The sequence below is a fragment of the Struthio camelus genome, chromosome 2 (assembly GCF_040807025.1).
Source record: "Struthio camelus isolate bStrCam1 chromosome 2, bStrCam1.hap1, whole genome shotgun sequence".
Lineage (NCBI taxonomy): Eukaryota > Metazoa > Chordata > Aves > Struthioniformes > Struthionidae > Struthio > Struthio camelus.
In genome coordinates, this window is record NC_090943.1 from 126,622,595 (window position 1) to 126,766,773 (window position 144,179).

A 144,179-nucleotide genomic window follows, 5' to 3' on the forward strand; every position below is an offset into this window, starting at 1 on the left:
GGCAGAGGATTTAGAGCTTGCTACCTCTGCTTTTCCCTCCCCCAAGATTTTAATGCCAGCCATGTTCACTGAGTCATTCAATTATCCTAGTTAGAAAATGAAAAGTGTTAAGAGAAAAGGCTCGGAATATATTTTGCTTAACAGTGTATGTGCACATGTGATCTGCTTTTAAAAACCTTTAAACCAGTGTTTTCTCCTCCAAATGAACCTTTGGACTGATCCACTTGATGCAGAGCTTGTTAATGGTGCTGTGTTTCTTGCTTGCTTGTGAGACAGTTGGATTTCCGCAACGTTATTTCAAAGGTCACAAAGCACTTTGCCCTTTTGATCAGTTTGGAATTTATATTGCTAGTCCTTTTCTATAATTCATTTCGATCTTGAAGAAAACAATGCCAATGCATTAATGCAGCACCTATCTCTATGTTTCCCTTGATCCGGGAAACAAGTCAGTTATGTACTTGCTCTAAAAATGCTCTCTTTCACTGGCCAAAAGGAATCATCAAAGTATTCACGGTTGAAAGCAAACAGGAAATGTCCTGTGAATTTTGATCTTTCAGGCAGTACTGCAATTAAATGCAAATGAAACAGTAGCATTGATCTAAAGCATATAAACAACCTCTGTCAAACGATGCAGTTCTTTCTGTACTGCAGTAAAATATTTATTTTTTCAACAGTAAAATGTAAAAGATTAAGAGTGCACTGAAGCTAAATCTGTATAAAAAAGCTAACAGAGATGCCAAGATAAAGATATAGTTCCTATTCTGTCTGCTCCTTTTGAATGTGTTTCCACATTAGACTGTGGATTAAATTATTTTTTATATCACCTTTATTTTTTTTGTATTTAGAGTTCAGTTTTTAGAAAAGTAAGGAGGGGATGTATAAACACACGCTATTTTTTACTGTGTAACATTTATCCCTAATACTGTGATTAGAAAGCTAGGAATCTTTGCATCCTATTTTGGTAGCACCATTGTAACAGAACAATACCTATCGTGGGACTCCTGTGAGGCTGATGAATTTATCTGGGTTTCACAACAGCGTAACTGAAATCGTGAAGGCTGTGTCTACACCGGGAAGCCTGGACTCTGACTTCTCTGTGTGTGTATGTGTTTACGCCTATACTGCTGAATCTGTTTCTACCTTTATGCATCCCGCCTAAAACTCCCCAAAACAAAAGGAATGTGTCCAACTACCAAGCAACTACCAGACAAAAGTTTATACATTATTATTTTAAAATTATTGGTAGCACAGGGCAGCTCACCTGAGAATGGAGTCATGGCCATGCAAAATTGCTAATCCCAGATGTTACAAAATTAGGAATTGTGCTGAATCTTAGAGACAATAGTTGCTGTGCGGTTCTTTTTATTTGTCTTCTCTTTTTTAGGCCATTATGATAACGTGGTTCACTGTTTCAAGCTTTCTTTCATGACCCTGAGGGATAGAAATTTACTTTTTAATGAAAGCTAAGATTCTCACGTAATCATTTCCACAGGGGAGCTGAGGCTTTAGGAAAAACACCCATTATCACAAGATTTCAAGAAAATCTCCGGAGAATTGGCAATGTTAAGTTTAGGTTAGGTTGAAATGGCTTTGTGGGAGGTTTATACAAAATAGGACTCTGTGGTTTACATCAAGTTTTACTCCATCTTTCTGAAATTTCTTTCCAATTGTGCGTGCTAACATGTGAAAGAGCTTGATTGGTATGTCAGCTTACAGAGCCTGGAGGGGGATTTCTCTAGGCCGTGCCTGGGAATTGAGTGAAAGAACAGAAAAATACAGCAGAGATTTGGGCTCAGCCACGGCCTCTTTCTGCTTCCCACTTCCTAACATCGCTGATTCTGCTCTCGCTTTTACTGCCTTTCTCTTTTCCCTTCTCCATATATAAAAACGACCCATAGTGCTGCCCCTCGACCATGATGGGGGGGACCAGCACTCCCAGAGGCTTTGCTGGCTGCGTTACAATTTCTTGACGCCCTCCCTGACTTCAATCCCTGCATTTGCACCAGCCCTGCTGTTCCCACCAGAGCAGAGCACCCCAGATCCCATGACGCGCAGGCTTAGGCAACCCTATGCCACCGCCACCACCACTGCCAATACTGTCACCGCCTCCACCACCACCACTGCCATCACGTTTGCCACCACTGCTGCCACCACTGTGATGGACTGCCACTGCCACTACCACTGTCACCACCACCACCAACACCACCACCACCAACACCACCACCACCGCAACAGGCTGCGCTAGTCCACCAGGAGCTGAGGTGCAACCATAGATTTTTCCATGAGCCCTCAGCACTGTGGGGATTTGCTTTATCACAGGATTGTTTTCTGGCCTTTGGGCTATGATCAGAAATGCCAGATGTGGTGGACATGGGGAACATGCTGTGATCTGCTAGGACAGGTTTATTACCTTTCTGCTTTGAATTAAGCATTGCGCTTAGCACTGCTCTTTAAGACAGCCCATGATACTTTCCCAGTGCTCTGAAATTCTAATCTACAGCCTCCTTTTCCCAGCTCTGAATGTGACTCCAGCTTCAGCTGATGGTCTCTTCCCTAATTCAAAGGGGTGTTAAGTGTGGAGAGTGAGGTATTGCTGCCTGACCCAATCTGAGCCGTATTTGTGGCACGGAGAGACAAGTGGTGGGGGATAGTCTGAGAATAAGCAAGTCCGTTTAATAGGGGACCAAGATGCAAGGAGGGTGCAGCCTGCACAGATATTTGCCATGCACCTTCATGAAAGAGGCATTTGAACGGGAACATAGGGAGCTTAGCTGACTCCACAAGGGAGTCAAGCAGGAAACTACTAGCACCGCTGGTGATTTGTGACATGCCCACAGCATGCTGGGCTCTTCCTAAAAGATGACCATTGACTGGCCTCAGTACTATGAAAACCTATTTCCTTTTTCTCTTCTAATATTTCTGGCAGATCTAGTCTCTGAATTATATTAGTTTTAGACATTTTTTGCTTTCTGCAATAATTTAGAGACTTGTCTAACCCTGCTGACAGGTCTGAAGGCTGAACAGTTTGTACACCAAGAGAGGCAGATTTAGCATCGCTCCTCATAGACTGCAGCCACAGAAAGCCCCAGTTCGAACTGCAATTTGCTTCCTCTAGTTGCACTTTTTCCGGTGGGGTGCCCTGGGGGATGAGGAATCCCAGTGCTTGTTTTTCAGTTACACTGACAGGAGGGAGATGTTACTGTAGCTGTAGTACAGGCACAGGCACCTACTACAGAGGATGCTGGCAATTAAATACCAGCATGACTGGACCATGCAACATCCTAGTACACTCAAGGACTGTCTTCTTAGGGCATGCAGGTCAAAGAGACTGCAGTGTGTCACACACATAGTGGCCTGGCAGCAAATCTGTTTGATCGAATGGAGCTAATGCCCCCTCGCAGAGTGCCCTTTTGGCTGCACTGAGCCCTTCCGGTTAACTTCAGCTTCTCGCTGGGGCCTAATTGCTGTGTGAGAAGTAAGGAAATGATGGACTTAAATTAGGTGATGTCATAGCTGCAGAGCAGTGCGGCAAGATAAAGAGGCAAATTTAGATCTGATCTGTGATTTTTCATTATAATTATCGAAGTATCGCTTCTGCAGGCTGCACCTTGTGGCCATTGCTTGTTAAGAAATCTATGGCTTTCTCCTGCTTCTGCTTTCTGGCAGTCTCCTGACTGTTTCCTGACTCCTCTCAGAATAGATTCATCTTCCTCATGTGACAAGTAACATTCAGAATAATACAGAAGCTCATTAATGCATGTGAATATGTGGAACAAGATGTCAGGAATAAATCAAGCCATAGACTTGTGGCTACAATAAGAGAAAGGTATCTGAATGACAGAACGGCCTCTCCTGATAATTTCTATGGTAGAGATCTGTCATTATATATATTCAAAGTGCATTAGAAGGTGAATAGATGGGAGAAAGTTGATTTTGGTATAAAGCAGACAATGTGGGGCAGTAGTGTACCGACTGTATCATTTCTTTTTATGTCTAGTTCAATAATATTCTCAGGGATAGCCTTGCTTCAACATTAGACCTGGTTTTCAGCAAAGTGTCAGAAGTTTTAATGTTTCTTATTCAGCTTTGGAACAAGCCAAGCAGACCAAAGGGGAGATGCAAAGCTTTTGCAGTGGGTAAGGAAATTATTTTCATCAACCAAAGCGCTGTCTCCAACACCTCTGCCTGAAAATCCCCTCTTTTCCCCAGAATAACACAGAGCAAATCTGATAGCTTCCAGAAAGCCAGTTAGAGCAGGCTTTCTTTGAGGGCTTCTCCATTTCTCGGGCAACACTCCTAGTGATAAAAGAGAAACACATGAAGTGATCCAGAAACTCTGTAACAAGAGCTGTGGTGGATATTAGCACTGCTGAAGGCTTTCCCCACATCTCTTCCCCCACCACTTGCAGGGAGATAGATGACAAAATGTCTTCAGGTGATGGAAAGTTAACCAAGAACACTAGAAAGCCTCCGATTGCTGCTTTCTCTAAATATCCTCATATTTAAATCAGCTATCTACCCACATAACAGCTCTGCCAGCCTTGGCTCTGGAAAGGCTGGATGTCCTAGCAAGCAGAGTCAGTCAAGGGGGAGAGGGCAACAATACTGTGGCCCAAAATATATCTCCACCCGAAGATAGGATTTGATTCCAATCTTGAAATGTTGAGGAAACAATTGAAAATTTTCAGGCTTAGGTAAAGGACTGAAAAAGACTCTGAAAATGTGAAACGCTACGAATTAAGTGTGAGCATCCTGAACAGATCCTGTTTAAATGCTGGCACAAAAGACTTCCTTAAAAGGAGCCACCCTCTCCATCCCTAGGGAGGTTTTCTAGACAAAAACAAAACAAACCCCAGACCCCCCAAAACTGTTGCTAGAACCAGCTAATCTCCATCTGTGCAGATGGGCTCCTGTGTCACTGCTCGCATTTCCAAAAGCATATCATTTTGATCTGATCCAAGCAGGCTTGCAAGCAAATATTAAAACTCTGCATGGTGACTATGGTCTGTAGGGTCCTCAGCCCTGCTACAGCCAATGAACTGGAATATTGTCTGTGGCATGGGAAACGGGTACGAGTTTCCCTAGCTTATATAAATCCTCAGAGTGACTTTAAGAAACTTGATTTCTGACAGAGGCTTTCTGTGCCCAGAGCCAAAATATGAGGTATTTAGAAAGACTTACTCAAACCAGCTATGAGTCATAAGAAAATAAAGCATTTCTGGATATGAAAAGACCAATTATCCCATTCTTTTTCTCTCCTTACACACAAAAACAGTTCCCCTCCCCCCCCCCCCCCATTATAAACTCTTTGGGAAAGGGGGGGAATTGTTATTGCTCTCAATTCAGGTCTTTATGATCACACGCTATCTGATCTTCTCCTCAAAGGAAATAAATAAAAAGCACCTTTCTCTCTCTTTTTCTCTGCAGCAGTTCCGACTAGGAGAAGATTAAAATTTTTGCAGGGTTTCCTACTTCATGTTTTCTTATATAAATACATAAAGCATCATACCTGGGAGGGCTGAAAAGTTCACTATGAAACAATGGTAGCATATACATTAATGTGTCCTACCCCAGCTTGCCTTCTATACATCTGTTCATGTATAAATACTATCTGGAAAAATGAGTAAAAGATACAGTAAATCTGGCTTCTCTCTTTTTTATTTCATTGTTTCTCTTTCATTCGGATGAATTCAAAACCCAAATGCCCTGGAAATGCCTCGGCCCTGTGATATCCTTCTTTAGCCAAATATTCGCTCTATTTATTCCTTGAAAGCTCACACAACCTCCAGCATCTGCAGAAATGAGATCCAGAGGTGACAGTGTGCGTGTTGGGGCTGTGTGCCTTTCTCTGAATGTCTGTTGAGACATTATGGTGGTGCAGAAAAGCATTATCTGGAGGACTGTACTCAAGATTTATTTTTGGTCCTCCGAATATCTTTTAAAATCACTTCTGCTTATTTGTACAGCTTTCCCATAGTCTTGTTTATAGATGGAAGGCCCTCTGCTTATTGCTCGTCCTAATCTCTCACGTCTTTACTTGGCAACACTGAACCTATTGCTCTCTTCCCTTTCTCCCCTTTACTAGAATTAATTTCAGCAGCACTTTCCTTATTGGATCCTCTCTGTCTTGGTGTATTTAGATTTTCTGACTAGTTGCAATGTGTTTTTCCAATGTTCGCTGTTACATTTCAGAAGGATCCCGTTTTCCTCAGACTAGCTCCAAAGCTAGAGTTGTCTCTAGCTACGCCTCCGGGGCTGCCTAATCGATCCTATGCTTGAGGCTGACATCCTCCACTTCGTTCATGATTAAAGGCAGCGTTCCCTTTTTTTCTGGCCTGTTTTATGGTCATTTCTTGACCATAATGAAATTTGTCTCTGGGAATCAAGTCTTCATTCTTAGTCCTCCCTTGACCTGAGGGCTTAATAAGCTGCGGCATTGCTTTTCATGGTGAAGCCTTCCCTCCTTCCCTGCAGCGGTAGTTAGGCACGTGGGGGAGGATTCAGCCGAGCCCCACCATGCAGTGCCTCATGGGGTGCATGGCTGGAGTAGGACTGTGAAGTGGGTATTTGAGGTGGGACTCCAAGGACAATCGTATTAGGATAGATAAAAAGTCCATAGATCCCACTCACATATTTGAAAGTGACTACTAGTTGATGCAGCTCAGGAACACACCCAACCCTCTACTGAAGGCTTCAGGAGCTGCCTGAAACCTTTTTTGATTCTGTTTTTGTTTCTCTTTGTAAAAGCCTTTTTGAACCATTGATACATGTTTCTGCTATTTCCTTCCATAGACACAGAGGCTAGCAGTCTTACATTCTTGGCATATGTAAAAACCATCTCCTAATCTTCTCTCCTCAGCTTCTTTGGAGGCTGCATCCATCCCTACATTTCTTGACCACAGTGCTTTCCTAATCTCTGCTTTTACTTGAATTAGTCAAAATGTTTGCGTCTTATTTCAACTTTAACAAAAAGCTGTTGCTCCTACATTTGTTTAGTTTTTTTTTTTAATACAAGAGAGGCAAACATAAGCTCGCTAGCTCCTTATATTTAAAATTCCTCAGTAATTTTCCCTTCTTATTCATTTCTCTGTCATCTACATAGTATAGGTATTGTAATGCAGATAATAATGCTAGTTCAGCATTTATTTTGTGCATTCCCGTAAGGTGCAGCAAAGCATGTTGCTAGTTTTCATTCTCCATTAGGACATACTGTCTTTCTCTCCCATCTGCTAATTGGAGAGCACTTGCCCTGTTATTACTTTTTTCATCCCTTACAAATATCTAAGGTGCTAACCAGGCTGCTTTTCTATAATAGCAGGTAATTTATTTGTCTCCATGGAGATAAACTGTTGGCACTTTTATTCATGCTGTTTCATCATTAAAACGTTACTAATTTTCTCAGAAATCCTGAGATCTTTGCCTTACTCCTCATCCTTCTCATGCTCATCTTATGAAATCATTTGAGCATAAAAAGCATAAAATTGTTTTTACATTTTTAAAAAATGTATTTATACTAAATATATTTATACTAAAGCATTTATACTAAAAATACATCTGTGGTGAGGGTTGCTTACTAAAAATATCTTGCGGAATAAAATTGCGTAGTATGTATTTAGGTTGTGTCTTTCCTCATAAAGTGCTTTAGAGCCTTATAAATGGCCGCAATAAGTAGGGGGAAGATGCCAGACACCACTGAAATATATAGTTACAGATATGAAAACACTGCACTTTTGAATATCTCATCTTCCTCTGCTTCCTCTTTAATCAATAGGGACGGAGAACAAGTAGATATCATTAACCTCCTGTCTGATGAGACGCCCCGCTTCATCCAAGATTAGTTTTTTGTGAATAGCCATCACTGTGCCACAGAGAAGCTGCGAATACTGTATCCTTTTGCAGTGACCAAAATTTCAGCGAAAAGGTAACCACCTGGGATCTAGTCCAAGTACCAGGGATGAAAAAGCTGCTTCTGCAAAGGTGGTTCTACGGTCATTGATAACTTGACAATCTAATGTCCCAAGATTAATGCAGAAACTAAAAAGAGGGCGACAGCATGCTGCCAGTGCACCAGTTCAGCTACACACAGGGCGTACTGCCATTCATCTGATAAGGCTTAGTGAATGGAAAAAATCCTGCTGCATTAATGAGGTAGCTACAGAATCCAGCTCAGCTTTGACCAATTCTCTCTTCAATTTAGACAAATTTGCAAATAGGTTAGTCCCTCTAGAAATGACCGAGACTGCACAAGAACATAGGAGCTGTAGTCTTTGATCTTCACTGAACACAGGAAAACTTTGGCAATATTGTTCACTGGATGATAGTCAGTTTTTCCTTTGGAAATCCGTATCTCACTAGTCTCAAAGGAGACAATTAGAGCTCCAGATCTACCTTTCTCTTTAATTCCAAGATCTCCTTTGTGGGTATATTCATGTGCGGCTATATTCCCTGGTATAAATAAGGCTCTGCAGTGGGTTGCATGACTAAAATTCCTCCCTGAAGGTAGGAGAGTTTCACCAGGTAAGCGTCCTCACCTTGGGCTTTCATAGGAGCTCTCCTATAATGGAAGAACCTGATGATTTGGGCTGAGTGAAGGCATCCCAAGCAGGGATGGGGCACTGCAAGACATTTTTACAGTTGACTGGCTCACTAAATCATACCACTCCTCCAAGCTAAAAAGCAAGGAGTTACTGTGATGTCTCGAGCTCAGTAATGTTGCACTTCTCTCCACCCCAGCTTTGCTTTTTCCACTGGTGAGATGAGTGGCCTTGGTCCTTCTCAGCACTGCAAATCCTATGCTCTCCTTACAGTAAAGAAGGCTTCGTGATACCATCTTTGCCTGTCCAGACACCATGGACAGCCTGAATTCTACAGCTCATATGGTGTCTGTGCAGAGAGGAAAAAAAAAGTCTATAAAAAGAAAGAAAGAAGAAAAGAGGTTTCCTTAAATCCTGCAGTATTATTCAAGAGGTAAGTCAAGTCCTGTCTACGCTCTGAAATGGAATTGTACTCAGTCTTATCAAGGAATAGCTTTTATACTCTGGTTTGCAGCCTTGGTTGTTTTCCATTCAGTGAGCTCCTGACTCATATCTCTCTTGCCAACAAAGTTTTCTAACTTCCACTTCCTGTTAGCCTTGATTCAAACCTCAGGCCTGGCTGGGCACTCTGTGAAATCAGTGAGAGCCTCCAGTGACTTCCGTGGATGTTGGTTCAGTCCTGGATGCCTCACCCTCACCACAGATGCTTTCAGAAAAGTGCCACAGAGCATCACAACTCTACTTTAAAAAAATATTTTCCTAAAATTAACCAAGCTTTTTGTTTTTCCCATGGCTGAAGGAAGCCCCTGCTCAAAGTGGTTTAGAGACAACGTTAAAAGGAGCCCAGTGTATTTTCTTCTTTCCTATTAGGGGCTTTTGGATGGCCTTCCTTTTCAGTGCCATTCCTGAACGAGGTTGTGGGCACAGGCAGCTCAGTTCTGTTGTGCTCTGCTCCGCAGTCCTGTGGATAACCAATGAAGGGATGTATGCTGCAGCCTCTACTTATGTGCACAGACCCTTTGATGTCACTTCAAAGGGGATGTTTGCAAAGGGGCTGCAGGTACAACGCAGTCAAATATGGCCAATACGGTCTCTACTGTTTAATGATTCAAACATTATTCCTTATGAGCAAACAGAAGCATTTTTTTATATTGTTGACACTGATCCTCTAGCTTAGCAAAGGGCACTCATGCAACGTTTTCTGACTCAATTTATCATCTGCCCTAGGCATTCGTTGCACTTTTCTCATCATTAGGGAAGAAATAAAAGCCATTCGCTAATCCTCAAACCACTTTGTTCCTCTATGGCCCTTCAAAGAGCAGGGCCCCTAAATGGTGATTAAGGACTCTGGAGACCTTTCTCAAGAGAGATTCCTTTCCTTCCCCATATCAGGCAGAAGGAATCAAATTTTCAAGTTGGGTAATGTTTTTTTAATTAATACCACGGGACTTAAAATAAAATAAAATAAGATAATTATATGGGCCTTTTAACCTTTTTTATAGGCCTTTTATGTTGCCTTTAAATAAAAACGACTCTCTCTGCTTAGTTTGTGGATTTAGGATGATGGTGTTAATTTGCAGGCTGCGGCAGAGACGTCGGGAGTAAGGAGTTAGGCTATCTCTCTATCTAGGCTCCCGCTGAAGAAGCAAGAAGTTCTCCTCGAGCCCTCCTGCTTGTAGCCCTTAGGACATTGTCTGCACACTACCAGAGGGACTGCAACCTCCCGAGGCCCACAGGGACAGGACGCAGCTGGGATGCCGCTCCAGCTCTGCACTGCCTGCCAGACGTGGGACCTCCCAGCGAGGTCCATGCCCCGTTGGGGAGCAGCTGCCTGACTGTGAAGCCTCCTCTGCCCCTGGCCAGGATGTTTGCTGATGGACACAGACCAGCAGCACCAGCAGCTGTGACAAACACGTGGTTTTCTGCCCCCTTGGTGCAGGCTGAAACCTCTTCTGTATGTGAAAAATTTGGGGAAAAATACTGGCATCTGCAGTCATTGACAAGGGTGTGAGTAAGGTGCTGGGCGGAAGAGCTCAGCTGCGAATACCTATCCCAGGAGCAGGAGGAACTGGAAACTTCCATCTCTAGTTTATGATACTTCTTGTCTGTGTGGTTTTCCTTTCTTCTCCAGAAGAAGTAGACCTTGCCCTGTTAATACTGATTTGAGACAGAACCTCTAACTATATGCCTTTTTTTCTCTCTCTCTCCCTTCCAGCCTGGATGATCACATCTCCTATTTTCCTCTGAGCAGCCCTGACGCTGCTGTTAGTGTCTTTAGGGCACAGGGGTGTGTATGGGAGTGTGGAGACGCAGCCACAAGTCAAACACTCTTTGTTCCACTGTTAGGGGACTTCCCTCTTTTACCGCTGTATCCAGCAGCTTGCAACCAGAGAAAACTAGGGGATTTGGGACAAGCCTGTGTGACAGAAATAAAATACAATGTTTCCCCTTTTACTTCTGGCTTCAAAAGCTCGGCACACCAAAAAACTGTACTGAGTCAGTAATGTCCATGGAAGGAAAATAATTGACATGGTTCTTCTCATGAAAATGTTTTTAGATCTGCTTCATTTTCAGCCTTCATTTTAGGAGACCAGTGAGAAAAGCACTTTTACAAAATTGTTTTTAAAAAGCCCTCTTCCTGATGTCAATGAAACTCTGAACATCATTGTTTAAAAAAATCATTTAGTCATTTCACAGGCATGTGCAGCCTACTGCAGCTGTAAGGAGGCTACAGGTCCATGGAGTCACTTCTGCTGGGTAGTGCAAGCATTCGAGGGCTCCCGCAGAAAGCTCAGCCCAAGGATGCTGGCTAGTGACTGCCAAAAGGCAGTCCAGAGAGCACCACTCCCCTGCCGAAGCTTCGCTTGGGCCCCAGCTGCGAGGATGTGACATTCAGCAACTGACGGGCTTTGCTGTTGGTGTAGCCCTCAAGAAAGAAACCCCGGGATGCTCTAGAAATTGGTGCTATTGGTGCCTGCTGGAGGATGCGAGCAGTAGCGCTGTGCTACTAAAAGCTGTGTTTTGCTAAACCTTCTACAAGGAAGACCAGTTTGTGCCTTTTGTACAAACCACTGGCCAGACTACTAAGTCCTCTTAATTCAAGCTTTCTGATGTAAATCTGGAGTAACTTGCGTCCACGTCAACGGAGGTTCAACGCTGTTGACTGAGTAGAAATTGTCCCCTTGGTTTTTCTCACCCCGAAGCACTCGTCTGTCATTGGGGAGAAGCAGAAACTTATAATTAACAGTGAAGCAGGAAGTGAAAAGCAGAGTTCAAAGCGGTCTGCCAAAAGAAAACGATCCCAACCTAGTCTCCCATGATTGTGTCTCGTATGACAATTAGGGCCGAGCAATTCCAAGGACGGCTTATTGTTGTGCCGCGCTCCCTGTCCTCAGTCGCGGCTATTGTCTGGCTGCTTTGCCTTACTTGTGGAGCTTTAAGTTGCCAATCCAAAATTAGGACTCTTCAGAGGCTAAAGGTCAACCGGCAGCTTTGCGATATTTTGGAGGATGTGAGTTATAATGAGATCACAGCAAAGTGTTCAAACGACAGGCAATACAGCGGCTGAATGGCTTGGCTTAGTGATAAGGAACGGAGCAAAATTCAGGGGCCGATCTATTCTTCTGGGTAAATTTCTATACAAGTGCCAGTCTCATTTTGTCCGTATAAAACAAACCCAGTTTAACCTATTTCAAATGGGGTTAAAAGGGGTCATAAATCTTTACAGGAGTTGAAGATCCACAGAAAACTAGGTCTGATCTCTTTTACATCTGTTTCAGGTTCTCAGCCTTATCTGGTTCAGCTGCCTTTACTCTTTGTGGCTGCACACAAATACCACTACACAAAAGTCCTTTTGCCGCGGCTGAGTGGCAGGTATAGGGTAACTATACTGCCGGGGCCGAGGAGGCGGCGGGGGGAGGGAGGAGCGGGGTGCGGAGCGGCGAGAGTTATTGCTGCAGCCAGCCCCCAAAGCCGGCCTGATTGACATCGTAAATCTTATACAGAGGGGTTGTTTGAGGGGAGTCTGTCAGATTGACAGTGGAAATGTGTAACACACACACAGCCTGTGAGAGAGGAGTCTGCCGGCGGGTGGGAGAGCGCGGGCTGAGCGTTGGTCACACGGAGATTGAATTACAGCTGAATTAGATCAGAGCTGTGGGAAACGGCACCTCCTAAACACACACACACACACACACACACAGTCGCGCACACACACACACACACACACACACACACACACGCCACGGGCAGGCGGGCAGCCGCCGGGGCCGGTCCCCGGGGCCGGGCGCGCAGAAGCTCGCGGCTCGCTCGGTTCCCGGCGCCCTGGCCAGCGTTGGTAGGGTCTGCGGCTGGAGCCCGCGAGGGGCAGGCGGCTTGGCGAGCCGGCTCTTGTCTGCGAGCCCACAGACCGAGCGGTTTAAGAGGAGAGCCAAAAAAAAAAAAAAAAGAAAGAAAGAAAGAAAGGAAGACAGACTGGACGGGGCTGGGAAAGGCCTGGATGCCAGGATTTTAGCCCCACAGCTGTAGGGGTCAGACTCCAAAGGGGATTTTGCTGGCTTTAACCGATACCTTTTAAGATTTGCGGTTTTATAGCATTTCACTAACACTGTGGGGAAGAATCTTAATACCCTGACGGCCTCCTCAGATACCATTCGCCCTCCTAATCCTTTTGATTTGCCATATACTCTGATGGCATTTCACAAACCTGCAATATTAATGCCTCCGAGTTGAGGGTCAGGGTGAGCAGGGGGAGACTTTGAAACAGAAACATTTTAAGCTCTATTAGAAAGGGCAAAAAGTCAGCTGGCTTTGAAATGAACTCGCGCAGCGGGAGCGGTGGAAGCATTTCCAGGAGACAGCGGGAAAGCATTTGTGTCCCTGGCTGGCGCTGAGCGGCGGGGCTACGCTGCCGCGCACAATGCACGGCCCTTCTGCGGGGCCCGTCGCACCTCGGCGCCGCCAAGCCATCCCTCCTCGCCCTCGGCCCCTCCGCCGGAGCCGGAGCGAATCTGCTGCTGCGGCGGCTTTCGCTCCGCTGGGGAAGAAACGGTCTCCTTTCCTCCCCTTTAATCGCCTGTGTTTGCACATCTCCCTGAGGGCTGGGTGAGCAGGGGTCAGAAAACGACCATAAAGGCTTGTATCTGGAGGCCAAACTTTTTTTTTTTATTGTTTGTTATTATTAGTATTATGCAACCTACTTTTCAGCACAGTTCTTTTATTTGATTTTCCAGTGTCTCCTGCTTTGCATAATCCCCTCTCTGCCCAACTCTGCTCCAAACATTGGCCGGTCCGTGTGTGATTTCTCAACTTTCAGGCTAACTCTCCCGAATAAAGCGCAAGCCAAACAGAGAGACAATGCTTGACAGTGGAGCCGGGGCTCCGCAGACGCTGCAGACCCAGAGGGCAGCTCGCCCCCAGCTACCGGGCAGGATTGGAGCTCTGTAGCTCTTGAAGTCTCTGAGGTTGACTGTTCGGCTGATCTGTGCAACCCTGGCTGAAAACCAGAGCGGCTGGCAGCAAGGAAAGGCTGTTGCCAAGCTCACGCCGCCGTTGTTGTGCGTACTGCACTGAGAAAAGGTATAGACAATTTTGCTACAATTTGTAGCAAAAGGCCCTGCAATGTGAAAAACAGAAGGGTTTCTCTCTGCCCCTACCCTCTCCCTCTTCCCCCGGGGTTTCCAGACTGAACTGCAGCCCTACCCTCTCTCCTGGCAGGATGTTCCCAGTATATGCAGACCTTACTTTTTGTCACACGGCGTTGCAGACCGAGGCCGGTAGCAAATGAGTTGTGCCCGGTGCAGAGGGCGCACCGGCTGCAGCCGCCCACAGCCTGCCCGCATGCCGGTGGGGGGAGTGCTTCCCCGGCAGCCTCGCGCTTCCCCTCTTGCAGCCCGCTCTGTCATCATCGCTGACCGTAACAGTAACGCTTAATTTCCGTCTCTCTGAATGACCCCGGTCCTAGAAGAACCTCCTGCCAAAACTGTTCACACCGACCTGGGTTACTTTGGCTCATTTGAGCCAGGGGTTAGTAACGCGTGCAGTTACGTTGGCATTGCCGCTGAGGCGCGGGGGGATGGAGGGGTGTTGAACACTTTGAACGACGATGGCTGCCAGACCGACTGCAGGATCCCTGCTGGTGGCCCTCAGCACCAGGATTTCCAGGCCTTGTCTCTATGAGTGAGCTACACAGGGCCTGGGACTGCGCTTGGTCACACTTCCCTCATCTTCTGTGCTGCTTGATTGCTCACCAGTGTGGTTTTAGTCCAATTTCCAATATGCAGAATGGATGGAGCCACTCCCTTCCGAGGGGGAAGAAAGTTTATAAGGATATAAGCTGTGTTGTGCCACATCACCTCATGAGCCCTGGCCTTTTTATTTACTAGTATAGACATAGTCCAAGTACAAGTAAGCCCAGAGCTAGGTGCTTTACAGCAGTGGCTTGCTCCTTCCGGTCCACAGGCAACCTGCCACATGACAGACACTCTGACCGTGCTTTTGGTCATAGGAATTTAATTCTCAAGCTAGAGGCCAGCAGACTCTGCAAAGGACTGGGTCCTCTGCAGTGCATTTTTTCCTCAGTCTCCTTGTTCACGGGCCAGCCAAAAGAGGGGAAAGACAAACAAAGGGGGACAGACCTTTCTGTCTCCTTCCACAAGAGAAGACTTTTTCTCACTGTAAGAGGAGCTTTGAGATCTAGCTGCTGCAAGCCCCACCTACATGCAATCTTTCTGCTTATACACACCTCTTTATAGTGTTTTCTGCTACGTTATTTGGGGAGAGGGATACTTTTAATTTTGTGGTTGTAAATATGGTTGTTCATTTTCGGAAAGAGGGTGTGGAAGAGAAGTTGGTGGTAGACAGGTAGACAGTAAACCACAAATTTGTGGTATGATTTTGATATTCATGCAGCATTATGCTTATAAAATGAGAATGCCAAAGATGTGAGAGCAGAGTCCCTCGGCTCTCTGCTTTCTAGCTCTGGTACATACCATAGGCATGACTTTGCTCCCACTGATCAGATCACTACCCGATCTTGTTATTTATCGGGGCCTAATCTTGCCTAGGGAGATCAGCTCAAATTTCCAGTGAAGCTGTCACAGACCTGTGGGAGAATGATAGGGTTTAGGTGCCCCACTCCGGCCATATGCCAGACCTTCTCCAGCTAGTGCTAACCACAGGGAGATGTTTCTCCTTGCATGCGCAGAGTCAGTCTGTGAAGTCTCCCAGATCATCCTCGGAGCCCCAGGGAGGAAGCTAGTACTCCTCCATGAGGTTCACCCCATATGCAGAACTAGAAGGCCTTGTTCCCCGCTACATTACTGAAAGTCAGGTTCAGCACCACAGATCTCAAGGTTAAGGAATATATTTACTTAGAAATATGGATTTGCCATAGCAGAGCAACATAATACGAAGATAAAACAACCAAACTCCTTAGCAAGATTAAAATGAAGAGAAAGACTCTTCCTTAGCCGTTGCAGTGGCTCAGCCAGCTTGTGATGCTGATGAGCCTTCTCAAGGGGACGGCCAGTTCGTGACTCCTGAGCAGTTCAAGGACAGCTCTGGAGCCAAGTACCTGGCAAGGCTGGAGAAGGCGCGTGTGGGCACCCCAAAAGGCTTCCTGCTAGCAGAGGCAAAATGTCCCTGGCAAGGAGGGGAGCAGAGGCTGTACAGGAGCACTGCATCCAGCTTGCCCTCGTGTCTGCTCCTCCGAGGTGCACCTGCACCTCTGGTTCTGGGCGATCTAAAAATATTTTTATAAGGTTTATGGGGACAGGAAAGGGCTAAAGACTTCTATGCTTTACTTCTGTAAGCATTTCTTGAATGCAGGAAAGAAAGGAGGTGCCATCTTCAGCTTGTCAACTGTTTTAGGGTCTGTCACAATTCACCGGCTGAATAACTCACTGATTCAGATCTTTGCTGCTGTCACTCAGGGGTAACCCGAGACGAGGGAGCGATCACACCACTCTCAAAGTGCTGCAGGGCTAAGCAGAGCTACTTCCATCTCAGTACAGCCGTAGCTAAACATACGGTCATTTGCTATTATTCTGAAAAGAGGGGAAAAAATTATTTTGAAGAATCTGATAGCTGAAAGTAGAACATTCTAGAAGAGATTTTCTTGTACAAAATGACAAAGACAATGAAAACAAATGGAGACTTTTATGTTGTGTTATATATTCAGAAAAACTTCAACGGCTTTATTTAAATAAAATGTCTGTATGTTATGGTCTGCAGAAATCTCAGACTTGACCAGTGAATTTTGGTGCCACCAGTAAGAATGGCTGGACTGCCTCCAGCAGTATGAAAATGAGTATTGTTGGATACTGGGAGAAAAAACGGATCTGCCTGGATTTTTCTCAGATAATATTCACCAAGGTCTAAGTCTCTTTTATGAGAAGTAACCATCAACTGAGGCAGAAAGTTGGAGCTAAGGGGCGCTTAAGTCTCAAACACTTTGACAGGTTTGGGGAGAGAGGGAGCCAATGCAGTGGGGCAGGAGCAGGAGTCAGCGCGGGGTCCATTTGCACTTCTAGGGAGAATGGTCTGGACAAATTGCAAATAATTCACCGCCTCTGTTTGTATTCCCAGTGTTACCAGGGCTGAATGAGTGTAAATCTACACGTACTGGCAGTCAAGAGCTTTCTCTGGAACGTTTTCCACCAGAAAATGTAAATTCCTCAAAGTAGCACTCTTTGCAGAAAAGGATTTGGGAGAGAGAAGTGTTTCAATGTATTCAAAGTTTGAAATAAAGATGCTGTGATTCAATTCAGTGAAACATAAGTTCATTTTGATGTTTTAATTAATTTACTCTAAAACATAATTTAAATCAATTTGCTGTAAATAAACTGCTGTGAATCTTTCCTATACTATCAGTTTGCAAACATTTTGAGAATTCAGTTTGCAATCTCTGAATGCTTAGTACTGGGGTCCTCCCAGAAGGTACCCCATAATTGCAAAGATGACCCACCAAACAGGTATAACAAAGAACAGGATGATGTTGTCCTTCAGACAGTGTGAATTTGTCATGGCTTGACGGGATTCTGGCTATTCACTTACCTGGAGCAGGTAACTTTTCTCCTTGTTTGCTGGGTGGTTACAATATAATTTGTCTTTTCATTCTCATGATATGTTAAGGATCAGCAATTACGTTTTGTGCTGGGGCGACTCTGGTTTTCATGAAAGATCCAGCAGTTCGGCTAGAGAACAACCCAATCCTGCGACTTTGCTGTAAGACCCTGCTATCTCACATAACCATTGATCCCTTTCTCAGCTGAAAGCAAACCCCCGTGTGAAACACATTGATTCAGTCACTTCAGCACACCCCTTTCTTTTATGTTTTTTTTTTTACCTGAATTCCTGCAGACTCTCAATGCAAATTGTTTAGGCTGTTGCTCACAATGGAGGGGGAAGGCCTTCCACTGGAAAAGCATTTGGCTTTGAAAGTGCTCGTAACATTGGAGAACCTCACAGATTGCAGCCAAGCAGGGCAAGATCACACTTACGGGAAAGTATGACTAACCTAATTTCCACATTTACTTAACACACAGAATGCCCCAGTATATATAGCACTTCAGAGGTCATTGGGATGGGGTTCTGGGGGTAGAGTTCAGTTAATTTATGGCTGAGCAGCGTAAATCAGATGCAGGATTCAGCCCTTTGATGTCAACCATATTATCAGCACTGGCTTTCTGGGCGTGAGATTATCTAGCGCGTATTATAACACTGCAGAGTAAGACGCCTGTTTCCTTTGCAAGCAGAAAAAGATACTCCTGAAATGGAGCCGTATGTGTTGAGCGTAGTCTGGCGCCAGGCAGAAGTGGGTGTGCTCTGTCCATCAGAGCTGGCAGGCTGCTGATGGGAGGAGGCTACGGGTGTCCTGCAGCTACTCTGTCCGCGCCAGGTCATATGTCTCCTTTAGGAAACCACGTCTCAAAGTGGCAGTGGAGAGGGGAGTGAGGTGGAGGAGGTTGCAAATGAAACAGCTTATCAAAACTGACATCTTCAGCAAATACAAGCTACATGAGCTGTTTGACCTGCCTCAGCCTTTGCAGTCCTTCTACGGAGGAGCTGCAAAAGTCAGCTAGCTTCTCTGCTGCTAAAAACGGCAGCTCTGGTCTATGCTCCTCAACCCCAGTTCCTCTAGCAGATGTTCAGGGTTTCATCTGGCCACAAGAGATAAATGGCCCTCTTCTCCTGTTGGCACATGTCACCTGTGCAAGAAGACAACCACAGCTGTAATGTGATGGGGTGTGGTACAGGACCTGGAGGGACCTGAGAGGCCTGTGGGTACTGCTGCTTGAAGAAGCACCTTTGGTGCTCTCACCTACATAAAGCTCCTCTAAGCAGCCATTAACAGCTTTTTTTCCCCTTCTCCCTTAATAGGCTGGCTAAGAAAGTCTGATTCCTTCCTTCAAAGACAGTCTTCCTTGTAAGGTCAAACCGACTGATAGCCTGGGACAGGCAATATGCAGCCCTCATCTGGTGTGAAGTTTAGCCCAGGCATGGTGCTCTGTCATGGACTTTCAGTGGTTGTGCCTACAACCTCAAAGCATCAGATACGGTGGTCTTCAGACTTGTGCCACTGTCATATAGATACAGCAATATTTTAGATTGTCTCTAGGGGCTTCTTGAATGGATGTGGCCATAGCTCTTGTCCCTGTCTGCAGATGCATTTGGTCTCTGAGAAAGTTAGGCTCGACTGAAAGTCAAGGGGAGTCTTTCTGTTGGCAGCAGTTGGGCTGTGAGCTGGGCCCAGGATCCTGCCAGTGTGGATGAATATTGCTTTTACAGAAGTAAACGGTGTGACTAGAATCAGTGTGTCTAAACTTTAAGGAATGAGTGCATGGTTGAACAGGTAGAGAGAGCTGAGAGCTAATAATAGTGAAACAGCTCAGTATTTTCAGATAAATCAAAATTAGTTTTCTTCGAAGTATATGGTATGTGCAGGATGCAGAGGCAGATGATGTCAGGCTTTGAACTGTCCTTCTCTTTTGCACCTACCCAATGTTTTCATAGCATCTCCATTTGTGATCAATGCAGGCACCTCAGCCACATACTAGATATTTTCTGATGCACCACCATGTACCTGTGTGATCTCTCCTTCTTCAGTGACCAGAGAGTGTAATGTGTCAGCTACTATATTACCATCAGGTAAACTTCTCTGTAGATTTAATTTCAAAAATAAAGATTTACAGGAGCATTCAAAAGCATTGAGATTCAATCTGAACATGTGATAGGAAAAATTTTCCAAACTTCTCAGTTTTGATTCAGTTCAAAGTAAAGACTACAGGAATTTGTGCCTGAAAGTGTTCACGCGCACTTAAAAGAAACAAGCAGCACTCTTGTTATTTGCAGTGTCTGAAACGCACCAGAAATGAGGGAAATCCCACTCAAGATACTAAAAAAGAATGAGTGCAATGAGTGAAGTCAAGGAAGTATGATCTAATGATTAGTGCAGGAATTAGATTGCCAGGAGGTCTTTCTGGCAGCAGTTTTATTCCTGGCTTTACCACCGACTTCCCGTGTGACTGTGGGCGCAGACTGAAGGGCCTGAGAGTGTACGCATGTATCAGGGCACACTGGACATAGCTTGGGCACTCGGGCCCAGCCATGGCCGCGGGATTACGGTTAGCATCCTCATACTTCTCGGATTGGGACTTCTCCCTTGGAGCGGGAGCTCCAAGGCTGCTCTCAAAATCCAAGCCAAGGAGCGGAAGGTCATTGCATGGCCTCTGCTGCTGGCAGGGAAGAGTTGTCCTGTGCTGCCCACGCCGGGGGAGACGGGCACCCACCTGGCCCTTCGGCTCCCCGCCTCAGCGCGCTGACGGGCCTGGCTGTGGCTGAGCCACGTCCTGGGCTTGGCAGCTGGAACAGAGCAGAGTTTGGACTATGACCTTCTTAGCCAAAATCCAGTCCCTGGCATGCTCAGGGGCAGTGCTTGGGCTCACAGTCCCTCCTGTGCAGCCACAGTGGGGACTACTGGCTTTAGGAGGCTTTGTAAAGCTGCCTTCTTAGGGGGAGAAAAGGGCATTGAAATGCTGAGGATCATTCCCGATCTAATCAAAGGGGCTTTGCCTTCCGCTCTCATCACTCTTTCACTGTGTTTCTCCTCCACCCTCCACGGACAGGGTGAGCCAGGCGAGCAAGGGAGGGAGAGACGGATCCAGACACTGGCCTGCCTATTTGTAGGCGCCGCACATGAAAGGTGACCTCGCTGGGGTGTCCGTGCCCCCCCACCGGCCGGCTCGCAGGGCTTGCATAACAAACACAGCTCTGGCCGCACAGCAGATCTGCCGTGGGGATTATCTGCCTGTTTGAAGTGAAATTTAGCTGGTCTTAATCAGAAATCTAACCGCATCAGGTTCACATTAGCTTGTGCAGAGGTAGTAGTTTCACACAATGACATGGTAGCAATTAAGCTAGCTGCTACTGGTTCTTACCCTAGGGTACAACTTTGTTTTGTTCCTTGCAGATTAGTGGGACTGCGCGAGTTTCCACATAGTTTTCTTTCCTGTAGACCCTGGTTATTTCATGTTCAACCCTCTGGGACCGATTATTAGACCACACAAACTGTAATTATTTCCCAAACAGGCGGACAGCGTTCCAGATCCCTAGCGTGGCCAGTTGTAAAGAATGTTATGCATCTGAAAGAAGGAAGGGATTTCACTGAAGCCAAAGGAGCCTTAAAACTGCACAAACACAGGGAATGAAATATTTTTGAATGGCAGGAACAGAAGACAAGTACTCATTTCAGAATGCGCAATTATGCCTTTCTTGGCATTGGAGGTGAGAGTGAGGGAAAGCTCCTTCTGGGTCTCCCTTCATTTCCTCCTTCTGCTCCTTGGCACGGACAAAGCCACAAACCTCATCTCCACTTCATGTATAACCCTCCCAGGGGGCCCAATTATAGCCTGGTTATGCCTCACATGAGCCCATTTTTCTCCACTGGGAGAACCTATGTTTATTTTAAGACTCAGGCTGAAGCCCTGACGTGGGAAAGGGTTGGATGTGTCCCACTGTTGGAAATAGCAGGAAAAAGGAAAAAGTCCACACAGAAAAAAAACGGTGAGATCCGTAACTTACAGTTGATCGAAGCAAACACACACCCAATCAATTATCTGAGTTGAAACTGAGCCCGTTACTGCTACAAGAACAAATTCTTTTCACAAGACAAACTGCCCTCAGATGAATTTGCGGCATGTGACAGTTTTCCATCTTGAGGCCCACACGCTTTTGTGTGCCAGCTATCTTTTCTTAAACAAACCTATGTATTGTAGACACTGTAATGAAAAGACTGCTGTCCATTACTTTCTAGAGTTCCCTCCTACAATATTCTGAGGCAGTCATGCAGTAGAGTATCTTATTCCAAACCCATTGTGTTTCTTTTGGCATTTGCATCAGTCAGGAGTGAATTATTCTCATGTGAACTGAGGGGCAAAACTCACATCTCTTGAAAAATGTGATGGGAGATATTCTATAGCAAAATTCCATAGCCAAAATTTCTCCTACCTTCTAGACAGAAGCACAACAATATAGAAAACAGAAACATTAAAAAAATAGCAATTATTTGCTGCGTGGTCAAAGGAATTGATGATCGTGTTATCCTGATGTTATCTTGTTAATATCACGATGCAATTTCCTGGCATAGTGTCATTTATTGATTCGCAATATATAGAGTCATTTTTATTCCAAGACAGCATGGACCTAAACTAACAATTCTGCGTGGTAATTTGGGCAGACCTTCTACTGTGTTGACGTCCCTGGAAAGCTATCTTAAGACCCTTTATTACTCCGAAAGAGAACTGGGCCCAACTCAGTTTTAGTCTGAACCCATATATGTTCCATATTTAGTGCTCCCGCAAGGTTAGAAAAGCCAAGAGCATGGACAGATGCGGGAAGGCCTGTATTAGTTTTCTCAGCTCTGAATGCCTACACTTAGAAGGGGGTACAATATACAAATACAAATAACACATGAAGTAAGGAGGCCTGTATTTCTAAGAAGCTCGGCCTGGCTCTTCACAGCAATTGCCACAACAGGTGTTAAGCACGTAGTGCTTTTAAAAGGCAAACATTAACACTGGCAAAAAAAAGGTGATGGTAAACCCAGCTGTGACCTACCAGCCGAGGATTTTTGTTGAGTCGGAGAAAGGCCTACTGCAGAGAAGGACCTCCCTGCCATTGTGTCCATGGCTCCATGAGATCTGTCCCGGTGCCGTTCTTGCCTTTGGGTGCAGCGAGGAGCCGGCGAGGAGCTGGCAAGCTCTCCATCAGTGGGGCGGCATCTCTGCGGGATCTCTCTGGCAGCCCTTGGACTTGCTGTGCCAGGGTCAAGGCTGGCTTTCCAAATCAGAGACTTGGTTCTGGCTCCAGTAACCACCTGCGTCATCTAAAGGGGGCCAAGCTCTGGTTTGAGATGGCGTCAGCTCAAGTAGTTGCAAGCTACATCTAACTAGGAATCAGTCGATGGGATATGGGATGGCTATTTGGGAAGGCATACTTTAGCTAGTCTGAATCGCGCTTGTACTGCTACCAGGTGTGGCATGGTGGCATGCATGACTGAAGCATCCGGGGAACTAGCCACAGAGCTTGCTAGACTTGTCCCCACTGTAACTGTTTTTTCAAGCTGTGGTTACTCAAACAGTCTAGATCAATTGTGGTTAGCACCACCTGTGCTCCGCTCAGACTTAGTGGGAGTGCTGGGGAGCACTCCCTCTCCTTTTTCAGCTCCAGAGGATCCTGCAGTCTATTTGTCTATCTCTGTAATTAATGGGACTATCTCTGATATGGGCAAGGTAATGGTTATTTTTATTGTCTTACGGTATTTTAGCTAGGAAAGTATTCTACGCTGCCCCAAGGAAGACGGTGCATGTATGTATGTCCAGAAATTTCACAGATAACATGAGAGCTATGGGTTATAATTCCCTTCTCCATAATTTCACCAAGAGGATGAAAAGCAACATAGAGCATTTTCTGCATTAGTGCCCCCAGATCCAAACAGACTCTTTCCCTTCCTCTCAGGTTAAGTTTAGATCCTGGGTTGCTTTAGAGAGACACAAGTGACAGTGACTGCAGTAAGCACAATTTCAGTGGTTTCTGAAACTTATCCCACAACGGATCAGGCATGTTGTGTTGTTTTGTAGGGTTTACAGAGTGTTAAGACAAAACCAAATATCAATTCAAAGGAAGTTGGGAATAGAGATTCTTGTTCCACACTTTACACCACTCCCGATGGCAGCTACCCCTTACATTTCTTGCTGTTTGCTTTCCAAGAGGTCAACAACTGATGTCTGCAGGCAGAGTTTGCCTGGGAGTTACAATATTCCAGCTGTGTTATTCCTTTCAGCGGCTCCTGTCTTTTATTGGTGCAAGGTGATAACCTTTCTTCCATTTGAATTGCTTTTTTTCACTCCATCAGAACTATTTTCTTAAATTAGTTATATATACATTTCCCACTAGACAAAGCACCCCCTCCCCAGTATTTATGAAATGATACAACAATGAAGATATTGACTTCCAGTTTTGAGCCACAAGACTGATATTCCTCCAAAGTAAATACTGGCTTTGGCTGTGCCACAGTCAATATTTGCCTCAGGTAAAATAAATCTTGATGATAACCAAAACCTGAAGTCAATATTGGCTCGCTGTAATCCAGCTGGTATAAAGTAATCGGTTTTCTTTATGTTACCTGAATGCTTTATGCAAATATTTTCAAGTTAAAGGTAGAATATACATTCTTGCACTTGTAAATGCAGTGTTATAACCATCCCCCCCCCCCGCCCCCAATTTTCAGTCATCACAAAACTGAGAACTCTTCGAAGCTACAACTGCCACCATGCCCCATATGAAAGCTCTCCTATCTCGGAAACAATCTGTGAGTGACTGATTAACTATCTAATCTGTGTACCTACCCTGAGGCCCACTACTCTAATGTCTAAGAGCCTTCCAAACCCTTAAGAGAGGCAAAGTTTGCCAGAAGAGTTAATATCTTTTATTAGACCAGGTGATATAGCTGGGAAAGTGGGTAACCTGGGCACAGAAACCTTAGTTCTAAAGATATTGATTCTCCTTACAAATCCCGCCCCTCTCTTTTACTTGGACCATCAGGTCTACAACAGTATTGTTGCTGCTACTGCCTTTAAGGAGAGAAATAATTTCTCCTTCCCACTCTGTGGGGAAAAATCCTGATACTTGAAAGAGGCTCTTTTTACGTGGATTTACTTAGGCAACCATCTCACTCACCTGTCTGGCTGTTTATGTGTCTGTCGATCAGTCTCTCCCATGCACAATAATTTCCAAATCTGCTAGCCAACACCCACCACGTTTGACCCATGGCAGACTCAAACAAATGAAATTCCTACAGGTTTTCTGAAAACCTGGTGAACAAATAGAAAAGGAAGAGGGACTTAGGTTAGTCTTCCCCACACCGACTGGCCATGCCAGATCAGTGAGTCTGGCTAGACAGAACAGCTAGACCTTCATGGCCGACACAGTGTGCTCCGTGACCACAGATGCTGGGTCAGTATAAGGATGTGGAATATAACTCCATGGGAAACAAGATTTAATTAATTCTGCCAGCTGTAGAGAAGCATCAGTTCATAAGTTTTGGTGTGTAACTGTGTATGCTGTACCAGTACACACACACACAGAAAGCTGAAATGAGGTCATTCAATTAATTTGTAGTTCCAAAAGTGGTGGAGGTCGTCAGTGGAGCAGTTCGCAGCTACCATGAGCAAAGCACCCAGAAGCCTCTCTTTTAGCTGGAATTGCACTGTTGCATTGCGATGGCTGTTGTACGCAGCCCTGGCCACAAAGTCTAAGTTAAGCTCCCTCAGGCAGCCAAACCAGTCTCGAATAGGCTTTGCATATCATGACAGAAATCATGAACTGCTCTCCATATTCAGTGAGAAAACAGGAAAAAGAACAGAGAGCTTTCAAATGACTCACTAATGGGCTGGGTTTTTTTATTTTTTGTCCTTGCTGGAGCTTTTTCATTTCTAAATATAAATAATGAGTTGCGAGAACGAAAAAATCATTAACTATATTAAGTCCTGATGAAGCTTTGTAATTGTTACAGAGCCGGTAATGCACAGAGTTGGTTTGCTAGATTATTTTTCCTTTGGTTCAGGTTACTTGTGCAAAGATGTTGGTGGTCCTAACAGATCCTTAAAAGATGTCTGAACACAGCACTCACCACTCCCTGCAGTGCAATTTTGCCTGATTAGAAATCTCTCTGGGAGGTCAGTGGCTGGAACAGTTTGTGAGTTGTACTATAAGAGATATAAATAATAATAAATTACAATGTTTAATGCCAGTGGAAGACCACAGGTGCAAAAACCTGCAGACTGTGTAGACTGTTAGTGCTACATTTCTACATCAGAGCCTAGTTTTCCCTTCAGTAATGCTGTAACTAGTCCTGAGGAGAGGAATGCTCTCCACCAGGAAGAAGAAAGCCTGACAGGACATTGCTCAGGACTATTTACTTGTCCTGGTTGCCAAAGATATAAACATGGGGCCAAGTCAAAGGTTATTGAATGGAAATACTGAATGTGAAGATGCACAAGATAATGCCCCTGATATTTCTGTAGGATGACTTCCTCATTGGCCAACTGTTTCCTGAGTAAGAGAGTTGGGCACGCAGGAGGGCTCTTTGGGTCTTTCCTGCACTACCGCTTTTCAACATTTCGAGACGGTTACCCTAATTCCAAGGCAGGCTGTGCTTTGTGACCCACCGGGGCACCAGAAGAGCTTTTTGGCCGATGGAGGACTGCACAGCCAGCTGCTTGACCAAATCTCTTCCTTAATTTTAGCTCCTTATCTCACTGAAAGTTAGATTTCAAATATTTTCCCAATATTACTTCCCTACCAAAACAATTAGAGCTACCATATGAATGTGAAGTGCTTGTACATGGCAAAAGTGGTCATGAACAGCAAACAGGGTGTGCATGACGATATGAAAAGTGTGGGACCCCGTCTCTGAAGCCTTGGAAAGTGCTTCTGTAAAACAGTTCTTTTCTGCAGCAGCAAAATTACCTAGCCAAATTCTGGGCTCGTTAGCCAGCCTGTATGTTCTATAATTCAATATATTTTCCTGTAGCCTGAGCTGAGGAGGACATCATGGGATAGAAAACCCAGAAAGGGGGCTCAGCCTTTAAGAAAGAACAGAGTTGAGGGGTGACAACATCCAAGTATTAACGTGGCACTTAAAGAGATGCCCTTTCAAGCTGAACTGACTCACGGGGAAATGTTTCACTGTTTCCAAAACCTAGGACAGTTTTTTCCACAGAAATGACAGGAAAGCCCCAAACCAAACAGAGTTAAACTATTTCAACTCTCCCCCCACCCCAAGTGAAAAAAAAACCCAACAAAATAAAGCCAAGTGTAGAAATACAGGAATTTCCCGTAGTATGGAAATTTTGATTTTTACCTAGCTGCAATCCCACAATGATGGGGCGGATTGACAAGCATTACTTTGGCCTTTTCCTTCGGCATTGGCAGAGCCGTTAGGGAAGCACAGAATATATTTACTTGCCTTGAGCCTGAATACAGTTATTGTCAGCAAATCTCTACTTTCATGAGCTGGTGACTGTTGAAAGGGAAGTAAATGCAGTCTTGTACCTTCTCCCGCTTCTGGGTGAGCACCTGGCACTCCCTTGTTAATACGGTAGGTTAGGACCTGCATCCCTCTGAGCCTGCCTCTGTCTTTGCAGAGCCTGACAGCTATGATAACACAGACCCTCGAGCGAGATGGCCCTTAGCTGAAGAATGGGGTGATTGATGGCGGGATCCTTCCCTCTGCTGGGGCGCAGCCACAACGCTTGCCCTTGTGCCGCACGCAGTAAGCCCTGTACTTCTTTCCTCAGTGTGTGAAATAAGGGAATACGGAGGGTCACTCCAAACTGGTGGGACAAGGACTATTAAAGGCAAGAGGAGCACGGCCTGGGGTTGCTCGGCACCTGAGCGAGAGGGCTGGGTGTCAGAGTGAGGGCTGCTCCCGGGGGGGACTCACGGGGCAGCGGGACCCCGGCAGTTCCCGCAGGAGGGATCCAGCCCGGTGCCTCTACGGGCTGCAGGCAGCGGGTATGATTTCAGGATGGTCCTGCGTGTTCAGCATTTGAAAAGCACTCAGAGCTATGGATAAGGTGATTAAATTGGAGATCTAAGTTAAAAAGGTCTGAGTCTAAAACCGGATGCATCCTCAGGTACTTGGTCTTGTCATGCGACTTGGCCTTGCTGCCTGACGCTTGCTCTAAAAAGCAAACGCCATGACTCAGGTAATTCTCTCTGTCTCTGTTTGTTTTGCAAGCCGTGGCATGAGCTAGCTTTAGCCTTGCCATAAAAAACTGACTCACTTCCTAAGGGCAGGCTAAAATAACCTGAAGATTTTTTAAAATTCTGCTTTTTACCTGCTTAGACATAACAGAAAGACATTGAGGATTCTGGGAAAAAAAAAAAAACATTTCTGGACATTTTTCTGGAAAAAAAAAAAAGTTTGTAAAACACAGATGAGAGAACTATTTCCAGCCCTGTTTTCTGTAACTCCATGAGCTGTTTCCTTTCAGAAGAGAAAATCTGTGCCTCTCCCGTGGCTCGCGTTTGACAATCTTCTCTCTTCCTTGAGTGGGTAAACCAGGGAGGGAGGGAGAGGGACAAAAGTGAAGCGAAGAAGTGTTCAGATTGCCCAGATCCCTGCAGGAAGTGATCTTTCTGCTTTTACTCCAGACACACGCCTCCCAGCTAGCCAGCAGCTCTAACTAATTAGCACACGTGATGGGAATAGGAAACAAAGTCACAAACAATAGTAGCGTGGGAACCCAATGTAAACTGCAATTACATAGACCTCCTCCCGCCCCCCTCCCCCTGCCCGGGCCTGCTGCAAATAAATAAATAAATAAATGCATAACTAAGAAAGAGCTGCCGACAATGCAGCAGATAAGCGTGGGAGGCAGCGCAAACCATGCTGGGCAAGAGGTGAAGATCAGCGTTTGCTGGCCGAGTAACAGCCAGCTATTATTTTCATTCCATACTTCAAGTATATTGAGGCTGCGTCTTTTCTCTTTGTTCAGCACTGGGGCACAACAGAAAAATGTGTTTGGGGAATTTCAGCACTTGCCAGGTCATGGGGGAGGTCACTGCACTTTTGTTGGGAGAGAGGCAGAAGAAGAAAGAGGGCAATCAAATATCCTCCTTGAGACAGCTTACAAGCACATGTCTCATGCTGTCAGGGGCTAGGCTCCAGGGTGACACTTCCAGCTTCTTGTCTTTGTGCCAGGCTGAATGTATTTGGTATACGTTATATATGTGAGAAGTGGTCACCACTTCCCCTGCAGACCACAGCTTTAAGACATATTATAAGGGAGCTGTTGTGTGGGATTAAACACATTTGTTGTGGTTCAAGCATTAAAGAGTGTGTGGCTGTTTGCACTTGCTTTGCTCTTGCTTTAGAGCGCTATTATTAATACTGACTACGGAGGTGTGCATACAGAGGTCATCATCACGGCATCTCCGTGGTTAGGTGGTTATGTATTGAGAGGCATGTGCTACTGATTTGGTGGTGTTACAAGTGAACACAAGGGACTTCTATCACAGCTACAGCAATATGAATCAAAAGGAAAGCCTGAATATGCATGGGAGATTACTATTGTTCTGGAATGCTGCGGTGATAGCTTCTGTTCCTATTTAACAGATTTTCTGGAATAAATCTTTCAGAGGGGTGCTATTTTGGAAAAAAAAAAAAAAATCTAGGAATAATTTTGCTCCTTTAAAGGCAGATGAAATGAAGGTCACTTTGAAAATAGCGGGCCCGCACAGGGGACTGGTTTGGCAACGCTATGCTGGCCAGCTCTCTAGCGTGTGCAAGTCTTGACTTTTCTGAAATCTGTAGGAATACTCAGGTTTTAAAGTACCGTGAGCAAGACTGAAATAAAGCATCTCACATGAAAATACCCTCAAGTCATTGCTATTTTGTAACTGTGTTTTGATGGCATCTTTAAAATCAGCTTCAGCCTCAGAATCAACTCGTTTATGATCCCTCATGTTTGATTAAAAATCCTCAGAACAGATGCTGATAAACATTTAGATCATTTGAGAAATAAAAGTTTCCTTAACAAAAAAACAGGTTCTGTATCTAACTTTGTTCTGGCAAAATCAGGCTGGCACTTCTGTTCTGTTGTTTATTTTTATCCTGGCATTTCATAATGTAATGGAAGGGACAACTGATGATGGGATTTGATTTTGATATCCTCCCTAGAGGAGAGGTTTTAGTGCTCTAGACAGCAATGTTCAAGTACTCTGCCTGTATGGAATAACCTTTCACATCTAAACCAGTCAGGCTTAGTCTTTAATTTTTCTAAGGCAAGGTTACTTTGTCAGGATCTCCAAGACGAAACATCTGCCAAAGTCCTGACTGCTGCGGCCATTAAAAATCCCTGGCACTTTTTCACTCTGGTCACACATGCTAACATTCCCCTCACAGCTCATTACTCTGTGTGTGGGGGCGATTCTTATACCTTCATCACTTCCCCAAGTCTAAGTTTTGCCTCAGCGGTGACTGAGCTCCGTAGGACAGCAGGTGTCTAGCAAATGCTGCAGCAAAAATGAGCAGTACAAACTATCGTTTGAGAGAACTAAAGAGATGTTTTGCCAGGAGTCAGTACTCACTATGCCAGATAGGTTGTCTGTGCAAAGATCATCAAAGCTTACAGTAAAAGTTTCATTTGCTTTATTCCAAACGGCATCTCTCAACAGCAACAGGATACGTTCAATTCACATTTTTATTTCTGCTTAATGAAACTGAGTTCTAGGAAGCTTGCTGACAAAAATGGTTAGGTGTCTATTTGCAAGATTGACTATAGGTTGCCAGAAAGGCAAGTTTTCCCCTTTAAAGAGCAGGCATTTGAATAACAGTTTGCACGAAGGAACAGAAAGTCTGGGAGTTGCTTTCCATCCTGTTCTTCCTAGCAAGAATGAACAGCACACACGTTTTTCTCAAAGCTGTTATCTTACTGACAAAGGGAACTCAAAGAGATTGTAAACTCTTTGGGGCAGGGACTTCCTCTCCATATGTCACTATATAAAATGAAGTATGTTTAGAACACTACTCTTAGAATATTAATGTTGCAAGATTGCACAGAAAAAATGGCCAGTCAGATTGTTCCTTGATGGGCTGCTGCCTGCTCCTTGACAACAGGAGACAAGAGCAAATTTCTGGTAATACTATTGCTCTGTCCAGTTACGGGAAAAGTGCTGTAAGAACAGAAGAAAGTTGTTCTCACAAACTACAGAAGGCTTGGCTGAAAAAGTCATCAAGAAGAAAAAGATGATTTTATTCTGAGATATCGGAAGGAAACCGTGCTGTGTGACTTGCGGAATGAAGACAGGGATAAACGAACCGCCCAGCTACGGTGAAATCTTCACCCTGTTGGCTGGTGTCTGTAGCTGACACATATCTGAGGCCATTACCCCCTTCATAATTTGGCAACCTGGTAGAGGCTGCCCAGCCAATAACACATTATTGAGCTGAATTTGTTGTGCGATTTTACATGCACACGAAGATGTTATGCCATTTTCTTAAAATTAAGAGCACAGGCGGATGCAAATCAAACCAGTACTTTCTTCACGCCACCCCAGTTTGACCCACTTTTGTATCTACTGTGACAGAATCGTTAATTAATACGACCTTGTGTGATTCCTCCAATGTGATGCTGGATTCACCCAGTGCACAGGATAGATTGCACTTTGGGAATGGAAGAAGGGGTGTCTAGGCAAAGAAGTTGCAGTCTGTAGCAGCTTTAAGTGAGAGGAAGGCTCGCATAGAAAGAGGAAAAGGAGTTGGATTGACTGGGAGGGAAACCAGCCCTGGGAAAACGGGATAAAGTAGCCAGTCTGCCTGTTTGTACCTCGATCAGGGGGCTGGTTGAACAAAAGACAGCCTTGCCCATCAGCAACTTGAATGCTGTGTTCACGGAGAAGCCTTTGCACAGTCACGTTCTAGGTCTGGATTTGGAGATGAGCTGGAGCCTGGTAGGGTACATGCATCAAAGGCTACATGCATTATTCAGGACCATCCAGAAGAGAAAACTCTCTGCACTGCTGCTCCTATAATAAGCTGACAGTGCTAACCTTGCTTATTTATAGCTAATAAACAAATTTCCAAAGAATGAAACCTGAAACCCATCCTGCAGCAGAAGCATTTGAGGATTTCTGCTTACAGTAAGGACTTTCACGCAGAACTTCTCCCTGTCCTTGGTCAGCTTGAAGACAGAAATGCCTTAACGAGCTGGATATCACTACTGATGCACTTCAGTGTGAATGCCTAATGCAGCTGCATGACAGAGCTTGGTACCAGCACGGTCACAGAGCATCCACATCCAACTCTGCATTGGGTGTCTGGACCTCTGAGATGTACAGGTGTGAATTTCAGTGTCCAGCTCCCGGACCTCTGAGATGTACAGGTGTGAATTTCAGTGTCCAGCTCCTGAGAAAACACCTTTACATTCATGGTGACAGATCACACAACAATCCTAAAGGCTCTTCTGTTGTTTCCCCTAACTTCTCAAGCACTTCCATGTGATCTGTGATAAACGGTTTTGAACTGTCAGTGGTACTAATGGTCAACATACTCAGCATGAAGTCAGCAAAGAAAAAGACAAGATCAGCAGCAGCAACTTCTTGCAGAGCTGATGCTGGAGCTTGATACATGCCGTGTGTGTGTGGCGGGGTGGGTATTAAGGTTTTTGACTGGCTGCAGTATGAGTGCCAGCGCCACTAGCTGAATTGGGCAAAGTAACCATAGTAACTGTGAGTTTCCGGGACTCAGGATGACAGGTTGATGGGATTACTCTTCAAAGCACTTGCTCCTTTGGGAGAGAAGACCTAAAGGGAGGAGGTGGCAGTTAATGTAGCGCCCACACGAGAACAAGGGTCAGCCGCGGCAGGTCTCCGCTGGAGGGAAGCCCACGGCAGCAATAAGCAGCTCCCTCGCAGCGTTATTTTGACTAGGATCGAAATCACGTAAGGAGGCATAAAACAAAGAAGAACAGGAAGGTGCACACAAAAGTGACGCAACCCCCTTCCGAGGGACGGTCGTGAGCAACGATTCTTGCACGTCTCTGGAGTCTCTCCTTCGCCGCGACAGCTTTGCCCCAGTCTGCCGTTACTGCGTTGAGCGCAGGGGTGGCCAAACGGTGACTGCTGAGCCTGCCTGTGGCTCCTGCGCGGTGAAAAGACAAATCCTTGAAATCTGAACTGTGCCAGACGATGGGAGGGGGGAGGGCGAGCGCGTCTGTACGTCCTGGCAGGAAGGGGTGAGGGGTGCAACTACGGCGTTAAGCGTTTGGATAGATGGTGGGGGAGTGTGAGGCACCGGCGGTAATAAGGGGTGGGCGCACAGCTGGCAGGAGGGTGGTCGCACTGTAGTGTGAAGTAGGGGGATGTGACTTAGCGTAGGGGGTAGGAGGGAAGGCTGTCATCTTCTAGGGTTCGTTGCCTTATTGCTATTAAGGTATCAGGCGGACATGAAATTAAGCTCTTTTTCCGAGTGCCTTGTTCTTGTACGCTGTCACTTTACTTTCCTTGGACCTTGGTGCACCAGAAGCTGCTCTCCTGCCTGCCTGCCTTTCTGGCAGCTCTAGAGCAACGGCCGAGAGACACGCGTGACAGGGCAGTCTCTACCTGTCGGTAACTTCTGGCTGATAAACACGCCCCTTTGGGCCATGATTAACAATGAGAGCAACTCGGAGGAATTGGGCTCTGCTCAGCCTCACGGAAGCAGAATTATAATTTAAGGCTGTTTTTGCTCTCTCTTCTTCCTCGTGCTGGATGGGAAGATCGAGATAACACGTTGGCAAACATTCCTTATCTTATTACAGCAGCTGATAACCAACTGCAATTGCTTACACGCAGGCCCACCTACACTTTGCCTGTCTGTTTCTGTAAATCATTTTGGAAAGTCAGTGTCCAGAAAAGATGTAAAAGCATTTTTGGAGGCTGTCTGACCCCCGTGGTCCAGGGAGCTACGCATGAGGAGCAGGATCCGACTCCTCCGGGGACCCAGAGTGGTCAGACCTAATCACAAGCAATGACAGCTTAATGCCAAGCAATGTCTTCCACAAGAGTTTTTTTTTTTCCCTATAGTATGAAAAACCAGTCTTTCTTATGCCATACGCACCTGGATGGGAGAAGTCAGATGTGCAGCCTGCAAGCCACAAAGGCATAAACGGCACTGCCCCTTCCACTGACCCGCTCTGAGTCCTTTAAATGCAAACTGCGCAGACACAGATGTTTTACTACAAAAAAATAAAGGCTGAAAAATTGGATTTAATAGAACTGCTGACACAAGCTTAACTCTAGTATGGCAGAAAGGATTTATGAGAAGTGCACTGTGGGACTAGACTATTTCTGTCGCCTTCTGCTAGCTGCTTACAGGTAGCTGCAGGACTGTTCCTATCTGCAGCGCTTGGCTGTGCGACCTTTGGTCTTTGTTCCCATTTCCCTTCTCACTAGCGACGCTTGGCAAAAGTAAGGTAACTCCATGAAGCCTGGAGTGACACTGTGTGAGCAGCTCTTATCAAAACACGCGGGAGGCGGAAAGCAGCTATTCTAGGGGCTTGAAAGGGGGAAACCCGGGTTCATCAGTTCTTGGCTGTGACGTTGTGCACATCTTAGCTCCCCTCCTCCAACGGCGAAACTCAACAGCATCAACTTGGAAAAGGAGCCTTAAGGAAAGGCTTCGCGTGAATGAAAATTTAATTGTTAAGAAACCACCTCAAAGAGTACGTCCTCATTTCACCTGTCCTTTTTTGCCGTAGCCCAGCTTGAGAAAACTAGCAGGCTGCAGAGGGCTTGTGCTGGGGAACAGGGCAATGCCTGCGTACGTCTCGGCTCAGGGCCCTGCTCCCGGCAAAAGCGGCATGTGTGTGAGCCGCAGGTCTGCGCGTACCACACGCAACGCTGACCTTTCCTGCCATCCCTTTATTCCTTGCCAGGAATTCTGCACAGCAAAGTGCCTTTGCTTTTAGCTTTGTAGAAATTGTTCCTACCTTCCCCCACACCTCAGAATAAACACAATAATAGTAAAAAAAAAAGAAGTCCTAAGAACTTGGCTGATACATCTGCAATCCAGAAAGGCACAGTCAAGAGGGACGCCTTGATTTCCTTTGCGCGGCCAGCAAAGAGAGCGCCTAAGCGGAAGTCTCCCCAGCCGCAGGGCTTCAGCCACCCATTTAACTATATATATATATATATATATTATTTATTTATTTATTTATTTATTGAGAACAGGGCAAGCCCGAGCTCTGGCTCCCCTCCCGCACCCCTCAGCGCAGCACCGCCGGAGCGAGACGGCAGCAGCCGCAGGGGCCGCACGGGAAACGCCAGGGCTCCGCCGGCGCCCGCCCGCCCGGCACCGCGCCCGCCAGCAGCGGCGGCGCCGACACCCGCCGGAGCGCCGCGCTCCCGCCCCCGCCCCCGCCCCCGCCTCCGGGCGCGCGCGCACGCGCACGCGCGCGAGCGAGCTGCAGCCGCCGCCGCCGCCGCCTCCCCGGCACCGCGCCGCTTTCCCACGGCCGGCGGCGCACGCGCGCGACGCCGCCTCGCCTTCCCCCCCCCCCTCCTCCCTCCCCTCCCCACCCCGGCGCGCCTCGCTGCCGCCGCGGGGGGCGGGGCCGGCCGGGCGGTGGCCAATGCGGGGCGCCGCGCGTGGCCGCGCTGGGCGGGCGTGGTCTGCCCTGCCGGCCCCGCCCCGCCCCTGCCGGCCCCGCCCCGCCCCTGCCGGCCCCGCCCCGCCCCTGCCGGCCCCGCCCCGCCCCTGCCGGCCCTGCCTGTCCTGTCCCGGCCCGGCCCGGCCCTGCCCGCCCCGCGGCGGGTAAGACTGGCGGCGTGGGAACGGCATGGGGGAGACGGGCGCCGGGCGAGGCGCGGGGCGTGCGGCGGCGGCAGCGGCGGCGGCAGCAGCGGCAGCAGCAGCAGCGGCAGCAGCGGGGCGCGCGCTGGGCGCCCTCCTCCCGCGCGCAGCCCGCCGCCTCCCCAACGGCCGCCCGCGGCCCGCCGCCGCCATGAAGCGGGCGCACGCCGAGTACAGCTCGTCGGACAGCGAGGAGCTGGACGAGGCCGTCGAGGTGGAGAAGGAGAGCGCGGACGAGAACGGGTGAGAGGCGGCGGGCTGGCCGGCGGGAGGGGGCGGGCGCCGGCGTCTCCCCCTTCCCCTCCCCTCCCCTCCGCTCCGCTCCGCTCCCCTGGCCGGTGAGGTGACCGGTGTCCCGCTGCTCCCCGCAGGAACCTCAGCTCGGCCCCGGGCTCCATGTCGCCCTCCACCACTTCGCAGATCCTGGCCAGGAAGAGGCGCCGAGGGGTGAGTGAGTGAGCGAGCGAGCGAGCGAGCGAGCGCCTGCCCGCCCGCGGGCCCCCCCTTCCCCCCCCCCCGGCCCCCGCCTGCTCGCCCCCCTCACCCTGCCCTTTCTGCCCTAGATCATCGAGAAGCGCCGCCGGGATCGCATCAACAACAGCCTGTCCGAGCTGAGGAGGCTGGTGCCCAGCGCCTTTGAGAAGCAGGTAGTTGCCGCTGGCTGCCCCCCTCCCCTCGCCCCGGCCGTGCCCTGAGAGACAGGGTCGCCCCTTCCGCTCGCCCTCTGACTTCAGGCGCTGCTGCCTAAAGCGTTCCCCGCTCCCCCTTCTCTCCTCCTTAGGGGTCAGCCAAGCTGGAAAAAGCTGAGATTCTGCAGATGACTGTTGACCATCTGAAAATGCTCCATACAGCAGGAGGGAAAGGTAAAGTTTCACGTCCGACAGTGGGGTCAGGAGCTCCTCGGAGCGGCTGTTGTACGAGTGCGTTGCCTGCCTACCGTTCGGTGTGCTGTATGCCGTGGGAATTTTTAGAGAAAGTCAGTGGAAGTTGTGCTATCTTTTGTGAGGAATTTAGGACTTCCTCTTGCTAGAGAAGTTTTGCAGCCTGAAGCATTTCATAGCGTCGACTCTAGGTTATTCTAGGGGAGAATGATTGCAAGTTTCTCTGCTTCGTGATCAACACGGTGAAGCAACTTGTTTTTGGCAACTAGGAAGACTCAGAAGTTTTTTGTCGTTATTAACACTTTTTTTATAACTCTTTGAAAATTCAGAACAGAAAAAATAAAAATAATAGAGGATGAAGTGAGTAGTGAAGAGAATTGGTGAAATGTGCTTTTAGGAGGAAAAAAAAAGGTTGCCTATGAAGGGGCCCTCTGACAGGTTACACTTGTGTTTCTAATGAATTTCACTGTGCTGTAGTTTTGTGTGTACAGGGGAAAGAGGGAGAGAATAAAAGTACTTTCTTCCAGTGGCAGTGTGCAATTTCAGTTTAAAAATGGCACTCTGTGACCAGTCTTGGGACTTGCAGCATCACAGCACAGATATAAAAGAAAAGCTTGTTAGACAAAGAAGCAAAAAAAGGAGGTTGGCAGCTAATCTATGGTTAGGAAAACTAACCACATCCAAGTGAAATATGCTTATAGGGGAGGGTGGAGCAGAGAGGCTACACGTAGACAATGACTGGGAGCAGTATCTTAAGACTCCATCTTTGTTCTTTTTTTCTTAGGTTATTTTGATGCTCATGCTTTGGCAATGGACTATCGGAGTCTAGGGTTTCGAGAGTGCCTGGCAGAAGTAGCTCGATACCTTAGCATTATTGAGGGTCTGGACGCTTCTGACCCTCTGCGAGTTCGACTTGTGTCTCATCTCAATAATTATGCCTCTCAACGGGAAGCAGCAAGTAGTGCGCACACTGGCATTGGACATATTCCCTGGGGCAGTGCCTTTGGACATCACCCTCATATATCTCACCCACTGCTGCTGCCTCAAAATGGGCACTGTAATACCAGTACCACAGCATCTTCCACAGAACCACATCACCAGAGCAGAATTGCTGCACCACACGCTGAAACTTCCTCACTCAGAGTGCCCCCAAATGGCAGCGTTGGACCAGTACTCCCTGTGGTCACGTCTACTTCCAAACTGTCTCCTCCTCTTCTCTCCTCCATGGCATCCCTGTCTGCGTTCCCTTTTTCATTCAGCTCATTCCATCTGCTGACCCCTAATGTGCTGAGCCCATCTGCACCAACGCAGTCAGCAAACTTTGGCAAACCGTACAGACCATGGGGGACTGAGATTGGAGCCTTCTAAGGACAGACTGCTTAGTAAGGGTGGGGAAGCCTACAAACCTAGCTGAGCTGGGTTATGCCACACGTAAAATTGAAACTCTTAATAAACTGGGACAAAGGTACAGTTTCACCTTAACGTTTGTCCAAAAACTGTCTCTTTGGGTTTTTTGTTTTCTACATTTTTGTATTAGCAGTTTTTTAAAGAAATAGTTGCTGAAGTTGTCCAAAAATAAAATTACAATAGTGGATGTTAACCCTTGTGTTAGATCTATGCTGAGCATCTAAATTACTTTTCTTAACAGTTTATTTCAAATGTTCCATTTTGCCTCAGTGCGTCAGACCACCTTTTTATGCAGAAATGAGTACATTGCCTACTACTGTTAGCAACAGCTTAGCTTAGTTATTAATTTTTCCAAGACCGCTCTTCTCAGCATTAGTAAGCTGTGTTTTTTGTTAATATTTTGACATTGAGAAGTTCTATGAGGAATTACTCTTTTTGTGAACTGTATTTGAATATTACGTTTCTGAACAAAGTGTTGACAAATCAGAGTGACCAGCTTTATCTAAGAGCCCAATTTCTATGTCTTTTGCAGGGGTTTGGTATATTTGGTGGTCTTATTCTAGTCCCTAGTGGGTGTCTATTCACGTCACAGAACTGCTACACTATTTCTTCCAACAAAAGGAGTAGTATGAACAAACTCTAGAAGGGCAAGGGTGCAAAAGCCAAATTACGAGTTACGTTGGTAGTGGGTTTACTTGTTGGGGATGTGATAGGAAACAAATTGTCACCTGCCATGGTTCTCTGGCCAAAGCCAGAATATGGGTATTCATTTCATAGGGCCAGATTCTGCCCTGAGTTATAGTGGAGTAATTATTACCCCGTGCACTTGGGTAACTGCAATCAGAGTCTTCCCCTGCAAGCTTCAAATTTGCCCCAGAAACAAATCGTGTTTGTTAAATACAAATTATGTTTATATTTAAATAGCCCATGAAATGGTACGGTTGGGAACCTGTTCGCTGCATAAGCACGTTGCTTAACCAATATATCTAACCGGTTGATTTTTCTGTTGTATTTGACTCTTAAGTGCAGTTCAGTGCCGCTCCTCATTTTGTAAGGGCTTTGCTGCCTTTTCTCTCTCTCTCTCCTTCTCTCTCTCTCTCTCTCCTTCTCTCTCTCTCTGTGCGTGCGTGCGTGTGTGTGTGTGTGTGTATTTTGGTTGATTTCATGAGACTCTTACCTGAACAGGTTTATTTAGTGAGTTTCACTGGACTGGGTTTGACTGCTCTTGTATTTTTGTTGTGGCTAAATAAAGAAGAAAGAACAAAATATTTTAAATAATATGTTTGTCTCATATATGTCAGTGGAGAACTCTGTACCACTAGGTACCATGGGAGATGCTGAAGAATTGTACTTAGTCTTTCTGTAGATATATATTTAACTTCATTTTTTAAATTAGAGTATACTTACCTACAGTAGCTGGGTACATAAAGAGGCACTGTGCCTCAGAATAGCAAGCAATGGAATGAAAATTTGCAATACGTTTTGTATGTTACTTCTATTTGCCTGGAAGTGTGTGGGCAGAGAGTGAAGAGATCAACGTTACTGCTAAAGAAGAGGTTGAAGCTGCACTGTCTCTGAATACTCTTACTGCTTTGTCTTAGTATTAAAAAAAGATCTTCTCTGCACATGTGGAGTCCTTTTCTGTCTAACTCATGAAGTTTTTTTCTTACCTATAGCTCTGTGGCAAAGTGTTGTACATAACAGTCCAGTTCCTGTCATATGCGTTAGCGCAGTGTCTGCACAAGGTGATGAATCTCTGATTCATCTTGTATGTGTTACAGAGTAGCCTTACTGGCATCTTGCATGCTTTTTCTCAAAACAACAACCTAACAGGCAGTACGCAGACAGAAGGTTTTCTCCCTGAAGCAGCCTGAACAGATGTGTCCTACCTCTACCTACACAACTTCAGCGATTTTTCCTGGAAGCACCTCACTTCTTTCCTGTGCATTTCAATTTATAGGGCACTTATGTGATGGTAAATGGCACATCTGTGTCTGGATTTAGCTCTGCCAGAATAGCAGAAAAAGTGCTGGGCCCTGTGGGAGAAGAGGGCTTTGTTTAAAGAGGGGCCCTCAGGCCAATTAGGAGTGGCATTGAGGAGAGGCTAAGAGAGGGCTAGACTTTCTCAGAAGAAGGATTGCCTGGAGGCTGGAAAGAGTGGGAGGGCGCTCAAGTGCGTAGCCTTGTTTTACCTTCCGAGGCTGTAGGGGGCCCGTGCTAGATATGAAATGCAAAAGGTTGTGGCAGCTCGAAATACATATGTGTTATTGAGAAGAGATTATAGAGCATAGTATTTCATGTATACACATGAAATAAGAGTCTAAAATTCCAGATCCAGTTTCCTTTTCACAGTGCATATTGTCTCCTGTTTAATTATGCTCTGCCCTGTCCCTAATAGGTTTTTGTACCAAATTAACAACTCCCTACCTAGTAGATTGCTGTAGTGCATGCAACTATTCTTCAGATCTTTTAATAAATGGCAATGCTTCTCAGCCTTTTAATAGTTATTTCATTGACATTCAAATGACTTTGTCTGCCTCTAAATAGCTGGCTCTTCTGTGTAGAGAGACCCCTATAATTATTTCTGTCCCACTGTCCTAATCTTGAATGAACTTCAGAAACAGAGTGCAATAAAAGTTTAGCTGCTAGTGATTGTCTCTATATCCACTGTGGTCTCTTCCCATTACCAATAGTAAAGGTATTAACGGAAAGTACTAATTTTATTAAATGTTGCAGTACATCTATATCAGTTTCTAGAGACTCAGAATCTAGAGACTGCTATGTTGGAGACAGATGAATGCATTGTAGGAATTCACAAAAGGTAAAAATTCAAAAGGAGAAAGCATGTCCCAGAAACTGAGAAACCAGGGTCAAAGACCAGGGCTATGTTGCTATTTGTGCTGCTAACTTAGTAAATCATGCTTAAAAGTCACTTACTCCATATCAGTTTTGCTAACTGTGAAAAGAGATGGCAGTACTTGTTCTCTTTCCATCGGGAGATAGTGGTAGTTGAAAAATCTCTATATAAATGACAAATGCTGTTGTTTCTCAAAACTAAGGTACAGAAAAATTCTGTCATTTTTGTAAGATGCTAGGCTTCTGAAGACAGACTGAGAAAGTAGGCTTTCTCAGCAAGCCTCAAGCAGACTTGCTGCTCTAGACAGCAGATAGCTGCTGAGCCCAAAATATTTACCTGTTTACCCTGTGGCAAAAAAGCAATTACAGGAGCACAAGCTTAGCTGGAGAGATGCTGGAGAAGGAAGGAAATGCATATTTGACTTGATCCCATGACCCCCAGCTAGCTTCAATCACTTTGGATGAATGAAACACTTTGGATGTCTGTCCAGAAATCCTCGAGCTGAAGCTGTGTGTGGGATGTAAGATGATGTAGCATTTCACTTAAGCAAATATTATTTTCCTTTATGGAGGAAACTAGGTTTGAGTGCAGAATAAGTTTAAGAAGTTGGTAAATATTGCATAAAACTGGATGCAAACCTTTGGAAATCCATTCAGTGCATTGGCCTAAAGTAATAGCTCATGGAAATGACATTTTTTAGCTTTTGGAAAAAAGCTGTCAGTAGTTCTCAGGACAGTTTCTATTCAGTGCTCCCCTCTTACACTAGTAGCATGACATAGTTTATTAGGATCACATAGAAAAATAAAAAGAATCCTGGCTACTGCTGTCTTCACTCACACATCAGCAAGTGAGTCTCCAGGTGACAGAAGCCTTCCCAGACTATTGCTTGGTAGGGGAGGCCAACCAGGTTTTTCAGAGCAACGAACAAGCCTGTATGAGCATAGATAAACTGAAACCCTTCCTCCTGTTTTATGTTGTGTGCCTATTCACAAGCACTTCTTGCCAGAAGTTCCCAGTTTGGATCATTACATGGTCTCTGTACTGAACTGCAAGGACTTTGTGCTAGAAGGCCAAAAAAAAAAAAAAAATTTACAAAGCCCTTTTCTAAGGCCTTAAATGAAAGACTGCAGAGATGGATTGTGGTACGTGCCAGGTGACTCAGTATGTCGATGCGCTAATATGTCCATGCACTAACCAGTCCACCTGGCCTTGTAGAGCGCTGTGTGCTTTGCCTTTAACTAACTGCTTCCCTCTCTCTACTCTTGGCCAGCTTATAAATAAAAATTAGAGCTGTCCCTTTTTTCTGGAGCCAGAATATGCAGGCATTGACTCATACTTGCAATATAGTAGCTGGAATGGAGTAATAGATGTTAAAATGCCAGTACGGAGTAAGCTACAGAAATGTGAAGGTGTCTGTATGGGAGTCTGAAGAGATCATTTGGTGTTTCTTTTTTTTTAAGGAAGTTCTTGAGTATTATATCTTGCTCTCTCTTATTATGTCTAGTCCTATCCTTTCATTTTTTTCTGTAGCAAATTCCATTCATTAATCTAGTAGCTTATACAGCATGGATGAAACTGCCTTGCCTAGAGCCATGCACAGGCCTTCCCAGCATAGCAGAGCTCATAGACAGAGGGTCTCTTTCTGCTGTGTCTTGATCTTCAATATATCACGTAGCACAACCCCTAATGCATGAAGGGCTTCTCTAAGCGCTCAAAACTGGCTCTGCCTACAGAGCCCTGCTGCTTACAGGGCTGCTCTGCTTGCAAAGCACTGAACTGCATTACATCGTTTGGCCCTTTTTCAGTCTTTTACCAAGCTGGAGAAGCCCCCTGTGGAGGAAGTGATGAAGAGCGGGAGCCAGGTTCCTGGCACATCTTCTGTGCTCATTGGGGCAGCCTCAATGCCTGCTGTTCTCTGCTCATCACTCTGCTCTCTCTGCATTGGAAAGGCGATCTCACAAATGTGTACAAGTATCTGAAGGGGGAGTGTCAAGAGGATGAGGCCAGCCTCTTCTCTGTGGTGCCCAGCAACAGGACAAGAGGCAACGGGCACAAACTGAACCACAGGCAGTTCCATCTGAACCTGAGAAAAAACTTCTTCACTGTGAGGGTGACAGAGCGCTGGAGCAGGTTGCCCAGAGAGGTAGTGGAGTCTCCTTCGCTGGAGATATTCAAAAGCCGTCTGGATGTGATCCTGGGCAATATGCTCTAGGTGACCCTGCTTGAGCAGGGAGGTTGGACTAGATGATCTCCAGAGGTCCCTTCCAACCTAAACGATTCTGTGATTCTGTGATTCTGTGATTCTGTCTTCCACTTTCCAGGTAGCTTGTACTTCTCCAAGATAAGCTATAAAATCTAGGCACAGGCAATAGCAATGGGTTAAATGCTGACTGTATGTGCATGTCTCTGTTTTGTGCTATTTTCACAGAAAAAAAGGATATTGGAGTAGAAAAGTTGGGGGAACATCTCTGGGGAGAGAATGAGAGAGCAGGAAGGAAGGCTGATGCGCAGGATCACAGGAAAGCTGTAGCTCAGAGCAGACAAATGAAGAGTTGCATTGTTTGCATTGCCTCTTGCAAAGACAGGGAAATAACTGACGTAAGATGTCAAAATAAACTGCACACAAGTAGGTAAAGGATTCAGAATGGTGAAGATAGTATTCTTAATAATCATAGCTTTGCTCAATAAGCTAGAATCCGATGAGCAACATCCAAAGACTGAGACTTACCACTTAAAATCAGCAAGGTGCTGAAATAAATGCATGTGAATGTCTTCATCTAATTTGATGGGTCATCTCACTGAGTAGGGAGGAAACACAGCTCGAAAGGGCTATTGCTGGCTGCAAGAATGCCTCACAGCATGATTTGCTGATTGAATTTGTACAATCCAGTCAAGTGAGTGTGAGGAGGTCAAGGAATTCAAGTGTGGCCCGTGCAAGAGAGAGGGCTTGTGGCCCAGCGTGACTGAGAATTTCATACGTCATGACAACTGATACGAGTTTCTAATGACTGGCAGCCGTTTTGGTGAATTGCTCAGCTTTTATCAGCAGCTACCACCTAACTGCTGGTGCAGCTGCTTAGCTCCTGCATTTTGATGGGCTGCTTTTGGGTACATGTTAGTCGTCTCCATAGGTATGAAGTGAATAAGGTGGGCACGTGGTCAAAGTAGCTGGTGAAAGTTAGCTGTTCCAGTGCATACAGAGCCAACTTCTGAGAGGAGGAACATCTAGTAGAAAGAACTCAGAATTAGTAACTAACTCTGATATTATACACTTACTATTGATAATGCTGATAATAACTTGGGAATACTGCTGCCCATTTTCACCAAGTCTGTCTTCTTTAACGGAGAAGTCATTTCAGAGACTAAATTTCAATATCTAAAGATGAAATGAAAATAAATGTCATTTATGGTAGTTCAGTGATGGTTATGTAAAAGTTTGTGAGACTGGATGATGACTCAAAAATCTACTAAAGGGAACCAAAATGTGTGCTGTAGGAACTCTCTTGCATGTTACACAGCAGTCAGGGCTATTTTTTACTTCATAAGGAAAACATCAATTTGATTGAACAATGTCCCTTGTATAATGTAGATGCCTAGCTGTCTGTAGATTGCCCCTTTGAATTTCTCTGGGATTCATTGCGTCTTCTGTTAAGAGGAAATTATCAACAACAAGAGGAAATCCTGTACTAGTACTGAATAGTCCTTATTCTAAAGGTACTTCCCTTCTTGTGGGAATTGTATATAATCAGAACAACACTCCATAAAACAGATGAATTATTTTAGAAGGAGACGGGTCAGCCTTTTATTTAAAAGGTCTGACGTTATTGTACATAAGAAAATCAATTGTTAGAGAGGATGACATTCTTCCACAAGCTGACCGTACTTCACAAAGGTGGGGCAAAGTTTAAGGCATTGGCAACAGGAAGCCTGAGTTCCTTAGAGACTTCCATGTTGTCTGGAGCACACAATGACAAAATTACTTTTTTTTCTTCCCAAAAGTAACTCCATGCCTAAGAATGATTAAACTTTACCCTGCTAAGTACTTGAGCTGGTGAAGATGAGAATGATGCATGTAACTGTGGGCCAGCAGCAAACGTCAATTCAGGGCAGGGGGTTGTGTTAGTTAGCAGCGTGTTGTACAGAAACAGGCAACCAGAGAGAGTTGATCTTTTGAAGACGAATCCTTCCCCTACACTAGCTCTCCAAGATCCACTCTCTTGTATACAGTTCCAATGACACAGATCTTTTCCACCACAAAACCCACTATGTTAAACAAGAGCAACCCCGATCTGAAGCCAGGGACTGGACAGCGATGTGGCTGCAACTGTGTCCTGAGATTTGGGAAAACAAGCACACGGCAGGTGCAACTGTAGATCTAAAGCTAAACTGTTGTCCTCCCTAGCCTGTTAAATCCATTCCTCTCACAAAGGAAAGGTTTGAAAATCCCCCTACTCCCCCGACCCCAAATAGCCCCAAACAGCCCAGAGCTGGGAGACCCTAGAATGAGTCAGACATTCATTGAAAAAAGTTCAAGTGAGATTTGTTATGCAGCTTTAAAAAATCTTTGGGTTGTTGTTATTGTTATTGTTTTAGGTAATGTTTATCCAATTTTTATCTCCTCACTGAGGAGGTAAGAAGGCTGGCTCCGTGCTTCTTCATGGTGCTGACAAGGTTTGTATGACTCTTTTCACAGCCCCCTCAGGCCCAGCCTGGGTGATCGTGCCTATTAGCAAACTGAAGCTAACAGCTAACAAAATTTTGCCTCCCTGCAGCACAGCAACATCCCAGGCTCAAGGCATAGCTTCAATGACAGGGCTGGCTGAGAGCCACAGGGGCCAATACTGGGAATTCCCATGGTCTGCCCCCAGGGATAAATTTGATAGAGTGACGCATCAGGTTTCCGGTTAGAAAAATCCCTGCTTTTTTTTTTCTTTATACAGCATTAGTATCCTCAGAATGTACCAGCCAGACAGCCTGACTTTGTGCATTCTTTAAGCAAAAAGGGAGCAGTAATACAATTCTTCTTTAGCTTTCATTTTAGCTGTATACTTTCTAATGCAAAAAGGAAAAAAAAAAAGAAGTTAAAAATCCCCTCTTATTCCCAGTCCCTACGCTAGGAAGTGCAACCTTCCCTCCTTATTATTTTCACTGCCTTACATGAGATGGACACCTAGTCTGCCTCAAATAGTTGCTGAGAAAGCTGTGGTTCAAGCTTTACATAATGAAATACTTTTTATACTGGAGTTCGTTGTGAAGCAGCCTGTTAAGCTCCGCTATCTGCATTGCATTAACTTTATATCCCAAAACTCCTATCGGAAAGGAGATTTTTATGTTACTGTATTTGACACACCCCAGCCAAGGCTCCATCGCCTTCAATAACTCTGTCTGAAGCCTCTGACTGGAAAAGGCTAGAGAAGAGTTTGCCAGGGGCTAGCGCCACCTCGGATTTAATTTTCTGGTGACAGTATCTGCTCCTCACTCATCTATGTTGGATGAGCTGTTGCAACGATGCTGTTAACCCTATGGGATAGTGAAGTGAGTGATAATGGAGTTATACTGGTATACGCAACTTGTCCGCAGCATCCACTCCTACTTTGTTAGAAAATCACAAGGGCTGCAAAATGAAGTGCGTGCTAGGGGAGTGGGAAGGGCACAGGGGAGAAGATGAAACCCTTTTATCATTCAAACTTCACTCTAAAGAGGAGAATTTTTATTAATAAGCCTCCTTTTCCCCATCCCCTAGGGCTTTTCGCAATCTCATCACTACTACATTTGCCCCTTCAAAGTTAAGTGATATTTGCAGGAGGTATTGCATCATGTTTTAGGTAGGGAGCCAAGACTCAGGAAGCTGAAAATCAAAATAGCTGGTCGAGGTGTTTGGATCATTTTTTATTTTTTCCTTTCCTCCTCAGGACAGTCTTCTGTAACATTTCCTTGATTTAAAGCATGGCTGCTCTTGACTTCTTGGAATCCACGGATGACTTGTGCTTCTTGAAATTGGACTGAGGTGGTTCTCGTGTCAGAGTGCCGGGCAATAAGGAATACAGAGCGGCTGCTTTTCCTAGTCTCCCATAGCACTTATGTAAATGGAAGCAATAAAAGAATCCAGTTCCCACAGCAGCTTTCAGACCCTTAACTGCTAGACTATTTCACACTCCAGAGTCTCCTAACACCTTCACAGTTTCAGCAACAAAGAGACCCCTCCACTACTCTCTGATGAAAGAAAGCGCATGGCTGGAACAAAACAGAGTTCTTAGGCAAAATTAATACTCCCGTGAGATGCATTTTTGTATGTTTGACTTCACAACTTACCAATGTATTTTTAATACAATCTTTTGTGTATAATTTACTAGGTCTTAAATAAGTTATTTGATAGCACAGCCTTCCTTATGATGCCTTAGATCATCATGCATATAGTCCCTCAGCGAGGCTGCAGGTTTTGGATTTGCCCCTTAGACTTTTTCAGCTGAGAGGGATTAACTGATGATGCATGTAGGTTGTCGTAAGTGGATCAGAGAAGAGTGGGTCTAGTTCTGCCCAGCGTGTTTAGCAGGTACTTGCTGTCACTAGAGCGATGAGGAGGGGGGAATCTTGCACGTTGTCATAGACTCTAGAGAGAATTGTGCTATAATGGTCACAGATGTTTCTGCCTTTTCCTCCAACTCTTATTGTTTCCCCTCCAGTCTTCTTTCTCCTGGTTGCTCACCTAAGACTACTCTGCTGCTTGCTGGTCCACTCTCAGCTTCTTCATGTAATGACTCCTGATCTTGTGGCAGCGCTTTCCCGATTGGCCAGCCAGTTCTCATTCCCACCTAGATCCAGTGTCAGGCTTCAGCTTTTGTCCCATAGGTCCTTGGGAGACCTCCGTGTGCCCTCTCAAGCTCCTATTCCAGTCTCCTTGTCACAGTATTCTTATTTTTTTCTTTCCTTTATCTTGGATTGCCAGTTTTCTTACTTGAAACTTGTCTTGTTACAACATCTTACTGGCTTCTTGTCACAATCTCACTGCTTTCCCTCCTCCCTGCTCTGGGTTTTATCCTATCCGTATCTGAAGGAGACGCTTTCCTCTATAGCTGCTTCATCCCTTGCATCACAGCAAGCACAAAAAGGAGGACTCTTTATTCCTCTTTCCATGCCTAGCCCCACCGTGCCAATAGTAGTCATTGCAGGAGAAGTCCTTGTGGTTATAGGAGCTAAGACACTAATGAGGATCAGAGCTCCATGAGGTGGGTACTTGGATAGCTTAGTCACACAGTAGGACTGAAACCTGTTTGCTAAGCGTGCAACCATTAGGGCTTTTCATTGACCAGGTCTGGCAAAACTTTTCTGAGCAAGTGCAAGCGTCTGTTTTCCCAAAAGTTTAGATCTTGCATACATTTTTGTTGGTTTGTCATGTGGGCGGCCAAAAGATGCCTTCTTACGAAAGGTCATTCTTTCTCAGATTTCATGTCCTGCTGCAAAGTATTTGATACTAGACAATTTAAAAGGACAATTCACAAGCTTCTCTATCTTATTTATTGGGTTATTTATTTATATGGACAAGACAATGAATATTCCCTAACCTCATTCTTTAACGTATTATTTGGATGAAATTTTCTATGAAATAAGAAAAAAAGTTGGTCTTGTTGCAGACTTTATCATGAAATTTTTTAGCTGGAACAATTAAAGTTTTACTCTCATAAGCAACTGAAAGTAGGTGTGCAGAATACGAACTGTGGAGCAACCTTGATATCTGAAGATGTTACCAGCTTGCCATGTGATATACTGCATTTTGAGATTGAAGTACTGCACAAACAACATATACAGGACAATTTCCTTTGCAACTGCTGTGCACTGCAAAAATCTGTAAGCTTTCACCCCACATATAGGGGATGAGCAAGGGTACGGGTAGGAGAAGAAGGGAAAATATTATTTGTGGTATGGTAGTGCTTAGGAGTCCATGCATGAGCTAGGAAGCCATCTTTAGCAGCTGATGAGATCAAAATAGCTGAAATAGCACCAAGTGTAGGTTTACTAGGAGTTATGGAGAACCATGGGAAGAGAACCACTAGCTCCCCTCCCCTTCCTTAGCACTACTTAGTGATAAATGTATTAGGTGTACAGAGAGGGTTTCTCTGGGTCATCCAAGCTTTACTAGTGCTATCCAGACAGAGGAAGATGTTTGCTACATATGGGAAGAGAGTCTTTTGGAAGCTATTGTTTTCCCAGAAGGTTGTGACTTTTTTGTCAGAGAGCTTGTGGAATATTCATCCTTGAAGATATTCAAAACTCAGCTGGATGAGGAGGCCCTAAGCAACTTCCTTTAGCTTTGAAGTTACATTCAACTTTGAAACTGGCCCTGCTTTGAGATGAGGTGACCTCCAGAAGTTCCTTCCAAACTAAATTATTCTGTGACTCTTGTCTTAGCCCTGTGGAAGATAGTGGCTCATCTGTTAAAGGGCCTCAGGATCTCATGAACCCAGTGGGATCTGGTGTCTGCACCATCTGTTGAGGGAGCAGGGTCTGGAGCAGGGTCTGGAGCACAGGAAATGTGAATTGGGAAGGAGGGACCTGAGGTCAGACTGGGCATAACGGGGTGAGGAAGACGTCTGTTTGAGGAGCTCTGTGTGCGGGTGACAGCAGGGGAGACACAGCTGAAGTCTCTGTCAGGATGGCATAGATGTTTGCAGCTCTGCCATGGGGCACATAAGGAGGTGTAAGCTGGGATCCTAAGGGGGAATCTTGAAGTGATAAAAATGTGTAGGAGGTGATACTCTACAGTTAGAGCATGACTTTTGGGAGGAGTTAGAGGCATGGAAGGAAAATGGTTGGGATTGTGGAAAGAGCTCAGGGTTGAGGAAAGGCTAGGGTGTGAAGGGAGAGGACACTCGCCTCTGTCATCCTCATTTCTCATGGTGGTTAGCAACCCTATGGGATTGATCTGTAGCTTGGACACAAGAGGTAAGATCACTATGGGCTGGGCTGGGCCCTTATTCACATTGGGGTTGCCTCTCTCCATGAAGTGAATGTAATTACCTGGGTGAAGAAGCTAGCAATAAAACCTCTTATGCAGGTCAGCGAGAATCTGAATTGTCACAGCCACAGCAATGCTTATTGTCTTCCTTGGGCATGAGCAGTACTGTAGCAGATATATATATATATTTTTTTCCTGACTAATTGCTTGTTTCTTTTGTTGCCTCTTTAGTTCTACTGCCTGATACCAGGAACAATCACGAACCTGTAGCACTAAATAAACAATAACCAATAAACAACAACATTCAGCAAAGAGTCTGTGCCTACATATAACTCAGTTCCGTCAAATGACTAGTCATTGCAGCGATGGCAAGAACCTATGCAAGAAAAAAAGCAAGAAGCCTTTATAACCTTGGGAAAAAATGTCTTCTCAGGATGATGTCAGAAAAAACATATCTGGGTGAGAGACCTGTCCGAAGAACTTCAGCAGGGAGAGAGGGACTAAATCTCTGTAGAGCAGGAAGGAAAACTCTTCTCTGGAGGACCTATGAAAACATCAATTATACCTCCTTTCAGGGAGTGTATGGAGAATATATTCCAGATTAGTGTCTCTGGAACAATTTTGTTTTATGCACAGGCTTTCTCAAGACTGGAAGAGGAAGCCTGTGAGGCAGCAGAGCAGTTTTATTCTGTTGAGTGGCCCATAGGAGCAAAGTACTGCCATTTGGGGGAGGCAGTCTTGGCTTTACAATAGCAATGGAGCTGTCTGGGAAACACTTTTATACAGTTTTATGAAGGATGGAGACAATAGGTTTCTATAGAAATAACTTTTACAACTCTATTGATTTAACACAGAGTGAGAGTGCTTCTGTTCCAATAAAAGAGCCTATAGCATGTATTGTCTCCCCAGTTCTCTGTGGCTTTCTGCAGTTTGGAGCACAGCATGCATGGAGCTGACTCTGCTTTTCCTCCCTGTCCCTCTGGAGACAGCTAAGGCCAACAAATGTGACTAGGCTATGTTCTAACACGTGGGGCACCAGAGAAGGAGGATTTCCTTAAAGAAAGTGCAGTGCAGAGGTTTGGCACAGCCCTTAATGATTAAGAAGTTCACCCTACTGTCTTTATGGAGACAAGATTCCTGTTGCAGATTCCTGTGCCTTTTCTTCCTGACACCTGTGGGATCAAGCATTATATGGTCAAAATTGCAAAATAATAATCTCAATGCCAATGAACAGGGAGAGATTCCTTACAGAAAAAGATCTAGTGTCGGAAAGTATCCTATTCTTGAGCCTTTAATTGCCTGTAACTGGCATCCCTATGGACCAAGAACATGCTTCCTAATTCAAGAGTTATGTTTCTGCTCTATTGAAACAGTTGCTATTTAAGCGTTATTAGAAATGGGAAAATAGTGTCTGGCAGCCCAGTCTGTAAAGTAAAATGCAGTGGACACACTGAATTGGCAAAGTCCTGCAGGCTTACAAACAAGCACAGATAAAAAGTTACAGTTGCAGGCATCACTGCAAATCCTCCCCCCTGGCCCTGAACTTTCCGTTATAATCTCGGAGGTAAGGCAGCCTGGGCATCACGTGCAAGGGATGATGTAACACTACCTTAAAGTTTAAAGACACACATGCCTCTAAGGTGTCCGGATGAGCAGGCAAGGATCAGTGTTAAAATTTTTTCCTGCCAGATGCTTCATTCTAGACACATTTTTGAAGGAGTGAAATAAGACTCAAACCAGGTCCACTACTAGTATCTAAAATGAATCAGGTCATTTTTCCTTTTAGGATTCAGTGATGCTACTAGAGAGGAAGTCGGATGGCGAAGCTGGAGGATTTGGATCGGTGATGGCTCTCATACGACTAAACTGTCAGAAAGTAAGTCGATTTTTCTGGGAGGGAAAGTTTGCCAGCTACTTCCCTCTGTTGACCGAGTTACTGAAGTACACTAACCTTGGGTAAACCAAAAGCAAATCTCTCAGACAATACACGGGGATTGAAAGGCAGATAATAGGCCAGATTCTTGGTATTCATGAGCTGGTGGAGCTTTGCTCAAAATACTGTAATGGCTGAGGACTGGGCCACAGTGATCTTCGTTTGAGCAGCTTACTTTATGTAAGGCCATGCTCTCGAAAAGAAAAGACATGGATATTATGTGTGTACATCTTTGCAGGCGCTTCTCCTTTGTCTTTTTTATTTCTAAATAGTAACACCCAATCTAAATTTTTCTTTGCAGCAAACTGTCAGTAATCTCTTGCACTTAGTATAAAATAAGGGAGGAAAATGAAGCTAAACTAAAGTTTTCTTGTTCCAATGCTGTTTTTAAAACAACGGCTTGGTATTAGTCACCACAGCTACCGAATGTGGGCAGCATTTCAGGAGAGCTTTACAAGAGTATTGCTTTCTGTCAGCAAAATGTTGATAAACTCATACTGGCTAGAAGGCTCTGTTTCTAGTCCTCACAGAGTGTTAGAGAATGCAATGGGTATTGTGGAGTGATATCCTTATTAAACCCCCAGCAGCACTGGAATCAAATTTCACGATATCTATCATCCTACCGTGCTTTGGTTTGACCGCAAAGTATACATTTCTCTCCTTTGGGCAGGAAGAAATGGTGGCAGTGACTCATGTTTGACACTTAGGTCATCTAACATGAAAACCATTTCCATCGAAGACTTGCAAGGCCCTGGCTTGCCTTTTCTTTTGTTTTCTCACTACTTCCCTGGCATCCTCGTACGTGACAATATGTTTCAAAATGCTAAAAGAGATGCTCAGTTGGCACAGTATCTCCACAATTGATTTGCTGCTGACAGAAGGGTGTTACTCAAAGGGGCTTCAGCTCTCTGTAAAGCACCCCTCAAATCTGAACAAAGTTATGTTTCTGTTGGTTGCCTGAGACACTGCAAAGCAGCACGTCTGTGCTCAGAGGCAGATTTCATCCGTGACAGAGGCACCTTTACTGCCCTGACACAATCCTTCCTCTCAGTGTATGGATTTTTAAGGTGTCCCCTAAATTGGCTAAAAGAGTGCCATAAGCTCTGCACCGCTTTTTTGAGAAGTGGGCTGAAGTGATCCATCACCGGCTGGACACTTTTTCACAGCTGACCTGGTCCTGAGATGCTGCTGCCTTGGAGAGAGCCTAGAAATATTGTGGTTCTCTTTAAGAGGTTAGTAAATTTCTAAAGCTTTTTGGCAACAAGATGTGTTCGTCTGCCTATCTGCAGAATATGCTGGCCAGCCACCACATGATAGCTGTCAAAAATAGCCATGGGATTTCCTGAATGTGTCAAGGAATGCTGCAATTCTTTCTTGATGACTCCAGGAATAAGGTCATTGGCCTTTGATCAGATTCACAAGCTCATGATTTGCCTAGCTCTACTCAGCAGATGTATACTTTAGGACTCTGGTTTTAGCTGTCGTCATCAGGCATCATTTACTATTGTCTTTTTTTCAGGCCTACTCTGCTTCATACAGCTATCAGTGGATTTACTCTTCAAAGTTCTGTCATTTTTAACACTAGGACGGAAAAGGGTCTTCACTCATTTAGCTCATATGTGACACTATGCTCATTTGGAGTGTTCTGTGTCAGGATCCTAAATAGTCCTAAACTCCGTGGGATCACGTCCAAGCTCTTCTACTCCTGGCAGCTTCTTCTGGTGCCATCAAATGTTCAGAGTGACAGGCCACTGGGAGCTCTCCAGAAAACATATATCATTAAATCAAATGTGCATAAAGATTCTTCAGGAAAATCATTTCCAGATCTCTCCAAAAGAGCTGATAAAGAAGCTCCACTAAACATGGAGTTTTTATGGATGGATTAAAATATAGACAAGCGATCTTTACCTTTGTTTTTATAAATTCCTAACTACCACATCTACAGCACGTCCTTGACTTTAGATTTAGCACCTAACATGATGGGAGGAATCAAACAGGATCCACAGGGCTGTGGCCTGACTTTTTAGCTTGAGGACAGATTAGCTTGTGACTGGGAGTTATCGTAAAGCAGGCAAGCCCGTCAGTGCATTTCTTTTTTTCAACATGAGATCAGTGTTGCCTGCACTGAGCATAAAACAAGGAGTTGCTTCTAATATGTGCTGCTACTTAGGAGTGTTGCTGTGATGTAGAGTTTGTTATTGTTTGCAAATCTTGTACCACATCTACTGTTTCAATGGCTTTATTAATAATACAGCAAGGATTAGTGGGCTTCATCCATGTCAGAGAATGGAGACACGCAACTCCTGGACTGAGTCCCATGAGTACCTGGTCACAGGTACATTTCCAAATATCTTTTCTTTCTTTGTAGGAAGCCAAAGCCAGTCTGTCTTTTGCTGATATTGTTTCACTGTGGTTTGTGGTCAAATGCAGATACTGTTTGAATGCACATGATGAATGAATGATTGCTGTAGTTCTAGAGCAACAGCACTGTACTTTCCATTTTAGGGAAGATTATGACATGCTATCTAGATAAAAAGAGGATTTTATCTGAAGGTCCCTAGCGTCATTAGCAATGATGTGCATTATTTTATTTATTCAGTTGGCTCTAACCGTTTTCCCTTTTACAGTGACTCAGCTTTTCAACTGTGAATACTCATGTCAGATCCCTTATTAGCCACCCAAAGATCAAATGAATGACCACATCTCTTATATATTTTGCGTAAGTAAGTGCTTCATATTGTCCTTTTCTGTAAAGGTTATAGCTGATTTCAAGTTGCGTTTTCCTAAAGTATGGTCAAAACATGAAGATTTAAACCTATAACTGAAAATATTTTACTTTGATTTATTTGTGAATGCTATAACATTACCAGTTTTCCTTTAGAAAAATAAAAACTGACATAATATTTCAACATCATATACTAATTCAGTATTCTTTTAGGGATGAAAACATGAATGATCAAAATCAATTAAGTGCTAATATGGTTCAAAACATTTGCATCAATTACCATCAATGTTGGATTGGAGAATACCATTTGTGTTCAGAATGCCACAGCCATTTCATTGTAATTCATATATTCCTCATTTAACAATCCATGAAAAGGTCCAGGTTTAAGAAAAATAATTGCTATGTAATCAGATTGTGATTAACAGGAAAGAGAAGGAAATAAACTTATCCTTAAGTAATTCTGCAGATCCACGTCTGGTTTCTGAGAGGCAAAGTGAATTCTTCAAAAACTGAAACGCTTGCTCAGTTTGACAACACGTACTGGATTCTGTACAAATCCTTGTGTGTGACTTAAACAGGTTTTCATAGGGTAAGCATTGCACTGTTTCAAGAAGCGCACGTGAACTGATGAGGTCCAAACACTCAAAATGATGTGTTATGTTGTTATTTATGGTGCTTTATCCCCTGGTGCAAATCCCAAAGAAAGAGCTGCGTTTGTCATGAAACTCTTTCACCAGGACTTGCGAGTATTATCTTATTTTATGGCACTACGGACAAAATGCATAAGATGGGACAAAACAGACATATTTTGGAAACTGCTTGCCTTTTCCGTTCTATATCTTCCCTAACTCAACCATCTTTTCCCAGAAAATATCAAGCAGTTTGTAGTAAGGTGTTCTGTCTAAGATCTTCAACAGCACTACAGAAGTCTATAGGGTAATATTCTCTTATGACTGCAGTACGAAATGAAGCCCAGTACGACATACAGAGGACAAGGAGCTTATATGGGTAACCAGAGCAATCGTCTGAAGGATTTGTGTCACGAGGCAACCCCATTAAACTAAGTTAGGTAGCGTGTGAGTCATCCAAAGTGGGGATGAGAAGATGAAGCTGGAGAAGTCTCAATTTCTGCTTTCAGTTGCCTTGAATTTAATATTGCTTATAGGAACGGTGTCTGTACTTGCATTGACTTTGCAAAGCAGCTTAAAATATTTAAGTGGTGGCCTGTGTGACTACACCTTCCTAAATGCAGGACATTTTCACCAGAATTGGAAACCTATTTGGCCTGCTTCTTGGAGGAGTGGCCGTTCCGTCCCTTGTGTACCTCCAGCAGCTTCTTTGGGTACTCATGTTAAAATAATTTTTTGATTCCATATGCAGTTGCTAATGCTTCATAGATTGTTTTACCCTAGGGACATCTCAAACCCAAAGCCTACAGAGACATGTAGGTAATAGTTTCTGCAGTATCAGGCCGATTGCTGAACTTGCTATTAAAACTGCCACATTCATAATTTCATAGAGTTGTTCCTCAGATTTAGGTGTAATAAAATACCTGAAGTTACTAACATGGTTACTTTTGTTGATATGTAGAAGCTACTTCATTCAGTGCCATGAATACCATGCATATTCATAGTGTGGCCCACATAGCCATTTTGCCTTTTTCTTGGTAAAGTCTGTTGCTTCAGCTACTGCGATTTGCCTTCCTCTTCAGGCATTTGCTCAGCAACAGCCCTCAGGATGGTAAGACTCATGAGTCTTACCTAATTCTGAGCAAACATGTGAAGTTGTTCTCACTCTACCTCAGGCATTTTGATATCTCAGATTCAGTTTTTCTCTAAGATCAGCAGCTCAATAAAACTCCAACTGCTCTAGCCACTTGCAGCTGCATTTGCAACCAGTGCTTATCTGGAGAACTGCAATGCAGATTATTTCATATTTCACTTCTGTTTGCTTTCTTCTAATCCCACTGTAAATGTAGCAAGGAATCTTCTGGTGGGCTTTTGAAGAATACTACTATCTTCATGATGATATAAAGATGTGAAAGCATCTTTTAAGACTTTTCCTAGGGAGATAACCCACACAGTGGAAAAGCTTTTTTGTTCTTTCCGGCAGCTGTTGATTACTACTAAAGGCTAGTAGAAATAAAATAAGCCATTGCTAGGACCAGAATAATGAATAGATATCACTGATCAGAACAAGGAGAAAGAACATGTTTTGCTATGTTGCACAAACCAAGAAAGATATACTTTATGGGGATAAGTGTTCCAGGATTCAGTATTAGAATATTTGCATTTGATTTCCACTGCAGGGAGGGAAAGCTCGATACAATATCCAGCAGAAATCAATATACTGTCTGCAAACAAGATGCATTTCCTTTTTAATTAGTCAATTTTCATTTACACTCCAGATTTGTACATCATTCAGTTACTGGTCATTAGGTATGACAGGCAAAGGACTTAAGAGCTACAAAACGTGTATGGAGCTCTTTGGCAAACTGAAATACTTAGCTGACTTCTTGGTTCTGTACAGGCTTTAAGTCCATTGGAAAATAGTCTGAAATATGGTGGAAAGAAGGAGAGATACAGGCTGCACCAGTTCTCTTTATTCTACTGCAAAGCAGTTACCTTTGCTTTAGAAACCTCTTGCCTTTCTCTCTTTACTTGGACAGTAAGTAAAAGGTAAAATAGCACCTGATTTCATGGTGATTCCCCTATGTTATAGGTCAGGGGAAAGCAGGTGGACTTCCAGTGTGGAAGTCCCCCCCAAACGGAGAAAAATCTAGTTTCTTCGGGAAAAAGAGTTTCCCAGTTTCTTTGGGAAAGGAGTAGGAAAATGGGAAAATAAGTATTCTGTAAGATTCTTTCCATACGTTTGATTGGTCTAAGTAAAAAGGGAAGAACTTTTCCAGAATTAAAACCTAGGAAAATATTCCAGCTTGCCATATAATTGGGGTCAATGCTCCATGCTTGCAGAACAGAAGTAGCATCCCTTGGTGGTCTGTGCTAGCTAGCAGGGTTTCCATGTAGCAGCTTCTGGCCTTAGGCCAAAAGCTTTGAAAATATCAGGTGCCCATGCTTATCCATTTTTAGTGAATAAGGAGAAGAGCAGCTCCACGTTTCTGAGACTCCAGATGGAGAGAGGCCTCTTCCTTAGGGGAAGGATTGCTCTTTGGCTGGTGATTGCCAAGAACTGCAGTTGACTTGCATAGGCCAGTAGGGCACATCTGCACACCTGCTCTCCTGTTTTGTAATACTGTAAAACATTTCTGTTAAACCAACCCCCAAGAGTTGAGGTGTTTAAACTGGGAATAAATTGAAAAATTTGATAACAGATAGACAACCGAATCACGCTTTTGAGGGATGACTGTGCCCTGGTGTCTGAGTGGTGAGTATTATCGGAATACAGAGGGGGCAAGTACGGTTCAGAGAGCTGGGACTGTTAGTTTGGAGGAAAAGAGAAGCTTTGTCCATAACATACCCCTTCTGTAGCAACAATCTCAAAGTTTCCTATCTGCCTCTTTTTTTGAAAGAGCTGAGGAGCTGCTTAAAGGTGTAGCAGGTAGCAGACAATGCTACCAGGTGAGAAACAAAGGGAGATACTTTTTCAGCTGTGGAGCTCATAGTCACAGGATGCTACGGATACCAGAAGCTTACCTAGGTCTCAAAAAGTGATTAGACATATTAATAAAAGAAATAAAAATCCATCAAGGATATTAAATAGCTTAAATAATTCTTGCTCAGGCGGCTTCAGAACAGCATATTGTTGGAGGGTAGGGAAGCATCACCACATGCCTGTCCTGAGCTTATATTCTTCCTCGAGCATCTATGACTGACCGCCTACAGAGGCAGAGTACTGCACTGAAGGGATTCTTGGTCTGACTCAATGCAGCTGCTGTTATGAGTGATGGTTTAAAACATGTAAAACTAATTAAACCTGCAAGACACTTACTGTAGTTAGGTATTTGAGTTTGCTTAATTCAGAGGGAAACAGAAGAGTGAGTTCTTAAAAAGCTTGGAAAATCAGGCAATGCGTTGGGGAGCCCTGCTCAGACCTACAGGACAGGCTCAAAAGTCCTGAGTGCACTCTAGTCCCCTGCTTTCACAGAGGGTCAGTGCAGAAGTGCAGTGAAGAGAAGAAAGATAGCCCAGCGGCTTCGGGAGCCAGCCTCAGCAGAGTGACAGCCAGCTGGACTTACCCACTGCTTCCTGGAAAAGAGAGGGAATCAAATCTTCTTTGCTCCTTGAAACAAAAACAAGGACTAATTGGGCTTCATTAGAAAAAGATAGAAGCAGCCAGTCCGGTGGCAGAAGGAGTGGGAGAACCATGATGAGAGAAGCCTTGGCCAGGGGGACACCCTGACTGCTGCGCTGGGGAAAAGAAGCTGGTGTCTGGTACGGGAGAAAATGCCAGCTCCGCCGTGGCTCCTGTGGGCTGCAGAGATTTGCATGGCCGTGCCGGCTCTGCTCACCCTCCACACTGACCTGGGGCCCTCGCAGCTGCGTTACGGCAGCCAAACGCTTGCACAGGCACATTCTGGGATTCCCGGCGTGGAGCTGCTCAGATGGGGAGATCCAGTTTTCAAGCCCGCTGTGTTCAGTCAGCTCTGAGCCCAGGCCAGGGAGCTTAGGGCTGTTTGAATATGTCCATGCACATGTGCTGCAAGAGCCAGCAGGTGCCTTGTGTAATATAAAGGACTTCGTATAGCCAAGACTGCTTGCTACATCTGTGAACATTAAACATGCCTCAGCATGGATGCCAAGCTGTTCAATCAGCCCGTGTCTCTCTAGTAAACTCTTACAGCGTCCAACCAGTGTAGCTGCACGCAGGCTGCTTGGGGGATGTGGGGACTCCCTGACCCTGCCAGTCACCCACCAGGCAGAGCAGCAGCTAGTGCTGGCCAAAATTGGGCCAGGGATCGTTGTAAAAGTTTAGGTATTCCAGAGCACCGGGAGAGGAAGCTTGTATTATCAGCTTCTTGTTAAATAATTAAGTATGGTAAGAATGATATTAGATGGGTCTTTTAATGCCGTGTCCTCTCAGTCCTCCACAACTATGTGTCTTTTAAAGAAAAAAGAGTTGTCTATGGCCTTGACATGGCAAGACTGACTATCTAGGATAACCATGAAAATAATATAGGATAATGAGAAGAATCACTATCAACTGTATGTTAAAAATTTCCAGTTCAGTTTGCTGATAAGACTTATCAGAGCTAGGGAGATAACTTCCTAAGATAATAGGGATGTGTTCCTGCCTTCAGCAGTTATAATAAATCTTTTCAGAGAAAAATACTAAAGTTTTCAAACTAGCCAAGCATTTGATTATTGATAGATACTTCATTTATAAAGCAGGGAGGTAAAAATACACAAAAAATGTATTTGTTAGTATAATTTCAACAGCCAGCTCTAATGCTGAGCTAATGGCAGGCCAGGACACCCAGATAATGCAAAATCCTGATAATATGGCATGAGCTGGGGAGTGCAGGGGCACACACTCACATGATACCAGTGCTGAAGAGCTCCCTGGCTGGCTCCATAGTGCAGTTCCCAGATATCCCTATGGTCTTCTGCTCAGAGACAGGGAGGTTGTGCCCATGCATTCCCGCAGGACCTTCCTGAGCCTCAGAACGGTTGGGGAGCTCAAGGCAGAAGCAGCACCTTATCCTCTGCCCTTATCCTCATTGGTAGGGTGTCCTAGGAACCTGGCACACCAAAACCTGACCTGGTTCTTCCTGGCACATCTAGGGTCTAAGGGAAATTGTTAATTCAGGCTCCGGCTGTGTTCTTTGACTGAGCAGCTATGCAGCTTCCAGACCTGTCCCTGAAGGCAGAAGGCCTGCATTTATCTGGTGCTGCGCCTGAGCTAATGTCTGCAGCAAGGATAATCTGCAATCTGGGTAACCTGATTATAGTTATTTGGGAGCTGTCTATATCCCACCACACTCCTCTGATTTTTCAACATTTGCAAAGAAGAAAATGTAGAAATACAGGGCAGGAAGGGAGTTCCCAGCTGTTGAGTCTGGTCTTTCTGCTGTGAGCAACCAGGTGTGTTATCCTTTCCCAGCCTGCTCCAAATCCAGCTTTAAAAGCAGTTTGCTTTTCCTGCTTCCATTCTGCAGGCTGGAGAGCTGGTTCAGGCTCACTGGTGGCTCACAACCAGCTCTTAAATTCCAGCCTAATGGAACAGCTAATTTATACGTATTTATTCTTATGGCTACGTTATCCTTCAGTTTATATAACATTTCCCCAGTGTTGTATTCATAAGGAAATCTAGGCAAAGTAATGAAATTTGCCCAAGGAAGGAGTAATATCCTTTATGCTATATAAACGCAAAACCAGATTTTAGGACAAATGATAGAATACTATTCTTCATGATGCTCTAAAACAGGGTTCCAGTATAGCACACAGCCTAACATGCTTTTCCAGATGGAATTTATCATTCACAGCTGCATGTTAAATAATGAGAGCTTGCCCTCTTCTGGTCACAAGTAGTTGTACATGGAGATTTTGGGGGAGCTGCACAGTGGCTTTCTTTTCTGGAACCTGTTTGACCAAAGCCAGCCTGTTACAGTAGGAAGACTTTTTTGCAGCAGCTATTTCCTGGTACCTAAAGAAAGGGAGACTGGCATCGCATTGGAGGTGGTGAGTGGTGAATGTTTCCCCAAGTAAGTTCTCAAAATATGTGTTCCTATAGGCTTTGTGGAAATAGTCATTTGAATAGAAACAAAGAGCTCCATTAATGTTCCCACAAGAAGACCCAAGCTTAAATGCTGTCAGAGCAACGGCACTGAAGAAATTACGAATGCCTGGAGTAGAGGCATTTTACAGTACATTGGAGCACCTCCTAATCCATGGAGGATCCACAGGAGACTTGTTTCTGCTGCTCACAGAGCTGCCAGTTACATTTACATATGTAGGCTGGATTTTAGGCTCCTCTGTATGTCGCCTAGTCCTCCTTATCTGAGGGAAGGGAAGAGTTCAGTGTTTTTGAAGGATGACAGCTCCAAGTGTGACCATCTTCTCTCCTCTACTGGGAGGTTAAGCCTACTTTTTAAATGTGAGGATTGTTTCATGGTTCATTTAACCCCTAATCTGCTAGTGGTTTTTGATACTAGCTTTTCTTGCTGTTCCATATATTTCTGAAGCTGCTTTTATCACCTCCTTGGTCTGTCTTCTGAGCTGGCTGCTGGAATTGTCTGTTGCTTGCTCGCCATGTCTGAAGGTGTAATAATGTAGCTATTCTCATAGTTACATGAATTTCTGATTAAGGTGTTGTGATGTTTGCAATTCTGGCCACTTCTTGTTCCACACAAAAATATCAGCTCCTTTCAGTTTTATAGCTACTCATGATCTTTCCTCTCATATTAGACTGGAGTTAAGTCCCAAAAAGTCTGGGCTCAGTCTTCAGATTTCAGAGCCACTGTCTATATTACATAAGGACCTAGCACAAAGATTAAACGGGTATTCTTCAGAGAGAGAGCCATGCAATGCAGTCCCTAGTGTATTTAGAGATTATCCTTTTTATTAAGACTGACCACTGCATGGCACTATTGCACCAGCATCACTGCGGCGCCAGCCCTCAGACATAAGGAAGATAATGTAAAATCTCTCATTACTTAGCAGTATCTCTTCTACTATGTGCAGTTCTGCTTTCTTTCACAGCTAAGAGATGCTCAAGAATGGGGGATGTGTTGCAAAATGGAAGTAGATCCTGCCTCTCCCTTTGCAGTCTGTCTTCCTCTCCACCAAAAACCTGATGAGAGGGTTCGATTAGATACGATAGGATCTGAAAAAAGCCTGATGACACGGAAAGTGTTTGTGCTGCCTGAAGGGCAGGTTTTAAGTCAGATTCCCTAGTTTTGGGAGAAGATGAAGAAGTACTTCTCTTCTCTATATGGTTTCAGGTGCTGGGAATAAAGTTCTTTCCTAAGCTGATCCCAGGACCCATCCTTCTGAATGGACTGGAAAGAAGCGGGTGACCCCATGTGCACATGTGAGCGTGTGTGCGTGTGGCATGTTACCGTATACCAGTCAAGAAGCACAGAGATGGCTATGTGACTGTAGAAGTGTTTCAATTTTGTTCCAGGCATTCAAAAAAGCACCATTACATGTGACAATAAAGGGGAAAAAAGCCATTGTTTTCAGGTTTAGGACCAATGATAGGTTTAAATCGTAGATCCAAAGCCTCCTGGCTTTGGAAATGTTTTTCAGTCTGAGTATGCATTTTGGGCTGCAGTCCGACCACATGAATTTTGATAGATCTGAAATGTTCCTGTCTGTTTACTCAGCCAGTGTCCTCATGGCAGCCTTGGCACAGCTGACGGATTAACTAACAGGAAAGAGAGCCCTAACCCAGCCTCAGTGTTAGTCACGGGACATGCAGAGGCCACAGGTCAGAAATGCCTTTCTCAGTGCTCAGCACAGCTCTGGCCTGCAGCTGAGCAATTATAAATCTCTGTGAGATGAGGAAGCATCTGCTCTGTGTCACATGGGCACTGCTGGCGCCATCCTGCTCTGTGGGCAATGTCGCTTAGCCCACAGTAAATGCTCTGCCCGGCAGTTTCAGTAGTCCAACGCTCACTGGATATAGCTGGGTGCTTAAATATAAAAGTTAATCAAGGAAGTGGCCTGATTTCCCCCCCCCCCCCCCCAAATGCTGAACACTCCACTTGCCTTTGAATTAAAAAATAAATTAAGATCTTCCAAGTATTATTTTAAAATGGATGTTTAAATGGATGTTTTGGATATACTATTAGTTCTCAAAGAGATCTTTATTCTGTAACGCCATATAAGAGACCCGTCACACAAATGTGCTTTTGCTAGCACAAGCCGCGAGGAGCTGGGAAGTCAATACTAAGGCCTGGGGTAATATAAGGAGACTGCCATGTTGCAGATCACCAGGAGGAGATTTCTTTTTGCTATTATATATTAAATACGCAGTTGGATTTAAAAACAGACTTTTGGAATATAGTTATACCTTAATGAAATGGACTCTAAACCCACAAACTGTTAAGATATCTAAGTAAATAAAACAGGAGCAGGCACGCTCTGTCACCAGCTGCGAGTGGTCCACGCTGCCCTGTTATTCATTCATCCCTCTGGCGCAGTTTTGGTACCTGTGAAGCAGTACTTCCCAGGCAGTGCCCAGGCACCTTTCTGGGGACAGCAAGTGCCAAGGACCATCCCAACAGGTACGCTGCATGTGGACACGCTCGTTCCTGGGGGAAGAGAGGATGGCCGTACGGAGGTAAGCTGGGCTGTCCTGCTGGGCCTCAGTGCCAGGGTTTGCCCTTGGCCAGTTAGCAGATGTGGCCAGCGAGACTAACGGGAACGGAGCTTGCAGCGCAGCCAGGTCTTGTTAAGTCAGGGGACAGGGGAGAACTAAATGACTTGCCACTAGGACATGAACCCAAGATCCAGGAGCCCTCAAACTGAAACCTTGGACCTTAAATTAAAATATAAGCCACTTCTATAATGCCTTTTTGTTTGTTTGTTTTACTATGGCTTTAACCAAAATACAAACTTGTAAGAGTTGGCAGTGTTGAAGCTCATGACATCCAGATCCAAAGTTTGCTATTTGACTTCCTCTGGCAGGTTTGCTTCTGATAATTTTGCCAGAATGACAACAAAACCAAGTTTCCATAGCAAGCTGGATTACTCTTCTCATTACATGGTAAAGAGCTCATTGCACACTGGCCTTGCAGCCTTGCACATGGGAGAACTTCTGCTGCTTTTTGACTACTGGCCAAGTCTTCCAGGGACATAATGTGGCTTTGAAATAAAACAGGTTGAACGGGTCAGAAACTGGCTGATGTAGATCTGGCCCACGGGCTTCCGGCCCATGCCTCTGAAAGAACAAGTCACTCCATTTTCATTAGTTTAAATAAGAAAACGAATCCCAGAGGTAATTCTGGATCACTTCTCTAGTTCTAAACGGGGTCAGATCCAGTTTCATTTCTCAGTGCTGCAGCTCAACAGCTTCCGTAGCTCTTTTGTGTTTTTCAGAAAATCTTAAAAATGAATACTTTTTACCCTGCAAATGAGTGTATTAACAGCCATAATCTTGCTGCAGCTATGATGTTTGTGCGCAGGGCTGTATTACTAACTTTTCTTTCCTCAAATTCCTTTTTTTTCAGTGTTGAATCAGGATTAAGGCATGTAGGTGTGTATGGCTAGTTCTTTTTCAATATACTCTGTCCTAGAGGTAACATGTATAGAATCAGGTTATATGGTAATATTTAAAAATAAGCTGAGTCTAAGCACTGGAAAACACATTGTGGGGTCAGTCCTGTATTAGCAGAGAAATAGGCTTGACATACTAATAGGTCTCACGTAAGTCTCATTTCCACGCTTTTATGATTACAGTAGGTTTGGTTTTCTCTTCAAACGGGCACGTCAGAGAAGTAATAGAGCGAGAGAACAGACAAGCCCTTTTTCAGTTCACAGAACCCCAATTCTTTATTAATCACAGCTTGCTCACAATGACATACAGGAAAATAGCACTAATGAAGAGTAGAATATGCAGGCAGCAACCTCCAGGGGGGTAGGGACAACTTCAGAACTGCAGCTATTTTGGGGATGATGTGTTAGGTTTGGTGATACTGTACTTGGCACAAGCACCCTGTCTAGTCATTCCTGCTGCTTCAGCCCTCTTAGCTCTAGATGTCTGTCACTAGGTAGGGTTGGCTAACACTGAAGAGTAAAGGTCATGTCAAATGGAAGTCAGCAGTGTCAAAAAAATGTAACAACTGGCTCACGAGTTCCAGGTGAAATATTCAGTAGCCTTTTGTACCGTTACACACATAACATGGTAGCATCAGATGAGTATCATAGATCATGGCATCTACAGATAAAGCCACTTGATGCTATTAGTTGCTCCATCAATAAATTTTCAAGTGGTGAATTAAGCTCACTTTACAATTAGCATTTGTATCGTTTAGAATTTGTCATAGCTTGATGGTTACAATGCTCCTCTTAAATTCTCCTTAAACCGACCTATGACTTGCTTTCACATCTGTTGCAAAGCCGTATTTGCTGCCTCTCATCTCAAAAGGCAGAAGTAGCAAGTATGGTACACGGTGATTTAACCTCAATTATAAAGCACACTACAGAAACCTGTAGGGCAAATTGCATTTGAAGAAACTGCATTTTAAGAGCCTTTTGTCTTGGACAGCTGAATGTGAAGTCACAATACCTGTCACCTAGCTACTGCTTTAACAAAGCTTATTGATGGCAAAGCGTTCTAGGTTGTTAGGCAATGACTGGTCTCTAGCACCATAGAACTACTACTGACCTCGTCGGTGGGTTGGAATGAGAGTTGCAGGGAATGGAGTTAGACGTGAGGTGCTTCAAATGAACCAACTCAGCAAAGTCAACTGAGTGGAAATAGACAACATCAGAAGCCTGTTACAGGACATGTAAGATTATGAAATAACTTGCATAATGCAATACTTGTATTTTTTAACAAAAATGTAAGTATTTACAAAATAAGATCCAAGTTTTTTAAACATCAAGCAAATCATTCTGCAAAGAGACCGCATTGTTTTTGTTTTTATTTTTGTTTCTTTTTTAAAGTTTTTTATTGAGTTCCTGATTTTTTTTTTAAACCATGTCATACATTTCCCATACTGATATCGCATGATCCATAATAATATAGGCAAGGGGGAGTTTACTAATGGTGGGGATGGGTCACATCCACCATTGCTGTTTTCAGCCAGACAGTTCCACCTGGAGCTCCTTGTTTCTACGAACCTCTGCAGCATGCCTCTCCTGGAAAACATCAAGAAGGCAAAAATCAAACCTCTTTCTCATTCTGCTTTCCCAGGGAGGCTCCTGATGACAACCCCAATAAGGCTATGCATTTCACATCTGTGCAAAACTTGTTTCACAACATGACCGTCTTTATGGGCTGCAACTCAGGAGTAGTAGCATCCACCAGGCCAGCCCATGGCAAGCTGAGTGCTTACATTGTGCTTTACTTCCAGAGCTCAGTCTTATGCCTCTAATGCCTATGCCTTATATTCGGTCCTCATCACCTGAAAGTTTCCTTTTAAGGGCCCACACTGAGAGCTGGTGCTTGCTGCATAAAATGTGCCATGTGCCCACATTTCTTTTTGACTTCCTAAATGTTACCAAAACAAATATAGAGAAGGGTGAATGGGCTTGAATTCCTTGCTTACACAGTGTATTCAGAAGACATGACAGTTACTACGTAATCTGTAGTTTTTAGGAGTCATAATTAAAGGTCGCAGCATTTAGTTCCACCCAAACGGGTAAATCTGAGTATCTCACACGTCCCTCTAGACCAAACGATGAGGCTAGCTGGCCTCTTGGTGCCTTCTCCAGCTCTGACGAAGAAGGGGAGCTGTTAGCAAACTTCAGTGCTAAGCCCTGCTGTTCACCTTTAGCCATGTTGTCTTCCCTTTTACAGAAATAGTTCACAATTATTTTAGACTTATTTGAGCCACTGTACATTGAGATACTTCTGTGGAAATGGGCCTGTGGTCGGGAATAACAGCTGTCAAATAAATTTAGGAATGTTCCACTCATGGTGCTTACCAAACTGTATTATTTTTGGCAGCTCTTGGGTTTTAGGGGGTTTTGTTTATACCTCTGTCCTTCTCAACTGTCAGACTATCAGACTTTTACCTCCCTTGTGTCTGATCCCTAAAAACCTGCCCCCACCAACTACCCAAAAGCAAATCTAACAAGATGACTATAAAAGCAAATATCCATCCTAGCAGACTTCAATTTAAGATGCTCCCTAGGTATTTCTATACATTAGAGGATCTCTTATTAGGATTGGTCAAAAATTCATTGAAATCAACAGAAATCTTTTTATTGCCTTAGTTGGACTGTGGATCACAGGCCAGGACAGCTTATTGCATCAGCTGAATCTGTAAATCATATTGTCTTATATGATCTGTAATTCTGAGCTCCAGGCTTTTTAAGGGCCTTGTTCCTCTGAGCTCCTGTTAACTGCGGTGTATAGAAATCACCTTGATACCGGCTGCTTCTAGACAGCAAAACCTGGGGGTAACCACATTCATAGGTCAGTTTTGAAGACTTTGTCATAGGTATCTCACTTCATCTTTTCCTGCATATGCAGGTTTGGCTTTTGTGTTTGTGCAAAACAGGAGTCATGCAATTATTAATTTCATCACATTTCTGAGGAAAAGTGGCTTAACAGTCTTAATGTTGTTAGCATTAGTCCAGTACATACAGATGCTCCAGCTGTCCTTCCCATTTTCCTCTTAGTACCTCAAGGATGACTAATTGGCTTTTTCCTTTGTTTTCATAAGCTTTGGGATATGTGCCTGCGAATTAATCTAATGCAAAAATGTTAAGTAATTTGGGCACAGTTCTCCAGCTCAAGAATTATCCAGTTTGCGTATTCACTAATAACATCACCCTTTGGGAAACTCTTGGTTTTTCCTACTCTCTGAAAGGATATTTTTGTCTCTGCTGAAGAAGGACAGGGGCTAACCAAAAAGATCTCAAAAGGACACCCATTTTCACTGAAAACAACTGTGAGTGATTTTCTGTCTTTATCTATTTGCTAGTATATTAGACAGTTCATCAATGACAGGAGCAAGTAAACGTTCCTGCAGAACCAATTAAAAAATGTTATCACTGCTAAATCTTTATCCTCGGGCTTCCCTCTCTTGGTTGGAAGGGCTGCTTTGGGGAAGAGCACACTCAGTTCTGCACCGTGGGGTTTGGCATTTACCTGTTTCCTAAAGGGAATTCCTCTAACTGTACCAAAGATCGCCAAAAGGGAATTTACTCTCTTTTAGTCACACAACTTACAGAAGAACAAGCCCCTTTTGATGTATAAGAAAGCTTTTTTTCCATATTTTTCCATCTTTCCCCTCTGAGAAACCAAGAACTAAACCCACATGACAACTGTTTGATTTGGTCACTGACCTTTCTTAAAAGCCAAAATTTAAACACAAGTGACCTTTAATTTGTTCACAGTGCCTTCTTATAAGCTAGAAGATCAACCTTTCTTTGGCTTTCTTTCTCCTTTTAACATCGGACCTTTGCCTTTCTAAATCTGTAACAATAAAAATGTGGCTCTCAGCTGGCACAAAAATCCTAGAGCGAGATGAAGAGCAGAAGCAGGGAACAGCAGAGTTCGTGATACAATTATAGAAAAGTTCAGTCTTTTTCAAAAGTGAGTTGTGTTTTAGATAGGCCCCAGGGACTCTGACTTATAAAAATCCCTCAGGTTTAGCAACTGAGAAAAGAGCTACCCCACGACATCTCTTCAAAACTTTGATTAGATTTTCCTTTCTAGTCTAAGGTGAGGAGTGATGGTGTAGTTACCTTTTCTTGGAGACGTTCAATAAGAGCAGCTAAATTAGCTTCACGGTTTTCTTTGATCTGTTCCATTTTCAGTATCAGCTTTTCCTCTGCCATTTTGCTGAAGTTATTGTTCTCCTCCAAAGCCTTTTGAAGCACTTCTCGCTCATGTTCTCTCTTCTCTGCCAGATGTTTCAGCACCTGGGCCTCCTGGGACTGGAAACAGCAAGACGCGGCCGAAATGAGTGTCTCACAAAACACTTATGTGGAGCAAAAAAACCCCCAAAGGGGGGTTTCCACTCGATTTGGAAACCGTACAAATTTTGCTTTTTTGTTGTTACACGCATTACTTGGATAAATCACTTCTGCATATAAACAAGATGAGTTTCAATAACAGGGGCTTAGAGGCTCTGGCCAAACGTGGGCATACGCCTTAGGCAATGGCAGCAAAGTGTCTGGAGCACTTCTGTTAACAAGCAATGCTGTTGTGTGTTACCACCTTTCACTGCCTCACTTACTGCACTAAGTGCAAGCTGCAGTCTTTTAGCCATGAGCGCTTTTGTTGGTAGCTACAAGGCATTGAGGGCTGAAGCTATATATGGTGGTGAAAAGGAGGTTTCAGAAACAGAGAGGTGCATTTTTGCCTAGGCTGGACGACCCTTAAAAGTAAGTGATTGAATAGTCAATAGAGGCTTTGACTTTTACAGTTATGAAAGCTAAACATAGGCAGTTCAGATTATATTTCTTCCATGATATTTCTATTTGGCCTCATCTCACTGATTACAAAGGGAAAAAGAGGTTTTATTCTATTAAAAAAATCGAAATCCTACAATTTTTACTTAAAGGCTTACTTTTTACAAGGAAGATGAAAACTGCATGTAGGAATTAAATGCATGCAGCTTATGCACAATACTGTGTTATTTTTCTCTCTAAACTCATTACTCAGAAGCATAAGCTTTGTTATTTATTTCAAATCAAATTATTAACATGAAACCACTAATTCTCGGAGAGAAGCCAAAGAGCTTGGAGTGTTGGGCCCATCCTCCAGGCAAGTCTCGTCAAAAAGATAATATGTTTCAGGAGGGTTATTTAGAAGAGATAAACAACATGATATGCTTTTGGATAAAGTAAATTAGAGGGAGCATGAGAAACAAAACAGAAAATAAGTAATGAAATATAGCTCTGGGAAGCTATGCGTATATTTCAGTGCAGACCACAGCACATCATTGCCATTGTTATCTATAACAATTAATTAGTTTAAGGCCTAAATTAAGGGTTTTAGCCAATAATTATGATTTGCAGTAATGAATCTTATTAACTTCTATCTGGGTGGTTTCAAATGCAATAAAAAGCCCGCAATTCCCTTACACGCGTGAAATCCAGCTATGAGGAGAAGACAAACATTTTAGCAAAGGTAAGATACACATAAAACCAAATGCACTAACAAGGCAAGTTAAGCAGATTCTAGAAAAGGCTGCAAAAGCTAGGCAGAATATCTTGCTGCAGACGCTGGAGAAAAATATGTGTTGCTTTGAAAGGCTATAATGGCTTGCTTGAAATCAGAGGGGAAAGCTACCTTTGCAGATCTTGGCCACTTATTTTATTTGCTGCCATCTCTAGTTTGGTTCCAGTTAACCAAAGCAACCTTTCTCTAACCATGATCCCTGGAGCAGCTGCTGATGGGAACGGTCGGCTAAATTGGCTGATACCTGACAAAGGCTCCTCCTTGTTTTTCCTTCCATGCTACAGCATGCTGAATAGGAACAGAGCAATTATTTTTCAGATCCTTGTGCCATACAAAATAAGTGCTGTGCAGGCCAAAGGATGTTGCAAATGAGAACAAAAAGTCCCCAGAGGCGCATAGCCAAGAGCAGGGGGAGCTTCACTGGTGGAGAAAGGAAGGAAAAGGAGCCAAAGCCAAGGAGAGCTGGGCAAAGAAAGGATTTTGTAGACTAGTTCAAAAATCACAAAACCTCCATGAACTATCAATCATTTTAATAATCATGCTCATAATAAAATGGGTTATTTCTGAGCAAAATATTTGTTTTCAGACATTTAGCCTTTAACGTTTCTTTAAATGTTGGCCTACTTCAAAATGGAAAAAAGGCATTTTGAAAGATTTTGTGTACAGCGTAAAAATAAAATATTTGAACATCTTCAGCCAGTTTTACTCTTTTTGCACCAACATGAGTGGCTCTGTTTGACCTGTGCCTGTGAAGTTCTTCCCACAATTCTGCATTTTATGTTTAATTTACTAGTCATCGGCAATTTTTCATCCACTTTTGGAAAAGTTATCATTATTAAAATGAGGTTATTAATATGAATTTTGGGGATTCTTTGCTTAAATGATCCCCAAACAACTTTGATAAGCTAAACATATATTTCCTTTCCTGTTGGGAGTTTGAATAGAAAAGATACTAATTGTAACATCCTTTCCCATGAAAGGTTTCAGGACTGACTTGTTATTTTGAAAGGCTAACATTTCATGACATTTAAAAACATATACAATTCATTATAAAATAAAGCATTTCCAGATGTAAACAACAGACACTTCCAGAACATATCCAGGATCAACTGAGATGCCATAATGAAACATAAAGTTTGCACTGTGCCTATAAGTAACACTTTGGAAAAGAGCATTGACTTTCCATGGGAGCTATCAAAATGCCATTGGGAGTTTGGGGTACTGCCTGTTTTTCTGGATTAGTTTTCTTCCATTCAAATTCTTTTTGGAACTACTTTTTATTAACATAAATCCAGGAAAGTGGTGAAAAATCAGAGTCCTATATCATAGTATACACAGTTCTAGAGGCTGCCTTTGGAGACAGCACATTCAGACCTAATTTGGCTACTAATGAAGAAAATCCTCATACTCTAATTCAGCATTTACTAAATGTAAATTGCATTGGCACTAGTAAGAATTTGAATGAAAGCCAAACCAGGCCTCAGGAATTGCCTGCACGCTCCTAATGTGATTTTCTTTTACGATATGCCTTAAAAGATGTTCCTTTTCCTCACTGAAAATGTTCAAGGCACCCAGGACGGGTGCAAAATAGAGGAAAAAAAAAAACCCAAACCCCAGGGTAGAGCCTCATGTAAACTGATGCTCTAAACTCTTCTAATGCCATTGTACACCAGCTGTGTCAGCCTGTTTCCCTTGTACTGAGACCATTTTTGCAGTCCCCTCCTGACATTTTTGGAATAGAGTTGACATGCATTTATTCTGGATTGTGGAATGATTATCTGTTTCAAACACATTTGGCAAAAGAAGCTGGCCACCCTCTCTGTTCAAAGTCTACTACACATCCACAAATAGCTCAAATGAATGACCCCTGATTCGTACTGTAATAGCCTCGCTTTGTTGCTTCTGTTGGCTTTTAGCTGCTGTGTTTGGAGTCCTGCAGTCTTAACATGGGATTCCAACATAAGTGGGAAGCTTTTGTTCCCAAGTTTATTTCCAACATTATATTGTTCAAATTGCTGGACATCATATTCTCAACTCCTTGACAATCTGTTTCTAAGCTACTTGTAAATGGCATTATGAAAAATGCTTCTTGTATAGCTATTAATTTTCAACTAATAGAAATTCATAATTCTGAGAAAATGAGTGAAAAAAGCAGAAAATAGCAGGAAAGATAAAAAAAATAATAATAAGGAGGATAAAGGAGAAAACAATACTCAAGGACAAATAACTCGAAGACTTCTTAAGGGCACAATAATGCAGCTACATTTGCAGCCTCCAATGTTCAGTGTAGAGGAATAAAAATGTTGTGAGGCATTCCTAATATAGATACTTTGGTTTCCAGAAATGTAATAATGTGCTGCAAAGGGGGCTAATGCAGGCCAACACCTTATGACCTTCATGTCATATTTCTAAAGGAACCTTCTCCACCCCCTCTTCCCCCGCCCCAGTTTTCAGAGATGACTGCTTCCAAAGAAAATCTGTATCTCATGAGTAGTTGACCAGATATAAATGCAGACAGCTAAGCACTCATTTTATGAGCAAAATTATCCATGTAAATGGGCTTTGGAGATATAATCTTTACTTTTTAGGTATTACTCACAAGAAAAAAAAAATCCTACTTGTCTGAGTTAACTGGTGTCCTTATTTTCTCACATTCATCTATTTCTCTTTGACTTGTACATCCAAATATTGAAGTCATTTATGCAGAGATAAAATTAACAGATTACTTGTAAAGCAAGAAGTGGGCTCAGGCAATTGCTTTTCAGCTAGGGATTTCTGCTTGAATGCATTCACCTGACCATCCTAATTATTAGGATGTATGAGGTACACTATCCAGACATGAGAGCTCCACTTTCATAGCACAACATTCATTCACTCACTGAATTCTTTTTAAATTAAATCGTTCAGCAGAAGCTGCATTAACTTTGGTGTGCTTCAGTATCTTCTGTATTTAAGAAATACTATTAATGGACCAGACTGTGAAGACAGGATTAAAGGCTCCTACTGCAATGTAAATGCCAAGGTAAAGCCTAGGTATTAATCAGAAAGAAATGGTGAGTTGGAGCAGTGATATTTTCAGGGAAAAGGAAATGAGGTTGTATTTTTTTTTCCCCACAAAAAAGTAAGGGAACAGAGCCGAGTTAAACCTCACTCATGGTATAGGCTTCCTCAAATCTCTTTATTGCAACATCCTAGTCCTCTCTGGGGTGTACTGTTTTTTATACTACATCAGACCCTGTTCTGGCTGATGTGAGGACTCATTGTCCCAGGCAGTGTGCATATACACACTGAGGCGGTTTCTCTGCCAAAGCCATGGCAATCTAATCAGACAAGAAAAAGAGGGAGATATTCCTGCTCCACAGCTTTACAGAGCAAAGGAGTGAAATGCTCATTTATCAGGAGAGCCAGAGATGTCTGTGGGCAAAAGCTGAGGTGAAATCCTAGTTCTGTTGAAACCAGTGGCAAAATTTCTCATGATATCAGTAGCCTAAATTGTGACTGAACTTTGACGATAATCCTTATTTCAGAATCCTTATTTCAGAAGGAGCTTTTGGTCAGGCCTACTAAGAATACAAAGATCTTGAATTTTGATCATCTCCTTTCTCTTCCTAAACTGGCACAAAATTGCAACTCTCAAGGTTTTGACTCACTGCGGGGGAACAAGGTATGTTGGGCTAATGCAGTAGGTATCACCTGAGCCACCTACCTGATGCTCCCTACATGCTCATGAGGCTTTTTTTTTTTTTTGATCTGCAGTAGTTTGAAGCCTAGCATTTTAAAGTAAATGGGGATCATTCTGGCAGGTCAATTGGTCTCACTGTATTCGGATGGCTCATTGGCAGCGAAACACATGGCAGACTGCTGGGAGAAGCTTTGCTGGCGTTCAGAGGTATATTGTGTCTGCTCATGAAATTGAGTCCTCTGAGACAGACTTTTGTGCCTAACGCTGAACCTTCTCCTAGCAGGTGATAAACCTTTTTTCTGTGGGCACACATCTGACAGTCTTATGCTCTTTGCACGAGAAATTGCTAAGTGGTTTGCAGTTTTGGCTAACTATTGTCAATATTAGAGGCGAAGCACAATATATAGAAACACTATGATGTAAACCAAAATAGGGTAGAAACACAGGGTTCTGATGCTGACTCCACAAGTATTGCTGTGATCTTTTTATAAAGCAGCTGCACTTCATTTTGTATGTTCTCTCCACACAAGCACAAAAAAAAGGCTAACAATAATAGAAAGAAAGATTAGTAGGTGGGCAAGAAAGGAGGAAAATGTCTTGGACAGTGCCTGGCCTCCCAGCCTGGCCTGCTCACTTACAAATCTGAAAGAAAACCAAAGAGGGTAGTAGGAATAAGGTGAAAGAACACAGCTTCTTAGTCCTCTGGGGAAGGGAATATTTTGTGTCCAGCATATGCCAATATGTAATGCACAGTCCAGCTGACGGAGCTGTCTTCGGGGCCTTGCCCTAACAGTAAATATTTAAACTTTTACTGTTTTCTAAGCTCTGGATCTTGAATTGTTTCAGCTTAAAGCAAACTGGTCTATTTCACTGAGACTTCCTGCAAAGGTCAGCTGTGAATTTTTCTGTTTATAGGCTATTTTTTAAAATAAACTTTTTAGTGCAAATACTGAGGGGGTGTCATTTAATTCTGGTTGGCTTCATGCTGTGTCTACTGCTCTAAATTCATAACTGCCCGAACAGAGTTCAGCAATTAATTTAGTAGCCTCACTGTCGAGATTCCTTCCCTGAAAAGATTCTGAAGGCAGAACAGACAATCTTTTCCTCACATTTAGGTATCATTTTTTCTTATTTAGTTATTATTACTCTTTGTCTCCCCGTTACACTTCTCCATGTCATAGGAGCAAGAGTATTCACAAGTGCCTCCTGCCAGGCAGGGGAGCAGGCACGGAGGGGTGAGTTTGGTGCGGAGGCCACCGGTGTGCGCGGCCATGGTGCTGGCAGACAGCGAGGCTGCCCCGGGCGAGCTGGCGATGCTGGCTTGCCAAGTGAGCCTTGTCCAAGCTGGGTGGCAGAGTGGGAGCCTCTCACAGCATTTCATAATAAGGGCATTAAAAGCTCATGTTGCTGTAACTGTATAACCGACAGCATGAAAGTTAAAAAATATGGTTGTTCAGCATTCTTGGTGGTGCTAAGCACTAGGGACTAGCCTGATTAAATTTCATCCCAATACGAAGCTGTTAAGATGATTTAATTACATATAGTTTCTCTCCCATAATCCAAAAACTAAAAGAAATGTTCAGCCCTTCAGAGTTTCATTTTCACACAAATAGGTTAAATAAAGGCGATAAAGATATATAATTCAACGTAAGGCTTTTGAAGTCTATGAATCCACGGTAATAGCTAAATATTCAGGACCAATGGGTAGAAATTGATAAATGTTAAAGGTTCTCTGGGGAATAAACTTCTGCTGCCTTACAGTGTCACTGTGCTCTAATTTCTTAACTGGGAAGGATGACAAGATCTTTCTGATTATCTACCAAGGTATGGAAATATAGCACACATATGCCCCCAAAATAATGGGATAATAATGACATACTGTAAAGAGGGTTCTATAAATGGAAAGGACGAATCTATAACTAGCCAAAATGGGTCTCGCTATGTGGTGCAAAAGGAAAAAAAACTCCCATGAATTCAGTTTGATCTGAGAGTATGAGGTCACAGGGGCTGTTAGGTGAGGTAAAGAGAAAGGGGACAAATGGAAGAAGCACTGTAAAAGCGTATGAGGAAATAAACAAGAATGATAAACAGGAAATAGCATAAATAGGAGACTGTGAAAGTGCATGTACCACCATACATTTTCTCACAGGAATTTGAAAATTTATTAATGAACACTATCTAACTAGCAGAGCCTAATTCCTAAATAGTGTGAAATCAATTAGTATTTTTTCAAAAATGGCAATTTTCATCCATCTGTTATACTTGATTTTAATTAGAACTGCGCTGGAAGGACATGATCTAGAATGGTTATGCCTGATAGCTGTGGTGCATAGATAGAAAAGTATGATAACAACTACCATCCATGCTGGATCTCAGAAAAAAATACCCCCGGTTTGTCTAGCAACAAAAAAGTGGAAGATGTTTAGGGAAAACATAGATGAAGTTGAACAAATCTGCCTGGCCCTTCCCTTGCTGTATCTCCCTAATTTCCAGCTGTCATCCGGTTCTATATTTTCAGAGTCAGAGGCTGCATCCATATTATCATTTTCTAAAGGTAGTGCTGCATGAATTTTGCTATACTCTTTGTGAAAAAATTAATATTGTAGTAGCCTCTAAATATTCTGTGACAGCAAATCCAACACCTTGATTAAACAATTCATGCAAAGGTTATCCCCGCTCTGTGTTTTAAGCTAGCTGCCTGACAATTTCATTGAGTGTTCCTTCCTGTCTGGATAGTGTGAATGAGAACGTAATTGCTTCCATTCATCTTTGCATTACCGTTCAGGGCTTTATAGACTTCTATCTTCTCTTTCTTCTGTTGTCTCTTTCCACTGAAGAGTGGTGGACTATTTAATTTATCTTCTTACGGAGTTCTATTCCTCTGATTGCTTTTCTTACATTTCTCTGTACTATAGTCTTTCAGACCAAAACTGCAAGGCAATACTTGGGATATGGAACACCAGGGATTTTGAGAGTGATGTCATGAGGTTTTCTGCTTTGTTCTCTGTTCCTTTCCTACTAATTTCTGCTGCAGTGCTGATGTGGAGGAACTTGGCTATCAAAATAACTCAGTTAGTTAGTTATATGTTCATTGAAAATGAAGCGGGAGAAATGGCAGGTGTCTGCATTGTTATCACTGATTACCACTAATGATTTTCCCTTTAGGAAAAAACAAACAGTAATGAATGAAATTAAATCAATGAAATGAAATCTCTAGGACGTACAGTTCATATTTCCTACTAAGTATATGCATAATATTGGGCTTCTTAATTGCTGCCATTTCATTCTGTCTCCATTTCTTTACTTAAGTATTTGTACTCAGGACAGAGGTACTTCACATATGCAGAGTCCTTGGGGCATATTATCATTTGGACATGTAAAAGCTCATATTGCTGGACAGGTACTAGTGCAAATGCATATTCTTTTCATATATGATCAAGTCCTTTTACTAAAATGAATATACAGAAGTAAAACTGAAAGAAGCAATAGTGTTAATGTTTATAAACTAGAAACACAAATTCTTGCATCAGCAAGGCAGCAGGAATAGCAACTATGGTAACACTTTGGTGTTCAGCTAAATGAATTGTTCAAATTAGTGAGTTCCAGAATAGTGGGGTTTCACTGAAAGTTAAAAATAAAGGTCAGGTTTTTGTCAGCAGTCCAGAGCTACCAACTTCAATGGACTGCATCTCCCCACACACCAGGGTAATTACTCCATTGATGCTCTTGAAGTGACCCGCTGATCTGGCCTGACAGGAGTGAGAGGAGAATGGAGAGCTTTTTTCTGTTAGGAGGTGCTTTATGTGGTATCTGTGGTATATCTATTGTACCTGAACTTCTCTAGACATTTTTCCATATTTGGAAAAGATTCTGTAAATGTCAGTTTTAGTAGCAAATCATAATGTTCAAGACATAAATTAAAGGCTCAGAGATACCTAAACTTGTTTTACTTTCAGATACCTTCCACTGGGGTCTCTGTGAGCAAGTAGAAGGGGTATCTCATACTAATTTAATTGGCATAGGCGGATTTCCCACAAAATAACACTAGCTGAATGACACAGAAAGGCCTTCTCTGCTCTACCTTTTATGCCACAGCACTAGGAAAAATGGGTTAACCAGCACAATGGATTACCACATCTGGAGTTTTCTCTGACCATTGCAGCCAGCTTTAACTTCCCTCAAATGGTTCAACACAGCATAAGAAATTGCCCCAAACAGAACAGCACCAATTTCAGATTTAAAAAATCAGTCTGGTATTGCTGAGCTTCTCATCAGCTTTGCCTGTCATCCTCTGACCTATGTGATCTGCAATTTGGCCTTCTATCTTCTGCCAAAAAAAAAAAAAAATCAAAAAAACCACCAAACAATCTGAGCTAGTTCTGACAGAGAACAAATAAAAATCTGTCACCGAGCATGTTTAGCAGGAGGTACAAAGTAAAACCTCTTCAACACATCGGTCAAATAGCTAACGTGGACTTCTGACTGCATGCACCCTGCATTTGCAGGGTTAGCACTATTGTGAGGAAGGTCTAAGAACCCTTCCAGGCATTATGTGAAAAGCTTACAAATTACGAAATGTGGGTAAAGTCATAAAGAAGAAAAGACTTACTCTGTAGATAACCCTACAAGGCCAACTTTCAGGACTACTCAGATGACCTGCTAGAAGCGCCTCCCTTAGCATCTGTGCTATGCTCGTGCAGGAGTGTGGTGAACGGTCTGCAGCGCTCCGTATTCAGGGCTGATGTGCTCTCTCTCCATACTGTATAAAGCAGAAACTATAGCTGCCTGCACGTGGTGACTGGTTTCCACAGACACTAGGAGGAATCAGCATCTGGTAGCCTGGACAACCGCTGTTCAAATCCCATATCCCTCTCTTAAACTTAGACACCAGAATAGCTGCAATGACTTTCAGCAACCATTATAGGTGGTCCGAACATAACCCTTACAAGCACGTGTATTTGAACTCCCTTGGGCTTCCTGTCCAAAGCTATTTCTATTTTATGATCCATATTCCCAAGCATCAACACAAGTCAGGCTTGCTTGCAAGCTGCTGAAAGAAAACAATTAGTTTGTTTCCTTCAATATGATTTTAATGACACTATGAGTCAGCGATTGCAATGGAAGACATGCTAGTGGATAGGAAATCTGGCTGTTACTGTATATACTAAGTCAGGTATAATTGCGAACATTTTCGTAAGAAAAGATACCTTTCTCCTTTCCTCTGCAGCTTCCAGCTTTTTCTGGATCTCCTCAAGAGAGAGTTCTTTCTTCTTTGGAGAGGCTAAAGTTCGCGGTGCTTCTGAGATCGGAGATGGTGGCTTTAGGATCAGTTCGAAGGCCTGGCCGGAGGCACGTTTGTTGATTTGTTTAACTTCCATGTCTGCACAGAAAGGTGAGAAATGGTAAGCCCTTCAAGATTTCAATGGTATTGTGGAGAAAAGCGGCACAGACAGTAGTTTACGACCAGAAGTATAAACAAAAGATTTAGCATCTTTGCCTTTGCCAATTTAAATGAAATGGCAGATTATGGGCTGAAAACTGTTCTCAGGAGAGGTACATTCCATTTTCTCTGTAACAGTTTAATTATACCTTAATCTTATAAAGATAAAAATTTACAGTAGTTTTGGAAACTTATTAGGATTCTGTGTCATTCTATGCCCCCTGAGAGAAATGGCCAAGCTGATTAATGCGTTAAACGTGCTTTCATCTTTTCTTGCTATCCTCAAAAATCACGTGACCTGTGAAGATCTCTGATTCTCAAATGGGATGCATATCTCAGGGTACTAAGAAAGGTACAGCTCAGTATAAAAGGGCTTACTGTAAGAGTTTCATCAGTTGTTATTAGGAACAAATATCCAGCAACATGGGTAATACCCAGTCAACAGAAGGTAATAGCCAAAAATGGCAAATGAATTATTAAATCAGCAAAATACCGACTGACTAACATTAGATACTGGGAGAGTGAATGGAGTCCTTTCCCAGTGCAAGCACGTTATCTGACATGCAAGATGATTTCCCGTGAAAATTACTCACCGTCATACTTATAGATGTTCATGTTGCGAGGTTCAGGGTAAAAACAAGAGCAGATCAGAGAGAGCATGGACAGCTCCTTCATCTTTTCCTTGTAAGCTGAAACAATAGACCTTGTTAGCACACTTCACTTTCCCAGTTTCTCTTTAGTGATCATCTAATTGAGATGACTGGCTAGTGACCAGCAAATCTGCTGTATCACCACCTGGCAGATTTCTCTGGGTTATTTACTTTCAACTATTTCTTCCAAACACGGAGCCTTTATCATTTCACAAATATGAGATGCTCAGTACTGTGGAGACTGCTTCTCATCCCCCACATGACTTCAGCCTTCGCTCTAACATACACAGTCCTTTTTGGATTATCGAGGGTGAATCCGGCTACCAGGAAACGTATTTAATATTGGAAGAGTGCCATGACCCCATTGTCTTCTGGCATGTGGAGAGAAATGAAGCTCTTACAAATTCTATGATGTATCCAAATGCGACTGAGAAGAGCACTGAAATGCTGCCCATGTGTTGCAGCACAGGCAGATCCTAAGGACATTGTCTGTTACAAATGAAAATGTCATCCAGATAATTTAAAATGAAACCAGAAACGAGGATAAATTTATAAAATCCTTAGCATGATGTCCTTAATATGTGCAACTACTTGAGATAAAAAGAGCTTTTCTTTCCATGTTTACTGGCCAAAATAATTTACTTCCATATTCAGTTCTAGTGTACATCACCTGATACAGTAAATACCCTTATGATTTACCTTTACTGTGAGTCTGTAGTCCAGTAATGGCTACAGAGTCTAGTCACAGACTGAGGAGGAGTTGGTCTAGAAATGGCAATACCAATACCTGACCATTATATAACATTTTGCATTCACTCTTTACAGTTGCTATCCTCCCAGTTTGTAACTAGGAAAGCAGAAAGTTGCAGGTCATGACAGATCCCAGACTAGAACCAGCCCTTCTGAGTCCTGGTGCAATACCCTAGCCACTGACCACACTGCATAAACTATGTATATGTGGGACTGCTCTAGAAACTATCCTAGCACACACAAATCCCTGCTGTTATTGAAACTGCAGCCACAGAAGAAGACACAAGTTTGCTGCCAGCATGTGAAAACATGGCTTAAAATATAACTGTAGCTGAAAGCATTGTAATTAACAGATTGGATCAAATTAATCCTTGATATTACTGAAAGAAAATCAGGACATCCTTTTGATCTTCAGATAGTAATACATATCAAAATAGTCATTTAGCCTTTCCCACAGCTGCTCTTTTGTCTTTGATTTTTTTCCTACTCAGAAAGACTTGAGGGTGATGAGGGCTTGAAAGCCTTTAGGTGGTGATCAGGGTGGTGGTATTTGCGTGATAATTGAATGATACATCAGTTCAGGACTGGATTTCTAATTGTCAGTAGATGAGCTGCTAATTAACTTTGCATGGGGGTCCTCATCATAGGACACCAGATAATCCACCTGAAAGACATATAGCCTTGCACAAGCCATTGGTGGAAGCCAACATCTCAGATCAAGACTTTGCTTTCAGTGCACTGAGATTGTCACAGAAGTTTGGAGTGACACGTGCTTCTTTTGATACACAAGTGTAGAAGCAAAGAACGTAAGGAATGACTGAAAGAATGACTGAAAAATCCACTGGAAATGACATCAAACTGATGCCTGTTAATAGTTAAACCTATCAGTATTACGAAAAGCATAATCTAAAGTTTGCACCCAAAAAGTTTGATGGTCATTCAGACAATTTCAGGGGGACTTATCACAAATGTGCTAATCACTGATGCCTTCTGTCTTCCTGTCAATCACATTTATAAGAACATTTTTTCATGTCCCATGAAATGCTCAGTGGATTCACTCCTCAGCGAATCAAATCTTCTGATAAATTTCCTAAAATCAATATGGTTAAGGAAGTGTTGCCTGCTCTAAAATTGCCAGAGACTGTTGTTCATTTAGGCTCCTATCCAATAAAGCATTTAAGACCTACAATCTACACAACTGTGACTATGTGCTTAGAATTAAGCATGTTTATTTCCAAGTACACAGTCACAGTTGTGTAGACTGTCCTTTGAGGAGGGCTTCTCCAACTGGCTGCCCACACCACCAAATTGCACCTTGTTTGGCAGGGAGGTTGTGTAGTGGGAACACATGGGACCTTGTAGCTTTGTGCACTAGAGGAGAGCTTTAGGACTCTACCCAGAGACACCTGGACCCGCATGTTCCCTGAGAGGCTGCTGAACATACAGAAAATAGACTTCTGGTTGCCCGTTAAGGACAAAGCCGTTGGTGTCACAAGCTGAAAGCTAAGCATTCTTGAAAGCTTGAATTATTGCTACAACATAACCTTGAGATAACATTATAGAAAGAGACTTAGCAAGAGGTTTCCTAGGAATCCTACCTTTTGGGGGTCTTTGTTATTATTTTTTATCTTTGCTTGACATTGAATATTTCTTGTTTTCTAATAACATCTAAAACAATTAGAGAAAGATATTTTTTCCCCAGCGTGTCATCTGCAAAACATGGCTTGAGAAAGATAAGAATGTGCTCTTCTCTCTTTCCTGTCAGTACAATAGCTGCACTGAAAGCACTGTGGTTGTCCTATGTCATTCTGGCCACTGACAGAATTAGGATGACTTTCCATACTTTACAAGCATTACGTTTTCTTTTTTCATAGCATCCATTTAAGTCTCTATTTGCCCGAGAAAGTCCTTCAACCATAGTTAGAACTTGGCTTGAATACACACGGCATGTTTTGGAGGCTGCTGCAACCCTGGAAACCAAACAGCATGTGGATAACATGGTAAAGCACAGGCAAGGATTCCTGTTCTGCCTCCGGCAGCCATTGTGAGAGCAGTAACGTACTGTATATCTATCTGCAGCGTTGATAAATACTATTTTGGCATTTGGGGATTAAGGCCTGAGGGCCCCAAGGGAACTCAAGACCTACAGACTTCCTCAGGTGTCCAGCATCAGTGTTGTGACGACTTGTTCCCCTTGCCTAGACAAAGAACAGCATATTTGGCAGCCTTGCACAGCAGGAGCCCTTAACCGCTCAGCTGTTGTTTCTTGAATGGCCATACATAAAAATGAAGCAGTATTGTTAGCCCAGTGACAACTAAGTAGGCACCCGTAGTGAGCGGTCTAATTAGAGTGACTGGCCAGTGTCACTTAGGTAGTTCATGGCTGAACAGAGAGCTGAACTGTGGTTCCCGAAATCCTAAGGAGCTAGGATTGCAACCATGCAAGCATGTTTTCTAAAAGGCAACATTTATACATTAAAAAAAGCATCACTGTTAGGCCAGAAGGCCAACAGCACTACATCTATGCAATACGCGCAGGACCCCAGTGCATAACTGGAATGGACACAAAAATGATGTGTCTTATAATGGAGCTTTTAAAAACTGGTAAAGAGAATCAGTGATTGCAACAAAGTTTATTTCCCAAATGTGTTACAATTGGCCTGTTAATTATATAGCTCCTTGTGCAGTCATGCAGAGTACATATCACTGCCTTAACTCTACATGTTAAATGAAGGAAAGTAAATGATGTTAATCGTAATAATACAAAAGCTTTGATAGGTAAATTACCAGGAAAGAACAACGTTGACAAAAAACTGCAAGAGAATCTCCTCAGTCCTACATAACAAGATTTAAATACTTAGAGGCATTAAATGCATTAAAGTCAGGCAAGAACAGAATACAGATTTTTGCTATAACTAAAAGGGATTTTAATATTGGCAATTCTTGCAGTTCTGCTGCGAATATCCTGATATTTACAGATCTTAAATTCTGAAGTTTTGTGATTATTTCAGAACGTCATCTATTCTTTTTTTTTTTAAGTAAATTTCTCTTATGCACAGTTGCAGAGAAAGGTTTACAAACCTTATCTAATGCCCCTAAAAGCTTTGCTAGTCTCAGAGAGGTAGAATCTCAGATTGGTTTGAAACTCATGAATGCAAGAATGTTTCTAAACGAAACCCAAATGCATCTCCTTAATATCATGATTTTAAGCTGACCTCACCACTTTCTGAAAATTCTAGTATCATAATAGCTATGTTTAGACATTGTGAAACCACTTCCTGCTTTGGATGAGCATTTCCATGATCTTTCTTGGTGGACTCTTTACTTGCTGGTCCAGGTAAGATCTCCTGGAGGCTTTCAAGAACACCAGTGCTACACATTTGCATTAGCAAGCAGCGAAGCACAGCAGGATTGGATCTGTGGAGGGAAACAGTTCTACAGATTCAATGCCCATGCTATATATATTCTATGGGTCTTTTCTTTAGACCAATTTGGTCCCATGGGCTGTACAACTGTTCGTGGCTGGAGCACAGTAGATGCAATACTAGAGCACTTCTTCCAGTTTCATTACCTCTCAAGCAAAGCAGTTTCTGCACTCTGAGACTGCTCTGCAGTGTGAACCCGAGCATGGTCATTTGGGAGGTAGTGATGATTCACTTCAAAAGCCCTCTCTGACCTCATATGATGCACTTATTCAGATACATCCCCTATTTCTCCGCTAACAAGAGAAAACCAGTCCAGTGCTAGTCCTTCAGCTCACCTGCCCACTAAGCGAAGCTGGCAGGGAAGAGTCCTACAGCTGCTATCAATAAAAGTTAGCGACCAGTTATTTGCTACTGGCAGAAACATGGAGATTAGGGAAAACACTGGTATAACCACTCTGTCTGCTCTCATATGTTATCAAATAGCTATAAGCAATTTTTTATAGAATACACTGTAACATGAAAATCTGTCCTGACTGAGGGGCCATGGGCAATTTGGGTCACATTCTGTTCCTTGGCAAAGCACAGTTAAGACAGATTGCTGTGTTACAGCAGAAACCATTATTCATAATCAAGACTATTTTTAACACACAAAAGCAGGGAGATAAGTATAAATATTACTTATAATTAACATTTACTGAATGCAAATCTGTTGATTCCTTTTGCCTTACTGAATCCCATCCACAAATAATAAACTGCTATTGCTTCTTGACACTTCAAGTCCCATCTTTAGCTCCTAGCCAACCAGTCGCTTGAGGTTTTGCTAGCCTGGAGGAGAAACAGAACCTGTCACAGTGCCAATGGTCAAAACGTGGAATTCATAACACAGCTCAGCCTTATGTTCCCTTGACAGGTACCCATGAAATAGTTAGCTTTCTGAGATGAATTCTAGTTACTGAACTGAAATACCACTTTTTTTTTTTCTGATTTAGAAAAGACTGTCAGAGTAAGAAATAAGATTAGGTGAAGCATGAAATGAAAGATACAGAAGATCTACTACAGCCATCCTTTACATCGATTTCTCAGGGAGGTTATTGACAAAGTGGTTTGTTACAAATATCACTTTGTTAATGCTCCCTTTGAAGCGTTCGAGTTTTTGGGTCGTCAATGCAATGCTTTTAGTCATGAAAAGCCATGTTATTTTGTGAATATCCAAACCCATAATCTGTTGGCCATTTTTTAAAATCCATTTTGGTAACATGCTGCTTTCTTTTCTGTCAAATGAAATAGTGTTATATGATCATAACTGTTATTGATTCCTAATAGAAGTAAGCCAACTCAGGCCTATAAAAAGATTGATCTGGTCTGCATTCGATTCACATGTTGATGTTTTCTCAATCTTTTTATACAGTTCTGATTAATCTCCACTGACTTTTAAAAGCATTTTCATTGATTTTTTAATCTTTTTTTTTAACCGTTTTGTCAGTGAAACCTTTGGAAGAGAGCACAAGAATCTAGATTACAGCTCTAGTCTCACTCTGTGAATACTGGAAATGACAGGTAAGGAAGGTTGCAGACACATCCAGAGTGACAAGAGGTACACAAATACTTATTTCCGGCAATAAGATTGTGCAGTTTCTCTACAGCCGGCTGGGTATTTGAAGCAAATTGCATGATGTGTGTTAGTAAGGTGGTGAACCAGTGTTATATGGGACTGGGGGAAGCAAAACGCAAGAGGGGGCATATGATTATATGGGGGAGAAATATGGTTATACATATCATTTAACTTGTCATCTGTCTTAGATGTATGAGGCTGGGATTCACTCTACTTAATGCTGGTCATCTAAAACTTAAGATAGCCAGTTTGCAGCTGCCATGCAGGCTTTCTTTTTTAGCCAATGAAGTGAAGCAATTCAGGAAGTGATTGGTTTCATTCCAACACGGATATCTAAGATTAATGAAATAGGTTGTCTGAAGGGCACTGCATCTCCTGGCATGACCACAAAACCTGTGGAGGTTTACAGGCTTCTGGAATTGCTGGTGATGGAGGGAGTGAAAGCAAAACCCCCAGGAGCAAGTACCTGCTATCCATCACTTACTCTCAGCCACGACTGATGTCTCATTTTCGTGATCCATACAGGTGGAGCTTATTTTGGGACTGTGCCTCTGAATGCAAAACACTGCTCTACAGACTATTCTGTGTGAGCAGAAAATCTTGCAACTTCTTGTATGTATGTACTTGTCTGATTTCCCTGACAAAAATCAAACACTAATGGCTCATGGACTCAAAGTGAAGGCAGTTAGAGATAAGCTGGACAGATCTGCCTCCTTACTGTCCTATAGTGCTCACCTATAGGTAGCACAGGACCATAACCTGGGGCCATTCTATAATGGACAGCTCTTTCAAATTACACTGCTCATATGCTGCAAGGCATTTTAATAGAGAGAAGAAAATAGGGTTTGGGATATTCTCCTGACCTCCAATTTTGTGATATTTCTGCCTCCACAACATAAAAAAGTAGGTTCTGTAAAAAAGGAAGCAAGAAATAAGAGATCAAGGAAGAGAAATTGTGAAACATTTTCTAACATTTCCAGAAAATGAGAGAGAAAGAAACTGGAGAGATCTAATCTTGCTCTTGTGGCAATTCACAAAGTTGAACACTAGTTTAGGCATTCATTTCTGTAACCTTCATGACTGTTCTGAGATCTGTAAGGCTACCTAGGTTTCCGCAGAAGTATTTGTGATTTTACTCTCTCCAAAGAGAGAGCCTTCTAAGAACGTGCATTAGTGTCATTCAGAAAAGCACAGGGTGGCAGTGAAATCCATGAGCATTTTAGCGTAAGTTCCGCAACACACAAGGAATGATGTGACAAAGCGGAACCTTCAACTTCCTATTAAGACCATGTCAAATTGTACCAGATTATAAACTCAGCTCTCCAAATGCAAGCCCTTGCATGCCACTTCTATAGCATCCTTCAGCCAACACCACAGTATCTGAGTGGAGAACCCACCCAAAGGAATATACAAGCAGATATTTCCTTAAGAGTGCCCAATAATGACTTTCTTACATGTGCTGCTGTGTAGATGCAAACATCTGCACATTGTCAACTTGCGGATTGAAGGATGGCACAAATATGTCTGAGACTTGTCCCCAGATTTTCAGCTTAATCATTGAGCATTGCTATGCAAATTTGAGCTAAAATGTACTGCTTCATATGCCACTTCTGTGATTTGTACTTAATGTGTGTGCTTGGAAATAAATGTCTTTGTTCACTTTATTTTCTGATGTCAGAATGTGAATGTTATGGAAGATGTGAAGTTATTATTTTACATTATTTTAATTAATATAATTTTGATTGATGAAGCTATGAAAAAATCCGTTTATTGAACCCTGATTGTTATGGTCATCTGCAACACAAGTTAATGGGACTCTTTTGTTGGGCTAATAAAACTGCACTCCCCAAATTAAATTTTCATAGAAGGAGGTTTTTTGAATCTGGAAAAAATATCTTTTCATGGTTATTCAACACGAACAGTAATGCAGATGCTTTGCCCCAGTTATTATTAAGGAGTCTTGGGCCACACGATACTGTCTAAGTCTGTTTACAGACATGAGAATATACACATTTCCTTCTTCAGTGGAAGGAATATAGAAACTAGCCTCTCCAGAGCCTGTTGGTGCACTCAGGACCCTGATGGCCTCACCACGCTGCATCCTGGTGGAAACATAGAAAGAATAAAGTAAACGACAAGAAAGATACGGTAAGCATTTGCTCCTTTTCCAGCTCTGCAGAAACCAGTCTGTAACAGCAGCAAAGCCACACTCTGCTTTATCTCTTCTAAGCCATTCCTTTGTGGAGCCACTGCATCACACCAGCATGAGGAATATTTTGGCAGCTGAGTTCCAGCTGTGGGGAATGTAATGGAGCCTAATGCAAATACAGAGGTCTGTGGGTTTTCTGTAGATTCGTCAAATCCATTTAATTTTCAGGGACTTTTTGCCAGGATGAAAACAAAAATTTCAAAGATCTTTTTTCCTGGGGCAGAAGACATTCTCCTATAAGGTCTGCATCGCTCTTGCAGTTTTTTCAAGGGGATTCTTAAAGAGATTTTTCCCTCCCCATTTCCACATCCCACTTCTCTCCCCACAGTTTTCTTTCCATAGAGTTTTCTCTATAGGAAAGGATGTGAGCCACTTAAATGGACTATGAAGAAAACAGAGAGGATGAATAGTGAGGAATGAACTCAAAGGCTTTAATACTCCTAAGATAGCTTTATTTCCTGCCAGTGAATTGAAAGCCACTGTTTAATATAATAATATTTTGTAGTGTCTCTCACTGCCTCTTTAGGGAAGTTCTGCTTCTGTTCTTTGGAAGATTTTGCAGATTGCTGATGTTTAGGATGCTGATGCTATGCCTGCCTTCATAAGAGGTCACCACAGCCATTGAGTCTTGCACAGACACACTACATTGCCTGAGTGTGAAACACATGTAAGTTGTACAAGCACATCAGTAGTTCACATCTCTTTAATATAGCCCCATGCAGTAGTTAAAAAAGTCATTGTACCATCTGCTGTCTCCTGTGCTCTTTTTAAGCACAGAAGAAGGTTTTCAGTTATAGGATGATGTGAACTGAAGAGATGTTCCTGAATCAGAACTGAGCAGAAAAGAAAAAGGGAATAGGCACTAGCAGCTGCACTAGGAGGAAATAAGCCTTACTTGGCTCAGCTTATCTGCTTGAGAGCTGTTGGTTTTATTGCATAATTGCATACCGGGAAAACAGTTTCTTTTGGTTGGCACCATAGCAATCTTAGTTCTCTCAGGTATTACAGAAAACCCCTCAATTTTACTTTTTGTTTAGGAATATTGCTAGCGCTTGTAACATGAATATCAGGTCTGATCCTACCATTAGACTCCCTGTTCTCAAGAAAAAATCCCTATCCCCAGAAGCTATCACTAGCAGTTTTATGTGAATAACTTAAGGATCAAAACCTTAAGCTCTGCAACTTTGCAATAGAAGGATTCGCTTTTCATGTTTTAATGCTCACTTTCTGTAATGAATTTCCTTCATATCATATGTCTGAATGGTTGTCACACAGGCAAATCCTTTCACCAGCACACAGAGCCATTAGAATCTTTTACTTCTGGGACAAGTTACATATAAAGTGGCTTAAAAAGCCAGACATTTCACTTCAAAATTTCCACTAAAGTAGCTTTGAAGAGCCTCCATGGTAAGCAGTCCTGAACCAGGATCTCAGTCTCCACATAGGAAAACAAATGGTATTTGAAGGAGTGCTAACGTTCCTGTGTGAAAGCAGAAGGCTTCTCAGTGACGTGCCTCCACTCACTTACATCAACCCTGCTGTACGCAGGCTTTGTACTACAGGTTAACTTGTCACTTTCTGATTTCTGAGATTGGGGCTACCTCCTGTACTAACCTGCCTTAAAAGCAGCTTAGGAGAGTTTCTTCAGAACTCCCTAGTAGCAGAAGAAACCCCAGGTTTATGAACTTTTCCCTCAGAAGTGGCTGTGTAGAGCCTAGGAGCCACTGAAACATACTGCTCCCTGGGAACAAAGTCATGGGGCTTGATCCCGGCTCCACAGTGGTGGCTGGAACACCAATGACTTGCAAAGGAGATGGTCTTTGATGACCGTGTAATAGAGAGCAAACAAGCAAGGTGCGGCACCATCTAAGGTACAGCTTAAAAGAACACAGAGTGAGCCGTAGAGGCTGCACATGGCCCACGTTCCCCAACAGCCCTGACATGGAGATATGAGTCACCAAAAAGGCCGTATGGCCTACAGTTTTCTGCTCCCTGGTGTTCCAGGTCCTGGGAGGCAAGTGCAATTTTCAGTCCTTGTATTGAGTGTGCTGCCTCCCACCAGAGCATCCAGCAGTCAGAGGCTAGGCTATTGGAGGTGACTGCCATCCCCCAGCGCGTTCTTAAGGTCATCTCATTATTGTATTGCAGTAGCATACAGCCACCCAGCTGAGATCTGTACTAAATACTGTACAGACACCTCAGATGAGAACATCCTGTGCCAAAGAGCTTCCTGTGTAAGTGAAAAAGTCCGCAAAGGAATGCTGGGGCTGAAATGACACAGAGAGGGGAAAAAAATTGCTTCAGGTCACAGACCCAGTCTGTAGGAAAGCTTCATGGAGCACCCAGGTCTCCTGACTCCTCGATCAGTGACACCTCCATCAGGCTAGGCTGTCTCTTTGAGAAAGGGGCAGACAATATGTGTGCTGAGTCATAAAACATCCTATGGAGCGATGATACAAATTCCAGTATCATAAAATAGACAGTAATTGTTTAGGAAAGGAGCCTATTATGATCAAACAACATTTTACCAAGGCATGAAACATGCTTCAGGTTCTGCTGTAGTGCAGTAACACTGTGTTATTAGAACAGGATGTGACAAAGTTGGCTGTCAGAATTTCTTTGATTTTTTTTGTATTGCCACCTCAGCCATGTGTGTTTGGAATAGCTGTATTTATTTGATTTTCCATAATGATCTTTTCAGGGATTTCCACTGACTTAATTTGTATCACCCTGATCTCTTTACGCCGTTTTGACAAACTCTTCTTGATCTTGCATCACCTGGTCTTGCATCATCCACTGTCTTTAGATGTCATTTTATCCCATGCTGGCTGTATAATACCATGCCTAAAGTGTAATGGTATAATGCTGGCATATCGTAAGTCTTGTAATTGACGTAAGGTTTCTGTTATTGATTTTTTTCATCTTGACACAGTAGATTATTTCTGGACTTGTACTGATATTTCAATTATGCTATGACACGACTGCCCCCCAACTTTGAACTTAGATTGCAATCAAACTATTCTAAGAGTCACCCCGACATTCTTAAGAGAACAAATTCTCGCGGAATTGCCCATATGTTCTGAAAGCAAGCAATTATTTTTTTCTGTGCTGGTACAGCATCAGGCAAAGGAATGCCTCAAGATGTTTCTACAAAGAAGGCAATGAAGAAAGACTGAGTAAGGAATCAACCTTTTTCTCTTTCCATACTTCAGGGCCAGAGACTCAACAGCTGTAACGTGGTCTATCTCAATCAGTTGAGCAGACCTGCATTGCTGCAGTGCCAGTTTCCATTAACAGAGAGTCTGGTCTAAATGATCTCGACTAGATGATCTCCAGAGGTCCCTTCTAACCTCAACCGTTTTGTGATTCTGTGATTCTGTGATTCTGTAGTCCTTGCCATTTTGCTGGGATTAGATATACAGGTCTTTTAATGTAACTGCAAGTCAGATATAAAATGTGAAACTTTTTTGTAACTCATAGAGAGGTTGTAACTACAGCTCTCATTAATACACATACTATGCCGCTACAAAGCATGCATATTCATATACCCTAGATTGTCTTCCAAGATTTTAAAAATTGTATTTTGAAGTGATGAGGCCCAAAGTACTATTCAGCCATAACTTAAGGCCAAAAAATAAGCTACAAATTCAATTGCAAGGTGTATTTATTTATTTAGGCAAAGATAATGCAGACTTTAGTAAAAAATTGTGTTTATAACATACAGGATAAATGAAATTTTAATTGGCAGTAGGGCTGGATGCTTGGTCTTTATATTTGTGTAATTAAATGTGTTCCTTGCTTACTGAGTCACTTCAGTGAGTGCAGAACCTATTAATTACCATGAGAATCCATTTTAGAGACAACATAGTGCCGTGAGGATTGTGAAAGATATCCCTCAAACTAACCCAGTTGCATAGGCTAGAAAACCCCTCTTTTATAGTATCTTAAAGAAACAAAGAGAAGCATTCATTATTCAGTTTATACGTATGTGTATATATATGTTATGCACACATAAAGCTTTTTTATACAACATAAGTTTAGTGGTTGATTCTGAGCAATCTGCATGTATTTAATGTACTTAACACAAAGCCAAATATGTGTAACCGCATCTTTGCAATACACAATTACTTCTATGAGCTGCCGTGACTGCTGACTAAATGTCAAAATGCAAAAGACAATGAAAGCAGACAGTTTGAAAAATCCAATTTTCTTCTGTGTTTTGAATAGAATTTTAATTTTGTGAGACATTTTGAACTAAGGATGTCTCATCAGTTTGAATAAAGGCATTAGTTTGCTGTCTGGCTACAATTCCAAATGGCATATGTTAAGTCGAATATTTAAAAATGAAGGGTTCTTATCCTTGCTATAACACAAGCAATGACACACCGATTATAATTTTGTTAATTTAACAACAGTATTTTAAATTTGAATGCCGGAATAAAATAAGCTCTTAGCAGATGACTTCTAAGTCTCTATACAAACTTGTTTGATATTACAGTTTGTTTGTCAATGTAATTCTTAACTGGGGAAGTTTTTCCTTTAAACCCAAAGAGGGATAATAAAAGCTCTGGTGCAGATGCCCTGATATTCTGATTTAGAGACACTTTATAGCATGTGGCTTAATTTGCTTTCTTTATAGCAGCCGGTGTACAAATTTAAATGTGTTTTTACAAACTTAAAGAGTCTCCACAATTCTGTGTGGGAGCAAGGGACTGCATTTATTTAATTACAAGATATTCCAAAGGACTGAATTTCTGTGTTTAGACAAATTTAGACCCTGATTCAAGAAAGTGTCTCTATGTAGGAAGCTTATCAACAATGTGTTTAGCTTTGAAGGAATCTTTTAGTCCAGAAACAATCTCTGGAGGTTTTGAATGATTTTTAAAGCACTGCAGAGAGTAAGTAAAAATGACAGCAACTCCTAGGTCAACCATATGAATACAATGCAGATTCTGTAAAATTGATCTTTTATTTTGGCAATATCTCATAATAAGTGGGCAGCAAACTTACTAGGGAAAATATCTTTTCGTGCTTCCCCAAACCTAGAAATAGGAGCTACTCCTAAGCATTTCAATGTTCAGCATGTTCACAGTGAAAATTATCACAGCATTTAGCATTATAGGATAATTTTCTGCTAGTCTTCTACATAGTCCTGAAAAGACTAAAAAATACCTAACTGAGATTTTAGATAATAATTTCAGTGTGTGGCTCTGTAAACCCATAAGTGTCATTGATGGAAGATTAAGACGAAACCTCAGAACAGGAATAGATACATTCAGTAAAATAGGCTGGTTCTGAAAACTTTCGCAAGGGAGAGCTTTTTTTTCTGTTTCTTCCACAGCCCCTTTAAAGGGCTCAGATCAGGAAAATGGCCAGGAGCAGAGATGCATGTGAATGAACAGGAAAGGAGGCTGGGCTCACCAGTGACTGAATGCTATTCGGTGCTGGTGAGGCTACATCTGAGGTAACGTATCCTCTTTTGGGACTCCCTATTTAAGATGGATGTGGAGAAACCGCTGAAGGCCCAGTGGATGGCTACCAGGAAGGTGAGGGGCACAAGGGCAGAAGGCCTGCAAAGAAGTGGCAGAGGGGGCTAGGTTTGTTTAGGAGGGTGAAGGGAAGGCTAAGATGGGATACACTGGCTCCTTGCAATGATCAGGGAAATGACAGAACCAGAATCCTCTTGGTAGTGCCAGATGAAAGAAAAAGGAGAAATGGCCATAAATCGTGGCTTGGGTGGTTGTGAAACCGTGCAGAAGTTGGCTAGACAAAGCAACAGCTGATCTGGCCTAGTCCTGCTTCAAGTGGGAGGCCAGACTAGATGACCTCTAGATGTCCTTTCTGATTCAATGTCCAGAGCAACCTCATCTTCGTATATGTGCCAGTAGGGGAAGGAGGGCTTGCTAGTCATGCACGGACCCAGCTCCATTCCTCTTTTTTATTCACATCTTTCAATGCTCATTATCCCATGAAAAATGCATCTCATATTACTGAACCTCTGCACTCTTGTTATCATTCATGATTTGTGCAGTACCTCCAGACTCCTGGTGAGCTTATCCCCAGCACATCATGGAGCCAAATTCCTCTGGTCCCTTCCTGTCTCTGCCCAGGGGCTCATTTACTCTACTGCCCTCCATCCTACCTCCTTCCCTTGCCAGGGAACCGCCCAGTTTCCTTTGGCTGTGCTGCAAGATACCTCGCAGGGGCTAGCATCAGAGCCAGAGCCCAGGCCATGCAGCTGCTGGACTTCAAGTCTGGTCATCACCGTATACCACTTCTCCAGTCATCCCGTCTCCTTCTGGAAACGCAGCGATGCAAGTACTCTTTCAGGTTTGGTAAAAAACTGTCCCAGCATTTAAGCTTGCTTGCAGAGCAAGCAATGCGCCTTGCAGAACAGCAGGAGGCAATAAAGAAAGGTACACCAATGGAGATAAAGAGAATCACTGTAACTATTCTTGTAAACTATGGCTTTGCCTCAGTTGGAAGATTGTGTATAGCTTGCAGATCCTAAACGATTATTTCAGTTTTGGAAATATTGCAAGTAAAACAGAGGTCTGACCATCAGCTAATAGTAACTCGTGTAGCACAACAAATCTGAGGTCCTTGCAAATTTTGTTACTGAGCAAAACCCCAAAAACCATATTGGAAATAGAGCATGTGGGTATTAATGTGCCTGTTTTAATCACAGCTTGGCACATTTGGCGCCATTTATTTAAGCCAAGCTTGAGAATAAATCCAGACCAATATCTGAGAGATGTATTTGATTGAACTGGACAATTTTTGCCTTTTTTAGTAAAACTGATTTGGACAGTGACAGCAATCAATGAAGTGACTCCTGCTGAGCGACAGATGAAATCTTCAATAACCTTGACTCCTGCTAGGTGACAGATGAAATCTTCAATAACCTTGACTCCTGCTAGGTGACCAGCCTTTTCTTCTTTGCCACATCGTCTCTTACCCCGAGAAAAAATGCACGCAGCAAATGTGTGCTACAGTAAAGCTCTTCAGCCTGAGCACCCATTGAGCTGTGACTATTTATTAGTGACCCTCTAGAAGCCCATCTAGAAGATGTGGTCCATGTCCTGCAGCTTTCTATTATCATGAACTTATCCAAACTCACATTAAAATTAGTTGCAATAGTTTGAGGTTTTTCCTAGTCTTGAAGTTGAGTTGATTTATATTATGTTTTAATAGCAATCAGAATGAATGATGAAATGAATGATTTCATTCATGAATGAAATTCAAGCCCTGTTGCAAGTCAGCTGAAAAGTTGATTTTGGTGCATATTAAATTTTACCCAATAGATACTTTCTAAGGGACTTTACAAGCTGAAATTTCGAGATATTCTAACATGCGTGTTATTCTATGCCTTTCAGATTTTTCTGTACCATTTTTAACTACAGTATCTATATAGTTATTACTAATTACCAGATTTATGCTTCTGCTATTGTATCCTGCCATGCCTTTACACATATATTCAAATATTTGATTGCCTCCATTAAGAAAATAATGATAACATTCAAAAGCATATTGCTAGAATTTATCATAGCTAGGAATAGATTATAAATATCATTGAGTATTTTAATCAGAAGATGTGTAAAATGAATGAGAGAAAGGAAAAAAAAAGAATGACAAGCTCTTTGGAACCTTGCTGATGGTGCACACAAAGTGGCATATTATTCAGAATTGATTAAATTGGCTGAAAGAGAGTAATTACTGGTGAGATTTTTATTACAATTGAAAATATAATAAAACTATAACAAGGACGAGTGGCTAGAGGAAACCACCTGTGTTTTAAGTAGCTTTGCTCAGATTTGCATAATAGAAATACTTTGATTTTTGAATATGTAAAATAAATGCGTAAATATAACAATTCATATCAACTTGTAATAGACTACTTCTCACTAAGGATCATCTTTCATCATCCACCTCTTTTTTCATGCTTTATTTCTCTCCTCCTTCCTTCTTTTATAGTATCTTTTCAATTTAGTGATTTTTTCCCCTATCCTGAAATATTACTGAAGAAATAGACTTCTAGAGTCCGTTCATTCAGTCAGTCTGTCTATCTGCCTATCTGTAATTTATCCACCTATGATGTGTCTATCTATGTATCTATTTTTAATGCAATACTGGCCACCACTTACACAGAAGAGTATCTTGATGAATTCAGAAATACTGCCCTGCTGCTAAAATAACCACACCAGGAGTTGATCCCTGCAGAAATATTAACCTCAGTTGATTTCCATGGGGCTCTGGTGTGAGGGTGCTTGGCTCACTTAGGATAAAAAAGATCTTCACTTGCAACAGTGAGATTTTCAGGACACTGTGCATCAGTAGATCCCAGCATCACCTGTCTGTCATTAGAAGCAGAGCAGGACTTTGTCAGCTTGTCTTTTATAACAGCCTTATGAAACGTTCAGTATTGGCTTTGCCATCACATTTTTCAATGCAGCCTAAAATTAGCAGGACCTGGTGATATCCAAATGTCAACTTATAATAGCCTGTTTTTTTTTTCTTTTGATGTATAATCAAATTCTTTTTCCTGCATAAAAATGTCTCTTTTCCTGTACAATCAAATTCTCCTTTATTAGTGTAGCTGGGTCTCACAGGACTTTTCAAAATAATGAAAGAGTTGTTTCCTTCCCAAATTTCTGCTTCTGGAGATTTAAAGAGTGAAAAGTGGGTTCAGCAGACACAAATCAGTTTGGGCCTTTTACCATAGATTCGCACTAGTTCAGAATGTAATTCTGGTTGATGTTCCTGACTTTCACATTTTAGTCACTCATATGTATGATCTGTAGACCAGACAGTGAGCCATTGCTACTTCCCATCCAATGCCACTTTTTTCTGCCATTACTTTGGAAAATATGGGAGTCCTCCTTCCACTGCATATCAATTTGTTAAATTATAAACACTTGACCTACCATTTTCCTGGCTGGAAGACTGCCCCTGGCTGAATTCTGGGGCAACCCTTAGCAAAAAGTGTTTCACTCTTCCTGGGAAGATGACTAGGGAAAAATATGTCCATATAGTAAACGAAACAAATGCTTTTTGGATTTGTTTGAGAGGCTCTAGCTCTTTGTGCCAGGAAATTATTCCTCCTTTGAAAAAATCTTCCCAGGCCTGGCCAAGGGCTATGTCATGGAAAGATCTGATTTCAGTCTTCACTCATGACTAGTGTTTGACAGCCAAATTTTCTGAAGACGGTTTGCACTGGACATGACCTGCTCCACATAGGCTGAGAGCAATGTTTCAACCGCTGCTCCTCCTGGTTGCTGTGGCCTAGAGGAGCGCTAGAAATTGAAAATGAAGGGAAAAAACTATCCTGTCAGCTCAAGGCTGCTTTAATCTAGGAAATTATATCCATATAATGACATGAAAATATATTAAATGTTATTTTTTAAACTTTGTGCTGTAGACTGTTCCTGTTTGCTTCTTAAAGTGCTTTGAGTTTTCTGCCAGGGTTCAGTTTTTATTATTATTACTGTTGCAAATTTTTACCTGTCTTGACAGGACCGTTTGCATGTTTTATGTAAGAGAGAGAAGGATTCCAGCAGAGCCGAGTCCTGCAGAACAGCATGGGCAAGATATACAAACTGATAATTATAATTTTGCAGAGCTGTATCTCTGCCATATTTAAACCTCACTAATATATTTGTTTTTTAGGCCTCCCATCATTAGAGGGCAAACTCTTTACAGCGCTAATCTGACGCAGCAGAATTCTCTAAATAAGATCTTTGCCTTCTTTCACTAATGTTTCACTGCAAAAAAGGGAATACACTTCAATAGGAAATAACTTGAATCCTCAATGCAGATTAAAATAAGCACCATACTATTGTTTTTTCTTAAGAAGTCATTATTAGTATTTTACTTGAAAAATAATCATATTTAGAGGTAGAATTTTGTTTCCCCAGCAATAAGTTATTTGCCTTAAGAACATATATTTTATTGATAAATATTAAAGATTTTTTTTTCAACCTCAGCGAGTATGGGCTTCTTTCCTATCTAGAATATATAACGTTGAAAGCCGTCAGACTATAATATTTACAGGATCAAAAAATATCTAAACAACAGAAAAGATACTAGCTGAAAAATAGTCCTTTGTATTACATCTTCATATTAAATTGAATAAATGCCACTACCTGAAAACACAGACTGTATATTCAAGTGACTATAAACATGGCTGCTGAGTAGCATAAATTACTCTTTCTATTCACATGAACAATGTAAGAAACAAATATATCAGAATAGCTAAATGTGATCTTTAATAAAGGTTAATAAAATGGGTTACAGAAGCAAATGTCACTTCCACAAAATGTCATTGAAAATGATAGACCCTGATTCATGCATTCTATCTTAATTTAAAAGATTTCCCAGGAGGATGAACAGGTTTCTTGCAGCTCCATTCACATAGCTGGAGGTCTTGCAGAACTAAAATACTAGCAAAACAGCAATTGTAATTTTTGCTACATGTTTGTACACAAAATATAGTACAAAATTTTTGTGCATTTTTGATATTATGTTCTCTACTGTCCTTTACAATGAAAAAAAAAATAACCCCAATAATAATCTTAGACACTTCAGGGAGTTTTTCTAATGAATTTAGCAGGAACCATCCCAGTGAATACCATAGGATGAATGAGAACATGGATACATGAGAAATCTTAGGCCAAAAGGATAATTGATGTTTTAAATAACTTTAGAAAGGATCAAAAATAGGAGCAAGATTAAAAGTCATAGCTATGTAGTCACCTAGTCGCTAGTGAATACATTTAAATATAAAAAAAAAAAAAAATTACACACACACATTAAAATGACCTTAGCTTTTCTAAGGTACATTCTTGATTTGTAGACTTCTATGTCAATCAATAGTATTAAATGCACATAACCTTATTTTTCTTTATCTAAAAAGTACCCTAAGGTTTATAAATAACTACCTGAACAGTACAGAGTGTTAACACAACTTTAGGCAGTAAGTTGCTGTTTCCTGGGGTGATCATTATGTTCTTTTGAAACTTCTATAATATCAGAGGATTGTTACACATTTCTATGCATTATGGAATTAAACCTTACATCACACCTCTGATGTAAGTATATAGGATTATCCCCATCTTAACGAAGAGAAAGTCAGGGCATAAAATGATTAAGGGACAAATCCAGTAAAGGCTGTAGGGGCCTAAAATGAGATTTAAGCATACTTCAGGCATCTAATCCAAAATGCGGATCCGGTGAATTCCCGCACAGCTGCAGAGAGGTCATTAACTACCAGCTGGTGCTCTTAAATTGATTGTACGTTCTAGGGTGCTACTTTTTGTCCAAGAAAGAGTGCCCCAGCCTTGAAAGGCTGAATTCCCTAATACTGGGAATTGGGAATTCTTCCAACCCGGTTCTCTGAGGAAATGTGTGTAGCCTGTTTTCTGAGAGCACACGTAGCGGACATGTAGCACACATGGATAGGACAGGCTCCTTCACACACGCACTGCTTTCTTTTAAAATAGAGCTGAGGTGAAATGTTGATGGCTGAGTTACTGCTGCCCTGTGATACAACGATCTACGGTGAGGACCTCTGACTGGGAAATGAGATAACTCGGTTCAATCCCTTTCAGAAATGAGGGGATTCATGCTGAAGGACCCTAACACCATGCAGGGAGACTTGAGTTCTCTTTTCTGCTCCCATGACTGTTCTGATTCTTTATCCAATGACTGGAACACGTGAAATGCAGTGATTGTCCCATCAGCCAGGGCTTTCTGATTTCTAGATGGGGCTACGCTCTCTTAGGTGCTCTCCTACCCAATGAATCGTGGCGTCTACCATGTGTCGTGTAGGTACAGCAGCCTCTGTATCTGACTGCAGGTGCCTCAGAGCTTTACTAATGCTATCTTCAGTCACTTTTCTAAATTAAATCACCTCCTTGGGGAGGAACTAGAAGGGGGGGACCCAAAACTAACAGTCCTGTTTTATGAATCACAATTCACAAATTGGGTGTTAATGACCAGAATTTGTCTGCATAATTACTACCATAACAGTGATGGTTTTCATATATTAGAAAGAATATATTCATTAGAATTTACTTATGAACATTTCAGATTACAGAGTTATACCTAAAAAAAAAAAAATGTTCTAAATGTGCTCAGCAAAGCCAACTGTTTAGTGTTGATGCTGTGCATCAGTTTAACTGCACATCCTGGCAAAATGAGCTTAAATTCACTTCATTTGTTGAATTATGTATCAGTAGACAAGAAAGAGAAAAATATAATAAGTGGAAGAGAAAATGAAATAATTACAGGGCAGCTCTGCATGCTGGATATTGCTCAGACATGTGATGTCTTGAATATATTTTGTTCCCAGGGTTCAGCATTTTCTTCACTAGGCCTGTATCTCAGCTGAGGTCTCCAAATCAATTTTTGCTGATTTTGAAAAGTGCTGAGCAACTAGAGGAATAGACAAAGCCTTTGCTGTAGTCTTGGATGCGCAGCAGCTTTCAAGTGGGATCAGCAGTGCTCATAAACTGAAAATAAACCAGCAACAGCTCAGACTATACCCACAGAATACCTCACAGTGTAAACTTCAGGAAGATTATGTATAGCAGCCATTCTTTCAAATCAGCTACCAAACTTCTGTGGCTCCAAAGGCTAAGGATCGGGCTGAGGCCTGTGGCTGAACTCTGTTGACTCCAGTGAGACAAGATTCTTATCTGCAAAGTTGGTCCATCTATCATCCATTTTATGGATACTGCACTAAAAAATATGTTCTCTGCAGCGCCACCTGATGATAGCAAGTTTTTTTTATTTATAAAGATGACTTTTGTGGGCAGTTAATAGCATTTGTGAAGGTAGTTATTGCAGAGGTAACTAATCACTGCTGATTCATGGTATGATATTTGCTTCTCCTTGAAGTATTGCTCAGAGCTACCGAGAGTGCCAGGACAAAAATTCTGAAGCCTGGTAATATAAGCAGAAAGACAAATGTGTTCAATATACTTATAAAGCCTAGGGAGCATGTTCTGTAAAAAGATTTGTCGGAAGATTTCATTTCCAGCTGTGCTGTTGCCCACTGGTCAAGCAGAGGGCTAGGCACCGCCTTCTACCCCTTACCTTCAAATGGTGGAACTCTTGCTAATTTGCCATATAATCTTTGGCAAACCTTTCGGCGAGTTAATTTTCTAATTAAATCAATAATTTGGAGTGACACCATTTTAGGATGCCTAGTTTAAGACACCTAGGGCTTGATTTTCTCAGGAGTGCTGAACATCTCTTCTTCCTTTTGACTGTGAACTAATCAGGTACTTAAATTAGGTCTACAGGAAAATGCTGCACAGGTCAAATATTGCCCAGACCCACCTGTCATGAAATCCTCTGATCTCTGTGTTTCAGACTGCTTAATAATGCCTAGTTCTCTCAGAGGGCTGGTAGGAGAATTAATTAGTTAATTTTTGCACAGCCTTTGAAGGCTAAAATGCTGCCTAAATATATTGCTGAACACGATTGTCTAGTCTCTCTGCTGTAATCAGTTTTTTAAATTAATGGTATTAGTTTGAAAGTGGAGAATAAGAATGAGTTTATCATTTCCATTAAAAAAAATATATATATATGAATGTCACCTGAGAGAAATCTAACCACGTTGTAGTGTGATTACATATATATTTATAATAAAATATATATCCAAAATGTAATCTAGAGAAATGTGCTATTATGGTATAAATACCAAAGAAATAAAAAAGAAATCTAGAAATTAATTAACTATTTAAGGGAAGAGCTGGCAAAAACAATGTGAAGGAATTATAAAAATATATTATTAAATATAGAAGCCTTTAATCTAGATTCAGTTTATATTGGGACAAAGAGCTGATGGAGGTACATGTGAGGCAACATTTCAGAAGTGTTCAGGCAGCTGAATTTTAGGTTTATTTCCTCAGAATATTATGAGATCTCTTCCATAAGATGACGTTCCAATCTCCTACAGGTACACTTCTGGGGGTAAATAAAGAATTGCTATGAGGCAATATAAATTCTGAACCACATGGACTGTTTCTTACATTATTACTGTCTGAATTCTCAATAGCAGGAAGAGTAATCTACTTTTTAAAAACAGGAGAAAAATATAAAGAAGTGTTAACCTTCATTTCTCTACTGATTTGTAAAGTTGCCAGCAACTTTACAATACCTTTGTGAGCAAAATTCTCAAAGATTCAGGCTGTGAAATAAACTAATCGGAACGTTTCTTCTGTGAGACCTTGAAAAAATTTGGAATCACGGGGTCTCCATCAAATCACACTTCTGCTAACACCATGCGATAATAAACTCTCTTTTCCCCATTATTTCCCATCTTAATGTAATTCCCTATTGGGCTATTCAAATAAGTAATTTTCTGACAGTGAAAAAGCATTCAAGGCTGTCTTGTGCTCCTTTATTTATAAAAGGGGGAAAAACAGGTTAAAAACTTCAGTTGTAAACTACATAATACTGAACGGGGGCATGTTTGGTCCAAATTCAGCCTGGCACAGAATCGTATGTCTATCTGGAAGCCTGTCACTCCCATTGATGTCCAGGTGATTACTCATGTGCTTAAAGATAAACACACGTCTGAAGGTACTGGCAGATTGGAGGTGAGATGCTTATCCTTTTGCAATAGAAAAGCCTTAGTTATTAAAATAATTGAACCAGTTAAACTCAACGACTATACCCCTATTTATGATTTTACATGTATGTTTGCATACTAGATAAAACAATAATGCAATATTTGGTTAATGGGCACACTTAACAGTGAAGTTACACCCATCAAGATAAGTATCTAGATTGAACGTAACTAAAATACAAATGATAAAAGAAAAAACTCTGAAGCACTTTTACAATGATTTAATCTTATGCCAATGAGGCAATGGGTGGCTGACTGAATTCCTTTATTGTCATCATCCTACCCATTTATCACCTCACAGTTCCCGACTATCTCCAAAGAGTCTCAATTGAAACACTTCTTTAATGCATCATTCATGCTTCTCCTATGTTTCTGTTAGATAAAATCCTATAAAATAAACAAGAGCCATAATCAGGATGGAAACTTTGGTGTATGATACTTGTTTGCACATGTTTTCATAATAAATGTTCTCTAAATTGAATACCACAAGGAAACAGTGGCACCTCTGACTGCTTCACCCTTAAGCTGCCAGGTACATATTCTAAGAAAGACTGGCTATGTGTATGGCCTATTAAGTCTGTAGTGACCCCAACTCCAAAAGCAGTTGATTTAATGTCCTGTCACCAATACCCTGCATGGTAGTAAGTATAAGGTATGAACGAGCCCATCCACAAAATGCAGATTTCACCTGGAAGAAAGTGTCAAGGGGAGGAGGCAATTAAATTAACTTCCTTACAGTCCTGTTCTATGAAAATTTAAATAAGACTCACTTAAAGACAAATATGTGCATATGTGTGCTTGGTGTGAACTTGTGCATACATTAAACAGAAAGAAAAGCTTCTTGGGTTTTCAGAGTGTACTGAGCTCCAGAAGTTGTTGTATCTCGTGACTTTCCTATGTCAACCAAAGGAGACTTCCTTGAAAAGGAGGTTTTATTTAAGAGGGTATAAAAGAAAATGAGGCTATTCTATTCTATTAAAGAATATAAGCACATACTGATCACAGTATTTAGCATCTACCTAACCTGAGGTATGTGAAGAGTTCTGTCCAAAACCAGTGGGATTGTCCACGTGCTTGAAGTCAGACACCTGCTTAAGTGCCTTGCTGGCCCTGGGCCAGACCATAATGGTGGGCCCGCTTAAGCTGATTAGAGTTTTTCTATTGACCCCAGAGGCATCAGGATCTAGCCTTTACCGGTGCTCTGTAAAATGCAGCACACAATAGCGAAAAAAATCAGGCACTATTTAGTTCTCGCAGTGGTCTGTTTGTAAAGCTTCAATATAGGTTCAAAACAAATGTAGTTTATTTAGCAGCAACTGGAAACGTATATGACCGAGATTGCATCTATTTTTCCACAAGAAAACAACATTCATTTGTTTCATTGAAGAAACTCTTGAAGAAATAGAGAGGAGCTTAATATAAATTAACAGAAGTGTTTTATTTTAATATGCTGTCAAGAGCTCAAATTTCTCTAAAGATGGCTACAATAAAAAATAACAAAGTTTAAAAAAAGGTGAAAGGCCCTTAATATTTGTAAATTTAAAGAGAGAAGATGCTAAATAATATATCTCTCCATTTTAACTGAATGATATTTTAATTAATATTTTTAGAAACTTGAGCTAGGCAGTTATATTGCTTACTATTATTTTCTAATGTATGTAGCTCACTAACCAAGAATTAATAGGTAAGGTGGAGTGATACAGCCAATCAGTCTCTGGGCAAATCTAATGATTTCAGCCATCTCTCCTGCTGCAGAAACCTTTATATATCTGTGTGCTGTGAGATCATTAATCAAAGGCTGAAGAGCCCTTTCTTCCCTACTGACAGAATTCCTAACAGGGCCTTCTGCAGTGATAAGTCTCCGACTGACTACAAATTATCAATACTGATTACCAGATTGCTGCAGTGGGGAGGGGATGGCGTGCTCAGCACTGCAGGGCTGGCCAGACTCCCACAGCCCTTGTCTCCCTCCTCTATTTGCATATACAGCTGTCTCATGCCCTTTTCCCAGGGGTGCCCTAACCAGGTTAAAACGCTTTCAGTCCTCACCCACTATTCCTCAGAAGTGGAACATCAGCCTTCAAATAAATAAATGTATAATGCATCAGTCAGAGCCACACCAGAAGGATTCAGCGTAACTTTGTGCAACGTGATTAAGGGAGACAACAGAGCCTGCACAGAATGTGAAACTGAATGCGATTTTTTTCTTTTTCTTGTGGAAGGGTCATAATTGCGTTGGCTCTTTTTATCGTTATTCGGTGTGATTTGAGCGTCCACGAGTTTAACGGCAAATGCTGGTGAAAACCTGAATTTGAATGCGTCAAGTGTAGCTCCTGCCTAATTTCAAATATATATCTATACATCTAGATCTATATATAGATATATAGAACTCACTCATCTATATATCTTTATCTATATATCTTCATCTATATATCTCCATCTATATATCTTCATCTATGTACAGATCTAGATACCGAAAAGTAATATGGCATGAGGTTTCAACCCTCTCGCAGCCTGAGCCCACGCTGGTTCCGTCTCCCCCTTCCACACCCTCCACCGCAATTTTCTGCTCCTCCACCCCTCCCCGCAGCCGCCCTCAGACAAAGCGGCAGGAGCCCGGGGGGACCTCGCCGCCCGGGCTGGGGCGGGGGGCGGCGGCACGGCCAGGCGGGCGCGCCCGCCGCGACGCCGCCCCGCAGCCAGCCTGCCGCAGGGGGACCGGACCCCCGGGGCTCCCCACAGCCCCGGGCTGCTCCCCACGGCCCTGCTGCCGGCCGCCGCCCCTCGCCTGGCCTCGCCCCGGGCGCAGTGGGGCGGGGGGCTCCTCGCAGCGAGCGGGGCGCAGGGTGCGGCTCCCGGCGGCCGGGGGTGTCGGAGGAGGGGGGGGGGGTTTGCTTGCAGCGCACAAGCGCAAAATAAAAACAACGCTGGAAGCTGCTCGCTGGGAAGCAAAACAAGGGTGGGGTCGGATAAAAAAATCCCAGCTCTGGATGATGCAGTGACCTACTTCCCCCCCCCACCTTTCTCCGCTATTCCCCCCCCCCCCGCCCCGCCCCGGCCAGACTGCAGGTGTGGGCAGCGCGGGAGCGGCTCCGGCTCTGCGGCTCCCCTGCAGCCCCTCGCCCCGGCGCTGGGCGCGGTCGGCCCGCAATGCGCGCCGCGGCAGGTGCGCGCCCCGCCGCGCTGCGCTGCGCTGCGCCGCACCCCGCCGCGCCCCGCCGCGCCGGCCCCGCGCCCCCGGCCGCCGCCCCGCGCCCCCGAGCTCCCCGGCGGTGCCTTTCCTCCTTCCCTCTTCTCTTCTCCTCGCCACCCGTCTCGCATTTCGTTTCAGAAATAAAGGGACGCGCTGTCCCCGGCGAACGGGGGCAGTCGGGGCTGCAGAGGGCATATTTATAGGGGGCTAACTTTTTTGCTGTTCTCGTTTTTTTTGTTCTCTCTCTCTCTCTTCTTTTAGTGCCATAATACATATATTAATCATTAAAACAATAAAAACCGTTTTAAAATTAGTCTGTGCTCAAGTGCCGAGCTCACCCGTTAGTAAATATTTAATCTCATCGCAGCTTAGGACGTTATAAGAGCCCCGGGGTCCCACCTCCCTCCTCTTTTTGATAAAAGAAATTAAAGAAAAGATACGTTTAGCGTTGTCTTGATTTTTTCTAAACTTTAGGGCCACTGAAAAGAGCACCCAGTGTAGATAGTGGTGCTAGGAAATAGTGGCTGTTGTACTGGCTGAAGGAAAAGAGATGCAGTTTCTTACCCATTGCTGTTTTAGCCATGGTGGGATGTGCAGACTCTCAGAGGTGGTGAAGGCAAAGGGGTCCAGCTACAGCAGTGGAGAGAGGGAGAGAAGACTGAATAAGGCACTGAGTCAGCAGAGTGGGGCTGTGCAAGAGAAGGAGCAAGAGGCAGGAGCCCATGAATAATTATCACTCCTCTACCCAAGCAGATTGGCTCTAGAGGTCCCCTGACATGACTCCTGCAGAGCCAGAATCTCCGGGCATTAAATATTGATCCACCAATGGTGCTGGAGTACAAAGTGCCAGATTGCAGTTTGAAATGGAAATCAGTCCTTGAATGCCTCTCCCCCCTCGGTTTAGCTTTAGTAGTACATTCCATGTCAAATGTTTTATGTCTTGCATGAAAAAGCCTATTGGCGTTGAAGGCTCTGCTGTTGCTACCTGTAAAAAATGCACAAATTCATTTTAGCACATTTTATTCCACAGACAGGACAAAAGAAAGGACCAGTGCAAAGGGTTTTCTAAACCGTTTCAGTAAAAGAGCTGCTTATATTATTTCGCCTCTGCGTCCCATTTCCTACAAATGCGTGCAGCTACTGTACACAATTGCTTTATGCTGCATGTTTTTGCATCTCAGTATTTATTTTGGAATCTCCAGCACTAAGCCTGGACAACTTGCATTGTGATAAAACCTGGGGAATGACAGCTGGACCTGCTCACGCTCAAGCCTCTGAAAAATGAAAAGCAGGATAAATGTTGTTGCAATAGCCACTTCCCTATGTACTATGAACGAGAGACACTGGGAAACTGGTTAGTTGATAAAGAGTGCAGAATGTGGCCTAATAGGATTATTACATGAAAGGGAATGGAGATTTTTTAAGGATTTCCCCTCTATCCCTGCGAAGAGGAAAGCCAGTGGCATGACTAACAACCACTGAACAACAGATGTGGATGGTTGTCTGAAATTCTTGTTAGAACCATGGCAGCAATGGGACCTATTTGCAAATCTCCTTCTGCTGGAAGTGGTTGCTGGCCAAGCGGAAACAACATCCAAGACTGTGGTGCAAAGAGAAGCTTGACCCTCTATCCTTGCACTACCATCTCATCCCATTCACTGTCCAGTTAGAGCTCATTTGCCTCTCCTGGAAAAAAAACAGCCTTATTGTCAAAAGCTTGCAGTGATAATAAACTCTTACATTGTTTGTGGAGATATAGGCACAGAGCGAATTTTCAGGTTGGAATATGGAGGACATAACTTGTGGGATTATTTCATGCTGTGTATGGGTGGGGTGAGAAAAATAGGAGAGAGTACCAAAATCTCCAAGGGCCTCTCCCAGAGCAGGCGGGGCATAGTGGTGCCTTCAGTGGTGCCATTTGCAGTTGTGCAGGCTGTGAGCCGTCACTGTGTGCCCTTTCCCAGAACAGTTAACTGGAGATTATTCTTTCCTACCTTCCTTGAGGTTTGCAAGTAGCATCTCCTAGTAAAGCAGGGCCCAGAGACAGAGTCTGAGGCCAGGTTTGCCTTTTGAATGACTATTGATCATTTCCGACTTGCAGAGAACTAGCTTTTTTCTTTAAGTGAGAACAGCAAAGTCTGGAAGCAGGCTGGGGGAAGGAAACATCCCTAAACTGTACAAGGTGCATGGAGAGACGTGTGTGATTCACCAGTGTGAGTGTTGCAGCAGGGAGATGCTGAGATGGCTCCCTGCTGAGGCAGCTTTAGCTCATTGGCCTGTGGCAGGAGGGAGGGTGAGGCAGATTTACTGGGATGCAGGATGCAGTCTGCCTTCCTGGAATGCCCTGCCCTCACGAAGAGCAGGAAAGCTGTCCCCAGGGGCCCTACAGCCTTTCGGGGTGAAACATTGCTGGGCCAGGAGTTGTGTAGCTTATGGAGGGAGGATGAGTGGGAGAGGAGAGATTTAATTGCATGGGGATGTCTGGAGTGAGATGAGCTTACTCCTGGAAGGAGACGGTGAGAAACGACTGAAAACTACTCCTGTAAGGGTGGAGGGAGGGGGACATCACAGAGGGCTGAGAAGCAAAACACCCCTCCTCAGCATCCTCAGGCCCCTGCTCCGTGCTCAAAAGGCTGCTGGCTGGTGTGAAGGGGCTGCGGTTGGACGGGCGGGGCAGCCTGCGGGGCCCCGGACCAGCAAGGACCGGCTCGGTACGGCCCGGCCCGGCCCGGCCCGGCTCGGCCTGGCAGGGCGCGGAGCAGGGCGGCACTGCGGGTGCGGCGCGGCGGGCGGGCGCTCTCCGTGGTGCTGGAGAGGCGGCGGTGCTGCCGGAGCGGGGTGCGGGCGGGCGGGCAGCGAGGGGCGGCGGGGGGGGGGGGGGCAGGGAGGGGGCAGGCAGGGAGGGGGCAGGGGGGAAGAGCCGGCAGGGGGCAGGGCAGCCTGGGGCGCGGTGCGCGGAGCGGTTCCCCCCCCCCCCCCAACCTCCTCTTCCCCCTCCCGCGGGCTCTGCGCCAGCGCAGCGCGGCCGCCGCAGCGCGGAATGAGTGAGCGGTCCCGGTCTCAGTCCCGGCCCCGCCCGGCCTCGCCGCTTTCCCGGCACGCAGCAGGCAGCGGGCAGCCCCCGCACCGCACCGCAGCGCACCGCGGGGCGGCTCGGCGCGGCTCTGCGGGGCGCGGCTGCTGGGGCGGGCCGGGGCAGCGCTGCCATAATGCATCTGAGCTCGGCTCCGCTCCCCATCCCCCTTCGGCGGCGTCCGGCACGCCCAGCCGGCCGCAAACCAGCCTTGGCACCTGCCTCTTTTTATTTAATTCTGTTTTTCCTCTCCTCCAAGTTAAACCTGCCCCCAAGAGTGAAGAGCGGTAGGCAGAACTGGAGGGGGTCCCCATCGGCGAAGGGTTCCCACGGCCCCGACAGCGAGGAGCTCATTTTAGTCTTTCTTGTTAGTCACCGCCGCAGTGACAGCAGCATTTCCACCACATCCCGCCCGTACCGCCCCTGTTGCTGTGCGGTCCTGGAGCGGCTTTTCTGCCGAGCCCCCCGCCCCGGTGCCTCGGCCGGGCCGGGGGCACGGTTGTCTGCCCCAGAGCCCCTTCCCAGAGATCCGGTGGTACGCTGCAGCCGGTTGCCTGAGCAAATTTAAGGCCGAGAAGGGGGAGCTCAGCTGTCCCTCCAGGGAGGGGGCACCAGGAACCTTAGGGGGTTTCTTGGCCAAGAAAGTGGTGCAAGAAATTAAATGGCAATCACCGTCATGTCAAACCCTTGGCAAGACCATAATATACGGGGAGCAGTTATGAGACACTCTGTATATCATTTCTGATCCACAGTTCCTTTTCATGTTGTATTTCACAATAATTTTAAAGGAAAATGTAACTAAGCTCCAGGATATTCTAGTAAGGCTAGCACGTGTTTTCTTTCCCAGTTTGGGGCAGCTCTTGGTTGATGTGAAAATGTAGCTGCAGCCCAGCCTACCTCCCGGTTTGCAGATGTACTAGCTGTAAGGATTGCTGCTGAGCACAACAGCAATCTGTAACTGCTTCTAAATGGCAGTGGGTTGTAACTGGGGCCTTTATCCCGCTTTTGTTGTTCACTTCTTCTGTGGCCTTGGTCGAGTCATTGAGAAATCTTCTGTTATTTTCTCTATTTGTTAGAAAGAATTTTAAGTTTTAGCCCTTGGAGACACGGGAGAGGGGGAGGTGATCCTGGAAGGATAAATGTTTCTGCAACACTTTGAAGAGTATTGTTGCTAGGTGAATGAACTATGCTGGCACTGTGGCACTGAAACCACACAAATGGCAGAGGTGGGAGTAGGTCATGAATCTTTTGCTCTCTGCCTGTGCTTTGCACCTCTCTGCCATGTTGTCTGCAAGGCTGTGCAGCCTTGTTGGGTTTACTTAAATAACTTGAGAAATTAGGCTTTTTCCTATTGACTTTTGGGAGACTTGTTTACACTCCAGTAGCCTTGTCATTAGGAAATGTAATGGAGCTTACTTACAGCAGCTGATTTTTTTCTTTTGTCACTCCTACTTCTTCTTTAGGCCTCCCCAAGCAATTTATCTTTGTGTCTATGCAATTCTCGAAATTTAATCGGTAATTAGTTCATTATTAGCTTGTTTTCATTCCTACTACATCCGTTCCCTTACCTAAAATTATGACAAAAAAATTGTTCATATTGTACAATCAAGTCCTCAAAAGTAAGAAAACGGTGCCTGTGCAACCTTAATCACTCCTTCTTATGCATATGTCATGATACAGTTTTTAATTATATACGTACCTTCTGTTTTTTCCACCAGATTCTCCCTATATCCATAACAAGATGAATGATATTCTCTTGGCAAGTACGATTTGGTATTTTATTTTAGTTCCGTTCCCATAAAACAGACTCTTGACACAGGCTTCTGTGTCCTTGAAAGCATGAGGGCAGCAGAAATTTTTTGCAGGAATGTTTGCCAGAATATTTTTTTCTAACATAGATGAAACTATCTTTTGTATAGCCTTATTATTCTTGATAACAGGTGTAAGTTTTTTAGAAAAAAAAAAAGAGCATAGTTTGTGTTTCTGTAAGCACAGAAACACAACATCTTCTGATATGAAATTTAAAGAGGGAGGACTATCACACATATATATGTGTGATTTTTGTAATTTCTGTGATGTTTTGACTTTTTATAACTTTTATATTTTTTGAAACTTCTTATGGAGTGCTATAGGTGTCATATCAAACAGATAAGAAGATTAGCTGCGTACTAATAGGTACATACGGAGAAAGAATAAGCACTGATACATATGCCTTATATCTGAACCATGATCACTGCTTTCTTCTTGAATTATGCTTTTATTATCCTTTCATTTACTTCTGTAACATTCTAGTTATAAAGTGGTAATATGCTGTTATATTTCTACTAGCATTTCTCCACTTCAGAAATCGTGCTTTTTACTGGGCATAGACTATCTAAACGTCATCTTACTAAAGCTAGATAAGTAGCTAGATAAGCCAGCTGTAGATAATGTGACTCTTAGCGATTTCGGTTTCTGTTTGTTCCACATGTTGGAGTACTGTAGCTTTAGTGCTAACCCAGTTTCATGCAGGCTTTTGTACTTGCACTACCGCACACGGTGTTCCCTTCAGCAGCATTCAGGATCACAGTGAGGAAGCCGAATAAATGGTATTATGGTATTTGCAGATATTTTTTTCCTAGAAATCTGTAAGCAATGGCTTAATACTAATATGGGGATTGTGCATAATCAATCCCCAAATGCCTTTGTCTATGAGATGTGAGCTACAGCTGGGCCAGGCCACATAATGGGAGTGACTTGGTTGTATCTAGACTGTCTCCTGGGCTGCAGATATATGAAACTACATAGGCCTTTATGAGGGGAGATGGAGGAAACTGAGATGCAAGTCAGTTGTGTGATTCTGAAGGAGACAGAGCAGGTTCATAAGACCACTGTTGCGCTGGATCAAAGGGCTATCTAGCCAGTAGTGCTTATATCCTCCCTTTCTAAGGTCCAACCAGATAATGGGATCTTCCTGCAAATAACATTCTTGCCTTGGCCAAACTGGTCCCCAACACCTTGAAGAGAAGGCAACTTGAAGGGGAATCCCAGTGCCTGTGAGCCTATTTCCGTTCTCTCATCCTGTGCCATCTCTGGGTAGAGCACCTGGGCAGCACTTACAGAGAAGCACTGGTAGAAGGGCTGCTAGAGCTGTTTGACTTGATCCCCCCTCAGACTCTCTGTTTTTTCATTTGTAATCCTTTGAGTCTTTCTTGTCGCCTTGTTTTCACTTGTTATATACTGCACATGCATTTGGTTTCCCTGGATTTCTTTTGTTTTGTTCCCCTGTTCACAGGAAAAGTCTTTTTTTTTGGGGGGGGGGAACAGCTGACACCTGTTCTTAAAACAGGAAACCCCACAGCGACAGCAGCCATAAACATATGCCTATGAAGAGTAATAGTGGGCAAGCATATATGATAGTACTCTCTCTATTCTCCTAGCTTCCAAACGTTTTCAGTTTAGGGCCTTCCTGAGCTGATGCAGTTTCTACATTAGTAACCTTCTAGTAGTGCAGACTCTCCATATTCCCAATAGCTCTAAGTGAATGCTCAGTAAAGACTAAGGGTAGGACAGGCATGTATGATACTTCTCCTGGATATTGTTCCCACCACTGACTGTTCTCAAGAAATTCTTGAGCCTGATATGGTTTTCCTATTTGGTAACCTTTGACAGACCTTTCTTCTAAGTACTTGTGCAGTCTCCTTGAACCCATGTAACCTTTTAGCTTCCACAATATTCTGCGGCAGTAAATGCCACAGATCGCCTCTTTACCGTGTGAAGAACTACCTTGTTTGCTTGTTTTAAGTATTTCACCTACTAAGACCTATTATGTTTATCTCTAGATGCGGGACGCTATATAGGCTTTCAATTCTAGGATCCATAGGCGTCTTTACTCTTTAAAGTAAAAGATAAAGGAGAGAAGAATATAACTTCCAATTCTCCTTTTTAAATGGGAGGAGATTCAAATATCCCTATGGACAAACAAATGATTCAGAAGGAGTTAGATGGCGCAGATGAGTAACAGTGCTATCTATCGCACCTTAGAGGTTCACAGTGGAAAAATAAAACGGCCAGTATTCAGCACACCTAAATCACAAGTCAGTCCAAGATCAAGAGGCCTTGTTTGAAGTGTCCTTCAAGAAGTCCCTTCCGATTGAAACGAACATACTGTCATGTTTCGGATTTGGTTTCCTGCCTGCAGCCTTTCTGAACAGCAAAATGCCATCAGTAACAGCAAGTAGACATAACTAAGTGTTCTGCAAAGTGCCTAATTCACTTTGTTTTGTCTCCCTTATTATTTGCAGTGGCATGTAAATTATTATTTTAACCTTCTTTTGCTGTGTCTGCTCTTCTCTGGTTGGACTAAATTTTCTGCAACTGTGACTGCTGTTTATCAGTTGTTTCATTATGGCTTTTGGCTCACACCCCTTGGTGAAGAGCAACAGATTGATGCTCCCAGCATATTATACACTGTTTTCTCTATCTAATCATGTGTATGCTCATATATGTGCATTTTGGGACAAGGTACCTAAGATGATTAAGGGACTGGAGCATCTCTCCTATGAGGAAAGGCCGAGAGAGCTGCGACTGTTCAGGCCCGGAAGAGGAGACTGAGGAGGGACCTTATCAACGTGTATAAGCATCTGAAGGGAGGGTGTCAAGAGGATGGGGCCAATCTCTTCTCCGTGGTGGCTAGCAACAGGACGAGAGGCAATGGGCATAAACTGAAACACAGGCAGTTCCATCTGGACATGAGGAAAAATGTCTTTAGTGTGAGGGTGACTGAGCACTGGAGCAGGTTGCCCAGAGAGGTTGTAGAGTCTCCTTCCTTGGAGAAATTCAAAATGTGCCTGGACACGATCCTGGACAACGAGTTCTCAGTGACCCTGCTTGAGCAGGGAGGTTATACTAGATGATCTCCAGATGCCCCATCCAACCTCAACCATTCTGTGATTCTGTGATATGTTACTGCTGGTTCTCAAACAAGGATTCAATTCCTTATACCAGGCTCATCATCTATTCTTGCAATTAAAATTTGTCCTGACCTACTGGTCAGACAACAGACGAGGATAAAGTAAAAATATGCCAAGGATAGATAAAATAGGTTTTGAAGATATTAGTTGCATTTGGATGAAATTCACACATACTGGGAAAAAGTAGCAGAAAACCACTTTGAGAATTAAGTGTAGGAGAACTTTTCTATTTCTAGTCTTGCTCTTAACCCACTAGAAGTTTGCAGGAAATTTAATTTAACAACTGCTTTTTCTCACAGCTTTGCCAGACTTCATTATCGTCATCTGACATTTACAGTGTTGCATGCCCACTGATTAGTGTTTGGGTTTAAAAAGGATCATCTGAGATGTTTTAACTATTTCGGAGGATAAATTTTTTGCAATATAACAACATTTTGCTCATTCTGGTGATTTTTCCTTGGAAATGTTGTACCAGGCCATATTTTGCAACAAATACTTGAAATCTGGCAAGCAATAGTTCTGGTAACTGAGAGAGATGCCCTATCTTTTCACTGCAAGTTTCACCTAAAAGATCTTAGTAGGTGGCATGCTTAAAACAAGCAAAATAAGATAGTTCTTCACACAGTAAGGAGGAGGACGTCTGTGGAATTTACTGCCGCAGAATATTGTGGAAGCTAAAAGGTTACATGGGTTCAAGGAGACTGCACAAGTACTTAGAAAAAAGTCTGTCAAGGGTAACTGAATAGGAAAATCATATCAGAAAGAAAAAACATGCTTTCTGCATTTTAGAGACAATTGCTAAAATCTTAACAGCTAAAACCTCTCAAGTTTCTATCCTCGCTGAGCATGCTTTATTTTTATAACGGTATCTGACTCATCTCTTGGGGCTGAGAGCTGGTCAAGGAAATAGGAAATGGGAAAGGCTAAATGTTACTTATGGAGAACACAAAGACAAAATAAAAGTTTGAGTAATGGGGGAAGGCCAGTGCTGTCTGGACAAAGAAACTGAGGTGAAGAAGCCTTTGAGAGCGTGGGTAGTTAGGGTCTCAGAGGCAGATTAGGGAAAGAGTAAGGTTGTGAGACAGGGCCTGGCATTTGTTTGTTGAAGAGATGAAGGACAAGGATTTGTGGCATAATAGGAGGAGATGGTTGCTTGGCAACCTCAATTCAGTCCCCTTATGATACGTGTGTGATCCCATATTGTGTTTATGCAGGATGTCTGGCTCAAGTGCAGTGCAGGCTGTCCTCGCCCTGGGGATGTATAAGGGCTGTGAAGGAAAGGAGAGTGTTGCCTGCATGACTCCTGCCCCATTTGTTGCGTAAGCTGGAAGGTTATTAATGAACGAGGGAAGTGAAGGTAAGGCAAGATTGTGTGATCAAAATAATGCACTGTTGCACAGAGCTCTTGCTGTCTACTGCTAATATAGCCACTTAAATTAAAACAGTTTTGCAACTTCTATGCAGGGAACCTCTTGTCTTATTGTTTCTAATTGTTTAATTTTTAATGACCACCTTTAGAATCCTAAATCCAATTTGTTCACAACTAACACCTGCAGCTGATGCCATGAACACTATACTTGAAGTAGTATTAAGTACTTTTAATCATATCTGTGATATCACATCTGAAATTAGTGAATACCTCTGTCCTTAATCTCTCTGTGCTTCCACTCCCTGTATTTTAGACAACAATCTAGCTTTTTCACCACTGTGGATTTTTGTGAAGCTAAATTAATTTACATTTGCGCAGCACTCAGATATTGAAGCGATGAACACCACAGAGAAGCCCTGGAGGAAATTAATAATTCTGCCATCATAACAGGGATTGAATAATGGGCAGTAAACAAAGCATGGGTCACACAATGAATTATGAGGTGAAAGCAAAATATTGATTAGTTGTTTGGTGAATGAAACAGTAGTTCTGTGCAAAAATAGTGATTAAAGATTGTGTCAAAATGCAGAGGTGCAAGAGGTTATTATCAGCCCTGTACAGAGGTGATTTCCAGGAGGGAGATTAAACAATATACTAATGTCCCATGTGCCTTCTTCTGTCTCTTGGGCAGGATCATTTGTTTTGGCTGATATAGAATTTCAGGTTTATAATGAGTTCCTTAATGGCTATAGTCCTATTTTGAAGAAGTAAGGTCTTTGAAATACACTTTATCCTGACAGTAGAAGTTGATGAACTTTTTTGAGGTTCTTAACTCTTGTAGGAATTCGCTCTACAATATGCTCTACACAGAATGACTGCAAATAGTATGCTGGGGTAAACTAAGGGTAAGTATCGCTTAGGCAGAGCTTGAATTGATGCCATGGAAGGTAGTGACAAAACATTAGCAGCTTGTGGCTGATCAGAGATTAGATGAACCGCCTTCATGCTAGGAAGGAAAAGGATATTGCAGTAAGGGCTCGTGCAGGTAGGGAGCTACTGGCTCAGTAGCTCGTGATAAAAATTGTCCAAAGAGAATATAGAATCATTCTCCTTTGTGTTGAAGATCGGGGATCAGCTGATACGCTCAAAGTGGCTTTTGGTAGTGTCTGTTTGTGGGCACTTTCAGTATGGAACCCACATTTGGATCACATAAAATTTCTGCCCATATGCTCATTGGTTCAGCTCTGAACTTGGAATAGCCTGTGCACTATCTGAGTTCTGGCTTTGTGATGTGGGGGGTGGTTGTGCTTACTGGCATACACTGGTCATGTCCCTTTCCCTTCCCTTCTCGTGCCTTGCCTTGCCTTGCCTTCCCTTATGCATCTCTGCAGGGGCCGTGGGGGGGGGTCACATGTTAAGAAGTGCCCTCCTCAGTTTTTGCCCAATAGTATAACTATAATAGACCTCCATGTTGGCTTCATGGAGAAAGTGGTAGAAGACCAATGTTACTGGCAACCCACAGGAGTATGCTTTTTGCTTTGCGTAGCTGTTTCCTTTTTTAAGCCTGGAGTTTGAATGTAGTCACTATGACCAGAAGGAATGAATCTACTCCAGTAAATTATCAGACAAAGAAGTAAGAAGGAGTCTTATTAAACCACAGAACTTGAAAGGACCATGAGCAATTATTATTCGTATGAGCTAATTCAACAGCCAATTAAAGCAGTAACTCACTTTTATCTTTTCTAGGGCTGAAAAATTCCTATATGACTTCTGATTTTCTATTGAGTCAAATAATATTATATGCAAGTCTTGTAAGAGCTCTAACTTTAGCAAGAAAATGAAAAAAAGAGCAAAAGCTGCCTGCCTTTGTCAGTGACTCCATGGCACATAGCTGCTGTAACAATCTAACATGGGAAACCATGTTAAGTTAAAACTTTTGGTTCAGCATCTGAATGGGACTGGCTAGGAGTATATTTTCGTGCTAGTTTTGAAATATATGTTTTGTTATATGAAATTCAAATTGTGAATGTTCTTTGAAGACAGAGGTTTTAGAGCAGGCTTCTTATGTTCCTCCAGAGATGCAGGCAGATAGAGATATCTGGATGGGTCACCGTGTTGGTAGCCTACAGATTACAGACTCACTCAAAACATGAAAGTTGTTTTTGTCTAAAGCGTGATAATGAGAAATGGTTTGGAGAAATAAATGAGGGAATTTAGGAAAAAAATGAGGCTGTAAGTTGGAGAATAAAACACTCCTTTACCAGGGTAGGCATTCAAGCTGGAATCTACACTGGCACGTAAATATGTACTGCTACTGCTAGCATCAGTTGTATTCTGTCGACTATTATAGGACATCTGTTTCCAGAGGCTGGTAACTTTTAGAGTTAATTTAATTTTAGAATTAAAAATACTTCCTTACCCAAAATTTCAGAACTTAGGACACCACTTTCCTTCTGCCTTTAAGAATATTGATGGCTTCCAGTGGAAAATCCACCCGCTGAACCAAGACTTTTTGCTGTCCTTGGTACTCTAACACATTTCTGAAGTAGAAGTAACAACGTGGTGCTAATTGAAGCTGACGCAACCGAGAAGACAAAGAGTGTAACCTCATCTCTTTTTTGAGGCTGTTGCATTAAAGTATTGTAGTGCATATCTTACATGAGATCACGCAATATGGGGAGGGCGCTACGAATGTAACTATATGACTTTCAGGAGGTGAAATTTAAGCTCTTGGATTTATAGATTGAACAGTTAGGCAAGGTTCAAATTCCATTCTTTCATGATGTATGCCTTCTGAAAGTGCTTATTAGATGGCTTGGTTAGGACTGAATTTCTGGCAACAGGATTCACTGAGCTAGAAAACTTTCAGCTCCTTTAGCTGAAATTCTCACTCTATTGGCCTTTCTACCTTTACAGAATTTAAGGACAGAACAGAATATTAAATCATGAAGTCTATTTCTTTCATGAATCGAGCAAATACCCCAGAGTTACTCCTACATACAAACAACTACTTGGCAAAATGACTCACATTTCCTTAAACATATTTTCTAGAAAGGTATCTAGTCTTCACCTGAAGGCACTGAGAAATGGAAAATCCACAAAACTTTGTGAAGAAAGGATATCTAGTTTGTAATCTGAATTTTTCTGCCTTCTGATTACATTTTCTGGTTCTCTTTTTCCCCTTCAGTGTCTAGTCACTTGGTCCTTTTTCTGAAAATTCAAGATGATACGGCCCTCCAAGTTTCTTGCTTTAAGGCATTATCTTCAGCTTGAGCTTTACGGCTTGTCTTAGTCCATTTCTGTCCTTTTTTAACAGCTTTTTAAAAAATGGATAGTAGAGAGGGTCATATTACTGTAATATTATCTTATCAAGAGGCAAACATTGCTTTTGCTCATTTATTTTCTTTTAATGTGTTCAAAAATTGTATTAACTCTTCTTGCCATAACATAGCTGCTTAAGAGTTTGTGCCACTTCTTCACTGTGACCTTCAGATCTGGTTCAGATACATTGCTTTCCAGGTCATGGTTCCCTGTTGTTTTAGCACAGCCTGCCTGTTTCCAGAGTACACCTCCATATCTGACCATATTAAAATGGAAGTTAATGTTATTTACAAAATATAATAAATTTATTTATCCAGGTCCACAATAGAGGTTCAAGTGTTCTACAGTAACCAACATTTTCATCACTCTGATAAATGATTTAAAGTTAACTAGTAGAAGAAATGAATCAAGTATTCTTTTCTGTCTGATTTTAACAGTGCTGTTTCATCAAGATTCAGATCCTGCAATTATATATCATATAAGTAGCTTTATATTCATGCGTAGACAAGCACAAGATGTCTGAAGTTAAAAAGAAACACTGTCTTCACAAGGATGAGCATTCCCCTCAGTAGGCCACTGCATGAACATGAAAACATTTGAATGTGGAGATGTTTGCAGAGAACTGAGGCATAATGTTGTCACCCTGCTGAGCACTGTGTTTAATTATGTGACTGGTTTCATTAATTAGACCTCCTGAAGGTTTAGTAAATGCTCCAATCAATAGAGTGCCATCAATTCATACATTTTTAAGTCTAGAAAGGAGTATTACTTTCTCTTAGTCGTTCTGAGAATCATTATTTATGAAGTCACAATTTTTCTTAGCATTTGCATATTTACTAGTATCAGTTTAATAGTCCCATCTAGATTACTGACAAATGCTGATTTGTATTTGGTTTAAAGTAGATCCGTTTATGGGAACCTGTCTAGAAAGTTCCTTCTTGGATAGAGATGCTCCATTTGGAATTATTTTCTGCAGTCTCTTTGGTTAATCAGCCCTTAGATATTATTGATATGGATGAATGAAGTATTCCTGTATTGCCAAAACAAATCTGCTTCCAGTCATTGCGCTCTGCCTTGCAATCCTTCCTCTGGTAATAGATTTTACAAATGGAAGAAATTCAATCATCTGAGAGGATGATGAGAATCCTGAGCAGTGAAAGGAGTGCAGCATAAGTCACTCCTGAGAAGCCTTGCATTTCACTGCTAAAAAGAAATAATTTCAAAAGTAAACAAAGCACAATTTGGACACCTGAATTTTTCAATTCCGTAATGCATTTAAATCGATATTATTAAGCAGTGATAATGGCAGGAGTGATTCTAAACTGGGAATTGTTAGCTAAAAGTGTGTACAATTTTAGTGGGTTTGAACTAACATACAAGAGCTCATGCCCATTTTTATCTCAGCAGTCAAATGTCTCACCATCGTGGCAGTACCATAATAATTTTTCCTGTGTCTAAGGGATTTCTGGGACCTAAGAATTTGGTTTGAATACCTCATGAAGAAGAAAAAACTGTAGCATAAAATTAAATTTTTAACATTAAAATGGAATAGTTACTTGAAAACTTAATTGTGGTGAAGAACAGCATTGTTATAGTAATAATACAGTAAACAAAATTTTTTTTTTCCTGATGTGTCATGGTTAAAAAAATTTTGTCCGAATTTCACAGCTGTGGAAACCGAGGTCTGGTGGTAAAGTGACTTTTGAAAGACCACAGCTAAACAGTCAGTGTTTCTCTAAGAAATACCTCCTCAGGAACCTAGGTGGTCCAATAAGCCTTTATATCTATATCTAATAAGAATCAGTCCTATAATATGATTTAATTTTATCCAAAGGAATCCAGTTTGCATGCTTCAAGACTTCTGTGTGGTTAGAAAAAAAGCACAGTAGGCTGGAATGATTGGGAGGTTCACTTTAAAATTGAAATTCTGACCCAAACAAACGTGCCTAATATCAAATGACTTTTCTTAGAGAGTATCATAATTTTGTAGGATTGAAGTCTGGTAAAGGTCTCAGGATGAAGTCTTGACTATTTGAAATCAATAGTAAGATGCCCCATTGCTAAGGGGATACCCAGTAGGAATGGGAAGATGTTTTACTTCTCTGCATAGAATCGATATATTGTATCCAGTTCATATTCATATTTAAGAACTGTTGAAAAATTTTAGAGAAAGAGAAAAAAACTATCAAAATAATTCATAAGCTCTAAAAAATATCCCATGAGATATAAAGATATTGGCATGTTAGTGAAATAAAAAGAAGACTCAAAGGTGACTTCATTACCGTGTGTGAATATATTCATGATAGGAAAATCCTGAGTTCTAAAGAAGCGATGACTGGAAGCTGGTGCCAGCCAAATTCAAATTAGAATTTCTGTACCCATTTTTAACAGAGAGAGTGATTAATCATTGAAATACATGATGAAGGGAAGAGATGGATTCCCCGTCTCTCATTTTCAAATGAAGACTGGATGTCATTCTGGAAGATGTATTTAAATCAAACACAAAGTTATTGAGTTCAGCAGAAAGGTAATGACTTGTGATAAGCAGATCCGAGAAGGTGATCACAAATGGCACCTCTGGATTGAAGTGCGATGACTGTGAGATCATGTCTCTGCTGAGAGCTGGGTGAGCAGCTGGTGTTTTCTGAGTGGACTACATATTGCACCACTTGTAAAATGCAGGTTGGCCAGAATGACTGGCTGGACTATTATTATGCAGATGCGTGGGGTATTCTCTAAGAGAATGACTTTGGGACAATCCTGGTGAAATTAACTAATCCAAACAACAGCTAATGAAGTTATTGAAATTTAATTTATTTTCATTTATCTTGGATCAGGTTACACAACATTTCATTGATTGGCACAGTGTAAAAACTTCCATTCCAACTCAAATCAAATGTCCAGGTAGTTCCTTAACTTTTTTCTGACATGACCCAGCATGCTAATAGTGTAAGAAAAGAGCATGTATGGAGTTGGATCACAGAGATACGGGATAATTCAGGTGGGAAGGGGCTTCAGGAGATCTCTATTCCAAGGTGCTGCTCAAAGCAAGGCCAGGCGCTGAGGAGAGACCAGGTTGCTCAGGGCTTTCCTGCTTCCAGCGATCATTGGTTGAGAGGTTTCTTAAGCAGCAGCTGGAATGCTGTTTTTAACGTCCTTTCCCCCCTGAAATTGTCTCAATATATTTACTGTTGATTATTTATGTTGTTGATTAATATATTTATTGTTGCTTGCCATAAGATCTAGTGATAATGAGTTCTATAATTTCATAATACACTATGCAAAAAGCCCTATTTTTCTTTACCTTAAACTTGGTCTTTACCCTCTGCTTATACTATGAGGAATAAGTAGTTGTTTCCTTCTCTCTTTGTCCATATTTTACTAAATATCTAATATCGTTCCTTTCTTTTACCCTGGTAATAAATTGTGATAAAATATATCTTTATGTTCTTGCCACTTTCATACATGAGGTTAAAATGTGATGTTGATGACATAAAAAATAATGGAGCAAACACATGTTATTCCTAAAGGTCTTAGTTATAATGAGTTTTAGCTTCACTCAATAAAAAATCTCCTACAAAGCAGAGCCTATTCAAGACTGAGTAAGCTGTGGCAAATCAATTTTCCATGGTTGCTTTGGCCTCGTGCAAAAGCTTAGTGGCTTTTATAGTGAACCAAGCCTTTTGTTTTATGATTTGTTCTACTTGCAAGTTGCAAGGATTGAGCTACCAATTTACAAAGGTAAACAAATCTTGTGTGACAGTTTAATCACCTAATTAATATCTAAGTCAAAAGTTTTATTGTATTGTGTTGCATGTGTGGGATTTTGCACATTAACACCTGATCAGGAACATGTAGTAAAACATATCATGAAGTTATCAAATGTCAGAATCCATGGCACAGTTTAAAACTATAATTTTTACAATGAAGTGACATTTGAATAATTATCACATTGTAAAACTGCAGCCCTGCAGAGGCTAATGGAAAACTACATTTCAATAAACTTCCTGAGGACTTCTCCTAAAGCATTAATTAGTAAAATTACCGTTTTCGATAACTTTGTGGGGGTGAGATTGGGTCCAGTTTCTTGGAATAACAATCTGATTCTGCTATGCAGACTCACACGCCATAAATCCTCTGCATGTTCAAACCAAAGTATTGCACACCACAAGCTTGGGTTCAGTCCTGCAGGCTGCTGATAGAAGTACGAAGCAGTGAGCATGTATTATTTGCTTAGCATGAGTGAAGCCATGACTCTGCACTCTGCAGAAGAATCGAAAACACAGACAGCCTGGACAGGAATCAGTGAGTGAGTAATAATGGGCAGCAGAGGATGGAAAGAAGGAAAGACCTGGCTACAGAGCAATTCATTCACTGCAGTTGATGAGAACACTTACCAGCTACCAGGGCTTGATCTGATCCCCAGTAGTGAATGGTGGTAGAGGCCTCCTTGTCCAAAACTTGAGGAGGTGATCTCTGAAGAATTTTGGCTTAGAAATATTTTGGTAGCAGCATCCCAAATAGCCAGCTCTGAACATTTCAAGATAGATGCTAGGCTCAGCTTTCACAGATCTGCTATGTTTGTTTTCCTCATCTTATTGAATTGAATATAATTAATCGTCATGCTCAGCAGCTCCACTAGTTTCACAGTAGAGTTTTTTAAAGTCTGTTTGTTGACTCCTTGGTTGACATAACTGTAAAGCCATATGACAATTTCAACTAGCTGCGGATAGTAGACCATAATTCCATAGGTTTACTCTAGATTTATATCAAAGATTTACAGCAGTATTTTACTTTTGGGTTAGAGCATGGTGCCATCAATGTTGTGAAATACCCTGATTTCTAAAACTAAAAGCTTGTCAAACTTCAGCTTTTATTAACAGCAGGCATCAGCTTGCAAGTTTATGAAACTTCGGGGTTCACACCTGAAGGTCTTTGCCTGGTGTCAGTGAAAACCCGCATGAAATTTAACGTTGCCCCCTGAGTATCACTTTGAAATTTGGAGGTTTTCTGAAGCCTTCGGAGGCTACAAACTGACCATCATGCACTTGGGAAATTCTGCAGTATGAAAGCAGTGGGAGGGCCACACAGCCAGGGAGTAGTAATGGGAGCCACCCAGGATCCTTATAGCCTTGGGTGAGGGGTATGACACCTTTCAGAAGAGTTAGGAGCAATTTATATTCTTCAAAATTAGGCATTCAGATGCCAGTCCTGCTCCCATTACTGCAACGCTACAGTCTGCTCCTCTGTGACTCATTCTGTAGCATGTCTCTGTTAGAGTAGCATTTGTGCATAACAGAGAGATGGAAATAGAGAAAAAAGAATACTATCTAAGGCTGGAAATGTTTGCTTTTGTGCTTTCATATCCCTAGACCTGTATTCAACCATTCTTTTTACGGGATAAAAGCAGACTGCATCTTTATATACTCATATAGCCTTAAGAATGAAGTAAAATTCAGATATTTGATTGAATTAGTTCTTTGTCTCAGATGGTTCTGAATTTAAGATGGAAGAGCATGATGTGTGTTTATACAGTTATTTTCCAGATTTTGTCCTTGAGATTGTCAGTAAATTTGTTCATCCCTTCCACAAAGCAATGATTGCCGTAGTGCTGTCAGAGATCACAGAAATAATTGTGGGCCTGTTACCATGGTGTGCGCTGCTAGAGTAATAAGCACAATTCAAGTGAACTACTATGTAAATATCCTTGAGGAAATATCAAGTGATAAAAACATCAACAGCTGTAAGAACAAGGCCTACTTATTAAAAAAGTAAGGTTGACTAATCCACTGAATTTCCTGAGGAGAAAGAAAAGAAATAACTTCAGGGTAGTTTATATGAGGAACCGAAGTTTGATAATGGGACCCTAATTTTAGCAGACCCCGATAAAAATGGTAGAGATTTGAAATTGAAAGAAGATGATTTCAGCTGTAAGTATGATTTGCATTTTTAACTGTGGAGGATATTAATCATCTGAATTGCTTCTCAAAATGTGTGATGGTTTTAATATCACTAGTACTTTTATGGGTGAATGTTTTCTAAGAGGTAAGCTCTTACTGAAATAGAAATTAATTCAGGAAACACCTATGGTTATAGAGAAGACCCTGTTAATTTATCCTAGCAGTCCCTGTATGCTTTATAATCACCGAATATCTCATAGATTTGACTGCAAGAACCACGAAGCCATAATGACATTACGTGCATTGATTTGTATATGGTGACTCTACGCGTTGCCATAACACAGGCATGGATACCTTACTCAGTTAAAACTAGTCACATACAGTAGGACAGTTCTGTGTGCTCCTTAGGTAAATCAACAACAATTATTATTTTGTACTGGGGTTCTTCCACGTTCTTTCTCTTCCCTGTTGCCTATTTGCTCATCCACTCGTTATGTCTGGCTCAGCAGCAATTGCAGAGGCGCCAGCGCAGGTCGTGGGGGAGAAGGAGGACAAGGAGATCCAATTGCTCAGTGGAAGTCTTCTCTTCCCTTGTACTGTTATGAAGAGCAGATGCACGACTCTTCCAGCTTCTCCAGCTCCCCATGGCAGGTTTCCACCTGGCACATCTGGGACTGAGATATAGATAGTCCAGTGCAGGAACAGAAGTCAGGAGCTAAAGGTCCAAAGTCCGTCTGACCTCTTCTCCTCCTTGACCTGTCCGTGGCTATGAGGGTTCTGTATCATTGCTTAAATGGTACAGAAACACTTGCGCTGTTCTGTGCAGCAGCACTGAAGTATGTAACAGAAGTGGGTCTCTTTAAGACAGTGGAATACACATAAAATAATTATAATTTTATTAATTCTAATATATTATCTGAATCTACTTTAGTGAATATTTGGTGTGTGCATACGAAATACGCTGTTTGTTCTGTCTAGGAGAAAGAATTGCAACATGATGCATTAAAATCCCTATTTTAGAAGGCTCCAAAGAAGAGCCTTTTATTTTAGCTTAAAAGCCAGGACGGAAGGCTGTGATCTGTAATCTCTGTTGCCATGTTATTCATATTGGCAGAATAATAACTTATAAATCCTAAAGGTCCTTGAATTCTGTTTTGTTGCAAAACACATGCTATTAAAAATGTATTAATGTATTCTAGGCTGCACTGCAAGATCTAGCAAATATCTGGGCTTTTGTTTATTTAAATGTGTTTATTCAGCAGGCTGAAAAGTATATCCTGTAAATGAATGGGGATAATTTGAAACATTATATCCAGTAATTAATGGTATTTTTGGGAGATCATATTTCAGAAATTTTATTTCCAACATAAAAAGCATTGAATCTTCCAGTAAGATATAAAGAAAATAATTTTGCACAGTGAGGATGGTGAAATACTGGAATATATTACCTAGAGAAGTTGCTGAATCTCCATCCTTGGAGATATTCAAACCTGGGGTCTTGGTCAAGGTCCTGAGCAACCTGAACGAAACTAGAAGCTGGCCTACTCTGTGCAGCAGGAGGTTGGCCTAGATGACCTCCAGTGTTCCCTTTCAACCTAAATTATGGTATGATTCTACAAGAAACTTAGAAGAGAGAAATATTTCTTGTTCCAGAGCTACAGAATTATGACTAAATTTCGTACTCACAGCTCCGCTTTGTGATTTTCTTTTTCTTCAGTGTCCGCATCACAGAGTACATAAATACAGTAAATAGTCCTTTAGAGAGTTCTGTTGTTTTCCCTCATAGAGTTTTACATGAGAAATGAACACAAAGAGCCATAATAAGAAAAAATGCTCATCAGTGATGACAGCCTTGGCACAATATACCGTACATGCATATCCACTGTGGGAAGCTCTGTGACAGGGAGCATGTCATTCCTTACCTTATTGGTACGTATCTCTACTCATTGATTAGAGATCACTGCTCAGTGAAAGCATATGCTGCTGGGTTTTTTTGCTAAGATACATCTATCAAATCTAGTTGCTAGTAAACATTCTAGTCACAAAGTGTGATATCATATATCAAATCTAGGGGCGTCCATTTTTTCCAGACAGAGTAGAAATGGTAAGGCCTCACTGCCCATATGTTCGACCTTCAGCTAAAAAGATAACATAATAACAGTGATTGAATGTTCAGCCTATTTAAATTAGTGACAGCAATGAGAGATGTGCATTAGTCAACAATTGGCTTGATAGTACCCAGCAGAATATTCTTCCCTTACAAGTTCTCTTTTATCTGACAGGATTGCTTTCTCTTTCTATTCTGCTGGGACTCACCTCCAGACCTGCTGGGTTTAAAATTAGTCCCATTACTCTATTATTTTTACTTTCAGCAATGACAGTCTCCTTAAAACAGGCCCCTTTTATAGAGATTTTAAAGGTTTTCTGTGGCTTTCACTGAAGCCTGACAATTACTAAACCATCAGTAAATTAGCCCTGTTTCTCTTTGAGTGTGCCTTTCTCAAGATTTTGCCTTCCCTCCAAGGTCTTTCAAGAATGACTTCTCTTGCTCCATTTTCCCCACCCAAATCCCTCTAGGCACACTGGACATTCCTCGTTGCTGTAAACGTAACCCTATTTCAGTGCAAATCTTTCACAGGCTCTCACACAACACATAAGGATGTCTCCTCTCACTTGTGAGACCTTTGTGACACGGGATCTTTTACTGAAGCCACAAAGTGCAGTGTAAACATATGTTGTTACACGGATTTTAATAGTAATAAGGTTATAACTACAAAACAAAGCCTTTTTGGCAAGTGAGAGATTGAGGAAAAGGCGGGGTCATGAATACACCGTTGTCATCAGATCCTTCTCAGACAGTTTGTTGTTCATCATGTGAGTTGAATGTTTTAGCTTGGTTTCTGTTTGCATTTTCCTATTTATTAAACCTTCCCCTTTTTTCTGTTAGTGGGCTTAGTCTTTTTCATAATTTAGCATGGTGTCCCTTATCCCATTTTGGGGACCTCTTCTATGCAAATTGCTTTGAAGATTACTTTCAAGCTTGGTTTGAAACATTTTCAAGGGCTTACCAAAGTTTTATTTTTCTGTTTTCTTTTTTTTTCTCCCCCTATTTGATGTGTATAGTAGTATAATTTCAGAGGTGTAACTCGGTTCCTCTCTTTACATGTTCAGCCTCTGCCTTCAGTTGTTCTAGTGTCGCAATGGGAGCCTGGTTTTGCAGAAGGTACCTGTGTGCTGCTAGAAAGTAGGAGCTTGAGAAACTTCTTACTGAGGTAAAATAAAAGAGTGTTGCCCTAACTCAGGCCCGTACTCATTATTGCTCTACTGAAGACCGTGATCTTTGTAGTTTAGTCCAACAGTATCACTGCAGAAGGACATACGGATTAGCATTCATGTGCACTTGTACAGAGTATGAGTAAATATGAGTAAAACTGAGTACAATTTAATTTATCATAGCTCCGTAGAAAAATAGGAGGAAAAATGCTAAATTTTTCCAAAACAACGTAGAAGACTTATGCATTGCAAAACCTTCTTGGGTCTTTGTCCATTTTCAAGGAGGGGGGTGACAGACATTAGCTTACTCTTGGAGATCTGGAGAAATGTGTGTGGCTTTGAGTGTCAGGAAGCTGCAACTTACAATTGTAGCTTTACTATTAAATCTCTTGTGATCTTGATTCATTCATTTCTTTTGTCTGTCTTGGATTCATTTTTGGTGATGAGATGGAATTAATAAAACGTCACAGAAATGTTGTGAAGATTAATCAGAGAATGTTGACTAAACATTGGCTATTTACCATGTGGACTGATAAAAAGACAGGTTGTTTTTTTGTGTTAACAGGAGAAGTAAATGAACTTCCCAGATGAAAAACCTATGGTAATTTTCAAATAGTAGTCAATGGGAATTGTGGATAACCAGAAAATCTTAAACAGATTTCTCAACAACTGTTAAACAAGAAGCTTTAGTTGTAGTGAAATTATTTAAATTTAGAGTAGCTTAATTTTATATTTTAAAGTGATTAACTCTTGCTACTGCTGGTAGGCTGTGAGATGCTATTCAGGTAATCTATTCATTATTCCTGATGGAATAAGAGGATACAGATACAAAAATAGTCTTCTTTATCATACCTCAGATGAAAATTTGCAACAAACTGATTATATGAGATTGGGTTTGTCAGTGGCTAGAAAATTATCAGCATTTCTAGGGAACCAATTCCCTATTCGAGGGGGAAAAATATATAGCTGCTTTACTTTTACCATAAAAATAAAATTATTATACCAGTGAAAATAAAGATTTTGAGAGCTTAATGTTTTCAAGAACACTTGATTTCGTAGGAGAAAGATGCCTGGGAAGTGAGGGAAGAGAGATTTCTTTTATTGCCAGTTGCATAAATATTTTTATGGTTTTGTTCTCTTGGTTTATTTATTTATTTATTTATTTATTCTCACTGAGGACTGTGATTCTTTGCTTAAGAAATGCTGTGGTATGCTAATAGCTTTCCATCCTATAAAGCATTTTATGCCTTTTCTGTGGATCATCTTCTGATTCAGAAAAAATTGTAGTGAACTGTCATATGAAGTCCAATTTTGTGGCAGTGCTAGATAGCAAAATACATCTTATAATGACTGTTGAACTTCTGGAATATTGTTACTGCAGGATGTATTTTGATTTAGTCATGAGCTTAAGAAACTTTCCCATTTGGAGGGGCAAAATGTGTCATTATTTGGATCGCATGCCTGAGATCAGTGTACAATCTAGAGTCACTTTAATCAACTAATCATGCTCTCAGCTGTAATCTAAGCTAGCGCCCTGAGTTATATTAAAAAGCAAAAGGACATGGTTAGGAATTCTTTCAAAAATTATGTTTCTGAGAGCAGATCAATAATTAACTCGATCATTCTGTAAACAGCTATGTATTTTCAACTGAAGTTTAGTACAGTCTTGTACTAAGCAAGTTTTAGATCATCCCCTTGTGGTGTCTCCATAAGTTCCATAAAACCCCAGGATAAAGGAGACGTTCTATAACTAAAAGTTATTGTCTTATTTTTAATGGTCTTTTAGATCTAATCTCTAAGCAAAACATCCACCACTGGATGTCATTAGACATAATCCATCTTCCTGTGCACCCTTTTTGTAAGTTAATCTTGTCAGCCTTTCTCCTAATTTTTAACATGTGATCCATTTGCTAATAGAGTGTATTTCCTAAATAATTTCATATTCTGTGCCATCCTGTCCTCAGTGCTTCATGACGGGTAACATGTTTCATGATTACAGTTCAGGTGGGAGACTGCTGTGAAAACATGAAGAATAAGGTTCTCTTTGCAATTATAACGGAAATTACAATAGAAATCACTTATAGAAGTTGTCTGTAGAATACTTTGCGATTGCACTTGTATATACAATATGGATTGATTGAATTCACTGTAATGAATATTCAGTGGCTTTGAAATCTGATTGAAAGACAGCTCAGACATTTTCGTGAGGCATCTGAAGGACTTTAACACTTTCTAGTCCCCTTGACACACCAGCTGTGCCTCTGTTAGCAGGTACTGTGGTCCAGAGGGAGCAAGGTCTGCACAGCAAAACGCTGCTGAAATCCAGCGGCCACGCTTAATGCACGTCAGGAGTTGTTACTTGGCACCAGCTCATATCTGTTTCTGAGCACTGAAATTATGATTTTGAGAGCAGAACAATAATTAATCTGATTCAGAGGCTCTCACAGAGTATACCTTCGTGTTCAGTTTCATCAAGAAGAATTCGGTTTGAGTATTCCAGAACCCCTCTGTGGTGCAAGCCAAAGTGAGGTAAGTGGGCATACCAAGAAATTTGTTTCAGAAGTGTACCCTGAAACTAAAATGCTAAGGAAGCTGCACCATTTCAGGCCTATCACCACTTGCAAGGGAGACTATCATGCACAGAGAGCGTTCAGCATGGGTTGGGTGTTACACGGTAAGGGATTTTGCTCCTCAGTAGTCCTGTGTTGTCGTCTTTGTTTCCGATCAACTCCTTGTTACTATTTACCCTTGCTGGTGTCCTGTCCAGCCACATCTCTGTCGGAGGATATAGAAGCCCTCATGAGGTACGAATAGATATTTGCTCAATTACATGGGTTTTCTGATCTCTCCAGCCTCCTAGCATAGAGGATGTAGTTCCTAATATCATTTTTCCAGAGGCTAGACTGGATTAAGTAGAGTATTCTGCAGAGATCCCCAGGACTTGACAAGACTTTTTAGTGTGGATGCAGTATTGTGTGAACGCAAATGTTCTGCTTACAGCTTGAGCTTCCATGTTGCCAGATACATGGGGGAAACAGTAACAGTATAGGGGCATATCAGTATCAGTAGGGCTCATTGTTACCATATCTGTATCTATTTAAATAACATTTTCTAAAAGTTTGCTAAATGTCAGGATGCCAAATCATATACAGTGAGGTTCACACTATTGGCATAAGTTCCTGGACTAGCCATCTTGGGTGAAATTCCAACCTCAATGAGAATTTTGCAATTTTAATGGTAACAAAAGTTCCTCTCTGGCATATTATTCCTCTCTGGCATATTATTCTCAATTTTCCTGCTTATGTTATCACTGAAGCTAAGGAAAAAGGGAGTGCAAACTAATATAGATCCCTTCTGGTGATGTTTGTACCAACTTTCACTCTGTCATGTAAAGAATTACACTAACTGGGCTGAAAGGCAAAAATAGGCCCTTCCTTATTCTGCAATACATTAAGGCATTCTGGGTAGCAGGACTGATAGCTGTCAATCCCTCTTCTCTTTGCCTCCCCTCCCACCCCAAACTTCAACCAGTGGGAATGTATCTGGTATAGGAGAGAATGAACCCAACTGTGGAGACATGTACTCAAAGGTCAGGTCCATTTTGGGATCGACATCTAGTTAGTGAGAGGTGGACTGTGTTTGAGAGCTGTTCATATGTGGTCTTTCCTTCCCCAGTTAAAGGATGATATAAGCAGGTCGCTGCCTTTTATCTTGATCTCAAATTGTGGGAGCTGTGGCTTTTAGGTTTTCAAGGTCTGTGTAAATAATTGATTTTTTAAGTTCACTTGAGTTGAAAAAATGGAAGTTTCTGAGAAGGAATAGGCAATTTCAGGTCATCCCTAACTGACAACACTTTGAGGTGCTTTTGCCTGAACAAACAAACGTTAAAATAGAGGAAGTCAAACAAGTCTAATGAAACATTTCAGCAAGGGATTTCATTTTTAGCTCTTTTTGAATGACAGAAAAGGAAAATATTATTTTGACATGGGAAGTCTGAATGACCCCTTTGGAAAAGGTTGAGCAAAATGTATTTGGGGAGATTAAAATTTTTTGTCACATAAAACTTTAAATTGATGCTTTAAACTTTAAAAAAATTTTACAGTTATTTCAATGTCCCTCATAAAAATCGATGTTAATAGTGTCTCTTTCCCTCCATTTTTCTTTCCTGTCCAGTCCCAACCATTGTTATAATCGGCAGCTGTCATAATTATCTGAGCCTCTGTTGAAGGCTGTCAGAACCACAAGCTTAAGATTCATTTAAAATAATTTCGTCATAATAGGCAAATACAGCTTGTTCAGCAATTCACTGCATTAGTATCTTAATGCATTTAGAATATAATAAGGGATAGAATAGTAAGTTAATAAAGGCTATGGTGGCAACTGAAGGCCACTGAAAATCTTGTAGTCCGGTTATGTTTAAATAGCTTTGGGTCTAGCTCAGAATATTTGAATGTTTAGTTTGATTATCCCTCAGATCTGCTCCAGTAGGTAAACTCCAAGGAAAACGCATTGGAAAGAGCTCCAGAGGTGAAGCAGATGGGGGAACACCCAGTCTCTGAATCCTGCTAAGACATAAGCATGTGTTAAGGTTGGGTATTGAGTGAGTCAGTATTTTTGAAACTTCAGCAATTCTGGCCAGAGACACCCAGGCAGCTAGAGAATTTTTCAGGTAGAAAATTAAGGACCCAACAGTGTGGTTTCCACAAACCTTGAGGCTCCTTGAGGAATCCCTGTATTGTTCCCAGGGGTCTTAAAAAGAAGCAAGTTCACAGCAGCCATACAAAAAGCCACACAATCACTTTTATGACATTCCCTGAAACATATCTCCACAAAGAGACAAAATCTATTGACTAAGGAAATTTGGGTCCCTCTGTCACCAGGTGACAGCTAAGTACAGTTCAGCTCTTTCCATTTTCCACCTTGCATGCAGTAAAAAATGGGAGAATGTAAAGTCTGGTCCAAAAGAGAGCTGGGCAACCATGTTCTTTTCTGAGACTTTCTTATACCAATCTCCGTTTGTAAAACAGAGATAATACATTGACCGCAGTAAACCGTTTAGCCTAGATAAGTATAAACAGAGAATTTTGCTCGCTAGGGGTGATTCCTGGGTAGGTAGACATTAGTTTCATGATATATTTATTAATTTAATGTTTTGTTTTTATTTACTTAGTGCAGTAGCAAGCTGATATAATAATAAATAATACAGCCATGGTGATATAAGTACAATGTTAAGTGAAAAAAAGTAAAGCTGGAGTCATTATTTTCACCAGAAGGATGACAGAGAAGATAGATAGTGAATGCAGATTCCACAGCCTAAAATGCGTTTTCTGTAATGACTGTTTGAAGGGTGCTGCACTAACAAAAACTGACAGGCAATTAATAGGCAAACAGAATCTCTTCCACCTCCAATCAAGCTCCAATCAGATCAAACTCAGCCATATTCTCATTCTGAGAAGCCCCCCAAACTGCCCCTTTAAAAGAGCATTCCCAGGTACTTTCTACTTTTCTTTGGAAACAAAAATAAAAATACAAGATATTTTGAGTTATTTCTGGGTTGTCTGAAAAAAACCCCATATATTAACTAATAGAGTGAAAACAGGGGAAGAGCAGCTCTTGCTGATTTATAGTGTGTCAGAAGAAAGCAATTGCGGTAATTTGGAAGAACACTTGGTAGATGTCCTTACTCCATCATTATTCTTGGAAAAGAGCATTACTTACGTCCAGTGTAAACCCTCATCTTGTTTTCTTTGGAATGAAAGGTAAAAAATCCCTTTGGGTTCAGATTGGCAGTATCAGGCTTAATAGTACTTCTCCTAGTACTCAAGAGCTATCAAGTTGCCTTGACCATTGCCCATCTTCCTGATAAACAATGAAATATGAATTATCATAATTCCCTGTGGAGTACAGATTTCCAAGACTTTGACCAAATAACACCATTTATTTTTTCATCATTTATTCTGGTACGTGTGATTTTTCTATTTTGGTGCATTACGGTGGAAAAAAGATGAAAATATTCTTAAACAGTGAGAATTAGAGATGTTCTTAGTAGTCCTCCCTTAATATTACTCCATTTACTTTACATATGAATGAGTCTAATCACCCCTGGAATGACTTCTTGATCCATATTACTATTTTGTATCAGGAATGGAAAAAAATATAAATAAAATTCCCAAAAGTGGAGAAAGACTCATTGTTTGAACTGAATAATGAAGGAGGGAGTGCTGTGGACGAGAAAGAAAACAACAAAACACCCAAAAGAATATTAAATAAGAGGTTATGATATAATAAAACATAAAACTTGTGCCTTCCATTATTCAGCACTTACTGGTATGGAAATGTATGCAGTGGCTCCACTGTGATGCAGGTTAATCTTTGATCCATTCTTCCAACATTCACCATCTGAATGACTTTCATTAACCCCATCTTTTCGGGTCAGTTTCAAGTGCTTCTGTACTCTATCCACACTAAAAAAGAAAAAAGACAGAGAGAGGAAAAATGGTCCTAGTGTAATGTAACATCATGGTAGCATGTTATCAGAAAAGCACATATGCACGACCTGAGATGTGCTGATCTGGTAGTTTGTCCGGGCTTCGCGGTGATATGGTGAGAAAGAATGAAAAAGATGCTATATGAAATCAATTTGTGATTAATTTCTTTGCTATGTGGTCTCCTAGCTCCTTGGAGAAAAACCTATTTATACCTGGAGAGGCATAGTGGAAAGGCAGCAGGTAAGCACCACCAATTTTGATAGGCACATTTTTCCCTGACTACCTCTGCTAGAAGGACTGGCCTCCCTCTACCACCAAGGACTTTACCTGTAAGTAAGAGTCATTTCTACTAAGATCCTGGCAATGTAGTTATTTTGCTGAATTTAGGCCTTTAGAGAACATGCTTTATTTGAAGTAAAATTTATATACGTGTTGACATGCTGGAATACTTTATTGAATCAGCACAAAAGGCATGAAAATGAATTGCAGTTGCAGCTACCTCAGTGATAAACACCGAAAAGAAAACTAGCCTAGGCTTTATTCTATACTTTTGTTACTAATCTATTATTACTACTGTCAAACAGAAGATTCTGCATATCATTACCCTTCTAGCCTCTGAGACACTATATTAGGTAGCTGCTTGTATAAATACTTGTCAATTTTTACTAGGAATATTATAAATAAATCTTATGCGAGCAATAGCACTTTCCAGATGCCTTTGAAGTGCTTATAACCTTTAGGCCCAATGCATACTATAGCACAGGGGTGGAGGTTACACACAAGACGACTGTTTTTTTGTGAAAAAGGTCAAGTGAGTGGAAAATAGTGAAAACATTGAAATCCTGCTCCAATAGAAGATTCTGAAATTTCAAAAATTTGTTCTGACAGTAAATTAGGATGAAAAATCAACGTCTTCCCAAGCTGAATATTCTGAAAAAAGCCCTATTTTCTAACTATCCATACCCTTTTGACAGTCCTACAGATATTGGAAAAGTTGTACTGGCAAAATGAAATGAAATATTTTAGTAATTTCATGAGAAAATGTGAAGACTGGGGACAGATTCCTGCACACTGCTTCAGAAGAGAATTAGAAACTTGCGGCAAGCTCTAAAAGTTATGAGTTAAATGCAGTTGGTTTCAGTTAAAATCGGGAACATTGTTTTGATAAATTAGATGGCAATTTTTGGTACTGTAGTGTGACATACTAGACTATGCCAGTGACTAGTGCTATGATCTTAGTGGTCCAGAGTGTTCTTGCATACTTAAAACCCAATCTTAATCATTAATTTGTAAATACGGAAATTGCATAGGCATTTGTGCCTGTAAGAACGTAGTGTCTCTGTATTTCTTATCTTTCCCAGAAGCATTGCCTGAAAAAGAAAACAGAATGCGGAAGAATTAAATGATAATATTAGAAACGGAAAATTCTTGTAATGCTATGAAGTATTTCCTAGAAATTAGCCTATGAATAAGTGTGGCTACCAGAGAGATGCAATAGGAGGGCGTTACTATAGAAGGGAGTTAGAGAAATACCACCAGTTAGTATGGGTGGATATTTTCTATTTACAAACTGGTGAGCGTATATGTGTGTGTGCATTAACTTACTGAAACGTATTTATTTTTGTATTGCTTGTTGACTAGCACTTATCAGACTGCTCAAATTCCTACTCATAACAGGAATTTGAGGCCCAAAAGAATCCCAAAGCTGAACAACTCCCTCAAAAAGCATCTGTGTCTCAGTATAAGGATGCTGGTGAAATCCCTGGGTGCGTCAGAGCTGCAGTACTGGGATTGCTGCCGACACAGTCCCATGACTGTCGGGGGTGGCAATTCCCTCAGGAGCACACTACCAGCAGGCTGCGATCACTGGTCTGGGTGGACGCTCTCCTTTAGCATCACGACAGCTTTCTGTGTTAGAAAGGAAGAGCACATGGCTGGTACACTTTTTACGGATAGAGAATTACCATAGATCAATTACTGACTGGCCGATGTCTAAATACGATCTTTGGCTTTGTGAAATAATTGTACTGATATTTTTTGGAGCTGTTTATTATCTCCAGAACCTATCACTGTAGTTCTTGAACTTAAAGTTATCCTGATACGCAGATTTTCTGATGCTTATAATGTAGACGAGCAGAATTAGCCATCTAACACTGTCGTTATTTTAATCTGGGAACTGGCAGAACTCTGTCCTCCAGTGACTGAGCCTTCAGCTAGGAGCAGCATGTGCTACAGGCTGGCAGCGTGCAGGTGTGGAGACAGAAAACCCACTGGTTCATCCCAGGGTTTCACAACCCTGCTGCTTTTCCAGTTATTGGCTTCACTGATGATGAGGTCGTGGAAATTACCAGATTAAAGCTGAGATTTAGACATTCTGAGTGTATTTTAAAGAGTCTGAAATCTAATTCATCTTTATAGCGTACTACATTATATCCAAGTATCTATAATTTTGAAAAACACTGCTTTTATGTAACAGTAACATTACACTGGTATCTGTATAGCTGGCATAGCTACCATTAGTTGCTGGAAATATGAGGAAATTACTGCCCAAAACAACGATGTTCACTGCAAACATACCCTGAATCCTGCTTAGTTTCATTATTATCAACTAGGAATTGCTTGAGAATATACAGGCAGTTGGTGGAAGTAGAGGGTTGGTGGTTTATAGTTATCCATGTGTGGCTGTAAGCCAGGGAAAAGTGAGAGAAATTGAAGGATGGGATGGGACAATCCCTTTGGGCTGCAGCACTTACTGAAAGCTGTATTCATATGAAATTGTTTACCCTTTTGTCTTTTCACAGTGTTAGTGAAATAAGATATTCTCTCTCCCTCTGTATGTGTGTGTGTGTGTATATATACATACATATGTACATATATATGTGTGTGTATATATATATACACACACACACACACGCAATTCTATATCTATCTATCTATATATCTTCATATATAATGAGGGGGAGACAAGGAAATTCCACTTCACCATCAACATCTCTCTCAATAGCAGCTTGAGAAGCCCCTGAATACCAGCTAACTCCTCAGCCTGTGGGAAATATTATACTTAACATTTAGAGCAGTGGATGAGTGGAGTGGAAAAATTGTAATTTTCTTTTGAAGGTAATATTTAAAGAACTCAAAGAGCCAAAATCCTTTCAAGAGTGTTTCTGGATGTCTGCACATATGATTTGCTAATGACTCAGTTTCTATAGAGAGATATATCAAAACAAGCAGTGCACCGCATAACGCAGTCCATCCATAAGTAAGCCATGAGCAAGAAAACCACAATTAGTATGACATAGAAGCATATTAATACATAGTATAAATCATTAGACCCATTTAGAAATGAGGAAACTAAGCTTTCAAGTATGTTTATGGACCTTACTCCTACTCTTTTTTTCCTTATTTTCCTTAAAGTATAAGGGCATGATTCATAAACATAATTGAAGTCCTGAAGGGCCATTCAGCACCTACATCCATAATGGGTAGTGATCCTCCTAAAGTCATTGGGCTGTTTTTGAGTTTCCAGAAGCAACCTGGTTCTCTGGCCATAGTTAGGACTCTACGTCTGCTGGAAGCAAAGTGGGGCTCCAGTGCTAGTTTCATGGATTACTTTCATTCAGTGACCATTTAACATTATGTCTGTAAATGGCAATTTTTGTCTCGACCTTGGAACAAAATTGCCTGCTGAAGAAGACTTAGACTTGAGGACCGTGAATGAAGACAGCCACCTCCTACCGGCACCTCAGATGGTTTGCAAACCATCCCTGGAGCACAGCAGAATTTGGAAGTGACTCAACATAGTCTCTTGATGGGGTTCTGATAGCTCCAGCCAGTTTTCCCAAATCTCAACAATTAGCTGTCATCACACTTTGTAGGCAGAACCTAGGTGAACTGCTGAAGGCTGCTAGTGTGCCTGTGGGAAGTAAATCTGCAGTGCAGTGCATAAGCAGCTTTGCTAAAACTGCACATGAAACTGTCACTAAAGCCCAGACTAGAGGCAGAACTCCTGACATAGCAGTTCTTTGTCTTAACAGCATGACTGTTTTTACTTCTTTTTAAAATAATGCATTTTTAATGATTTTGCATTGCTTTACGTATAAATAATTAGATAAAGACTTTTTTTTTCCTCTCCCCTCTAATGGCTAAATGATACATAAGATCCTTCCAAGTGCAAATGCCAGTCTTTGACAAATTGATGAAAGAACAACATTTAGATCACAGAAAATTTTAAAATACCAAGAACCTGGCAATCAATCGTGTTTTCTTTCATTAACTAGGAAATATATTGCATTGAGATGAGTCTTTCCAAAAGCCTGTGAAACTGAACAGGGGATAATTTTTTTTTTACCATGCACTATGTGGGATTAGCTTTGTGCTGTGCTGCACAGAGGTGCCAAGGGATGCCTACATCAGGTCAACTCAATCACAGACATACTCCAATTCTTATGCCGGCAGTATAATAATAATAGGAATTATATTTGAATAGTAAGCCAAAGTTAGCCCAAGAAAGCTATTCTCTGAGCAAAGATTATAAAAGTCTACATTAAAGTCAAGTAGATTTTGTAGGTTTTGGAGCACACAATACATACACAAAACACTCTGTAAGACCTTTAATATCTGCCATTTTAGCCTCATGTAATGCTCCAGACCATACTATAAATGGAAGGACTTATCCTGAAAAAGCAAGCTTGCTGAACCATATAGCAAAGTATCCCTTGAAGCAAGTAATGTGGCTGAAATTCCCATGAAGAGTCTTGAAGAAAGAGAAAGATTGTCAAGAAAATTGTGTAGTGATACTCTGGCCTTGCAGCTTTTTTCAGTGCTTCAGAAATGGTAATAACCCAGTTTCTCCATCATGTATCTTAAAAAGATATATTATTTTATCCGGAAGTAAATATGCTTGCAGCCTCCACTGCTCTAAAATGAGTTGTGACTCTTGTGTTTGCTATGCTGGGAAGAGTACTGCTTGTCAGCCTTGTAGGTTTTATCAAACCACAGGACAAATCTCCCACTTGTTCATTGACAAAGCCTTTCAGGAACTTGACTTTTTTCTGGCTCAGTACCAGTGAAAAATTTCCAGCTAATTTTAGTATCAAACAATGTTTTCAGATGGATTGGCTGGTACTGCTTATCTGTGAAAGTGAAAAGTGGTGTGTTTTGCTTACAGTTGTCATCAGATTTAAAGAGAAGGCTGATGCCTTATATCTTCTATGAAATCTGATTATTCCAGTCTTTGATTCTTTCGCTTCTTACTCTCAGACTGTTTAAAGAGCAAAAACTATTTTGAGGCTTTACTGCAAATTATGTCTGAAGCTGATCCCTGGCAAAGTTTCATGTTGCCTCAATACCTGCAAACTCAGGCTGCTACCAGAAAGAACGTTCCTGCAGGTGGAGACTGCTATTGCAAAAGATCTTCTGCATGTGTGCATGAAGCGTCTGTTAGAGCATAGCAGCTGAAATGTTGGGTAGGGGGTTTGGTCACTAAATACTCTTCTGGTTTTCATAGGTTTGCCTTTGTTATCTACTCAAATATGGCACACTAGCAACGGGAAATGTAACAGAAGGAGCCTTTATATGTATGTGAAGAGTTCAGCTAATAGTTGGAAGAGCCCAATTTTAGATGTCTACCGGCTGCACGTGAATTGAATTTTTCACTATATTCTTTTGCCCTGAGTACATTGAATCTACGACGGATGTTAGTATCTTTGCGAAAAGAAGACTTACAGTTAGACGGTGTAATGTAAAAGTTAAATATGGCTGAATTTCCTTCTACCAGTAGCCTTTGCCACTGCACCATGCTATTAAAGGATAGTAGTGGTATGCGAGCCAGGCACTTGGCTGAAAATGTTTGTCAGTTGGCATATACAGCCAAATAAAGCCCTCAGGCATGTATGTTATATATCTGGCAGGATCTGTAGCTCTGTATTCCACTTAGGTATGGTACTGTTTTTGATAAATGCATTTATTCCAGTAAACGTGCCAACTTTTGATCAAGCATAATTCTGCATACTTAGGCACTCACTACTGAAACTTTCTGTGTGCCAACACAAATCCTTCTTGTGTCATGGCGAGTTTCTCAATTATTTGAATTTATTTCTGCTGCTCTACACAGACTTTTAATTAATTTTTCAGAGTTATGAAATATCTTGTGCAGTGGTTGTAAATAGATTAATTTGTATCTGATTTACTGACTAAAATGAAGAGCAGAAACTAAAAACTATATACTATCTCTCCATGTGAAATCTCCATGTTACTCTTGAATGAGCAGACATAAGACTGTAGTTTCTCTGCTTGTTTTGTATATTTTCATAGACATGTCTCCTACAAAAAACTGCATGTCAGAATGAGTAAATTAATTCAATTTCTTTTTATTTCTTCTTTCCATACACCTACCAAAGAGTCACAGGTTAAAGATGAAACACGGACCTTAACGTATGACTAGAGGACAGTGTCAGTCTCCTCGGCATCTCAACACTTAACATACTTATCCTATGGAGAACTCCAATGCTGCATGAGGTGTCTTATGTTTCTAAATATGGTGGAATCAACCCCCCCCAAATCAGCAATAATGGCATTTTAAGGAGAATTGATTGTCTGCTGGCTTTGCTCCCTGATGCTGACCACATAAGCAAGGAGAAGATGAGGTAACAAATCAGGCTTTTGGCTGCAGTGAAGCAGAAACAAGAAACTGTAGAACTGAAATTGTGGGAAGGAACTAAAGGAGATTAGAGTGGAGGAGTAAAAGCATGGGTGATGACTTGCATGAGGGCTGGAAGAGTAGTGGGCCAAAAAGCCAAAGCTATACAGATGTGATTGAAGTATCACAGTTACGAAGAAGGGGCCTGAAGTACCGGGTGGCTCCTCAAAACAGGGTCTCAGAGAGCTGCTTTCTGTAGTGGTTCCTAAGTGAGAAGGATTTTTTTTATGTTTGTCTCTATAGCATAAAAGACATTCTGCAAAAAGCGGTCACTCAGAAACTATGACAGGTCCAGAGTGTGACTTCAATTTCAGCTGAGACTTAGTGAAAAGGGGTGAAAATGCAAATGATTATTCCATAGTGACAACAAGAAATATAACTGATTACACCATCTCTGATCTACTGACTTCTCAGCAGGGGCAAAGTGACAAGAAGATAGGCGGAGGCCCATGAATAAATGCCCCTGAGATGCCAGGAAAACAATAAGAAGAGTGCTACCAGTGGTTACTTTTAGATGTGTACTGAGGTGTTTAGAGCTGTGAATTGGTTGTCGGATGGGTCACCACTAATGCAGGTTCTGATAAATTATGCTGTGTGTTATCCCAACATATGAACAGCAAAACTAAGCTACATCCTGAGTCTGAATTCACAAAGAAATGTTTACTGGTTGATGCACTGTGTATCGTGCCTGATGAAAGATGCGTCCGTTATTCTAAAGAGCATCAGGCTCTTTATGTGCCAGGGGTGTCAACTTATCATGCACAGACTGATGGGCGGGAAGAGTGTTTTAGTCAGATATCAGAAGACATGATAAAGCACTTTTTAATTAGACTGCAACCATTGGGATTGTCTATAGGCAGCCCCTATCTTTGCCCAGGAGGCCGCAACAAGGTTGCAGGGCTGTATGGCCTGCATCCAGGAGGTATATTTAGGTTGTAAGACCAGGGCAAAGAGGAATAAGAAAGAACTAATTGATTTCAATATGTAAGGGAAATTTCCAGCTGTCCTTGGATGTAGAAGAATGATGGTATAGTCAAAGAACAGGGGCTAGAATTCCAGCTAAAAGACAAAGTTCAAGTATCACAGGCAGGTTGGAGTCCAAGCTATTTGCCAAATGACAAGAATCCATGTGAAATACTTTGAAACAGAGACCTGGTAGAGCTAGAGGTGCATGAAATAATTTTGCATTAGGAGGGAGAAAAAGCAAGGCTTTTAAATAAGACTTTATCTCTGTAACCCAAGCAGAGGCTAATCACACAACATATCAGAGGAAGAGCAAATGGAAAATCAAAGGACAGTACAACACTATAAGCCTTTAGATTAAGTGGTACAGAAATTAAGGGATGTGCTCCCTCAAGGATGAAGCAGACTCATCTGTTATCACTTCAAGACACTTCCTTAAAAAAAAAAAAGTCCTTGAATTAAGGTCAAACCCCAGAGAAACTGCTAGTCAAAAACAAGAACTAAGAAAGATGTGGAAATAGGAAATAAGAGAAGAATCCCATATCCTGGGGGAAAAGACAGGTAATGATGTCCCAAAATCAAATTGCTTGCTGGGAGGTAAGTGTTACTCCAGATCTGATGCAAATTTAATGACGTGTTACATATTTGGTAATTTGTGATGGTCGTTTCTGCACTATTTCTAACAAAGGGATCTTAGTAAATCCCTCCGACCAGAAGAGTGAAAGCTGAGCAGTAGGAAGTCTGACCTTCCCACAGCTATGGGTTCAGAATGATATAACCTGATCAGTGGAATACAAAGAGAAACAGCATTTGGTTTCTCTGTCCCCATTAGGAAAATATAATGATATACACAAATAACATTGTGTTTTTCAGTGAGTAATGGGAAGATCTACTACATGCAATCAGTTGTTGTTGTTGTTGTTGTTATTGTTATTTGGAATTTGTTTATGAAGAAACTTTGAGAGCAATCACTGGGTAGTGTGTGCAGATTATGAGTTTTATCCTTTGGGCTTCTTTTAGGCAGGAGACATATGAAACACGTAATGAAATAACATCCAAATGCAGACAGATTATCACATGTGGAGAATGAAGATAGATGTATGCGTTTTTGTGTTTGGCTAGCTGTACCAGGCAGTTTGTATCTAGGCTCTTGGAAGTGATATCACCATTTCCAGAATACAGAAAGACAACAGCACCGCTGCTCATGGTGCCAGATTTTCCAAGCCACTTACTCTGCAGACAGATGCCTCCAGCAAAGTGAACAAACTGCATTAAAACGATATGATGATAAGTATGCCTTTAAATATAATAGTAGCCCTAAGCAGAAAACTATCAGTATGAGAGAAAGCATATTCAGCCATAGGGAGGGAATCCTAGCCAGCTGGTGGGAAATAACAAGCCTGACTGTATTTACTAAGCAATTACTTCTCTGCTGATGGATACTACATACCCCATTATTCTGGATAAAGGGTCGTAATTATACATTGCTACAGCTGTCCCTCAGTCTACAGCTCTTTTCCTTTCATTTCAACATGGCCTTGGAAAGAAACAAACAGATTACTTTTCCTCACAAGGACAAGCCTCACCATGTTTTTGGGACGTGGAGGAAAGTTGCGATAAAAGTTTAGGAAACCTACAATAGTGCTCATAGTGCCTCTAGGGGATCTGACTGTCCCTTGGTCTGTCCCCTGAGAAGCACTGCTGACTTAAGTAGTGCCTCTAGCCAGGGCAAGGCAGGCTCTGGCCTGAAGGGGAAAAGGAGCTTTCGGACAAGGAGAAGGTAGGCATCTCCTAGAAGCTAGCTGAGGCCAAGAAGCAAAGCAGACAGTGATGGCTGGGCAGATGCAAGATGCAGCCTTCTGAGTGAGAAAGCCTGAGGAAGACAACCAGAGATGCCTATCCAGGAGGACTAGAGGGTTAAATGGGGTGAGCTGTGTGCAATATCCAAAAAACATCCAGCGATAGTGGCATGAAGCATCAGCTGAGTCCCACAGAAATGGTTCTGGTGCTCTCAGCTTGCCTCCTTTCACAGGGAACCCTACAACGTTGACGTTACTTACGTGAAAGTGGATAGTAATCTCTCTGCCTACTCTGGACTCACTGGAAGGCGGATGCCCAAATATTGTCACTGGGCCTTTGCCTGAGGCTAGGTGGGCATGATTTTCAGACGTGCTCATTCAGTCACAGCTGGGACTAAAGTGTGAATACAGAGCAACTAAAAATTTGACCTTAATAGGTAATACGTTTACAAAGCTGAAGTCTCTGCCTTGGGCACGAGAACAACAGCATGATTCATTGCAGATATCAGTATGTATCAGAGAGAAAGGTAAGGGCACCAGATTAACCTAACTGGTAAAAGAGAATGTCTGGTACCTTGAGAAACAAAAAAGAGACCAACTGGACATTGACCAAAACCACATTTGCCCTGGAATGTGACGGATGGTGGGAAGAGGTGATAACAGGAGAGGTTACAGCAAAGGGCAACAAGTAACTGCTACAAAGCAACAGAAGTGCTATTCCTTTAAAAAAAAATCTGCTGCCTCATGGCTCAGCCTCCATCAGTGTCAGTGCTATTTATAGGGTAAAATTTACGGTG

At 42.2% G+C, this 144,179-nt stretch overlaps 2 protein-coding genes across 2 annotated transcripts; one reads left to right on the plus strand and one right to left on the minus strand.

Annotated features, from left to right (window-relative positions):
- Positions 1–35,395: 35,395 nt before the first annotated feature.
- On the plus strand, positions 35,396–38,204 carry HEY1 (hes related family bHLH transcription factor with YRPW motif 1). Its single transcript, XM_068932462.1, has 5 exons — positions 35,396–35,673; positions 35,802–35,877; positions 35,994–36,077; positions 36,212–36,293; positions 37,096–38,204. Exons 1-5 carry the CDS (start codon positions 35,417–35,419, stop codon positions 37,677–37,679), a joined length of 1,083 nt encoding a protein of 360 aa, XP_068788563.1. The 5' UTR covers positions 35,396–35,416; the 3' UTR covers positions 37,680–38,204.
- Positions 38,205–64,613: 26,409 nt separating this feature from the next.
- STMN2 (stathmin 2) lies at positions 64,614–106,219 on the minus strand. The gene is made up of 5 exons (XM_009689453.2): positions 106,112–106,219; positions 79,667–79,762; positions 78,841–79,013; positions 68,511–68,702; positions 64,614–65,951 (listed from the first exon to the last, which is right to left on the minus strand). The coding sequence occupies exons 1-5, from the start codon at positions 106,128–106,130 to the stop codon at positions 65,892–65,894; spliced, it is 540 nt and encodes a 179-aa protein (XP_009687748.1). The 5' UTR covers positions 106,131–106,219; the 3' UTR covers positions 64,614–65,891.
- Positions 106,220–144,179: the final 37,960 nt, after the last annotated feature.

Excerpts from the sequence above, each read along its gene's own strand:
- STMN2 (XM_009689453.2), bottom strand. Across the intron at positions 68,703-78,840 it reads CTGCAGAGGAAAGGAGAAAG|TCCCAGGAGGCCCAGGTGCT; the intron begins GTATCTTTTCTT and ends TGCTGTTTCCAG. Across the intron at positions 65,952-68,510 it reads TTGAACGTCTCCAAGAAAAG|GAGAGGCATGCTGCAGAGGT; the intron begins GTAACTACACCA and ends GATGTTTTCCAG.
- HEY1 (XM_068932462.1), top strand. The coding sequence starts at position 35,417 with ATGGGGGAGACGGGCGCCGGGCGAGGCGCGGGGCGTGCGGCGGCGGCA. Across the intron at positions 35,674-35,801 it reads GAGAGCGCGGACGAGAACGG|GAACCTCAGCTCGGCCCCGG; the intron begins GTGAGAGGCGGC and ends TGCTCCCCGCAG. Across the intron at positions 35,878-35,993 it reads CCAGGAAGAGGCGCCGAGGG|ATCATCGAGAAGCGCCGCCG; the intron begins GTGAGTGAGTGA and ends TTTCTGCCCTAG.